At 50.4% G+C, this 140,870-nt stretch overlaps 5 protein-coding genes across 18 annotated transcripts in view; 3 read left to right on the top strand and 2 right to left on the bottom strand.

The window, feature by feature from the left end:
• The first annotated feature begins 13,629 nt into the window (after window positions 1–13,629).
• Window positions 13,630–13,853, top strand: CTXND2 (cortexin domain containing 2). The gene has a single exon (XM_038383491.2). It carries the CDS (start codon window positions 13,671–13,673, stop codon window positions 13,842–13,844), a length of 174 nt encoding a protein of 57 aa, XP_038239419.1. The 5' UTR covers window positions 13,630–13,670; the 3' UTR covers window positions 13,845–13,853.
• A 1,555-nt stretch (window positions 13,854–15,408) lies between these two features.
• On the top strand, window positions 15,409–41,979 carry SETDB1 (SET domain bifurcated histone lysine methyltransferase 1). The gene is given in 23 exon segments (XM_043502263.1): window positions 15,409–15,436; window positions 16,438–16,654; window positions 17,409–17,569; window positions 19,108–19,145; window positions 19,410–19,509; window positions 20,028–20,198; window positions 21,663–21,864; window positions 23,680–23,753; window positions 24,211–24,401; window positions 25,681–25,849; window positions 26,331–26,469; window positions 29,047–29,205; window positions 29,637–30,245; window positions 31,083–31,199; window positions 32,575–32,744; window positions 34,130–34,719; window positions 34,722–34,751; window positions 35,943–35,971; window positions 36,523–36,655; window positions 37,941–38,106; window positions 38,766–38,977; window positions 39,869–39,957; window positions 40,988–41,979. Coding segments are annotated over 23 exon segments (3,897 nt in total). The 5' UTR covers window positions 15,409–15,423; the 3' UTR covers window positions 41,106–41,979.
• A 2,392-nt stretch (window positions 41,980–44,371) lies between these two features.
• Window positions 44,372–91,519, bottom strand: CERS2 (ceramide synthase 2). Of its 3 annotated transcripts, none has more exons than XM_038383536.2 (11): window positions 91,361–91,519; window positions 55,065–55,238; window positions 52,351–52,468; window positions 50,932–51,050; window positions 50,134–50,191; window positions 49,976–50,026; window positions 49,385–49,477; window positions 48,628–48,756; window positions 47,815–47,921; window positions 47,371–47,524; window positions 44,372–46,324 (listed from the first exon to the last, which is right to left on the bottom strand). In XM_038383536.2, exons 2-11 carry the CDS (start codon window positions 55,235–55,237, stop codon window positions 46,199–46,201), a joined length of 1,128 nt encoding a protein of 375 aa, XP_038239464.1. In that variant the 5' UTR covers window position 55,238; window positions 91,361–91,519; the 3' UTR covers window positions 44,372–46,198. The 3 variants fall into 3 exon arrangements, with proteins under 3 accessions (XP_038239464.1, XP_043358199.1, XP_038239463.1); XM_043502264.1 differs by lacking the exon at window positions 91,361–91,519 and adding an exon at window positions 90,526–91,253; XM_038383535.1 differs by lacking the exon at window positions 91,361–91,519 and adding an exon at window positions 69,441–69,562.
• Window positions 91,520–106,198: 14,679 nt separating this feature from the next.
• On the top strand, window positions 106,199–120,985 carry ANXA9 (annexin A9). 4 transcript variants are annotated; one of them, XR_006276907.1, is made up of 14 exons: window positions 106,199–106,336; window positions 109,333–109,433; window positions 110,265–110,361; window positions 110,453–110,547; window positions 111,427–111,540; window positions 113,227–113,317; window positions 114,105–114,184; window positions 114,582–114,641; window positions 115,171–115,264; window positions 116,152–116,247; window positions 117,361–117,419; window positions 117,740–117,862; window positions 118,258–119,983; window positions 120,301–120,985. XR_006276907.1 is itself a non-coding variant. In XM_038383549.2 (13 exons), exons 2-13 carry the CDS (start codon window positions 109,359–109,361, stop codon window positions 118,318–118,320), a joined length of 1,047 nt encoding a protein of 348 aa, XP_038239477.1. In that variant the 5' UTR covers window positions 106,199–106,336; window positions 109,333–109,358; the 3' UTR covers window positions 118,321–120,985. The 4 variants fall into 4 exon arrangements, 2 of the variants coding, with proteins under 2 accessions (XP_038239477.1, XP_038239478.1); XM_038383549.2 differs by having other exon boundaries at window positions 118,258–120,985; XM_038383550.2 differs by lacking the exon at window positions 117,740–117,862 and having other exon boundaries at window positions 118,258–120,985.
• A 3,363-nt stretch (window positions 120,986–124,348) lies between these two features.
• The window catches only part of MINDY1 (MINDY lysine 48 deubiquitinase 1), a 24,644-nt gene continuing 8,122 nt past the window's right edge, over window positions 124,349–140,870 (bottom strand). The window contains exons 2-11 of one of the 9 annotated variants that reach the window (XM_043502225.1): window positions 140,000–140,213; window positions 138,235–139,104; window positions 136,887–136,944; window positions 134,541–134,605; window positions 131,821–131,979; window positions 130,137–130,239; window positions 128,837–128,979; window positions 128,218–128,397; window positions 127,291–127,389; window positions 124,349–126,424 (exon numbers count right to left, since the gene is read on the bottom strand). In XM_043502225.1, the coding sequence (XP_043358160.1) occupies window positions 126,344–126,424; window positions 127,291–127,389; window positions 128,218–128,397; window positions 128,837–128,979; window positions 130,137–130,239; window positions 131,821–131,979; window positions 134,541–134,605; window positions 136,887–136,944; window positions 138,235–138,873 (1,527 nt within the window). In that variant the 5' untranslated portion in view covers window positions 138,874–139,104; window positions 140,000–140,213 and the 3' untranslated portion in view covers window positions 124,349–126,343. Of the gene's footprint in view, window positions 126,425–127,290; window positions 127,417–128,217; window positions 128,398–128,836; window positions 128,980–130,136; window positions 130,240–131,820; window positions 131,980–134,540; window positions 134,606–136,886; window positions 136,945–137,586; window positions 137,821–138,234; window positions 140,214–140,870 lie in introns of those variants that run through there. The other 8 variants (XM_043502224.1, XM_043502223.1, XM_043502222.1 and 5 more) reach the window with 8 other exon arrangements.

Consider the following 140,870-nt stretch of genomic DNA (forward strand, 5'->3'; position numbering starts at 1 on the left):
CCCTGACAGCGAGGCCGCTAATATTGCTGGTGGCAGCTGCAGCAATGATGCTTTTGAGTGAGGCAGCATGGGGGAGGGGGGAAGACCTTCCGTGATGGAGGGGTGTTTTTAATTTGGTAAATAAACCCTTAGCTGCCTTGGCAATAAGCTCCCCATAAATCATTAACATAAATTATGCGAGCCTGGGGTAGGGGGAGGAGGGGAAACTGGCTCCCCCAGGGCTTTTGTGTGGGAGATTATTTTTAACTCTGCCTTTGGTTACTATAAAAGAAATAAACCTTCCATTTCTGCAGCGTCTTCTGCACTCCCAAAGCACTGTACAGGCTAGGGCCTCAACCCTGCAAAGTGCTTAGCACTCTGGCCTGACCGTGAAAAGTCCTTAAGCAGGTGTTCACCCACCCAGGAAGATTAAAATCTTTGAGACACAAAAGAAGGCAAGTGCGAGAGGGATGAGACACTTGCAGCAAACACAGGTCTTTACAGTGATGTGCAAGAACACAGGCACCCAGACACATGGAATCAGACATACAAACCTGCAGGTCCCAGAAGGCCAGACCTGTCTATGCAGTGCATCAGCTTCAGGGCTTATGATCTTTCCAGCTCACAGACAGCATGGCTTCAAGGCTTCCTGCATACACCAATGCCCTGGTACCTCATTCAGGTGGCATTTACTTTTTCTGCAGATATACTGCCAGTAGCCTGGGGCACTGAAGCATCAGCTCCCCCTCACCTTCCCTCCAACACTTCCCATGTGCAGAGGCTGAGTGGGACCCAAGAACAGTGGGAGAGTGCCATGCAGGTGGCTCACCTCCCTTCCCCAGAGAAGAGGGGAGATCCATGCACACAGGGTCCTTTCTAGGTGCTCTCAAGGTGACAAGCAGACCCATGCTGATTTCCAGTTATGGCCATGAAAATATCCCTCTCACCAAAGTAAAGACTTGCCCAGCTGGTTAGGTGCCTCATTCAGGTTTTGTTTGCCTTCTTCCAAAACATTGGGTATTGTCATATCATCAGATCGGATGGACCTATCATCTGTTCTGGTGTGGTGTCCTTATCTCTCTACATAGTGGAGCCAGCCCTGCTCCAAAAAAGTCCACGTCAAAATCCCGGTTGTCTTCAAGGGATGCAGGACCGGGACCAAGATATATAGGGCTCAGTCTCTCTGGGCCAGATCCAGTGCCCATTCAGGTCAATGGGAATCTTTGCATGGACATCAGTGGGCGCTGGATTAGAATAAATGGACACAAATCAGACGTCAAGAATTGTAACATTCAAAAACCAGTCGGAGAACACTTCAATCTCTCCAGTCACTTGATTACAGACCTGAGAGTGGCTATCCTTCAACCAAAAAACTTCAGAAACAGACTTCAACGAGAAACTGCTGAATTGGAATTAATTTGCAAACTGGATACAATTAATTTAGGCTTGAATAGAGACTGGGAGTGGATGGGTCATTACACAAAGTAAAACTATTTCCCCATGTTATTTCTCCCCCGCACCCACCCCCAACTGTTCCTCAGATGTTCTTAACTGCTGGAAATGGCCCACCTTGATTATCACCATAAAAGGTTTTCCTCCCCCCCCTTTCCTGCTAGTAATAGCTCATTTTAAGTGATCACTCTCCTTACAGTATGTATGATAAACCCCATTGTTTCATGTTCTCTGTGTGTGTATATAAATCTCCCCACTGTATTTTCCACCGAATGCATTCGATGAAGTGAGCTGTAGCTCACGAAAGCTTATGCTCAAATAAATTTGTTAGTCTCTAAGATGCCACAAGTACTCCTTTTCTTTTTGCGAATACAGACTAACACGGCTGCTACTCTGAAACCTGGGATTAGGCCCAGTAATTGTCCATTATAGGAGGATTCTTGCACCTTCCTATGAAGCAGCTGGTACTGGCCATTGTTGGAGGTAGGACACAGGTTGAGGTGGACAATTGATCTGATCCGATGCAGCAGTTCCTACATAGGGCATCAGCATCGACTGTGGCTGTTTAATCTGCTGTGGTCCAGTGGTTAAAGCACCAATTTGGGAGGCCTGGATTCTAATCCCAGCTCTGCTGTGTGACCTTGAGCATGGCCCTTTTGGTTCTCCTCCTCTCCTTTGTCCATTCAGGCTATAAACTCTTTGGGGCAGGCCCTGTCTCGCCTCTCCCATGAGGATATGCCAGTGTGTGACACAATGGAGCTCCAATCTTGGGTGGGGCATCCAAGTGCTTCCGAATAATCCTGGGATTTTCTTGCTGCTGCTTTTCTCTGCTCTCTGAATGGTGCTCGATTAAACATGGCAAGTCAGAGCAGAGAAAGCTGGGGAGCTGTTCTTGTTCTGTCCATGCCAGCACAATGAACAGTGAGCTCAGCTCCCCTAGAGTTGGCTTTACCCCATGCTCTGAATGCTTCTGAGGAGCAAGTGACAATTTCCCAGCCGCTCAAGAGCGTGTTTGTCCCTGTTGATAAAGTGACCTTTGCTTCTGCTTATCTGGTACGGTTTATGTAATCTGCTTATCTAGCAGAGTTCATATAATCAAATCCCTCATTAGGGACCTAGCTTGACCCTGGATTACACTGGAGACTTCTCCCAAATGGATGTAATAAAAATGGCCTTGGCTAGATAGGACTTAGTCTTGCAAGAATTCTGATCCCCTCTGGGAAGGGTCTCAGTGCTCTCAACAAAGGGGCTCCTCACCTCTCAGCAATCAGCCCCTAAATCCTTTTTGCATCTGGATCAAGAAAGAGGAGGCTCATGGGAGTCTGTTCCGAAGCTGGTGCTAAAGCCACCTTTCCCATGGCTCCTGGTGCAGAACTTTAAAAATGATGTCCCATGACTGGGGTGTGTGGAACAAAGAGCATTTCTTCCTGGCAGCTCAGCTGGAGATCAAATTATGGCCTGGAGCATGAGGCTGCCGTGTCATTTTCATCCTAGCTGTTGTCACTCCAGCTGCCATTTTTATTCCCATAAGCACCACGTCTCCGTTTTCCCCCCTGATAAATTAGAAATGGTCAACATGTTTTGACCCCCCCAAAAAAATCCCATTGAAAAATGGATTTAATTAAAAATGAATTTTTTCACTGGAAAAGGGCATTTTTGATGGCAAATTTCATTTCAGTTTTCAAAAAGTGTTCAAAATGGGAATTTTTGTCCCCCTCCCCCCTTTTCTTTTTTCAGCTACACAGTGCCACAGAATGACGGATGTCAAGGGTTTTCCCCATACACCCCTGCCCCCCGCAAACATTTTTTTCACCACTCTGTAACTTGTTCAGACTCCCTCCACTGTGATAAAGTTACCACATGGCAAAGGGGGAAATGAAACGCTGAATTCTAGAGTCGCCAGACTCATCTCGCCCAGTAGCCTGTCTCTGACAGTGGCCAGAACCAGCTGCTTCAGGGAAAGGTGCAAGAAATTTCCTAATCCCTAGCGGCTAGAGATTGTCTTTGTTATGTTCATGGCATATGCCGGGGTAGCCAACCTGAGCCTGGGAAGGAGCCACAATTTACCGATGTACATTGCCAAAGAGCCACACTAATACGTCAGCAGCCCCCCATCAGCTTCCTCCCCGCCCACCCCGCTCCCAGCGCCTCCTGCCCTCCGCAGCCCCGCCAATCAGCGCCACCCCCTCCCTCCTCATACCTCCCAATCAGCTGTTTTGTGGTGTGCAGGAGGCTCTGAGGGGGAGGAGCGAGGGCATGGCAGTCTCAGGGGAGGGGGCAGGAAGGGGTGGAGTGGGGGCAGAGCCAGGGGTTGAGCAGTAAGCACCCCCCTGGCCATTGGAAAGTTGGAGCCTGAAGCTCCAGCCCTGGAGTCGGGGCCTAGACAAGGAGCCGCATATTAACTTCTGAAGAGCCGCATGGGGCTTCGGAGCCGCAGGTTGGCCATCCCTGGCAGATGCACACAGAAGTTAAAGAAACACATAAAGAAGAACTCTTGCTGGAAGGTTGCAACGTAACATTCTTTACATCTTAAATTTCAGAATAACAACACACAATGACCCAAAAATCAAGAGCAACAACTCAACCTGCCTTACTCTCAGGAAGCTACCTGGCTGCAGACAGACTCTGATCTCCCGCTTCTCTACTGAGCCCCTTAGCATGTCACCAAACCCAGGAAACCCCTTATGGGTTAGTGATAGCTTGTAATTTTACCCTAGTTTTCAGTAGACCACATTCTTAAGCCATGAAACATGAAGTGTAATATCTCCTCCAAAATGTATGTCAGCATAAATTCTAACTCTGGCTGTTCTTGTTATCCATATAAATGTTCAATCCCTTGTTGAATCTTGTGAAAGTTTTAGCCCCAATGACTTCCTGTGGCAGTGAGTTCCACAGTCTAATCACAGGTGTGAAAAAAACTTTTACCAGTTCTGAATTAGATGAGAGTAAATATGCAAGTAATTGTTTGCTTTATTGTTTTAAAATTATTTTTCTCTAATGCACGGGTCACTATAGTAGTCAAGACATTGCGGCACGGGCTTGTACCTGGGCAATTAGCCCATCTGAGATTGGCTAACTTAAAATGAAGCATGTACATAAGCGGCTGCATGATTAGGGCCTAAGGGTGAAATATGCCCCATGTGGAGGGCAAACCCAGGGCTCAGGTACCACTTAAGTCTTGTTTCAATCGCCTAAGTGAGACTTAAGTGATATGTAGGCCTTGTGCTAAACCACCTTTAATTCAACTGAGCAAGTACTGCAATAATTCTGACACACACACACCCCAATCCTGCAAGGCAGTGAGCACCTTCCGCTCCAGTTGAGATCAGTGGCAGTGGAGGGCTCTCAGCACCTCCCAGGATCCTGGCCTTAAAGCCCAATCCAGCAAACAGTTATTCCCAGGCACAGTGGAAGTAAATATGGCTGTGTTTGGAATGAAGGGTCAGGTTCTTGGTGGGGGATATAATATGATAGCGCCTCTTACTGACCAATCTGTTAAGACCCCCGTCGGCTAGTGAGAATCTGGTTTGAAAAGTTGCCTCTCCCGCTGAGCCACGTGCTCTGTGCCCAGCACAGTTTTCATCATGCTGTTGAAAGACAATTGTGGAAATATTTTCTTGATGACCTGGGCTATAATTTCATCTGTGAGGGATCATTTTGCTCTTATTATTGGGAGTGCCTGAAACCCAATGCTGTCACATTTCTGAAGTATTTATGAAGCTTCTGTAGCAGCAAACACAGCAAGGAATCAGGGAGAGCAAGCGAGTCACAGCCCCAGCCAGACTGCCTAGGGTAATGAAAGTGTCGCACCACGGGGCAGAAGATGGGAGCTATTGAAAGATCCTTTGGGGTAGGTAAGGAATGTCGAGAGGTCAATAAAATCTAGACATGTATGAAGGTAATGGGTCACCCATGTTATATTACACTTAGAAAAATCTTTATACAGTGTGTACCTTTCTGTGGATTTTGTTTCTTTACATTCTATTTCATGTGTGTCTATAATTCTGCTCAAATGATATATAGTGCATGTGATGTAATCTAGCTGTCTAGCCCCATACACACCCCTCTCTCGCAAATGACATATGGATGGTAACAAATTTTTTAAATCCTATTGACTTTTCACCATCAATGCTGTTTGTTTACACTTTTTTTTTTGCACATTTGGACAATGGAAAGAGGCTGCTTAGTTTCACTTTCTGGCTAGCCAGAAGCTGCTTCATTTCTGTTTCTAGCACTAAAGGGGAAGATTTTGATGACTGTGTGTTTTCACCACATTGTTTAATAAATAGAAAATAGAACTTCTGGGTTCAGAATAGAAGTTAAAACAAAATGAGGGCTATTATTTGTCTTATTCAACCAGCAGTGCTGGAACCATTTTACAGTGAGGTTGCTGAGAGCCATTGAACCAAACTGTAAACCCTGTATGTAATGGAAACCACTTCAACTCAGGGGGTGCTACAGCAATCCTACTTCCAGCACAGCACCTATGTATTCAACCTAAATTTGGGGGCCTATAGTGTGACAATCTCTAAAAGAATTGGCTGTTCAGTGCAGAACTAAAACAGTGTCACTTAGAGCACTGCTCAGAATTAATACACAAAGTCTCATAGCAACACATTTAATCAGCAGCCAAAACTACTAAAGGTCTGGTCTACGCTTAAAAGTTTTCCGACAATTTTGTCAGGAGTGTGGAAAAAAAAATATCAAAGCCCAAATGACACAGCTGTCCTGGCAACATCCCTAGTGTAGACAGTTATTCTGTCAAAAATGACTTTTGGCAGCCCAGCAAATTTTGTTCAGGGAACTGGTATAAGATAGAGCAGCAGATGAACTCTTTCTGCCTGTATGAACTGTCTCTACTAAGAGGGTTTGATGGTCTAGCTTGACTAGTTTGGCTACATTGACAAACCCTTTCCAGTGTAGGCAAGAGCTAAGATTGTGCAGTGAATGGTCAGTCTGTTTTGTGGAGGGAGAGCTCTATAATGAGTTGTTAAAAACAAAAAAATCATTCTGGTATGGAAAGTGGCTTTAAAAAAAAAACAACTCTTCTATTTGCATAGCTGCTGCCAGATGGAGATGACTCACGCCCTGTTCTTGTTAAATCACTGTAGCAAGGTCAAGCACTCACCGCCACGGCGCCTCCTGCTAGTCATCTGGGAATTAGCTCAATTCCAGCACTTGGAGTGCCTCCTGTTGGCCAGGGTCCCTCCCAGACCCCAGTGCCCTTTACCTTAGGGTTCTGCGCACAGCAGTACCCCACACTCCGGGTCTCCCCTCCCAGGGGAATCCACAACCCCTATCTCTATACTTTGCCTCAGTGGCTACTGCCAGTCAACATCTAGCCCCATTTCTCTGGGGCAAACTGCAGTCTGTAATGGCCACTCATCACTGGCAAGGGGGGTTGGACTAGTGGCCTCTGCCTATCCCCGGGTTCCACCTCTGCAGCCCCAGTACCTCCTTAGGCCTTAACAAGGCCTCAGCCTGGGGAGTTGCCAAGCTAGCGCTCCCCAGCTCCTCTTACCCTTCCCTAGCACTACCCTGCTTCAGGTACCCTGGGCTCCTAAACAGCTAGGTCCTTCCCACCCCAAGGCTGGAGTGAGACACTCTGTCACCTGGCTCACCGTCCTTTTATCAGGGCCAGCTATGCCCTGATTGAGCTAGCCACACCTGGAGCCAGCTAGCCAGCCAGCCTTCCTCAGCTGCTCTTAATCCCTTTTCTAATTGGGTCCCAACCACAGCCCTCTCCAAGGGCTACTTTTAACCCCTGCTCTCCTGGAGTGGGGCAGCCGCCCCACTTCAATCACATACTCTGATATCACAGAAATGCACAATCATTATCATGAATGCATTAGGCAGTAAATTACATCTGTACCTATATGAAACTAATAATGTACGTGTACTGAAGCAGAGAACCTTGTACCTACATAAAAGATCCATAGACTTTAAGGGCAGAAGGGACCATTAGATCATCTAGTCTGATCCCTTGTAGAACAGGCCAGAGAACTTCTGTACTGAAAGCAATAACTTGTGTTTGGCTAAACATCTCTTTCCGAAAGGCACCCAGACTTGATCTGAAGACATTAAGAGACGGAGAATCCACCACTTCCCTTGGGAGTTTGTCCCAGTGGTTAATCAATTTTGCACTTTATTCCTCATTTGAATTTGTTTGGCATTAACAAGCCAGTTATAAGCCAGTATATAATTATACTTGAAGGATGTAGAAAGAATCTACAATAAAGACTCAATCATCTTTAGCTACAGAATGCCGGGCACAAAAGCAAAGTCCTTCCACTGCTTGCATGTGCGCCTTGTGCAGGTGTGCTGTGTGCGTACAGTCACATTAGGATTTTTTAAATAAGGAAAGACACAGCTTTAAAGCTTGCTGTTAACACTCCGCTATGCTCTACTTTCCATTCTCCAACCACAGACTCTTCCAACTTCCCGGTAGGCATGCTGAAGAATGGTATCTACAAGGCATTTCTTGTACTGAGAAGCACTGTAACGAGAATTGCCACTAGAAGGCATTCAAAAAACTACAGGCCGTGTTGTTGAAAACACTCAGGCCTTGTCTACATCTAAAATTTAGGAAACCTAGCTACATCACTGGGCTGTGAAAAATTTCCCTATGCAACCTAGTTAAAGTGAGCTAACCCCTACTGTAGATGCACGTAGTCTACAGAAGACTACTACCTCCCAGAGAGATGGATTACCTCCATTGATGGAAAAACCCCTTTCAGCAATGTAAGAAGCACCTACACTACAGCGCTAAAGTGACACAGCTGTGCCGCTGTAGCGTAGACATACCCTCAGCATTGTTCTAATGCTGTTCCCATTAAAGATGAAGGAGCAGAGTGTAGACTAATGTCGGGTGCTTTAGGAGTAGGGTTTCCCACTCTGACAGAAGCTATTCCAGGAGATTCCCCCCCCCCCCAACATGACATAATGTCCTTTTCTTAAAATATCCTATTAAAATTTCCTGGATTGCTTTCAGTAGTCATTGGGAGATCGATGCTGATTCCAGGAGTCTCCAGGCCAATCGGGGGGGGGGGGGGGGTTTGGCAACTCTATGTGGGAGCAGAAAGCAGCCAAGCCTGACAGCTTTGCACTATTGCATCGCTGGAAATAAACCTTTCCAATGAAATCCCCATTTATCTTATTGTCTCATGACAAATATTTTCTCCTCCTAAATTGGCCTGGATGCCCCATACCCACTCTTGGGAGATCTGATTGCTAAGGCTCTGGACTTGGCATTGAAAAAAAAGGGTGGGGTCTCTAATCTTAGCTATGCTTCTCCTGTGACCTTGGTTGAGCCACTTGAACCCAGATCCACAAAGGTATTTCAGTGCCGGAACCTAACTGATTTCAATGGGAGTTCGGCATGTAAGTACCTTTGAGGATCTGGCCCTTCATTTCCCCTCCTGCCCTTTGCCTCAGACTGTGAGCTCTTTGGAACAGGAATTGTCTCTTCCTATGTGTCTGTGTTGCTATAGTAATTCAAATCATGATCTGCAACTTGTGAGTTGCAAAGGTCAAAAGCAGCCCTGGTGTTACAAATCAGTCAGCGCCCTGACAGCATGGCTGAGCTGTTGTTTTCTTAGCTGGGGGGCAGGTTGTTTACCAACCCTGCTCCTGAGTCCAAATTTCCTTAGCAAAGGAGCAGCTATGGCTCACTGTTCTTTTTCTTCGTTTTGCTGGAAAGAGAAAGATTTTGATTTTCTCACAATTAGGAGCTCGGCAAACTCTTTACACTGGCGTTGGAGAGTTGGAAAGGCACCACCAGAAAAACACACAGACTGCTGCAGCATGGACGTTGGAAATCACAATTAGGATCTGAATGCAGCATAACCACACCGGCCCATGACCTACTGTCCCACCCATCATCTGCCATGCCCTCGCTAGGCGTTCCTAATGGGAGCCAATGAAATGAAGATGGCTAAACAAAAGGGAGCAAAAAAACAGGGAAATTCCGAATCTTTGCTATCCAAAGCGCCTGGAGGCATGTCTGTTTGGACGAAAAATAAGGAGGCATCGCAGATCTTCCAAAACTGTAGCTGTTTTACACCGGGCACTGCTGCAATTGAGGGCGTCAGAATTTCCACTGTAAAAATCTTTCTGCTGTATATGCTGCATAACGAAGCCTAAAAGACAATGGAAACAGCCCCCCCTGAGAATCCTTCCCCAACACAGGGGGCCTCCCCAGCCTGTGTGGAGCCAGCACAAGAGTCCTGCACTAGCCTCCGGTGAAGGGAGTGAATTGTGCCGTAGCCAGAGCTCAACACATTGTGGCTAAGTTCTGCTTCCCAGGGGAGTGGAGTGTTAGAGCAGCTGCAGGATTGCTCTGACTTACATCAGGACTGGGCAGGCCCAGGATAAGTTGAGTGCAGTTTGGGGATGTATTAGCAGGAGTGTCGTAAGCAAAGCAGGAGTAAATCTTCAGCTCCGCTCTGCGCTGATTAGGCCTCGGCTGGAGTATTGTGTCCAGTTCTGGGCGCCACGTTTCAGGAAACATGCGGACAAATTGGGGAGAGTCCAGAGAAGAGCAACAAAAGTAATTAAGGGCCTAAAAATCATGACCTGTGTGGGAAAATTGAAAAAATTGGGTTTGTTTAGTCTGGAGAAGAGAAGACTGAGAGGGGACATGAGAACAGTTTTCAAGTACATAAAAGGTTGTTACAAGGAGGAAGGAAAAATTGTTCTCCTTAACCTCTGAGGATAGGACAAGAAGCAATGGGCTTAAATTGCAGCAAGAGCAGTTTAGGTTGGACATTAGGAAAAACTTCCTGTCGGGGTGGTTAAGCACTGGAATAAATTGCCTAGGGAGGTTGTGGAATTTCCGTCATTGGAGATTTTTTAAGAGAATGTTAGACAAACCCCTGTCAGGGATGGTTCAGATCATTCTTAGTCCTGCCAGGAGTGCAGGGGACTGGACTTGAAGACCTCCGGAGGTCCCTCCCAGTCCTGAGTCCATGATTCAAGGCACCTTAACACCCAACCTCCCACATGCTCCTGCCCCAAGGGCCGGAATGGAGTAACTGAGAATCAGGCCCAATATTCTTACATCTAAACATCAGCATAGGAGATGGCTAGTCTGTTACACTCCTTTAACTCTTTCCTTCATGCCCCTGTGTCTCTCCCTCTCCAGTGGATCAGATACACTTCAGGGGCTGCAACAAGAACGGGAGGTTGAATGGGGACATCACTAACCCTGACTATGCGCACCTTGATCCCTCAACGATCTGCTTCTCCCACAGGTCTTTTACCACCACCACCTCCCACACGGCCCACTATGCTGGCAACATCCTCCTCGAGCTGATCCACAAGGCCACTTGCTTGCCTCTGATCTCAGACCCACTGATTTCACGGTGCTCACGAGAAAATGGCTAATTATGGGCAGGCTGATGGGCAGCCATGAGGAGGCCTAAGAAGAAGGGTGGTCCAGTGGTCAGGGTGTGGCTGACTTGGGAGAGCTGGGTTCGGTTCCACAGGTTTCTTCTGTGACACTTTAACAGCCACGTCAGACTTCGCTCTAACAGTCTCGTTACCAAAGAAAAGGAGGACTTGTGGCACCTTAGAGACTAACACATTTGTTTGAGCATAAGCTTTCGTGAGCTACAGCTCACTTCATCGGTAGCTCACGAAAGCTTATGCTCAAATAAATCTGTTAGTCTCTAAGGTGCCACAAGTCCTCCTTTTCTTTTTGCGAATACAGACTAACACGGCTGCTACTCTGAAGTCTCCTTACGGAACAGCTTCAGTTTCTTTCTGTGCCACCTCCTGGCCCCTCAGGGAATTGCAACTCATTTTAACTCTAAAGGTTTGGTGGCCTACGCGAAATGAGGTTGGTGGGTCTCGGTATATCCCCAAAGTGACAGGTGTCCACACGGCACAACCAGCACCCCAGCAGGCCATATCTGCTCCCCTCAGACATACGAACACTAGTGAGTTTGGAGCCTCATGGAACCTCAGTTCAAGTCCTGGGCCAGTCTCTGTGACTCAACTGCAAAATGTGATTAATAGCCCTACTGCCCACTGATGTTGTGAGGATAAATATAGTACATATTGTGAGGTGCTCCGATATTGCAGTAAAGGGGGACATATTGCAGTAGTGCCAGGGGGCCAGCCATGGCTCAGGTCCCTATTGTGTTAGATGCTGTATAAACACAGAACGGCCTCAAAGAACTTACAACATAGTTCACTTTTTGGCAGGTTCGGCAAAGACGCCAAGAACTGAGCAGGCTCTGGCGTCTGAGTGACCCTCTCGATCATAGTCCTCCGTAGGGAGAGAGGCTTCAGGGTAGGGGGAATTAGGGATGCTTGCCCTGCTTCTGCCCACATTCTCTGGATAAACAGAGGACTCCAAAGTCACTGAGACAGTCCATCTGGCACCTTTCACCGGTTCTATTCTATACAAGTTCTTATACCATGCTCATCACTGTAGCATTTGAGCTCGCGGGGGCGCGCTAAGCAACGTGACTACACATCTGAAACAGTGAAATACACCAGTAGTGAAATCACGCGAGAAACAACCCCCCACCAGACACGCTAAGATTTCAGCCTGGCATTTTCAGTGTCATTTTCCCCTGGAACTAAATGGACAACGGGACATAAACAAGTTATTTTATAAACTGAAATTCACCAGCATCTTGATGGTGCGTCAGGTCACGTATCAAAGGTATTTCCATGCATTACGTCGGGTAGAGCACTTCACCCTCTTTAATGTCTGTATCTTCACAACCCCCCTGGGAGGTGCTATTATCCTCAGTACACACATGGGGAATGGAGGCACAGAGGCAGGCATGCTCCGAGTCCCCTGTAGAGCATGGCTACCAGATCAGGCCCCCCACAAAACACAGCAGAAGGAGGAGCTGCCACTCCATAGCTCAGTGGTTAGAGGGCCGAAGCCTGCATCAGAGAAGTAACTTGAGTGTAGGTCTCTCCCCTCTGAGATGAGTGTCCTACCCAGTAGGCTAAGGGGTTTTTCAAGGTAGGCCATTCTCCATCTCTCCTCTTGAAGCTGGTCCACTTTGTAGATATAGAGAAATAAACAAGAATTGGGCCAGAGTGAGAATGAATGTATAGCTCAGTGCCTAGGGGAGTGTGGGAGAGTTGGGCCTCTCTTAGGAGCACTTCTTGGTGCATAGCCAAGGCAGTATGTGCTGTGGCACGTGCCTTATGTGGAGCATGCTTGCTCCAGGCTGGGGTGATGGGCAATGAAAAGAGCTTGATCAGTTTATGGAGGGGGGTGATCCGAGGAGATTGCCTGCAATGACACATGGCCCATCCACGACGGCTGTTAATAAATATCTCCAACGGCCAGAGATGGGACACTAGAGGGGGAAGGCTCTGAGTTACCACAGAAAATTCGTTCCCAGATGTCTGACTGGTGGGTCTTGCCCACATGCTCAGAGACTAACTGATCATCACATTTGGGGTCAGGAAGGAATTTTCCCCCAGGTCAGGCTGGCAGAGACCATGGACCTTTTTTTGTCTTCCTCTGCAGTGTGGGGCCTGGGTCACTTGCTGGTTTGAACTAGAATAAATAGGCGCCAACTTTTCCCGTGCTGGTGGGTGCTCGCCCCTGGCCCCACCCTGATTCCACCCTTACCCCACCCCCATTCTAATCCCTTCCCCAAAGTCCCTGCCCCAACTCCACCCCCTCCCTGCCCCATTGCACTCCTTCCCCAAATCCCTGCCCCGGCCCCGCCTCTTCCCGGAGCATGCCGTGTTCCCCCTCCCTCCCAGTGCTTGCCGCTGTGAAACAGCTGTTTCGCGGCAGCAAGCACTGGGAGCTGGGGGAGAAGCAGGGACGCGGCACGCTCAGGGGAGGAGGTGAGCTGGGGGACAGGATGGGGAGCTGCCAGTGGGTGCAGAGCACCCACCAATTTTTCCCCATAGGTGCTCCAGCCCCAGCGCACCCACGGAGTCGGTGCCTATGCATGGCGTCAGACTAGATGATCATGATGGTCCCTTTTGGCCTTAGAGTCTGTGAGCTGAAAAACCATGATTTTCTGCCACGGCAGGTAATATGGCCCTTCTGATTCCATACTTAGCTCTTTGGGCCAGGGACTGTCATTGTGTTGTCTACAACACTGAGCACTATGGGGACTTAATTGGAACCCCCCAGTGCTACACAATACAAATTATTATCAACAATCATGATTTCCTTCCCAAACTCTGCCATGCAGGTGATGGATGTGCTGGAGCTCAGAGGACGGAGAAGGGTGTGAAGGCAGAGCCCGATGGACAGCCCGACAGTGCAGCCATATGTCGATGTGGACAAGGGGTTTGCCATTGGGTTTGTCATCCTGATGTGCTTCTTCCTGATGGCCATGATTGTGAGGTGTGCCAAGCTGATCGTGGACCCGTACAGCGCCATCCCCACTTCCATGTGGGAGGAGGAGCAAATCAATTGACTGGCAATAAAGAGGAGAAAAATTGCTAATCAAGTCTATGTGTTTGACTCCTTTACTGTCCATGTAATCCCTGCCCCTGCGGGGAAAAAGAAGATTCCGTAGTTTAAATTTTGCATTTGACAGAATCTGATGCTAGTGATAATGTGTGGTACCCTCCATCTGAGGATCTCAAAGCACGTTTCAATGAACTCAGCTTCATAAAACCTCTGGGAGGTAACTGAATATACTAAATCCCTTGTGTCAAGTGAGCCACTGGCCAAACCAAAACCTTGAATTTAGGAATCTTGACTCTCTTTGTCTGAAACAGTAGATTCCTGTGACACCTTATTGAAGAAGACAGTAGTAGCCATCTGGGCTGGCCGACCCCAACAGCAAGATGGAACAGGAGACAGTGGCTTATGCCAGGCAACTGTTTCTACAAGGCGCAAGCGAGTGGCTGCAGATCAGCACACTCTGTTATTCCTGCACACCCATCACCGTGGTATCTGTGCACGATTAGCATAGGTCGCGTGGTGTTTCTCTCCTGTGATTCTGCGCATGTGTAATCACACCAGCGAGATTCTCACCCAGGTCTGAACTCCCTCAACCTCCAGCACAGGCCTCTCCCGTTTGAGATGAAGGGGCAGCAGTAGTAGGCTGTTATCCCTCAGGTGGTCCCACCGCTAGCGCAGGGGCATGTGGCACCCAGCTCAGAGACTAGTGCCCAAGTAGCCCCCATGACTCCAGCAGAGATTCTGGAAGTGTGTGCGGAGGGCGGACTCCTGGGTTCCATAACCCGGCTCTGCCACTGACTCGCCGTGTGATCTCGGGCAAGTCCCCCTGTCCCTTTAAGAGAAGCCTCACCCTGCTGATGCGGCGCCTCCAACAAGCGTCTCGCAGCTCTCCCAGCGCATGCGCAACGGCCCAAACAGACCGACAGGCCACTAGCCCTTTAAGAGAGCCCCCCCCCACCCCCCTAGGAGTCATTGGCGCATGCGCAGTATCCACGCGTGTGCTCTCGTCGCGCTCTCAATCGGAGCACACTTGAGCTTCGCGGGCTACCGTCGCCGGAAGTGTCGTGAGGTCCCGTCCGATCCGCTCCCAGCGGCGGCTCCCCAGAAACTGCCCCCCCCCCGGGAAGAGGTGAGCGCTGCGGGCTCCGGGGGCGGGAAGGGAGACATGGGGGGGGTTCTCTGGAGGCGGGGGAGCCCGGGGGACGTGGGGGAGGGTTCTGGGGGGCGAAGGTGGAGGTGGGGCGGGGGTCCAGGGGCGCGCTGGGGCGGGACACATGGTCTCTGGGGTTGAGCTGGGGAAGGGGCATGGGAGGCTCTGGGGAGCCAGGGGCTGATGGGGAAGGCGGGGTCCAGGGAGGGGGGCTGGAGGGCGGGGCAGGCGGCTGGAGCTGGTTGCGTGGTAGACGCATAAGCGCTGGCTCTAAAAGACGGGAGTCAGTGGAAAGAGGGCTGGGAGCCAGGAGATGATGGGGGTGGAGCCAGGAGCCCTGGAGAGGAGATGACCTTGGGGAGCCAAGGGGGCCGGAGGTGGGGTTGAGGGGAGAGCTGGGGAGCCAGAAGATGATTGCAGGGGGGAGGCCGGAGCCATGGGACCAGGGGGTAAGCAGGAGAGTCAGGGAAGTAACGAGAAGGTGGCTGGAGCCAGGAAGTGGCAAAGGAAAGGGGATGGCAGAGGGGAAAGACAGGTGTTCTGGGATGGAGGGATGGCTCTGTGGCTGGGGAACTGGGGGCCGGTATCTAGATGCTGTTGTGATCCATGTTCTCTACGTGGATGGATGTGTAGGGGGCAGTCTTGGGTTATTTTCATGTATGTAGGCTGGGGGTTTTGGATGCCAACCGAAGGGTTATGTTGTCTTTTTGTCTTTGGTTAGGCAGGTAGAACGTGTGTTAGCATGGGAGTGAGCCCAGCAGTGTCTCAGATGGCTATGAGGGGGATTGCTGGGGGTTGTTAGGGGAAGGATGGCGAGGTGTAAACTTTGAAAATTCAGAAGGCTTGGAGAATTTGTCCAAACTGAAATTCTAGATGTTTTAGGGCCCCTCAGCCCCCTGATTCATTTACAACCACTTCCAGCAAACCAAAATGTAGATACTTCAGTTGAAAGGTTCTGTATAAACAAAACAAGATTACCTGGAAAAACTAGCTTTGTGTTCCTGCTTCCTACTCTGTTGCTGGTGTATTGGAAGCAGCATTCTGAATAGTCGTATTCTGTGTAGCTTCTTCTTTTGAGAAGAAGGCATGATATTTGAAATTATGTTGAACATTTTATTGATTCCATCTCTACGTTCAGTCAACTCAAGTTAAGCACCAGTTCATGTGCACCTGTTGGGGATAGATCATTTGACGGTTACCTGTTCTGTTCGTTCCCTCTGGGGCACCTGGCATTGGCCACTGTTGGAAGATGGGATACTGGGCTAGATGGACCTTTGGTTTGACCCACTACGGCTGCTTTTATGTTCTAATGTTCGTATGCTTATGAGGCTTTTTGCTACAGTCAGGAGAGTATAATGGTAAAATACTTAGGCTCTGGCTTACAGAGTTTGTGAGGAAAACCTTGAAACCTTACATGTTGTCTCATATTTCTTTATTGCTTTGGTTTTAGCAAAAATGGATTCTCTGGAAGTAACGGAGTTGCAGCAAGAAGTGATGGAAGAGTTAGGGATCTCTATGGAAGAGCTCCAGCAATTCATTGATGAGGAGCTGGAGAAGTTTGAGTGTGTGAAGCAGCGGAAACAGCAGCTGGAAGAGCTGGAAAAGAGCGTGGAACAGAAAGAAGCAGAAGTGGCATATGTCGACCAGCTCTTCAATGATGCTTCAAGGTGGGCACACTTGTAGTGGCAGCTTTGTGTTGAACAGTGAGTTAGTGGAGGTAGCAAAAAGGAGCATTCTGGAACACGGAATTGGGTTTCGGGCCTTGACCGGCTTGGTGGGCAGTGATCAATCCAGCGGGGGTCAATTTATTGTGTCTAGTCTAGTATAGACACGATATATCAACCGCTGACCACTCTCCTGTCGACTCTGGTACTCCACCAGAAGGAGGAGCGCAAGCAAAGTCGACGGGAGAGCATCAGTTGTCGACTTACCACAGCGAAGACACCGTGGTAAGTAGATCTAAGTATGTCAACTTCAGCTACGCTATTCACGTAGCTGAAGTTGTGTATCTTAGATCAACCCCATGCGGTAGCGTAGACAAGCCCTCAGGTTCTATTTCCATCTCTACCACTGATTTTGCAGTGTGATGTGTAGGCAAGTTTTCGGAAGTGTTCACTAACTTTGTGTGGTTAAGTATCTGTGTGTGTGTGTGTGTGTGTGTATGTCGTGCGAAGAAGCCACGTTCTGTAGTGGCTTTGAGTCCTTCAAGTTAAAGTTTGTCCAACCCCTAATTATGATTTGTTTACTGAAGTGAAGTCACAGTTCTGCTTAGTGTTAGTGATGGCAGTAACTGCTGAGTAGCCCCTTAATGTAGCAGGTACTGCTGTGCAAAACTTTCTCCTCCTTCTGGGAGGGGTGGGGTACAGCTGTACTCATCTTGGAGCTTTCTCTCTGCCCCTCTTTTCGCCCAATACGCTGCAGAGCCATTGGTAAATGCGAGATACTGGTAAAAGATCTCTACTCCAAGCTGGGCCTTCAGTATCGTGAGAGCAGCTCTGAAGATGAGGACTCAGCTTCCAAGCCGATGGAAGTGATCGAAATCCCAGATGAGGATGACGACGATGTTATGAGTATTGATTCGGGTTGGAAGCGCAGTTCAGTGTTCCATATGACGTTGGGGAGTGGGTTGGTGAAGGGTTGGGGAGATGAAAATGTATCCCTGGAAAGAATAAGAAGGGTAATAAGGAGTTGGTGACGGAGCATCCTCAAGAATATGCATTAGGACCATTGTTCCTCGGTCTGTGGAGGACCAGATGGAGACTCCCATGGAGTCTGTGCGAAGTGTAATAAAGAGTGGTACTTGCAAAGTCAGTGTATTTGTTCCTGGAATTGAAAGGAGTTAAATTGGGAAGCTCTCAAATGACACTACCCTCCCCATTCTCATGCTCTCTCAGGAGTAGTGTAGATAAGCTGCATCCAGCACTCAACAGCCAGATGGGCTAGTTAACCCATCCCAAAGCACAGCTTTCTGGTGGGGAAGAAGGAGGATGAAATGGGATGAGATCCTAGGGAATCCTCTCTCAAAAAATGAGGTAAAATTTGGGTCATGGGCTGAGATCCTGAGCACTAACAGCTCCCATTGAAATCACTAGGTGTTGTGCATGCTCAAGCTGTGGCCTTCGGTTATCCTGAGATTCTGTTTATAAGGACTTCCTGTTTGAAGAGGGATGGCTTAGTGGTATAAGCCTCAGTTTTGAAATAGCAGGACTTCTTGGAACTACATGTTTTAACCCTAGAAGAATTGGCATGTCCCTCCAGTCATTCTTAGGTATATAAAATGAGTTCCAATAGAGACTGGGAGTGGCTGGGTCATTACACGTATTGAATCTATTTCCCCATGTTAAGTATCCTCACACCTTCTTGTCAACTGTCTAAATGGGACATCTTGATTATCACTACAAAAATTTTTTTTTCTCCTGCTAATAATAGCTCATCTTAATTAATTAGCCTCTTACAGTTGGTATGGCTACTTCCACCTTTTCATGGGGGGTGTGTGTGTGTGTGTGTGTGTGTGTGTGTGTGTAATATATATATAATCTTACTATATGTTCCATTCTATGCATCCAATGAAGTGGGCTGTAGCCCATGAAAGCTTATGCTCAAATAAATTCATTAGTCTCTAAGGTGCCACAAGTACTCCTGTTCTTTTTATTAAGATTCGTGTATTTCTTGGGAGAGTCCTTACAAGTTAAGATTCTGGATGACCTGCATAGATTTTAAACATTCTGTAGCTCTTAAGTGTTAAGGCCTGTTCAGGTCTTCCACCCCAAAACTTTCTCTTGCCTGTTGACCGCAATGCTTGTGTGCCAATTATCCCTCTGTAATGGTGCCTTTCACCTCAGAGGTGGCTGCATTTCATGGGAACTGTGAAACTTGTCTTAAGTGGCCCACTCTAATGACCAATGTAAATCTTTGGCTTAAGAGAGTGGATCTTCTAATAAATTTGTAAAAGAATTGTACTCTAAATTATATTTCTCCTTTTGGAATGGATGTTTTCCTCTGCCCCCTTCGATTTACTTTGGTGTCTTGGCAGGAGGAGGTTGTGGTCTGATTTAGACTCTTTTCCAGCATCAGTTCCAAGCTTCAAGTGCTTTTTCTGTTTTCTTTCATTTAAATATAGGTGAAACAAGTAACAGAATCTCAAAGGATCAGACGCTGGTGAGTTGGAAAAGACTTGTTTTGTAATGCGTTCTTGTATTACAAGTAGCAATCAGGGTGCGGTTGTGCTAGGTGCTGGGCAAACATTTAAAAAACGTACTGCTTGCTCTGGAGAGCTGCCAATCTTACATTTTGTTGAACTTCATCATGCTGCCTTGAGAAACTTGTAGGACAAATTTATCATGTTGAAGTAGCAACCCCTCAAAAAAAAAAATTTATATTGAAAAGTATTTTCATTTCTACCTCCTTCTTCCCTCCCTGTAGCTTCGAGAAGCCATGGCTGCGATGAGGAAGTCTGCCCAAGATGTTCAGAAATTTATGGAAGCTGTTAACAAAAAAACAAATGCCCAGGACCTGCAAAAAGGTGTGTTTGTGTGTAAGAGAATGAGAGGGCTGTCCCATTACTAGCGTAACCAGGTGGCCCAGGCCTTTTATCTCAACCAAAGACAGGTCAAGGCTGTTCTGAGATAGAAAGTAGTTGGGAGGATTGCAATAATCCACCTCTAGAATGTTACAGAAAGACCATAGTCTCTTCTTTGCTACTTGTCCGCTTGAAGGAACTGTCAGGTGGTTTGTGCCCCAAGTTTAGGTTTTGTGTCTTGACAATCTTTTCCAAACCCTAATAGAAATATCAACACTTCATAACACTCTGTTTTTTGTTAAAATGGCTTAGTTTACACCTAACCCTGCAGGGTTTGCCACCCAAACATCGCTGAGCTGGAGCGTGAGAACCTGAAAGTGAAACTAACTAGCTTAGGCTGAGTGAAATAGTATAAATGGTGGAAAGCTAATGAGATTTCTAGCTCGTCCAGCTCTAAGATGAAGTGGTTTTTGGTTACACAGGTAAGAAGTTTGCTTTGAAAAATGTTCTCTACTTGACAGATGGGCTATCCTCTCCACCGAGCTCTGTTGGCGCATCCCAGCAGGTGAGCTCTGCGCTTGCTGGGGGTGACCTCAGCAATGATGGTGACCTGGTGGTTGGTATGCGTATCCTAGGCAAAAAGAGGACCAAGACGTGGCACAAAGGAATTTTGATTGCAATCCAGGCAGTAGGTGAGTCCCACAGTCTTGGCTGTAAACTAGCCAGCGGTGTCTCGAGGTGAATGCAACATGCTAAGCGTCATTGTGAATTTAGTGACCAACATGTGCTAGGTTGGCAATCTTCCGTGCGCAGAACAAGTACAGCAAGGGGAGTAGCAATGCAGTTTACTGCCATGTGGCCTTGTCAACTAGATTTGGACTACCATCTTATTTGACTTGCAGTGGCCAGCGTATTGTATGTTGCCATGGCAACTACACTCTCATCTGGCCTGGTTTTGAACTTGCTATCTTATGGTGACATGCAGCTGCACAAAACCTTATCTGAGCTCTTCATATCCTTAGGGCCATCCTATCTTTCCTTCAGATTAAGAGATTGTATATTTGAGTTTCAATACATAGTCCTTTGCTCTCCTCACCAACTGTGGATCAGAGCAGCCTGTTTCGGGTGAGGAGGAGTATAAAGATTGGTGCCGATCTACTGGTTTATTTAATGTTTTCTTGTTGCTAATACCTGATGTTGAGGAAGGTACCTGAACCTTCTGTTTTAGCTTAGCTCAGGGTTGGCCAGACTCTGGAATCTTTCCTCTCTTAAGAACTTGTGTCCTTGAGATGGCAGAACTATGCTGTTAGGAATATAGGAATTACTATACCAGACCAGAATATTCATCCATCTATTCACGGGACCTGTCTCTGATACTGACTAGCTGTTTCAGAGGAAGATGCAAGAGAAACACTGCAGGAGGCAGATGTGGGATAGTCGGGCGCCAGGGAAAGTTTCTTCCTGACCCCCATTGGAGGTTGTCTTTATATTCTGAAGCAGGAGGGTTTATATTTTCCCCAAACTTCTGTTTAGTTTTTACTACTAGAACTGTTCCTGCAGTTGAACTAACAGTAGTAATGGAATAAGTGTGTGTTCCGATATTTGCAAAAGCACTTGGAGGTAACAAGGGCTCTCTATTTAAAACAGGAGTTTCATCAAGATTTCCTGCATTCTAGTCCCTGTTTTATCATGGAGTGGATGGTGGGGCAAATCGCATCTCCTCACTGTTGTGCTGTTTTCCCCCCGTGTAAAAGGGTACAATACTTGTGTGTCTCACTGGGGTGCCAAGGTTGAACGGTTGTAGGTGCTTTTACATCATTGGATGAAAAGATACTGGATAAATGCAAAATATTCTAACTAGGGATGATAAATGATGTGGTCTTTCTAGTAATCTTCTGAATTAAACTCGTTTTAATTGTTTCTATCTTGGCTCATAGACTTGAATGGATGTTTTTGCTGAAAGATATGTTGTAGTTCAAAGGATAATTAATACAGGGAAGTCCCATGATTGTAATTTATGCAGGAAGTCAGACCGGATGATTGCAATGGTTACTTCTTGCTTTATAATCTAATCTGACGTTCTTTTTGGTAGTGGGATGTTAGTGTGAAGTGATGTGGTTCTCACTGACCATAGTCCTCTTTAAAACACCTTTCAGGTGCTGGTAAGAAGTTCAAAGTGAAATTCGACAACAAAGGGAAGAGTTTGCTTTCTGGCAATCACATTGCGTACGACTATCATCCCTCTGCCGAGAAACTCTACGTCGGAAGCCGGGTTGTGGCCAAATACAAAGATGGGAATCAAGTCTGGCTCTATGCTGGCATCGTGGCCGAAACGCCAAACATGAAGAATAAACTGAGGTATTAAACAACCTTCTCCTCCATAGTGGTGGTCCCAGTCTCGGGAGCAGTATATGTAGAATAGTAAGACTATAGTGAAGTTGAGGCGTTGTCTCGGATTCTAAACCTTGTTGTGAATTTGGGCGAACCAGCTTTTTAGTGAAGTGGTTTGGATCTTTGATGCTGAATCGCCTGAGAAGCATTCCCATCCCACTAATCATGCAGTCAGAATTGCTATTCTGTGTGCAACTTTCTTCTGAGAGAGTCAAATCGCACCTGCTAATGCCATGACCCTCTTGCTACAGGGTCTAGGAGTTAGGGTATGTCTACACTTAATGTCCTTAATGCAGGTTAGCTAACCCGGGTTAACTAACAGTGAAGACATGGCAATTCAGCTTTTAACTTGAGTTAGTTGCTAAAGTCCAACCCCATGCTCCCTATAAGCCTTAACTTGATCTGTTAAGATGAGTTGCTGTGTCTTCAGTATTGGTTTTTAACCTAGATTAGCGAACCCAAGTTAATAACACACCTTTTTGCAGTGTAGACATACCCTTGGTCTCCACGCAGCCCAAAGCAACTGTTGCCCTAAAACACTATGATGCGAAATATAGGCCATGGAAATATTAACGACCAGCAGCATTACAAGTATCATTTCCCTTGAGAAGCCCTAAGGAAAAGACACTGTAGGCTTAAAACAGGGTACATAAATCTACATCTAACTAGGCAGGGTTCGTTCTTCCAAATATGGTTGAGGGGAAAAAACAAAACTCCCTTTGTCCCTCAAACATGGCTCTGTCATAAATTCCTGATGGTTGAAAGCTGTGTGCAACAAATAGTTAACTATCTAAAATTAACTGCGTTCAGAGGCTATATAGAAAATACAACTTATTTTATAGGTGATCAGTGATCTTTTTGTAATATAACTTCAACTAGATGCTGTTGTCCTAAAACTGTTGTGTAGTGTTACTGTTACTGTATACCATTAAACAGCTACCATGATCCACTCTATAAATCCATAGCCCCTATAATCTCAATACCCCAGGCCCCCAGAAAAAGTGATTCCAGGGATTGGTTCCTGTTTGGTTTTGTTCTCCCCTCCTCCTCCGCAAACACAAACTATTTCTAACTGCCCCTCTGCTTACCCGAACTGCCTAGAAAATAAACTCCTCCCTCCTGGGTGCATGCTCTGTTTAGGGATGGGATGCCACTTGTAGGCCATCAATCCGTTGTGGAGCACACGCTCTGATGTCAGTGTTTCAAGGGTGCAGAGGTGCTGCTGGTTGGTGCTTTTCGCCTCTGGGGAGTGAACCCTGTCTGTGGGAGCGGCTGCAGCTTCTTCTGCTCTTGCCCCTTGTGGTTTGAGGCAGAGAGCTTTGTACTGTTGAATGGGAGGGTGGATCCTCTCTCTGCCATGCTCATATCCGAGGCTGGAAAGAAGTCCTGGCTGGGATCCCTGCCCTGCTGTTGCTCCTTGCTGCTGGGGAATCTTTGGAGCCTCTCTTAAGGAAGCGCTGCTTCTCCTTTCCACAGCCCCTGAAGCTAAGTGGGAAGGATTCCCTTGTAGTGTAATATCTCCACTGTTCCGATCCATGGAGAAGAAGTGGAAGTATCGGATAACTTTGATTGTAAACTCTCTCGGGAGATGCCATCTCTTTGTTATGTGTCTGTACATTGCTTAGCACAATGGGCTATGACTTGGGCTCCGAGGCACTACGGTAATACAAACAGACTGTGGGTGAGGTGTCTTCAGCTACATTCATGAACGCTACTCTCATCACATAAGGCAGCTTCATAGCCGTATTAAATACATGTCCCCTTTGCAACATCTTTTTCCAGGTTCCTGATCTTCTTCGATGATGGCTATGCTTCTTACGTCACTCAGTCAGAGCTGTACCCGATCTGCAGGCCATGTGAGTTCTCCGTTTGTTTGCACACTTCTGTGCTTTGCTAGGGCTCTAGCTGGGTTCTGTCCTAGCGTTGGAAAGATTTGCTGTGCACAAGAAGCTGCAGAACGTAACAATCAAATGTTACTAGGGCTGTCAAGGGATTAAAATTAATCGTGATTAATCGCACTGTTAAACAATAATAGAATACCATTTATTTAAATATTTTTGGATGTTTTCTACTTTTTCAAATATATTGATTTAAATTTACAACACAGAATACGAAGTGTACATTGCTCACTTTATATTTATTTTTGATTATAAATATTTGCACTACAGTAATCACTCTATGATCCCTCATTGTCTTTTAGACTGTCTTTGTTGATTTGTCTGTTTTACCTAAAATCCATCTGGAATATCACCGGAGAGGCTGCAGAGAAGGTCTTTTGTAAAAGCCTTCTCCCCTTTTTTCCTTTCCTAATAGTAAAGAAGACCTGGGAAGACATAGAAGATGTTTCCTGTCGTGATTTCATAGAGGAGTACATCAGTGCCTACCCAAACCGTCCCATGGTATTGCTGAAGAGCGGCCAGCTGATTAAAACAGAATGGGAAGGGACCTGGTGGAAATCCAGAGTGGAGGAAGTGGATGGCAGTCTAGTCAAAATCCTCTTCCTGGTATGAAAGCATTCCCTACCCCTGGAATGGGGGAAGGTTGGGTTTATTTTGCTGAGATGTTTCCAATCGGGGGCTGAGACTTCCCTTCTCCAGTAGGTCAGGACGGACAAAATGAGCTTCCTTGCCATGGGAAGTGACTTAAAAGGTGTTTTGGTTACTGACCATGGTTAGAAATGGGATACTGGATTAAATGGGCCTCAGCTCTGATCCAGGCTGGCAGTTCCTCTGTTCTGCATGGAATATGGTCTGATAGCTGTAGGTTGACTTGGAGATGCCACCCGAGAGACTTTATTTAAAATGAGAGTGGGTCAAATTTTCCAAAGCACTCAAGTCCTGTTTTCAAAAATGACTTTGGCTCCTAGGTCACATAAGTGCTCCTAAAAATGTCTAATTTTTAGGTTCTGTATCGGATAGATGTGTATGTTCAAATTGAAATAGATAATACAAGTTTGTTTCTTTCTTTCTTAATGGTCTATGGGAAGTTCTTTGTTTTGGCTTCTTTCTGACTGTAAACCCCTCCCAGCACCCTCCTGAATCCAAACATAAGAGCACTGTGCTAGTGTGAGAGAACTGGTGTGAAACTGACTAGAAGCTTAAGTGATAGTCTTGCTGTCCTAGTACAGAAAGTAAACACTACTGTTCCCTACCCCTCCCTCTGCTTAACTCCCTTCCCTGATTTCTTGTCTCTTTCCATGCTTATCTAGGTATTGTGTGGGCTCCATAGTATGTGAAATCCTGGTGGTAAACACTAACCAATTTATCCTTTAAACACCTTTTAAGGCAACAAAGTATTGTTCTTGGAACGGAGACTCAGGGAGATTACTTGCCCGGCATCACCCAAGGAGTTGGTGGCAGAGCTGGAAATAGAACCTAGGTCTCATGGGTACCAATCCAGTGCTTTAGCTGCAAGGCCATCAGTTAAATGGAAGCTCCTAGTCCTCCCTTTCAGAACGCAATCCTTACTCCCTCTCCTTACTATATCTTTTTGCCATCTTCTACCTTTCTTTTGCATGAGTCTCCTAACTAGTGCCGGCGCCCTCCCTTTCTAGCTGTAAAAATCTCACCCTCTCTATTCTGTATTGTACATCCAGTGCCTCTAGAGCACATGCTCTTCTGCACGTGTTTGACTGACTTGTCCTGTTGTGTGATTCAGAGCACACTGTGCACTATGACTTTTAAATTCTGAGTTTTAATACGCTATTTCCACAGTGTAACATTCATGCACTCTTTTAATATATACTTCAAATCTTGAACACACACTTCTTGTCTTGAATCTCAGGCAGATGCTGTGAATGTTACAATGTTCTCTCTGCCACAGGACGACAAACGCTGCGAATGGATTTACCGCGGTTCCACACGTCTGGAGCCTATGTTCAGCATGAAAACCTCAACGGCCTCCACTCTGGAAAAGAAACAAGGAGGGCAGATGAGGACTCGTCCCAATGTTGGTATGTCCCTCCCCCAAGTATCTGTCTCAGGGCACAAATCTAAACTGCTTTCTCAGGCAGGACTCCTATGGAAGCTTTGACCAAATCAGGGCTACAAGATTGCCCCATCATTCGCTAGTTTAAAGACTTGGCAAGGACATTAGTTGCATTACGAGTCCAGTCTTTTGGAGAGAATTGGCAACACCGGTGTCTTGCAGCACTAGAAAATTGGATTCTTGCTGTCTTAACTTTGCTAATGTGGACTTAACCTTTCTTGAGTCTACGCCTCTCCCACTAGCTGCAACGTTGCTATGTGCTAGATATTCAGAGCTGTGGTTGTCTGTCTGAAGTCCTTCCAAAGAATAGATTGGATTGTTTAACAATCTCTTGTTCACAATTCAATTGCACATTTTTCTGTGAGCGGTAACTGGAATCTACCAATATCACGTAGTTAATTAATGCACCAATCTTTGGCTGAAGTAGAGATTCTCTCTTCCACCAGGTGCTGTGAGGAGCAAAGGGCCTGTAGTACAGTACACGCAAGAATTAACAGGAACCAGCACTCAGTTTAAACCTATAGAACAAATCCAAGCAATGTCTCTAGCTGCACCGTCTGTTTCCCCACAGCCTGCTGAGATGGAGTAAGTATCCTATTAATTCTCTGCTTTTTCTCTCTGCTACACCAAATATCTTCAGTTCTTAGTTGTTACTGGCTCCATCCCTTCCTGTGGGAAGGAGTCTTCTGGCGTGGGTTTCTTCCATCACTTGGCTTATTTCTTGGTTGCACGATTGTTTTAATTCCATTGTGGGGAGATGGTAGATAAAGGCTGATGGATGAGTACCTCGGGCGGGGAGGCTGACAGCACAGTATCCATTAAGTAAAGCTTCTTGTCCTTGTTCAATCCTAATGCTTCACACTTGATATATTTCCAAGTTACAAAGTTTGTTGCTTCTCTGAATTACTCCCTCATGTCACGATCCAGGCATTGGCCCCCTGCTGCTTTGCATTCCTCAACTTGGACTGACCAGCTCATGGACCTCACTGACTTACAAGGCACTGAGAATTCAGAATCATTGGTTGGTCTTGATGGTCACGGATCAGACCTGATCAAGCCAATCTCCAACAAAATCCAACACACAGCTTCCGCCGCAAGAGGCACGAGTTGGACACTGTCAGAGGCACAGCCTAGTGCCGGAGGAGGACTTGACGAAGGAGAGAAGCAACATTGCAATGGAGATTGTGGGTTGGAGAATGCAAGATTTCCTGAGCATGTGTATTGGGACTTCAAGATAAACTTCCTAGGAGAAAAAGATACTGTCCCTGTTCACTTTTGTCACCACTGTGGATTTCCCATCAGAATTTATGGACGCATGATACCCTGCCTACATGTCTTCTGCTATGACTGTGCCACTTTGCATGGGGAAAAGGAAGATAAGAAGTGCCCGAGCTGTGGTGAACCAGTGCAGCAAGTCGAACATTATACCCGAGATTCTTTCCAGACATAGCAGCATGCAAGTAACACAGTCTGTGCCGCTGCCTGTAGTCCCGAAAGCCAGTGTAATACAAATCCTTCTGCCCTGAACATAGTGGCCAACTGGTAAATGCCCCCTCCACGCCACTCTAACCCTAATGCTTTCTCAAGGCTCGTGAATCCAAGCTGTAGTTTCATTCTTCCTCTTTTCGTAGCCAAGGTGAGTCCTACTCCCAAGTGGTGTCCTCTCCACCTTTCAAGAACACAGAATTTGGCTTCTCATTCTCCACTCCCAGGGCCACATCCTCAGAACAAGATCGAGACTTCTTTGCTGCTATTGAAGTAACTCTAACTGAGGAGGCTACAGGAATGATAAACAGCAGCACTACCCATAGACTGATAGAAGTCTATTACGCTAAACTACAAGATACAGACTCCCTCTAGCTGTCTGATCTGCACTCTTCTGTTCTAGAACAGTCATTGCTGTGGCTGCAAGACACTCTGGGATCTTAAATCTTTTTTTTTTTTTTTTTTTTTTTTAAAATCCTGTCTTCAAAGCACATAGTTGCAGACAAGTGGTTTGGACTACAGCTGTTGTTCTAAGCCCCTTTGCCTTTAGTGCGGCAAACTGCTGCAAAGACGATAGCTTCTAGTATAAACTAAAAACAGACTCCGTACTTTGAGCATTGCTGCTTTTCAAAGGGACATGGTTGGGTTAAAAAATCCTACTAGTAAAGTCTTTTAAGATTATGATTAAGATTATTAAAACTGAAAGAATGGCATCTTTGCCTTGGTGTCTTGTGTACTCCTAGTTCACTGACGTTGCCTAGTCTTGATTTCTAGTCTTTCACTTTCAGGTTCTTATGCAATGTCACAGTGTTGGGATTGCAAGTGCTGCAGGGTAACAATCTCTTCTTCAGGCCATTTTCCCCTGAATTTAAGTGTTCACAAACATTTCTCTTGGTCCTGGATTTTAGAACTTGTTTTATGTAAATGTAGCCCCTCTGCCCCCTTCCCCCCCAATGTTTAACATACAATGGTTGGTTTCACATGTAGTGTGTTCTGTCAGTCAGTGTGTAATTTGGATTGGAAATTGCCATCATCTCTGCAAAGAATGAGACTTAATTGCGCTCTTCTGAGCACCCGGCATCTTCCAGTATAGATATTCTACTTCACTCAGCAGTTGGGCTTCCCTTTTGTAATTGATTCACGCAGCTCAATATAGAGAGGAGACCTATATTCCCCTCATTCTTGCTGCTAACTGATATGGTAAGGAGAGCATTACAACTGGAACACTTTTTTTTTTTTTTTTTTTAATTTCTCATTGTGCTGAAAAGTGCCACCAATACATATCCCAAGGGCTCTGCTTTTTGTCTGCCAGCCCACGGATCTTCAGCTGTCCAGGTTTCTCTGAAACGCCTGAAATTAGTATTATATTCTCAAGCACCTGCCCCACTCCCCAGAAATCCCCTGAATGCCAACATTTTTTAAATGTAGTTTTTATATTCAAGCTGGGATCCCTACAGTGTATGCAACCTATTGAGTTGAACGAATCATACCATCACACAGAAAATCTTTTCTTGAGTTTGTTTCTGGCAGACAGCAGCAGGCTGAGCTCTGCTGTGGTGGGAGGCAGGATCACAAATTTTCATAGTGTTTTAGGTGCCAGGTTCTGATTGTTAATCCCTGCCACCCATGAGAGCATCTAGTCTTGAAATCGTGCACCGTTCTTCTTCCTTTATATAGAAGCCCCGAAAGTCAGCTGGCTCAGTCCAGAAAGCAAGTGGCCAAGAAAAGCACATCCTTCCGTCCTGGCTCTGTGGGGTCTGGACACTCTTCACCTGTTTCTCCTGTCCTAAGTGAAACTCCTCCGATGGGGAAAGCTGCAGTGAACCAGCAATATCGGTAAGCAAGCCCTAGTCTGGTTTCCCTTTAATATGCATGCTGCAGAATCCCTAGGCTCGTGCATATTTTACATGAGAATGTGCGCTGTTTATACAGCGCCTAGCACGTTAGGGTTCTGGTCCATGACCAGGGCTCTTAAGTGCTGTGGTAATACTAATAATGAAAAGACCTGTTCTCTCTTTACAATGGTGAAGGGGTCCTAGGCAGCTCCCACTACAGAGTTGAAAATCTTGTCCCTCCTCAGTCACCGTAGGGTCATCCCCCTATTCCCTGTGGCTTTTTGCTCAGTGTAGTCAGTGGTGCTTCCCTAGGGAGCCTATCTTACGTTGTCTCTGAGGAGGGCTTCATGTGCCAAATCAAGCTGTTAGTGTTGCTTTTCTCCAGGGGGGAGGATCCTTAGTGTATCTTCTTTGCTATCTATCTCTCTCCAGTGGAAGCTATTCCAGTGGCCAGCCAGGCAGCAGCACGGTGCAGCCATTTCACGGCATGATGGACCGGGTGCCCAATGAGCCCTCGTACCGGGCTCCGATGGAGAAGCTCTTTTACCTGCCCCACGTCTGCAGCTACACCTGCCTGTCACGGGTCCGTCCCATCCGGAGCGACCAGTACCGCAGCAAGAACCCCCTTCTCATCCCGCTTCTCTACGACTTCCGGCGCATGACTGCCCGCCGCCGCGTCAACCGCAAGATGGGCTTCCACGTCATCTACAAGACGCCGTGCGGGCTGTGCCTGCGCACCATGCAGGAGATTGAGCGCTACATCTTCGAGACGGACTGTGACTTCCTCTTCCTGGAGATGTTCTGCCTAGACCCCTACGTGCTGGTGGACCGCAAATTCCAGCCCTACAAGCCCTTCTACTACATTGCAGACATCACCAAAGGCAAGGAGGACGTGCCGCTGTCCTGCGTCAATGAGATAGACACTACCCCTCCTCCACAGGTGGCTTATAGCAAGGAGCGCATCCCAGGGAAAGGAGTCTACATCAACACTGGCTGGGAGTTCCTCGTGGGCTGCGACTGTAAAGATGGCTGCAGAGACAAGTAGGTGACTCTGTGCAGTTCCTCACGTCTCTGGGCTGCGCGTTGAGGAAAGGTTCTGCAAGTAGGCCATGCTGCATGGCCTGAATGTTAGCAGCTCCTGACTCGGTTGCACATAGTATATGGGGGGGGTGGTAAGGAAGCAAATCTCGGAGGCCAGGGCTCCCCATGGAGAACACTGTCCCCAGTTCTAGGGTACTTGGCTGGAGCCTCCCAATTCACTGCAGCAGCAGGGGCAATGCTTTATAATAAAAGTGTGGCAGTGGCACTGCTGTCGTAAGGTTGAGACTTAAGTTACCGTTTCTCAGCCGATTCCCAAGTATTCTAAAATCCACCTATTTCTTCCAGTTGTCTCAAATTGTTTCCCCTGGTGCGGATGCAGGTTAGGGTTGGTGGCCCTCCGCTGATTGAGCGTGGGGTTCCCACAGTAGCATTTTGCTTGTTCTAATTTCTTTTGCACATACCAAGGTCTCAGATTATGGCTCTGATCCCACTGCCTCAGGATGGCTCTTGGCTAGTGTCCTGCAACCGCTGCTCCTTTGGGGAAGCAGTGTTAAATGTTTGGGGTAAAAATTGGCTCTGCAGTGTGGCTCAAGTCATCTGTGCCACTGCAGCAGGACCGGGGCTCTGTTGCAAGCCAGTGTTTGATGGTAACCTGCCATCAGAGTAAGTTGGGGATGGGGGGCTCAAAGTGACGTGCTGTGGCACCGTATAGCGAGAGTCCTGCTTTTGGCAGAGTCCCAAATGTTCATACCCCGTCACTTGTATGTGATTTGAAAGGTGTGACTTCTCTTGTAAAATAAATCTTTTTTGGGGGGGGGGGGCGCTTTGTGACTTCAGATCTAAATGTGCCTGCCACCAGCTGACAGTCCAAGCAACAGGCTGCACCCCCGGTGGGCAGATCAACCCCAATTCTGGCTACCAGCACAAGAGGCTGGAGGAATGCCTCCCGACCGGGTGAGTAGAGTGGCACTGTGCTTTTGTTAAGCTGGATTTCTGAGACCAATATGGCCAGTCTGACAACATATTGCAGAGCTAGTCGTACACATCGGAACTCCTGGTTTGTATTCCTGGCTCTTTGGCTAACTCTTGGCATTTGACAAGACATGTCTGACTCTCATCACTGTAGTTACCGAATACCTCACAATTTTAATGTAGTTATTCTCAACAAAAAAAAAACCCAACCCCACAAATAGGGCATTACATCATTCCTATTTTACAGATGGGGAAACTGAGGCACGGGCTTAAGTGACTTGCACCTAGTCACAAAGGAAATCTGTGATGAAACAGGGAATTGAAGCTGGGTCTCCTGAGTCCCAGTATCCTAACCAGTGTACCACCTGCCTCTAAAACTTCCCCACTTGCCAGGTGGGAGTAGTGCAATTCTTCCTTTCGTGTGTTCTTGCAAAACGAAATTAGCTGTAAAGCACTTTGAGCACCTCTGATGATTTGACTGTTCAAGTCCAAGATATTGCTATGGCTCCATGGCAAATTGGTCCTACACATGGCACCAGGGAGGGGTTCAGCTTCTGTGGCACTCAAATGCAGCCGGCTGGATTTTCTGTGACTGCTTCAGATTCACTGCAGAACTGAAATGTTGCTGAATGTGGTGAATGCAATCAGTGGGAACCGTCTGTCACATTGCTTAATGCTCTAATGGAAGGCACTCAGGTACTATAGAAGAGTTGCTAAATTGTAGTGGACCGACAGGTCAACTGCAGTTAAGGTTTATTTTTATAGTAATGCTGTCCCTGAATTTTCAATATACTGCTGATTGATTTATTTATTGGTATTAGTAACACAAACACATTGGAGAAAGCAGGGGGCTTCTGCACCAAAGTAATTATGCATTATTTCATCCTACAGCGATCCAGCCTTATTACATGGAGTGTGTCAAATCCTTCAGTACGTCACTAGAAATCACTCACATCTTATGGCAAGCGATTTACTTTGAACGATTTTTTTCTCTGCACAGCAGAAGCACACTCCTTTCAGATGCAGGGTTATGTCTGGACTTCTGTCCACTTCTACCTCTAATAGGGATAGGTCCAGTGCTCTTCAGCTGGGAAAACCACCCTCAGTGGGTTTTATATCAGTTTCTGTAACAAGCAATACAAATACTATGTGCCCTCTAGAGGGGAAAGCTGGGATTTCCCCATTTGTCAAAATATCACATGCACAAAACTCAGGCAATGCTAACATAACATGGCAAGATTCAAAAGGAAACCAGGCAAATGGAGTGGCCTAGTCTCTACTTTGTTTGGTGGGTTTTTAAGAGCTCAGTCTGGGCTTTGAAACTTGCAGCAATAACCATCTGCTTTCCCTTTCCCAGAGTCTATGAATGTAACAAGAGATGCAAATGCAATACAAACATGTGCACCAATCGCTTGGTACAACATGGACTCCAAGTCAGACTCCAGCTATTCAAGACTCAGAACAAAGGCTGGGGAATCCGCTGCCTTGACGATATTGCCAAGGGCTCTTTCGTCTGCATCTATGCAGGTACAGCTGCCATGCCGCAGTGTTACTGAATACCCACCTGGAAGTCCTTTGGTTAAATTGGGCACGACTAACACAGATCTGTCTTATGAAATGTCTGCTCCTACTAGACTGGGCTGCTATCGCCAACAGTCACAGAAATACTAAACTACCCTTTCTTAAACGAAACAAATATTTATGTAAAATGACACCGGCTTCCTTTTTACAGAACTTCAAACGTGAACAGAATTGTCACAAACCTCCTCGCGTGAATGTTAAACTCATTTAAGGATGCACTGCAGTTTCATCCCTGCTTTTCCCCGTAAACAAGGAAATACAGAAACCACGGAGACTGCGATGCCAGTATTGAGAAGTGAAGCATTTGCCTAGAGCGAAGGCTTCCCTTGTGGCATTAATTCAGCAGCATTGCACATACATAGCTACCTGCTTCCTGTTTGTTTAACAATCTAGCACTGGGTTGCCAATAATTGAGTGTTGATGTTGCTTCAGTGCTAGTTTCTTATACGAACTTGTGTTCTTGGCCTACATGAGTCCAGATGTCATCACCAGTATAGAGACTGGACGCTCTGGCTAATCAGTCCTCTCTTCCGAGCATCCCTGGCTGGGTAGGGCTTTCATGCAGTCATTAAAGTGCAATAGGTTTAACAAAACAAAAAAAGGGCCTTAAACAGGTCTAGGTTCTCCCTGCTGGACTCATGTAGGCCAAGAACACAAGTTCGTATAAGAAACTAGCACTGAAGCAACATCAACACTCAATTATTGGCAACCCAGTGCTAGATTGTTTCAGTGACCTGCTGGGGAAGCTCCGCAGTAGGGAGATTGGAAATGCTGCCCCAGTGCCTCAGAGCCCTCGCTCTCTGTGAGCTGGGCTTCCTGGCTGTACTATTTTCCATGACACCATGGGCCCTTCTCTTGCTTGTGCTTGCATTGTGGCAGATGTAGTCCCTCTGGGGATCCCAGCATATAGAGGAGAAGAGGGACATGAAGGTCCTGAACTGCAGCTCCTATGAAGCCTCGTGGTGGCATTTCAGATTAAAAGTTTTCTGTTTTCTGGTGTTTGCCTTTTTAACAAAGTTGATTTTTTTTCCATGGAAGCCAGATGCTTTTTTTTCCACTTAAATTTTTGAGTCCAAACCCAATTATCCAATGAAAAATAGCTTCAGTGGAAAACTCTCCACCAGCCTTACTCAGCTGTTATACTTCCAGCTCCCTGATTTGGGGGTCAACCAGGGTCATCTCAGGCACACCAAGCTGTTTTAACCCTCCTTGCCTTAGCCACAGGCATAGCCTGCTTTGTTTTCAGAGCACAGCTTGGGAGTAGACCCAGGCCTGTTTCCTGTTGAAGGGGTAACACACTCACTAAAGTTCAGGCCGCGCTCATTTTCCAGGGAAAATCCTGACGGACGACTTTGCTGACAAAGAAGGGCTGGAGATGGGGGACGAGTACTTCGCCAACCTGGATCACATTGAGAGCGTGGAGAACTTCAAGGAGGGCTACGAAAGCGATGCCAAGTGCTCCTCCGACAGCAGTGGCGTGGACCTGAAGGACGAAGAGGAGGAGAACACCGGCACCGAGGAGCAGGATGAGTCCAACGAGGACAGCTCCGACGACAATTTCTGCAAGGACGAGGATTTCAGCACCAGCTCGGTGTGGCGCAGCTATGCTACCCGCCGGCAGACCCGGGGCCAGAAGGAGAATGGCCTGTCTGAGACAGCCTCCAAGGACTCTGGCCTCACCAGGCAGATCAGCCACGACGAGGTCGCCGTGACCGCTGCCTGCAAACTGCCTGTGTCTGAGGAGACCTCCAAAAACAAAGTGGCCTCATGGCTGAGCTCCAACAGCATGTCGGACAGCTTCCAGGACAATGATAGTGCCTCCTCGTTCAAGATGACTGAGGCCAGCGAGGTCAAGGCAGGCAAAGTGGAAGTCCTGGGTGACCGAGAGAAGCCCTCCACCTTCTCGGTGCCTTGGGGGGCTTGGATGCAGACTCAAAGATGCAGAAGAAGGAGGTAAGAGAGAGGCTGTTGTGGGTGATCTCTAAGTACATGGCATTCCCAGTTGGTGCGATGGGCATCAGCACCCTTCTTTATAGATGAGGTACAGAGGTGGGGAGTGCCTGGACCAGCCATGCCATGTAGTATTCCTGGATCCCAAGCTTGTTCAGCTAGGCTACAGTGCCATTTTGTACAGCCGGCCTTGCCTTGGTATCTGTGAAGTAGGGAAGCATTCTCCTGATTGCATGCGTGGGAAAACAGGTGCAGAGAAGGCAAGTGATGTGCCCAGGGTCAAGCTGGAAGGCTGTCACTGAGCCAGAATAGAACCCAAGACTTCAGTCCCAGGTCAGTGTCCCCCTCTGCTAGATCAACCAGGGCCCTGAGGAGGTTTCAGGGGGGCTGCCAAGCAGGGCCAGCTGCATAGGTTGAAGCCCAGGCCTGAGCTCTGCCACCTGGACTGAAACCGAAGCCTGAGCAATGTAGCTTCATGGGGGCCCCTGTGGCATAAGGCCCCAGGCAATTGCCCTGCTTGCTACCCCCTAACACCGGCCCTGGCTTTTATATGCAGAAAACCAGTTATTGCATAGCATGTTGCGGAGGCCTTGGAAAGAGAAAGGTTGAGAACCCCTGTGCTAGATCATCCTTCCTACGTTAAACTCATTCAAGGGAATTGCAGCTTTGAGTAGAGAAGTATCAAAGACCAAGTACTAATTTACATAATACCTAATTACTTGGCTAAGCGGCAACTAACAGGAAGGGTAGAAGCATTGAGGGACTGGAGTGATCCAAGGGCTATTACTCGAAGGAATGGATGACATTAAGAAAGGGAAAAATGCAGGGAAGACTTAACAGTGAGATCTGTTGCACTGTGGAATAGTCTCCTGTGGGAAGGTGAAGTGTCCTATTGTAAGATACTTAACCCCTGGAGGACAGATTTAAGGCCCAAACCTGTGCTGAGCAGCGTCAGTGGACTTTATGGAAATGAGATTGAAAATTTAAGCCCTTGTAGAAGGCTGGAAAGCCCCAGATGAAGGTATATCCAGTGGAAACCAGTCCCCAGAAGAGTCTCTGTTTATAGCACCTGGGTCTTATGGCTAGTGGGTTACAGTACTTCAAGTCTCTGAGACGCTAGATCTATAGTCACAGAAAGCGAAATGCAGCCTGCAGAAGAGGTGTTAACTGTCTCTTGCTTTTTTCACTTTGTAGGAATCTGAAGAGCCAAACAAGCTTTCGCTGTAAGTGATGAAATATTTGAATTTGAGTGAAACGTTGCAGTTTACCAGTGCTCTCTGGGTATCATCACTGTCACGTGTAGATGCCTCCCCGGTAATTAAGCTAGCCTCTGTGTACAGCCAGCAAGGGAGGTCCATGGTAGCTGACAGAGAAACCAGCTCCGTGCCAACAGAGGGAGCCGGAAAAGCTGCTGCATTACTACCGAGGCTGGTGAAGCCCTTGCATGTTAGGCCATGGAACTGGACTGGCTAGATTAGCAAGTTACACAGTCAGGTGTGATGCATCCGATGAAGTGAGCTGTAGCTCACGAAAGCTTATGCTCTAATAAATTTGTTAGTCTCTAAGGTGCCACAAGTCCTCCTTTTCTTTTTGCGAATACAGACTAACATGGCTGCTACTCTGAAACCAGTCAGGTGTGAGCGTCTCTTACCTTCTCCAGTTTTGTGTTAGAAGCTCTCCTGGGCATCACTGTGTTTCCGAGTATTCCTGGGGCAGGTGGGGGAGATGGCTAGGAAGCAGCCTGGGTGACTTGTTTTGTTCTTGCCTCCTCCAGAGCATCCGAGACAGGCAAGGTGTATGGCTATAATCCAAGCCCTATGAAACTCGAGGGTATCCGGAGGCCACCAAGCAAGACTATCATGCATCAGAGCAAAAGGCACTTGGCTCCTCCCCAGCAAGCAGCTGACGTAAGAATTGTGCTTTAGGGCCTGATCTTTGAAGACTGGCCTGTGTCTTGTGGGCTTTTCGGTTTGCACTGCAAAAGGCAGGCGGTGTGAGGCCCTCTTTAAACTCAAGTGCTTTACATGCTCCAGCCTGATTAAGAGCCACCCCCCAGTCCAGTGGATTATGATTGCTAGTTCCTTGGGGTTACATCTTTCCAGGGTTTGCTTTGAATTGCAGGCACCTGTATTTGGGTTTTGAAGGCTCTGGCTCGCTATGGTAAAGCAACTGTAGTGACTTGGTCTAAATGGGGTGAGAGACTCCGCTATGGGGACTCTTCCATGCGTGGTGGTCAGATGATTGCAGAATTAGTGTTAAGAAGGAATTGTCCCCAGGGCACATTGACAGGGACCATAGGTTTCCTTATGCCTTCCCCTAGGACACTGAGCATCTGTTCGGGTCAGATAGACCTATCCCATGTGGTTGATCTCTTGCAATTCCAGCGAGCATGGATGGATCTTGGCGCTTCCTTATTTCTTTTTGTAAGAGATCGTTCACTCCAGGCCGCACGACAACCACTTGTGTTCTGTGATCTTTAGCTCTTTGTGTGTGTCATATTTCATACAACATTGGGCACTGAATTTGGGTTTTTTTAAATCAAAACACTTTCTGCATCATTAACTCCTAATTGCAGAACATAAAAAAGGAAGCTAATCAAATCAGCCCTTGTTGCTATTGTAAAAGTTGATGAAACCAAAGTTCTGACCATTAGTGGTCATTTAAAAGACTTATTTCATGCAGCAAGGGGAGGCATGTTACCTCCCAGTGTTCTGACCAAATTCCACCTTGGAGTTACTAACCAGTAACTAACTACTCTAATTTCCCCCTGCAGTTTCAACCTGAACATTATTCTTTTCCCATTTAATAAACTGTGGACTGTAGTGCTGCTTTGCGCTATTAGCTGCCACGTACCATCCCAGAGGTGACTAAAATCCTTCCTGTTCAAATAGTCTTCAAGCCAAAAGTTGCTATAGAAATTTTTCTGAAGGCTCTAGCCCTGTTCATCAGGGTTCCTGGACCCAGGGTTCTGCTCCTGCCTTTTCCACGTGTGTATTTAAAATGACTTTCCAAGGGTATCAGAAGCTTTAATGAATGAAAGGGCTTTCATAGTTGATGATGGGCACAATATTTAGCCTCAGCTCCTTGGAGAAAGGGGAATTAATACTCTCCAAGGCTTTAGCAGCATTCTGGAGAAGGTTTGGGCCTGCATTGCAACCTCTCTGAGACGCTGGTACATGTGCATGTTTACAGGATGTGCTGACACTGTCAAGTAGCACAGACAGCGAGGGGGAGAATGGCCAGCCGACAGCAGGACAAGCGCAGGGCAACACGAATGATAGTGATGACATCCAGACTATTTCCTCCGGCTCGGAGGAAGAGGACATCGATGATAAAAAGAATTCCTCTTCCGGGCTAGGTAGGTGCAGCAGTGGCATTTTGCGAAGGACTAACGGGATTGAACAGGGAGCTCTGTACAGAGGGCAGATGCAGGAGAAGAAACTGTGTTCAGAAGCAATGGGAGGTGTTGATAATGTGGTGATAAATACGTCTCCAGTGCCCTGGGCAGAATAGCTGTATCTACATATTACGCTGGTCCCAGCGCAGCTGACTACAGACTAAATTCTGATCGAGTTTCTCAAAATGACTGGTTTTGGGTGCCCAACTTGAGACGCTTTAAAGAGACCTGACTTCAGATGGGTGATTGGCCCTTCCTGAAAATCAGGCCCCTTACAGTGGGCACCCAAAATTACTCCTCAGTCTGGAAAACTTTAGGCCTGAGATTCTGAAGAAAGAGCGATTTGTTTTTCTGTGGATTTCTGGGCATGGACTGGCGTTGAGCTGGGAGCCCAGGATCCCTGGGTCTCTGCTTCAGAGAGGATTCAGGATTTTGTCCCAGCTCTAGAAGCTGAATCCTGAATGGTTCATGAGACTTGGTTGAAACAGGACAGTTTGTTAGCAGGCAGCGCTAGTTGAGTTGAACTGATTTCAGCTACCTGCTAAAGTACCGTCACTGTCTTAGACCCCTTTAAGGAAGTGAGAGGAAACCTCGCAGTGATTATTTCTCTGGTTTGGCAGGTCCCATTAAAAGGCAAGTGGCAGTGAAGTCCACACGAGGTTTTGCCCTCAAATCGACTCACGGGATTGCCATAAAGTCGACCAATATGGCATCAGCTGACAAGGGGGAGAACATGCTCGTGCGCAAAAACACCCGCCAGTTTTATGACGGCGAAGAGTCCTGCTATATCATTGATGCCAAACTCGAAGGGAACCTCGGCCGTTACCTCAATGTGAGTTCCCTGTTCTTGCGAGCTCTCCTTGGCAGTGCTGTGCATCTGTCCTCTTGGAGCATCAACAGTGCTATCTGGCTCTCGGCTTCTGTTTGATTTGAGCAAATGTTGCACAGGAGTTTCACTTCTCTTGGGTATCCGTGTGGGTCTGAATCAAGTTCCCCATTTGCCATACTTCAAACTTCAGCCCTGTCCCGGAGGGTTTCTTCTTCTGGCTGACACAGTTAGGTGGGAGACCAGTGACTGCCAGTTCTGGTGACTATTAAGTCAACACCTATCCACTAGGGACTGAACTGAGTTCGGTGTCGCTTCAAACATCTTTTACTGAGCTGTCCCAGTGGAGGGTGCTGGACTTGATCTCTCCAGGGTCCTGCCCAGCCCTTTAGTTCTATGATTTAAAGATGAACATTAACCTGCAGCTTGTCTGCTTTAGGTTTGTACGGGATTCTGTTTGTCGCTCTATGCTCGACTCTAGACCAGCTTAGCAAGGAAGTGAAACCTGTCAAAGCAGCTGCTCCACAATGGAGCGTATTTGTTCTTGATATTGGGTGGGGGATGGAAATGCAAGAGTTAAAGATGGCTGCTAAGTGCGGTTGTGTGACATACACGCAATACAGACACTACAGGCTCTTTATCTATTACAAGACAGAACATTCTACAGAAGCCATTCCTTTGAGTAAATGTCACTTCCTATTAAAGCGATAGCTTGGCACTTATTCCATGTAGTGCATGTGGTAAGAAAATAGTAACCTGTATTTCAGTGGGCTTAAATCTGACTCAGTGGCTTACTTACTGATCTACCTGTTTAAAAACACTGCATCCCACAGCCTGCTTGTTCCCTGCCTGCCACAAGTGCCTGTTCATAAAGTGGCTTCTCTTGTCCCTTTACAGCATAGCTGCAGCCCCAATCTGTTTGTGCAGAATGTCTTTGTGGACACGCATGATCTCCGTTTCCCTTGGGTTGCCTTCTTCGCTAGCAAGTAAGTGATCTGATGCTGAGGAGTTTTGTTGGCTGTCGGGCTACTGCTCGTTGCTTTTAAGTTCCTGATGGTTCAGGAGGTTTAAAACTTCACCAGGAGGCAAGAGGTCTTCAGAAGTTGTACTACTGGCTTATGCCATGAGGCTTCTAATGTGGTCTTGTGACTAGACCTGGGACTGGGGAATCAGGGCTTCTGGCTTTCTCTTCCTAGCTCAGTCCTGGGCTCATTGTGAACTTGGACAAGTGGCTCATGAAGAGACTTTCAAAGTCACAAGGTGTAGTTTAGGCACCCATCTGCCTTTGAAAGTCTCCCCCCCCCCCCCCCCCCAGGGCCTGCAGCACCAGCTCTTGCCAAAGTAACTGGGAGCTGCAAGTTCTCCGCTCTTCTGGGGGAAAAGGTGCGGCCAGTTAATCGTTGGTGAAAAGGTGACATTGCACCTTTCAGATTGTGAAGCTTAATCTCTCAAGTACTTCTGTGGCCTTGATTACTGTAGCACATACACACCTCAGCTCTTTAAGGAGATAGAACAGGGCTTTTATGCCTCTTGTACAGATGAGGATTGAGGCCCAGAATAGTCTCCGGGACCTGGCAGAACAAGGAATTGAACCCAGGTTTCTTGGGTCACAGGTTAAGGTTCTAACCACTAGACCATCCTGCCTCTGAATCCTATAATGAAATGCACTGGACCAGCCTTCGCTTTCTGGTCTTCCCAAAAAGAGCAACCGCAGCACCACTGTGATGTTCTGGCCGTAGCAGGGAAACAGTCTTGGTCCATAGCCGCTGGCTACCCCGCCCTCTCCCCACCCACCTCTTTGTCACACTGGCTGCTTCCCTGCGAAGCTTGTGAAACGCTTCTCTTCTGGCGAGGCTGGTGGTACTGGCAAGGCACGGATCTTGCCACTGAACAGGCATAAGCTTTGCCCTGTGTCTGCTGGCCTAGATGCACATATTTCCTTGAGGGCTCCCTTAATCTCCTGGCTGCATCCCCTTTTGCTAGTTAAGTAACGTGCTCGCCTCCCTTCCTTCTCAGGAGGATACGAGCCGGGACTGAGCTGACCTGGGATTATAACTACGAGGTGGGCAGCGTGGAGGGCAAGGAGCTCCTATGTTGCTGTGGAGCTATCGAATGCCGAGGCAGGCTGCTCTAGCGGTGTTCGTGCCCGCACCGTGAAGGACAGGGGCTGCAGGCCCTGGATTCCCCACAGCTCTGCTTCCGAGCCAGGGGAAAGCTGATTCTCAACCACAGGCCTTGTCCCTACCCTCCCTGCACAACCTTTTGTCTGTGAGGGTGATGTACTGTATTTCAGCTGGAGCTGTTTTAATTACACCATGTTTGTCATTGTAGCTGTTACAAAGCTGGTGACAGTAACATAGAGCTGCCCAGTTCACTTGAAAATATGCCTGCAAGTGCATGGACCACAACATGATCAGGCTCACAGAAGGGGTGGCTTGGCTTTGTGCGGAGGGCTGGGAATGCCAGCAAGGTTCCCAACGAGCTACTGACTTGCTGTGGATCTCTGCCTTGGTAGGGTGCCTCAACAATCAGGTATTCAGCTAGCTGAGAGAGACTTAATACCTGTCATTGTGACAGCTCAATTCAGGCACAAAACACACTAGGCAGGCAGTACAGAAGGGTCCCCTGCTTTGCCATCCTGCAGCCACTACTGTGCACAAGTCTGTGTCAAATCCCCCATCCCCCAAAAAACTAGGCAACTACTTTAGAATTGGTGCCCTCTTGTTGAAATAATGACAAAGGGAAGCATTTTAGAGGCACTAAGGGTAGATTGTCCACTACAGGAACCTTACTGGGATTTCCCCATGGTATTGCTGAACATGCTATAAGGCCCTGGGGGAGTGAACCAATGTTGGAGTTAAATCAGAAGACCAAGGAGTTCAGCAGAAAGGAGAGATCTGTCTTCCTCTCTGACCTAGTTGTGTTGTAAAAAAAAAACCTGTCTGCTGTTGAAAGCAATGGATGAGTTTCTTAAAAAAAACTGACAAAAAATACAAACCCCCACCCTGCAGAACAGCGTGAACTTGAAAGTGGATGGTGGCCTGCTTTTGGGAAAGCATCACTTCCAGGACTGGATTTAGATTGAGGGGGGTAGTGGGTAAACAGAAGTAAGCACATGGGATTTTGCCTAGTACTTGGACACTGAGAACACCAGTCACGTGTTGGTTAGTGAACAAACCCAAGTCTTTAAGGCTCTGCTAAGGCCCATGATGGCTTGAACCATGCAAGGCTTCTGTACAGCTGCTCCCAGATGATATGGGCATGGAGGGAATAAGATCAAACTTAACTGGAGGAAGCACCTACCAGTGCTTATAAAATACTCAAAGCAGGTGTGATTAAATCTGGCCCATAACTTCACAGGCTTCCATAAAGCCAGACCAAAACTGGTACAAGGCAGTTACTTGCTGTAACTGGAATAGCCTTTGTAATAGCCATGTTGGTTCTAGGGTGTGTCAAGGCAGGGGAGGTAATATTTTAATGGGACCAACTTTTCTCACCCTGTCTCAGTAGAGGAAGCAATAAGGATACAAAACTACAGTTTTAGGAGGCTGGTGCTCAGTTATACAGCTGAGGATTGTTCTAGGGTTAAGTTATAGCTTCATCAAATAGACTAATGTCTTCTACAGTGCCAGGACTCTAGCACGCTATTCTGCCTGCCCTGTGCCAGGTGAAGGCACACTATCTTTGAGAGCTTTGCATGACAACTACCCTCCTCAGGGAGTATGTGTCAAATTCCTTCATCCAGCTTTCCCTGTGGCTAGAGATGCCAGGGCACATAGCTCACAATGGAAACAAATCTAAAAATATCTGCTCAGAGAACATTTGTAAAAGACATGGGTGCATCTAGTGGCAGCTGCAGGTTTGCATGAAGAGCTTAAGCTAGGGAGGCATGGACTGCTAGTGGGGACAAATAGCTATTGCTAGGCTCCAGCTGACACTGGCAGGAGTAAGCTTGAGCTGCTGCAATATCTATTTTGACCTGCTCATGGGGTTTCTCAGGGGCCAGTCTCAGCCTTCCAAGACCAAAGGGTTATGGCTGCAGGTGAAGCTAAAAGTGGCTCCTTTCCTTAAAGCAAATGTGCAATTTCAGGCCTCTTTTCGCAGGTGTAGGCGCTGTAGCCTGTCCAAGTCCCTGCACATCCAAAGGGGTTGAGTGATTTCCTTGTCAGGGTCTCTTAAACTAAACTGCTTTTACAAAGGGATGCACTTGTGTGTCCTAAACCTGTAGCAGGTTCTACTCAACTCAGCCTAAAGCAGCATGTTTAGCTTAACACACATTGGACCTTGGGCATTATCACCTCACGAATCTGCCAGAACCAACCAATCAGCACATGGCACCTGCCACAGCATCTAGGAGATCCCTAGGCACCAGCTGTCAAACCACAGCAAAGGCCACGGGCAAGTCTGAGTTCACTGTGATCATGACCGAACCAAGCTAGGGGAAGTACACTGTTCCGGTTGCTCCCCCTTTCCAGCCTGCAGGGGACTGTACATGCCAGCTCAGGGTCAGATCATCACCGCCCCACAAGGCGCAGAGCTACAAAAAGCATCAGTGCAGGCCCCCTCTATTGAGCTAGTCAATGAAACAAATGGGTTATGGGAACTGAGGTTCCCTGGACCAGCAAAGGGGATCACTCCTGAGCAGAGCTACAACACATGGAGAAAAGGACTCCACCCTTGCTAATGGGGAGAGAGTTTGACACTGGATTTTAAAGTGTTTTACAGTAATTACCTTTCCTAGGACATCTGAAAGCTCATCCTGTCTGTCCATTTGAGGGGCTGCATGGGAATCTTGCAATGCTAATGGATAAGTGCTATGAAGAGCAGGGTTAAATCAGCAGCTGGTTCCTCCCAAGCTGCCTGTAGGAACAGGTGCCAGTAGCCACACTAGTATATCAACAGTGTAGCCTCAGAGGGCTGTAGCAGGTGGCTTTTCTAGGAAGTGGGAGGCCAGTTGTGTTTAAAAGTAGGGCAGTAGAAAGCATATGAAGTTCTGAACCCACTTTCCAAGCATGCAACTCCCACACACTGGGCTTGGTTCCCCCAAGTATTCAAGCTCTTAACTAAAGGCCAGACTTTCTCAAAAAGTTCCCCACGCCTTCCAGTGGCCCCATCCAGGTTTCCAGGACACCTCAAAACCCAGCATGCTGAGAGCTTTTGAAAATGTGGCCGCTTATTTTGATGCCTTAAAAATGGGAGCTGATCCCTGTTAGCCTTGGGATGCTTGTAGTGACCATGTTACCACCACAAGAACGCTCCTGTGAAAACCACACCAGCTCAAGTCTTGCAAGCCTAGCACAGCTGATATAAAAGCTGTCACATGCATTTCATACTGATCCAAACTCTCAGATGCATGGGGTGGGAAAAGAGTGACACTCCCAACAGAAAACACCATGCCTGTTTTTACAGAAGTTTTAGTTTTATTTAACTTTTAATAAATTTTAACTTTTAAAAAACAACATTTTGGTCTGAAGTTAGGTTAATGGTCCTTTTCTTCAACCCCTCTGTCTAGCCTGGAAAGTTTTAATACCTTCAGCATTTCAGCCCCCACCGAATCTGGTTTTAATGAAAGGCTCTCTGCGGTCCAGTTCCTTTTTGTACTTAGTTCTAGCTTTAAAAAAAATAAATAGAAAAAAAAATCAGTTGCAAATTCATTTGTCCATTTATAGCCTGGGCGGAGGGGGGGAGAAGCACATTAGAAGGGAAGTGGAATAGATCTTTCTTAAAGGTGATCAGAACCAATTCTTATAGAGCAAAACAGTGGGACATATTAAATCCCCAAGGAAATAGGTACTAGGTAGTGTGTCTAAACCACACAGCTTCCTTCCAGCAAGTATTCCATAGTGTCTAATAAATCAGCCATTAATACCCAGACCTTCATCTACTTAATTTAGCCTCCTCCATGGTATAACAAATGTCACCTGATCCCACAAGTCTGTTACTGGGGTGGTGAGCTGTAAACAGAGCACAAATTCATTCTGGCTGCTCTTCCTGCCTGCTCCCCCAAGCAAGTCAGTGACTTTGCTCCTCCAATTCCTTTGCTTTTCTGGGCACAATGGGCACATTTCGGTCATGCTGGGGAGCCAGCCGCCAAAGCTTTGACCTCCATTCACTAACTGTGGCAAGTAGCAAAGCCAAAATGGGGACCAGGGTCTTTTCAAAACTAGACCCCTTCATCTTAGTTCCTGAACTCCTTCACTCTGCAGCTGCGCGAAAGGCTCCCAGAAGGGCCTGAACTGCACGAATGCGCTTCGCTAAGAGGCAGAGCTGAAACTGACAGGATGGTCTCTGGCCTGCCTAGGCTTTGATTTCATGGTTTTGCTATTACCCAAAAAAACAAAATTCTATGCCCCTTCTGCATGGGAAACGCTACAATTTCCTCTGCAGCTGGAAAGGAGTCTGGGGAGAGGGCTTGCAGTCATTTCAAAAAAAACCCAACAAAGGGGAACGAGCGAGTCTTTGCAATTGAATCGAAGCCCTCAGAGGACAGTAAGGAGACAACAGACTTCTGCTTTGTGCGTTATTTCCACCAGCAACACAGCTAGGGAATTCCCTTCCAGAAACTTGAGAGGTGAGAAAAAAGCAACTGGAGAGGCAATGAAACCATACCTCACCAATAAAACAGACTGAGAAGGAACTGGCGCCAGCTTTCTCTCTCTCTCTGCATGTGTGTAAAAAAACACAAAAAAAGAGTGAGTGCAATTTGCCATCTCTCCCTCATGTAGCAATCTGGCTGTGCCTTCCACTATGCCCCTAGAGTTGGGGAAGGGGCCAGATAGTCTTGGAGAAGGGAATCCTTGCATCCCAGTTTGGTTTTAAGGCAGCTGGGTGAGGATACAGAGAGAAAGGACACTACTGTATGGTGGTGGCACAAAGTGCTACCACCCCTCCCCGCCCCTCAAAGTTGGCACATTTCCATCTGCAGCAATAGGAAAGAAGATTGACCTCAAATGATGTATTCTAAGCACACGTGTAGGGTTGGTGCTGCCACTCCAGGATCCATGCCTTTAGCCTCCCCCCTAGATGGGTCAGCTATTTCCTTCCACTAGATCAGTTTTGGGAGAAGAAGGGGAGTAACTATTTATAGGGGACAGGAGGGAGACCCTGGCACTACTGTTGGTGGCAGGGTGGAAGCTGAAGTTCTCTTAAAGTTTTGGCCTTCTCAGCTCACACCCGTGGTGGTGGGGCCGGGCAGCAAGCTGGCGACACCTCCACATGCGCCTAAAATCAATCAGTTTTCCGGTGGTTGTTGTTCAGGACGGGGTGCCCGTTGGAAAGGGGCCCATTCTTCATCACTTCCTCCTCCTCCGTGTTGTCGGTCTCTTCGCGATCACTCCTCTCGTCTTCCACCACCTGGAGGGATCAAAAAGAAAGGGGCTTCATGAATCAAAGTGAAACGGGGCGAGCAGGCTAGAGCGGAGTGGGACTGGGTGTCAGGACTCCTGGGGTCTGTTTCTAGCACTGCCACTGACTATCTGCATAATCTGTTTTGCTTCTGTGCCTTAGTTTCCCTGTCTGAGGCCCACTCCATCCACAGCCCTGCCCTTCCTCCATTAGTGCCATCTGCAGAGGTAACTTTGTGAGCCAGGCACTTGACTGGGAACTGGGCAAAATCCTCCCACACATCTCACACGGGGGCCACCGCACACGCTTTAGATGGCAACAGCTACTGCCTGGAACTGAGTTCGCACTCACAACCACGATGGGAAAGGCCCCCTCCCTGTTTACACTGACCCCCTACTGCCTTGCCTTCCCCAGAGCCGCTCCAGGACTTCACTGCTGAGCTCTGGCTTCTCCCTGCCTCTGCCCGCTCCATGCTGTTGCCCTAGCAAACTTCTCCCGTTACTAGAGCTGACCTCCCTAGAGTCACCACCCAGCACGTGGCCCAACCAGGTCCGGCTGCCTGGGATGCAACACTGGTGCCTCAAATCACACTGCTGCTTAAATCCCCAAGGCCCAATCCTCATAGGTATTGAAGTGCCTAATTCCCATAGGAATCAGTGGGAGATAGGCACCTGAATTACTGAAGATCTGGATCAAAGGTTTTTCTCTATCCTCAAAAAGGCAATAGAAGCCCCAGTGCTCACCAACACCCCTGCCCCCCCCCCCCACCACTCTGCTCCTCTGATAGGAATCTCTGCATTGTTGCACCACAAACAAACCAGCAACCCTACAATGCGGACAACGGTGTTTATCGTGTTCTTTGTCCCCATTAACCAAGACAAGAAAAGGCCCCCCCAACCGGTCTTAAAAATTGCTGATCTCTTCCATTTCCCCATCCTCCCCGGAGAGGTGGCTTCACTTTGCTTCCCTCCTGGCCCCTGGGTTCCAATGTAAGCGAAGGGTGACCTGGAAAAAACAAAAACACCCTCCCTTCCCACCAGAGAGAGTGAACCTGCCTTTCCAGTTATGAACTTGTGGGCCATGCGGATGATGAGATACGCCCAGAAGACATGCAGCGATTGCAGCACCACCATCATGAAGTTGAAGAAGTAATAACCGAAGAAGGGCGGGTACAGGTCCAGAGGATAGACCACCGTGCAGTGCATGATCCTATAGGAGAGCACAGGAGACCACTGTACTGAAAGTGAGGCAGCTACGCAACCCTCCTGGTTCACGCTGCTCAGAAGCAAAATTGCCAGCCTGGCCTAGTGGCTAGAGGGCCACCCTGGCACTCAGGAGCCCTGGGTTCTATTCCCAGCTCTGCCAGGTACATGAAATGCAACAGCTTGGCTTCGTGGATCATCATCCGACAGCCAGCTTTTCCCGCCCCACCGCCTACGATGCTGCCCCAGGCCTGGCAGCAGCAGCAGCCCGGTGGCCATGGTCAGAGGCTCGCTCACCAGAAGGGCAGGATGACGAGGCGCGTGACGATGAAGACGGCGGCAAACACGATGAAGATGTTGTTGCAGGTGTTCTTCCAGCCGGCGTAGTTAAACATCTTGGCAGACTGGGGGCAAGAGGCCAAAGCCACAGTAAGCTGCAGTGCCTTTGAAGCGTGGGAGATATGAAGTGGGGGGGAGGGGGCAGAGCATGGGCCTTGGGAGACTCAGATGAGTCACTGCGTCTCTCGGGGGCTCTCCCACCCATCAAATCCTGCCTTTCTCCCACCCCTCGTCAGTCTCGACCAGGAGCTCCTTGGGGCAGGGGCCGGGTCTCGTTCTGTACATACAGCACCTCGCACGACAGGGTCCTGCTCTTAGCTGGAACCTCTAAGCACCAAGATAGAGCAGCACTGCTAACAGCAGCTGCACGGTTTGGTTTTCAGTTAGGGCTTGCGTCTGGAGAGTAGCCCCCCGCTCCTGATGATGGACGTCTCTTAATGAAACGCAGAGTCACCCATTTCGCATCAGGTGTAATGCTGCAGCTGTAGTCCCCGTGTGCCAGGTGCTGCCCAGACACACAGTGAGACACTGTCCCCTGCCCCCAGGCACTCAGAGTCCAAATAGACCAGGGATGAGTCTCTGAACTCTTGGGTTCTGTGCTGGGCTCATTGGGGCAGCCCCCACACCCCATGGGAGAGAGTCCCACTGGCTCCATGGGGGCGCCAGGGGTTCTGCTCTCACTGGCATTGTGGTTTTGTGGTGCATCAGCCATGGGGAAGAGCTGCAGGGACTGGGTGGGGGGTTGCGTGCTGCTCCCCCCACCCGGCTCACCTCCAGCAGGTAGTCGGAAGAGTCGTGCAGGGCCATGATCAGCGTCCCTGCTCGGATGTAGTTGGCGAACCAGGAAAAGCTGATCAGGATGATGGTGGCCACGTGATGGATGATCTGCTCTTTGAAGTCCTGCCGAGAAGAGGGGGGAGAGGAAAGGAAGGGATTAACCCCCCCAACACACAAGAGGAGGGGTCAGACTCCACCCCAGCCCCTCCTGCCCCAGATACACCAGGCCCTGCCGTGCCAAACCTCCTACCTCTCCCCGATCCCCAAACACACCAGACCCTCCCTGCCCAGCACTGCCAAGCTGTTCACTCCCCCAGCCCTGCCCAGACACTCCCAGCCCTGGACACAGAATCCCACGCAATATCCCAATCTGGGGGGTGGAGAGGGGCTGCCTGGGGATCACCAAGCAACTACACCCATGTAGCGGGGGAAGGGCCACATTCCTAGTACCAGGGCTGGTTTGGGGGCCACTGCTTGCCCTATGGAGCTAGTGGAGGCAACCCCAAGTAGAAGCCCTCTGACCCCAGCAGACCCTTCCCTCCCATGTCCTGGGGACCTAGGACTGATCAGGGCAGAGGGGATTCTCTCCAGACCCCCACAGGATCAGCAGGACTCAGCCCAGAGCCACCAGATCTCATCCCCATTCAGCAACAGCCCGGGACTGGGGATGCACATGGATCTCCAGCCAGCCCCCCTGCCTTCCCAGAGACCCCTGCCTCCTGCACAGCCGGGCCCGCAGGAGACAGCCTACCTTGCGCTTCACGTCTGAGGCGATGCTGAAGAGCAGGGACCAGTAGAACGACAGCTCGATCATGTAGTACCAGTACTGTGACGGCAACGTGGTCTGCAAGGCAAACGGGACCAGAGAGCGAATCGTAACAATGCTCTGCTGAAGCATGTGTGCGCGTGCGCGCCCTCTGCTGGATGGGATCAGAATGGCACCACTGTGTGTCATAAGCCCAATTCTGCACAGAGCTAATGGGGATTCTCTTGTAGCTCGAGCGGCAGGGACCTGAGCTTTGGAAGCAGGAAGATCTGAGCCTTGACATCACCCTGGATTTCCTAGATGGCCACAGGCCACATATTGCACTATCCCAGCAATTCCTTAGAACTCCCTCCAAGGAGATGTTAACCGCCAAGTAGTTGCCAGGTAACCATCCTGACTTCAGAGCACGTGCGTCCCAATGAAGCAGGAAGCCCGTGCTGCGTTTCATTGGCTGCGTGAACAGCTATGCTGGAGCCTGAGCTGAGCCAGGACTCTCTGCGGATGGAGCTGAAGGAGAGAAACAGCCAGCTCTGCCCAGCGGCGCTAACCCGAACAGCAGGCACACGCTGGACTCACCTGGATCGGGTACCCTTTCCACACTTCCTTCAAGTCGTAGAACCAGGGCTTCTGTGAGGAAAAGCGGGACAGGGAAGACAGGGCAGGGGTTAGCAGGGCAGCTTGGCCAGGATGGGGCGAGAGACCGGGAAGGGGTCGAAACGGCAGATCTTACTTACATCCACTATGACGGCCATGCCAGCAATGAAAGCAATAAGGTAAAAGGTGAATCGCCAACTGGAAAAAGGAAGCAGATAGTTCTCAACAGAGGAGCCCGGGGCGGGGTGAAGGGGAGAGAGAGAACACATCATGGGGCAGGGCCGGTAGGGAGCCCCAGAGGCTAGAAGCTCCAGAGCGAGCCGGCCCAGGGGACACAGGGTTGAAGTGTCCGTCTGGGTCATGGGGGACCCTTTCTGTGCCTATCTCGTGATCTAGCAGGGACGGAGCCTTGTCCTATGCCCTGGGAGTAGCTGGGGGGGGGGGGGGGGGCTAGCCTTGCAGCTGCTGGGTTTTAAGAGTCCCTGCAATCCTGTCACCCTCTTGCCTTGAAGCTGGAGCTGGAGCCGTGCTCGGGCTCAGAAGCAGCGCTCACCAGCCTGGGCTGGGGAGGGAACAGCCTCCTCCACTCCCACGCACCCCCGCCCCCAACCTGCCTGCTCAGCCTGTTCAGTTCTGATGGCAGTGCACAGGGGTGACAGGGCACTATGGACCTAAGGGGATCACCCCAAATAGAATCCCAGGGCCCCCCCGCGCTGCCATTCCAGCGCTCACAGCCACAGATGCTCCCTTCACTACCACTGGAGAACCACCCACCGGCCAACCCCTGCCAGGTCTCATTACAGCGAGAGCCCCGGGTCCTCAGCAGAGCACAAGGGGGTCCCGAGTTCAAAGAGAGATGGGCTGCAGGGGGTGCTGCAGACACCAGGGTGCGACAGGTGCGCCGTTGCACAGCTGGGCGAGCAGCACCAGGCTCTTACCTGGCCTCCCGGAACTTCTTGAGCAAGCTGGGCCTGTCCTGGTTGCGCCTGCGTCGGAACCAGCGCTCCACCTGCCGGACCATGCAGCCGCTCTTCTTGGAGAGCATCTCGACATCGCCCTGGGAGGGGAGAGACCCGGGGGCGGTTACCGGATGCCAGGGTGACCCAGGGGCTGGCTGGGCCCCAGGACCAGACCACAGGGTGGTCAGTGGGAGACAGGAGCCACTTGTGCCAGGGGAAGCAGAGGGCGTCTGCCTGACGATCAGCGCTGTGGAACGGCAGCTTGCGTGGAGCTACCCAGGCTCGCTTTGGTCTCATGAGCTCAGGTACTGACCATAGTGAAGGCACTGGGTGGGGGCATCTAGCCCATGAGCAACTCTGGGAGCCCAGACTGGCCCTGAGCTGGTGCTGCTGCAGCTTCGCTGCTCCTGAGCTCGCTAGATCAGGTCCGTCTACACCCGCTGCAGCCACAGCCCACTATTACTGCGCAGCCAGACCCAGAGACAGGCTGGAAGCTGCAGGCCCGGGGAGCCGAAAACGGGTTTGTTTTGAGCCTTCAGAGCCAGTGGCCACAAGGGCTGGGGGGCACTGGTGCCTGAGAGAGTGAGAAGCTGAAAGCACATGGGCTGAACCAGACAAGTGCAGGGTACTAGCTCCTCTGCAATCCTGACCCACAGGCTGTTAGCCTCGCACACGCCACTCTGCCAGGGCTCCTCAATCCCAACACACCCTGGCTAACCCAGCTCTGGGTTTACCCCACACAGAGCTCTGCCCAGGTCCCTCATTCCTGACCCACATCCCCCTGCTATCCTAACTCCTCACACCCCCAGCTCTGCCGGTGCCCCTCACTCCTACCCGGCAGGCCCCTGCTATCTCAGCCTTAGGCTCCTCAATCCCAACCTGCATCCCCCCTGCTAATCCAGCCCGGGGCTCCCCCTCTGCCCCAGCAGCTGTGCCAATGCTCCTCAATCCTGCCTTGTACCTCCTCCCTGTTATGCCAGCTCTGGGAACCCCCCAGGGCACAGGTTGCCACTCTGGCCAGCTACCTACTGGGGATGAGGCAGAGTGCCTGTAATGATCAGGAATGGACCTCCACCCCACCGGGGGGAAAGACCAGTGCTTCAGCCCCTGCATCACTAAAGCTGCATGCAAAAGTGCCCCCGAGCGCTAAATGCAGCCACTTAGCTCCTCAATTCGCCTCCCGGTTTCTTCCAACACACAGAGCCAGATTCATTTAACACCATCACATTAATGCCCCAGCTGCTCGGCTAGCCCCGTATAGATCAGCTCTCAGAGACTCCGGATGGGAGAGGGCAGCCTGGGCACTTCACCCACAGCACCTGGGTGCAATACCAGCACCAGGCCTGTCGCAGGCAATACACGTCGTCCCGTCCCCCCTGCCATTGGCACACACCGTACCTGTTTGGGGTGTTTTGTGGATGAAGCGTAGAACTTTTCTAGCACGGGATTCGGGGTGGCTTTTAATCGGATCTTCTCCTTGACATTCAAAAGCCTGGCTAGTGGGGTAGCCACATATCTGGGGGTGGGGCAAAGCAGGGGAGAGGAATGGGGAACACAGGCAGAAAACACGGTTAGAATAATGCTTTAGAACATGGAGGCCCTTCCCTTTGTGGCCATCCGGCGTTGTTATAAGATGGGGCCACAGTCTGGAAAAGGGAGAGCACCGCGGCTTTCACACAGTTTTTGCCCATCTGTGCAAGGGGGAGGAGGACACGGCTCTCCAGAGTACAGCGCTTTGAGATCTATGGATGGGAAGTGTCACAGAAGCGTTAGGAGGAGTTATTAGTGTGTACAGCACCTGGCACCATGCGGCTGTTAGGTGCTACCATAATACGCCTAATTATTAGGAGATAACTCTTCAGGGCAGGAACCGTCTCACCCTACATTTGTGCAGCTTCTGGCAAAGACACACCCATTACTGCTTGCCCTGTAGGCCATACCACAACACAAATCCATATGGACAATCAATTCCCTCCTGCAACCTGACAGCCCTTGGATCAGAACTCCAAAGCTGCCTGTAAAGTCACTGACAAGAATGCTGCTGGGCAGTGGCCATTAGGCAGTCAAACCCACATGACAGAGCAAACCTACCTGAGCCAAAGGGATGCAGATAGCCCGGGAGGAATCTTTAACATCCTTCCCATTTTACAGATGGGGAAACTGAGAGACAGAGAAGGGACTGGACTCACTCCCATGTCATACAGTTGGTGAGAACAGAATCCAGGAGTCCTGTCTCCCAACCCCCCCATCTCTAAGCCCACTCCTCTCCCAGAGCTCAGGACAGAACCCAGGAGTCCCAACTCCTAGCACTTGGAGCAAAGAGTTAAAGTCAACAATGTGTGTGTTTTGATCAGAAGACCTGCCAGAATGGAGGTGACTGACAGGCGCAGGGGAAGTAAAGGATTAAAAATCAGAGTGGGGGATCTGAACTGATGGCCGGGGAGATAGAGTGAAAGAAAAATTAATTGAGGGAAGAGAAGAAGAAACACTCAGAGGGAGAGAAGTGAATGATATGAAAGCAAAGAGAAAGACTGAGCACGTCTTCAACTGAGGGGAGAGGAAAAAAGAACGGGCGACAGGAAAGACAGAAAAAGTGAAAGTCGAAGGCTGGGAAAGTGAATCTTCCCTTTGCTACACAGAAAAACATCTCCAGCCCCCTTCTTCCCAGTCCAAGGCCCCCACTTTTACCCCACACGGGCTGGGCATTTGCTGACAACATGTGGGGAGACATCCCCACAAAAACCCAGCCACCTCCGCCCCCAGCTTCACACTGCTCCTCCCGCCCAGCTGCAATCACAGCAAGATGCTCACAGGCATAGAGCACCCAGGGCGCACACACAACACAGGCGGGCAGCTCCCGATAGAGCTCCACGCACCCACGTGCCTGTCCCAATCCCCCAACAAAGCCAGCTCTGTTCTCAGGTCTCCGTTTGTCACCATGACGGTGGTTTATACAACAAATTGCTCTTTAATTCCTCAGCCCAGCTGTTCCTGCCTCAGCCCCCAGCATTGCTGAGACAGTCGAGATCGGGGGCCGGACTGCACAATGCAAGCATTTGTACCATGCTGCTTGGGATGGGTGCATATAAATATACTCCACATGCTCCGTATTCCAAGAAGCTAGGAGGCTAGAGACCCGAGGCCACGCTTTATCTCATTCCCACAGAGGTCCGTGGAGGTCGCAGCCTGCAGTCCATTGCCTGCTGCTTCATGCAGTCTGGGTTTAGGACTTTACACTATTTTGGAGGGAGGGACAGCATCTGTAAGACGACGTCTACACTGCGTACCTTAGCTGTGCCGCTACACCTGTACCGTGGTAAGGTACACAGTGCAAAATAAAACCACCCCCAATGAGGGGCAATAGCTTTGTTGGCAGGAGAGCATCTCCCACCAACAAAGCGCTACCCACACCGGCACTTTTCATTGGTAAAACTTTTGTCGGTCAAGGAGTTTTTTCACACTCCTGACTGACAAAATTTTGACGACGGAAGCGTAGTGTAGACACAGCCCAAGTAAAATAAGGAGATTCTCCCGCTTCGTTTGTCCCGTCCCACGCAATCAGGATCTGATCCAGTGTCCATACAGCCCAGAAGGCACCCATGGCCCACACACTGGACTGGGGGATTCAGGACTCCTGGGTTTTGTTCACAGCTCTGGATGTGGAGTGGGGTCTAGTGGGTTAGAGCAGAGGGCTGGAAGTCAGGTCTCCTGGGTTCTACCGCCAGCTCTGAGAGGGGAGTGGGGTCTAGTGGACAGAGCAGAGTCAGGACCCCTGGGATCTATCCCCAGCTCTGGGAAGCAGTGGGGTCTAGTGGTTATAGCGGGGGGGGGGTCAGAATTTCAGGCTCTGGGAAGGGAGTGGAACGTGGGGATTTGAACGGGGGCCAGATTTTCTAGACTGCTCAGGCACCTTAACAAGGTCTGGGTTTGCAGAAGCACCTAATGTGCACCCAGTGTTATGAAAATCTGCCCTCAACTGCCTGGCATTAAAGACAAAGCTTCCTCTAGGGACCAGATATTCCCTGGCTGTCCACCAGGGGGAGCTCGCTGCAGCTGGCTCCAGCCAGGCTGCAGGAGTGGATGCTGACCTGGACGCCCCTAGGGGTACTCACATTTCGAAGAGGTGCCTGACGACGAGGAAAAGGAAAGCTAAGGGGATGGTGATGTAGAGGTCCGAAGCCTTGGCATAGACCCGCCCATCCTGGTCTTCCAGGTCCGACCACGTCAGGTTCACCGGCAACCAGAGCCGGTCCCACCAAAAGTAATTGTATAACGTCTGGAACATCCTGCAGGGGGAGAGACACAAATGTAGTGGCTCATTCATGCCCCAGGGTTCCCTGCGTCTCCTACCCATGCCCCTGGGCAACACAGACCAAGGTCCCCACCTCCACCCTTGGATTCCCAGCACCCAAGCTGCAATAAGCAGCATGGACACACGTGACTTATCACGGCTGCTCCAACCCTCGCAGCCCCGGGATCCCACCACTCAAAGCACAGGCCCCCGCCTGTCCCAGAGTAGAAGGAGAATCACCGTAAGCCCTACAGTGCTAAGGACACACAGGAAAGTGGTGAGAACGTAGCTGGCGCGGAAGGGTGGGGGGGGCGCGGAATGCTGCAGCTGTTTAAACACCACACGGCAGTTTAGCAAGGAGAGAACCTTGTATGTGACTGAAATCAGAGGGGAAATCCAGGGATGCTAAATGTGGAGGGTTGAAAAGTGCCATGGGGTCTATAGTGGCTGCAGAGGGTCAGGGTTGGGACAGATGTACAGCCGGTCACATGCCATGTTCAAGTCTAGACACTCTCTTAAGTATAGATTGTACGTCCTTTGGGGCCGGGACTGGCTTTTGGTTCTGTCTGTACAGCACCTAGTGCCAGGGGGTCCCAAATGGCGACCCTAGGTGCTACTGCAGTAAAAATAAACAGCGTCCGTAGGAGGCGCCAGCAGCACAAATGCACCCAGCTCTGCATCTAGCCTTCGCTCACCTCCATGCAAAGTTCCAGCAGCTAGTCCCCCTGCCCAGCTCATCCCAGCCACGCGTGGGAGACCCAGTTTCATTCTGCCTGGGGCTCAGAATAGGGGAGGCTGAGCGGGTGACAGTGGCTTTCCTCAGGATGACTGCAGCACCTGGCTGTGACACAGGCTCCTTGGCAAAGGGTCCCTGGCTCTTTGCGAACAACTCACCTCAGACCTGACAAACGCGCTACACCAAACATGTCTTACAGGATATTTATCTATCAAGAGTAAGCTGTAAGGCGGGCTGAGCAAACTTTTTGGCCCGAGGGCCACATCTGGGAATGTAAGTTGTATGGCAGGCCATGAATGCTCACAAAATTGGGGTTGGGGTGCAGGAGGGGGTGAGGGCTATGGTTGGGGCCAGAAATGAGGCGTTCAGGGTGCGGGAGGGGGCTCCGGGCTGGGATTGAGGGGTTCGGAGAGCAGGAGGGGGATAAGGGGGTTTAGAGGCTCAGGCTACAGGCAGCGCTTACCTCAAGCGGCTCCCAGAAGCAGCAGCAAGTCCCTTCTCTGGCTTCTATGTGGAGGTGTGGCCAGGTGGCTCTGCATGCTGCCCCGTCCGCAGGCATTGCCCCTGCAGCTCCCATTGGCTGCAGGGGGTGGCACTTGGCTCCCATTGGCTGCAGTTCCCAGCCAATGGGAGCTGCAGGGGGCAGGGGCAGCATGCAGAGTGGGAACCCCTTGGCAGCCCTTACACATAGGAGCCGGAGTGGGGCCATGCTGCTGCTTCCGGGAGCTGCGTGGAACAGCCCCTGACCCTGCTCCCCGGCTGGAGCACGGCAAGCACCAGACCCTGCTCCCCAGCAGGAACTCGAGAGCCGTATTAAAATGGCTGGTGGGCCAGATCCAGCCCACAGGCTGTAGTTTGCTCACACCTGCTGTAAGGTGTCTAAAGAAAGCTCATAGCTTGTCAAGATTCACAACTGTACAGGTACTAGCAAGGACTAATGTATTTCTACTGATAGTATGCTTTATGGACTTGCAGTGAAAAAAATCAGTCACCAGGGTATAGGTCTCAGTGACAGCCCACGCAGGCAGGAGGGAGTTGTCATGCCTCCTCTATTTAGCAGGTGATGCAATGCAAGGCTCCTTTGTTTAGCCTTGCGCCATACAAACAATCAAAACCTCTTAAAGGTGAAAAAGGAGGATTGCAACAAGACTCGGGCTCGTCCTGGCTGTGAACAGGAACAAAAAAAAGTTTCAGTCTCAACAGAGGACGGAAGGATTCTTTGGATCCAGTCATGGAGGAAACCCCTTTGGGAGCAGGGGTGTTTTCACCAATATTTGGATCCTGGTTCTTCTGCAACAGGCTGAATATTGGGGGGAACCTGACTTTATTAGCTAGGAAAGGGAACTATTGATAAGCGTTGACCCAACTTTGCATTTTGTTTTGTAACACAACCTTCTCTCCACTGCTCGCTTTTGTTTCTAGTTAAATCTCTATTCTCTCTCCGATAAACCGGCTTTGGTTTTATTAAAAGTGCTCACAAGTGCAGAGTGGTTTACGGTAAACTAGGGCACACTGCTCCTGTGGGGGCAGAGGAGCTGGGAATTCTGTGAGCATCAGGGGCCCAGGGGAACGATTCAAAAGGGCCTCTTGGACTGGGGCACATCTCTTACTAACCAGCAAGGTGAAGAGAGGGCTGGCATAGCCTGGAAGAGAGAGCCTGGGCAGCAGAGAGGCTGGTGGCATATGACCAGCCAGGCATGGCCAAGACTCAAGCTGGAGGCAGTGGTGGTAAGATGGCTCTCAGTGCTGACTGTCAGGCTGGCTCTCTGCCGGCCCCCCGCTCCAGCATGTGCAGAGGAAGACCCTCCAGATCAGCCATGGAGCACTCTGCCACTCTGACAGCAACTCAGTGCAAGCGGAGCAGATGTCTCCTGGTTGCCGTTTGCCTCCATGTCACAGATTCCAGTCCAGCCCACTCCCTGGCAGCAAAACCAGAGAGAGGAGGCTGCCCCAGTGTCTGGGTTGAGGCCCATCTCTGTGTGAGCAGCTTGTATGAAACAGGGCTGAAACCCACTAAACAACTCCCCTCCCCCATGTGGCTGCATAATATGCAGTTCAGTCTGGGACTGTGCTTCACCCCAGAGATGGCTGCCCTCCATCAGTGCTGGAGAAACACAAGATCCACCTTCCCCCTTCTTGCATCGGCAGGGCACCTGGGTTCTATTACCAGCTCTGCCACTGCCCTCAGACAAGTCATTGCCCTGTATGCCTCTGCTTTCCCTCCCAGCCTTTGCCTTGGCTATTCGGACTGCGAGCTCATCATAGCGAGGACCGTCTCTCACTCTGCGCCCATGCAGGGTCCTGATCTCTGTGGCTGTTGTAATACTCTATAGCTTAACAGGGAGCATGGAGCACTAAAAAGCTTAATGGTGACCAGATACTCAGCACAATATTCACAACAAGGGGGAGGGAACGCAAGCCAAAACAGGGACAGAACAGGTTAAAGAATATTTAGCTAAGTTAGTCAAGTATTCAAGTCAGCAGGGCCTGATGAAATTCACCTTAAGGTACTTAAGGAACTAGCTGAAGCAATCTCAGAACTGTTAGAAATTATCTTCCAGAACTCATGGAGGAGGGGTGAGGTCTGAGAGGACCTCAGAAGGGCAAACACAGTACCTGTCTTGAAAAAGGGGATCAAAGAGGACCCAGTGAAATATAGACTAGTCAGCCTGACTTCAATACCTGGAAAGATACTCGAACAAATTACTGAACAATCAATTTGTAAACACCCGGAAGGTAACAGCAAGAGCCAAGAACAAATCATGCCAAACAAACTTAATTTTCACCTTTGACAGGATAACTGGACTAGTGGATGGTGTAAAGCAGTAGATGTACATCTTGATTTTAGTAAAGCTTTTGACACCTTCCCACATGGCATCCTCAATTGCACACTACGGAATGTGGTCTAGAGAAAGGTGGGTGCACAGCTGGTTGAAAGACCATCCTCAAAATATAGTTATCAATGGTTAGGGATCAAACTGGGGGGGGACGGGGGGGACACAAGGCGGACAGATTTAGTGGGGTTATGCAGGGGTCAGTCCTGGGCTGGTACTATTCCAGTCATTAATATGAAAATATTGGATAATGGAGCTCCAGATGACACCAAGCTGGGAGGAGTTGCTGGCACTCTGAAGGACACGATTAGAATTCAAAATGACCTTGACAAATTGGCCTGAAATCAACAAGATGAAATTCAATAAAGAGAAGTGCAAAGTACTTCACTTAAGAAGGGGGGGGGGGGAGAGAATCAATTGCACAACTACAAAGGGGGGGATTAAGTGGCTGGGTGGTAGCACTGCTGACAAGGATCTGGGGGTTATAGTGGATCAAAAATTGAGTAAGAGCCAACAATGTGATGCAGTTGCGAAAAACGCTAGTATCATTCTGAGGCATGTTAACAGGAGTGGCATTTGTAAGACAAGCGAGGTAATTGTCCGGCTACATTCAGCACTGGTAAAGCCTGCATCCAGTTCTGGGTGCCAGACTTTAGGAAAGATGTGGACAAACTGGAGGGAAGCCAAAGAGAGGGCAACAAAAATGATAAAAGGTTTAAAAAAACATGACCTAAGAGGAAAGGTAAAAACCTGAGCATGTTTAGTCTTGAGAAAAGGAGACGGGGACCTGATAACAGTCTTCAAATATGTTAAGTGCTGTTACAAAGGATGGTGATCATATGTTTTCATAGAATATCAGGGTTGGAAGGGACCTCAGGAGGTCATCTAGTCCATGCCCCTGCTCAAAGCAGGACCAATCCCCAATTTTTGCCTCAGATCCCTAAATAGCCCCCTCAAAGATTGAACTCACAACCCTGGGTTTAGCAGGCCAATGCTCAAACCACTGAGCTATCCCTCCCCCACTGGGCATAGGACAAGTAGTAATGATTGATCTCTGCCTCTATGCCTCAGTTTCCCAGCCTGTGGAAAAGGACTAACACTTGCCACATGGGAAATACAGACGGGGCTATATTCAAAGTCCTTTGAGCCCCTTAGAGGAACAGGACACTAGGGTGTAGCTTAACAGCTGCCCCTCCCCTCTCCAGAGGTGGCTGCATTTTGGTGCTGGATGGCAGCATGCAAGGACAAGCAAATCTCCCACCCCATCTCCTGCTCCTGGCCTTGGACAGCCACTGGGGAGCAAAGGACCTGCAAAGCGCAGAAAGTGGGTAACCAAAAAGGCCAATATTCACCTGGCTCTGCCTGGAGCCAACTCACCAGAAACTGACTTTGCTAAGTGGCACCCTGCCCGGGCCACTGGACAGACTGGCATGGCCACCCCACCAACACGCAGTCCCCCCTGTTGGGGCAGACTCAAGCAAGGGGGACCCTCCCTGCAACAAGCTGCCTCACCTACCAGAATGCCCCCCAATAAAAGGCTTGGCTGAGACAGAACCGAGGCAAACGGACAGAGTGGGGCTAGGGCTGCAGGGTGCCACAGTTCAATAGGAATCAGTCACCGCTCGGCAGCCTGGTGTAGAGCTTAGCTCAGTGGGGGAGGGAGCAGAGCACATGGGCATTGGAGCACCAGTGAACCATTTCCCGAGCACTTACCGTTCCCTGCAGCACACGTGAGAGAAGGAATACAGCCACGAATGCACTGCTGTGAACCACTTGTGAGCATGAGCAGTGTTCACAGAGTACTAAGCATTACCGTTGTGGGCAGATTTGTTCTGAACCAAATAGCCTCTTCATGCACACGAGGGTGAATTTTATCAGGGCTAAACTCCAGGGTAAATCTGGAGTCACGCCACCAGCCTCAGCATGGCAGCTCCCCGCACTGCCAAGAGCAGGGCTGGCCCTGTGCCTCAAATCAAAGCTGGTTGAAAAATATCAACTCTGGAGGTGACTGAGATCGAAACTATAGAGCTTTCTCCCCCGCCCTAGCACCACTGACAGCCCAGACACCAACAGCTGGGCTGGCCAGTTTCACTTCCTGGTTCTTTCCCCTCCTCTGTCTGCATCTCCCTGCCGGACCCCTAACCTGCCCATCACACTCCCCCTCTGCTCTCTTTCCATCCCCTTATCCACCCATCTCCCTCCATTCCCTTTTATCCCTGAACATACACCCGAGCCCCTGTATTCTGCCCTACCTTGTCATTTCCTCCTTATCCCATACCATCCCCCTACTCCCTGGACACCCAGCCACTGGCCTCTCCCATTAGACCCTCAATCCTGTCTCCGCCCCACTGGCACCCACCCATCTGAATAATAATACAAAAAAATAAAGGGAAAACCCCAACCAAATGGATGATCCAGGTGCGGAATAACCAGCCCCCCTCCACACCCCCACTGATGATTAGTTAGAGTTGTTGCCCCATCAAGTGGTGTGTCTCGTCATTAAAGGAAACCTGGGTGCAGATCCACATTAAAACTTGCTCAATAGCACAACAACTGCAGATCCAACACATAGCCCCCCCGCACAACCACCACCACAATGTGCTCAACCAACCAGCAAACGCACTGTCAACCATGCCACCCTAGTGACATCATCCCAACACACAATGGCAGCCAATAGCCTAACCCAGAGCAGGTGGCAACAGGTATTACGTGTATTATAGTAGCACTTTGGGACCCAAACTGAGATCAGGGCCCCGTTGTGCTGGGCATGGCACAGACACAGAGCGAGAGACGGTCCTTCACCCAAAGGAGCTTGCAGTCTAAAGAGACTGAGCAAGTGGAACCTAATTAGGAAATGGAAGGGGAAACTGAGACACAAGAGGGGCCATCACTTGCTAAAGTAATCAACAGGTCAGTGGCAGAGCTGTGAATAGAACCCAGGCATCCAGAGTCCCACCTGAGAGAAGCAGTGTGGGATGCATGATCTTTCACAGGGGTCATATCCTGTTCCCATTCCCTCCTACAGACCCTTCTACCCCATGTGCAACAGAGTTCAGAGCACACACTGCTGGGGGCTGGGAGTGGCCAGGTGTCTGGAAAGTGCCCATAAGCCCCCTCCACACACACATACACACACGGCACTAGCTACATTCTTCACTGCAGGCTCTCTCTGGGGCAGCCCATGAGCTCTCTCTCGAGGCAGGCACTTGGTGTGACGCAACGAGCCCAGGGCACTAGAATAGCCTCAGCAGCAGCAGCGTTGCAATCTGTTGATGCAAACGTCCCAAAGGAGACAGCATTCCGGGCATGGCCCCACACCAAGTTCCCAGCCCTTGGAAACCAATGACACAGCCCCTAGTGTCGGGTTCTACGGAGGGGCTGGGATGCCCACACACCACATCTCTGCAGGCACAGAACTCAGAGTCCCCTCAGGGATCTATGGGGCAGAGCCACAGCTGGGATAAGCCAGTGCAGCGTGGAGAGGAAGGGCGTTGGTCTAGGACTTGGGAGAGTGAGGGTCAACTCCCTACTCTTCCACACTGCCTATGTGACCTTGGGACAGTCACTTAACTGCTCTGTGCCTCAGTTTCCCCATGTGTACAGGATAACGGCACTCCCCTGCCCAGAGGGATGACAGAATAAATACACTAAAGAGCATGAGGTGCTCAGGTACTAAGGAGACGGGGGCCTAATAACGTCCTATGACATTCCAGCTGCACTGAGGTCGATGGGAACACACCCATTTACCGTAGCTGAGCATCTGATTCTGGATTTTCCAAAGGGCAGAGAAGGGTACAGCTAGGGAAGCCCTGGCACAAGGAGGGTAAGTGGCCTGCTGCAAGGCCACAGAGTGATCCAGTGACACAAATGGGATTAGGACCCAGGAATTCTGATGCCCAGTCCCCTGCTCCAACCCTTAGACCCCACTCCCTCTTGGTTAATTTTAACCTGACTTTCCCTTCTTTGCAGGGTCCCCTTGATTACAGCAGTGGCTATCTAGCCAGGCATACCAGCCACAGAGATCCTCTCCCGCTGATGAGCTCTGTGTTCACCCTGCCATTCTAGGGACTGCGTGGATTAGGTTCAGGGGGAGAGTTGGACACAGAGACCCACCCAGGGTGCATTTGGGCACCTTGGTGCCCAATCTCCCAAGTGGCTGTATGTCCCCTGGCAGGTGCAGAGCCTCTTCTGCTCCTGCCAGTCAGTGGGAGTGAAGGCTGCCTGGCAGCCAGGAGGATCGGGACCCCTTAAAACTGCCGTAGAGGGCAAGCAATAGGGCTGCAAAGCAGGGCGAAGGGGAGGATTCCTGAGTGCAGCGCAGTCAGGGCAGGGCAGGAAGCTGGGTTGTTGCTGCCACCATCTGTCAGTGGGGTTGGGATGGCGGCAGCATTGCCGCATGGGCTCTCCAGCCCTACAGAGCAGCAGCAACACAAAGCAAGGCTCTCCCACACCCCCACCTGCGGGAGCTTCGTAACCTCAGTCCCCCCCGCCCCCCCCAAAATGCAAGACCTGGGAGGTGGCAGTCACCGAGGATGTGTGACAGGGTGTGCTGAGTCAGGGGCTAATGCAAATCCCCACCACTCTCTTAACTAGAACCTAATTGGAAGGAAGGCAGGGAGCTGATGGAGGATGCCAATTAACTGAGTACAGCTGCAGCTGAAGGGTTATGTGAGGGGGAAGCGCCCCAGCAGCTAGGGCTGTCTAAGCAAACAGGCAGGAAGTGCTGAGGGGAGTGGGGATCCTGACGGAAGGGAGCAGTAGGCAGGACTGGCTGCTGCAGCAGACACAAGTGGGGAACCTGGCGCTGACTGGAAACAAATACAATACAGCATGGCATGGCTGGAAAGGACTGTCCGGACCACTCCGTGAAAGGATGCTTCTCCAGTGCTAGAGGCAAGGGGCTTGTAATTGGGGCTGGGCTGCATCTGAGAACTGAAATGGGCTGAAGTGGGTGGGGAACCCTGGGTCGTTTTTTTCCTCTCCAGCTGGAGCCCACAACAGCTGATCCACACAGAACCCAGATGGTCCTGGCAGTGTGTGTGGGGAGAGCCTGGCTCCTAGAGGTGCTGAGCAACAGCGAGCCCAGGGCAGCTGCAGAGACTTTGCACCTCTGAAAAGCCAGGCCCCAGGCTGAAGACTCCCTGCACAGAGAGCAAGAAGCCCGCCCAGCTTGTGCATGACCCTCAGTCCTCAGCCCCATTGCTTCAGCCACTCCTTGAGCCCCTACAACAATCAGATGGGAGCCCGCCAAGCGGCTGCGCTGCTGTATGCACGCTGCAGAGATCAAAAGCAGAGCGGCAAACCCGGCTTTCACGCCACCAACATGGATGGGCTTTTTCTGGGAAGGAATGCAGGGGGAGAGAAAACATGGCTCATTTTCACTGCACAAATGCACCAAAACCCCTGGCCTGCAGCCAGCCAGAGATCTCCCAGCAGTCCACCATCAGGAATCAGGTCCAAGGCATTCGAGGTACATCGTGCAGCTGGGTAACAATGCTGGGGAAGGGAGAGCGGGCTTGGAAAGCAGCCACAATAGCCCTGCCCAGGCCTCTATCAGAGCTGTGCAACATGTGGAGAATGCACATGGGCTAAATGAATACACAGTGCAGCCAGGGCCGGTGCTCAATAGGGCTATTCAAAATGGATCTGTCCTCAGCAGCTGGGCAAGAGAAAGAGCGATCACTGCAGGGCATGCCTCCATGCATACACACTCAGGCTGTGCTAACGTGGGGAGGGAAGGGGTCACCAACAGTCCCGGAAGGGGATGTCCCTTATTTACACAGAAAATTGCCTGTCCAGTACTCAATCAGGATGCCTTCTAGTATTTCAACAGCAGGTGGCCAGTACTCATGGGTGCCTCTTTCCACGCCCCTCCGGCCCAGGGCCTTCAGTGCTGCTGCGCAGGGAAAGCAGGCAGGGCGCACTCAAAGGCCAGACCAAGGTTGGGAGGGGAATGGAAAGGTACACCCATGAGTACTGGCCTCCTGCTGACTCCAGCCCTTGAGTGCAGCCCCATCTGCTTTCCCTGAGCAGACTGTCTGGCAGGGCAAGTGGATGGGGCTGTATGCCCTGGAGCTGAGCTGAAGGGCCAGGATCAGGAAAGGACTCTGTCGAAGGGCAGTCACTACTCCCAGGGCGTAGCCTCCTGGCTCGCAATCACTGCCAACGTCCCCAGCAGAGAAGCATAACTGCTGGTTGGTGGCTGACTAAGTGCTGCAAAAAGCAGCAAGAAATACCCCATGCAAACGTAGGTGAGTACTGCTTAGTAGCATTATTATTGATGATGACACTGAGAGGAGGGGTGAGGCAGGAGTGCTAAGACAACAGCCCCTTATTTTTGAAATACAGTGTCGGCAGCCCTAGTGGGGGCGGGGGGAGAAGATACCCCTTCCCTCACCCTGTGCCCATCTGATCTATTTAGACTGTAAGCTCTACTACTGTGAGTTTGTCCAACACTTAGCAGAACAGGGCTTCTCAGCTGGCCCTTGGGCACTGCCATAATAAATGGGATTAATCCAAAATTTTAAAAGAGCCATCCCAACCTGAATGAGCACAGAAGCAGGCACACCCTGCAGCGATCCGTGGAGTTTCACAATGCAATTGCATTTGAACACACATCACACCCCCACCCCACCTAAGTGTCATTTGACCAAGATAGATTTAAGCAACTGTAGAACAGACCAGGGAAGGGGAGGTTGGGTAGGATGGCGTTCTGTAGGATCAGTCAAGACCTGAAGGAGAAGGCAGCCGTATAAAGGGTTCCACCCTCTAACTGCTAAGGTCAAATCAGACCCCAATGAAGTGGCACACAATAAAGCATGTGCTTAAGTTAATTTATGCTGAATCCAACACATGGACTTAAGTGTTCTGCTAATTCACGGCCTAGAACACAACTCACACAGATGCTCACAGCATTTCATGCAGCTCCAGGCTCATTTAAAAAAAAAAATAAAAGCCAAGAAGGGACTAACTTTCAACCACAACCCCTCTTCCCCTGCCCCATCACTGCAATTTGCAAATGGCTGGGTGGAAGTTTACCAACTGCAGTTACTCACACAGCGTTTAAGTAGCAACGGGCCAGACAGTTACCAGATGAGCAGAGGGTCCCAGGCATTTAAGAATCGCAGCTCCTATTTAGGCACCGAAAACAAGGGCAAGGTTAATTAAGAAACATGCTCCTGAAATGCTGAGCTCTTATTACAACCCTGGGCCCTTGTTCTGGTGCCTAAATGGAAGCTGAGACTTGTGAAAATTCTGGCCCAAATGAGCAAACCTGCACCTACAAACAAACTGGGACAAAAGGTGGCTCTTGAGAATCTGGTGGGCAACAGACAATCCTGGACTGATGGGTCTTTGCCACATGATACATCAACAAGACACTCCCCTTAACTCTGGTGTTCGAGAATCTCAAAGCATTGGAGCAACGCTCTTCCCATTCCACCACTTCCATGATGACATCAAAAGTTAAGGCATTAGGAGGTCAATCAGGCAAAGCAATGCAGATTCAAGTCAGGCTAGTCAACAACCCTGAACATGCTGGACTTGGCTCCTCATGTTGGGGCAAAGAGACAGGCTGAGTGCTGAACTTGGAGACACCAGATTTGTGATTTTTTTTTTTTAAAAAAAGAAAAGGCAACTCAACACACCAGTTTCCATTGGCTCCCACCCTCCAGAGAGAAAAATGGCTGTGGAGCCCAAACTAAGTCAGATGTCCCACCCTCAGAGAAGGATCTTTCTTGGTGTGTGAGCAAGTGTTCCACCTCAGGAAGACATGCTACGATAGATTTGCTTAAACAAGGTTGCGGGAGCAGTGCAAATGTTTGCTCTGTGCCTGGGCCCTGATGAGAGCCAGTTCTTGACCCAGATTTGTTAGGACTTGCACACAGATTTATAAAATACACAAACACCCTTTAATCCAGGTTTTAGGGCTGAACTGATAAGCAATCCTGAGGCATGCCCCAAAAGGAGATTGAATTTGCAAGTTAGACCACCACACAACCACTATATGGGAGATATTTCATAACTATTGTTACAGCAGGTGGCGCTGTTACAGCCGCCCAAATTCTTTTCTTGGTGTGTGAGCAAGTGTTCCACCTCAGGAAGACATGCTACGATAGATTTGCTTAAACAAGGTTGCGGGAGCAGTGCAAATGTTTGCTCTGTGCCTGGGCCCTGATGAGAGCCAGTTCTTGACCCAGATTTGCTACCTGAGAACTAGGCACTGGCACTTCTCTGAGGTTCCTGGGAAAAGGGATTGCTCTGTGTACTGTTTGACGACCCCTGTTCCAGGACTGGTGTACATGTAAATAAAACAAGTGACCTTTCAAATATACCCAGCCTCTGCATCACAGATTTTCCTTCCGCAGGGAGCTGATCTGCAAGGCCCCAATATTTGGTGTTAGAAGGAGGGGCAACAATACACAGAGACTATATAGTATCACATCATTTGTTCCCAACGGTAGTGCATTACATACACTCAGTAACCCCTCTTCTGCACACTCCTGGTTTGCTGTGTAACTGGGGCAAACTCACTGCTAGTGTAATGCTCTACCAGTTCACACCAGCAGAGAATTGGGCCCAGCGTGTGCCTACAGTCTATTAACATGGTTGGTTGGTTTTGCTGAGGTTAGTTGAATTCTTTGGCTCTTCCACATGTAGAATTCTCTCTCTCTCTCACAGGTTTGTTCAGAACACGAATTTGGAAGATATTTTTAAAAAGTGAACATCTTGGGCTTGATCAATAAGTCAGTCAGTCACAGAGCATAAGGCCAATGGGGATGACTATGATCATTTAGTCTGGCTTCCTGCATCACAGAGCAGAGAACCTCATCCTGCAATTTGTGCATCCAGCCCATAACTTCTGGCTGAGCTAGAGCAGGTTTTTGTTTGTTTGTTTAAAAAAGAGGCACCCAGCCTTGAGTTACAGACCATTAGTGATGTGAATCCTCAGGGTTGTTCCAAAGATCAGTTCCTCTCACTTAAAATTTTGCACTTTATTTCTAGTCTGAATTACTCCCGTTTCAGCTTCCAGCCTTTGGAGCTGATTCTGCCTTTGTCTGCTCACTTCAAGAGCAGAAACCTTCTCCTGATGTTGGTGTCTATAGACTGTGATCAGGTCGCTTCTCAATCTTCTCTGATTACAGCAAAGCAGCAGTTCCGCTATACACAAGTTTGAGACTAGGGGCTGGTCTATACTAAAAAATTAGGTCAACCCAGTTACATGGCTCAGGGGTATGAAAAATCCACACTCCCGAGTGACATAGTTAAGCCAATTTAAGTCCCCATATAGACAGTGCTAGGCCAACAGAAGAATTTTTCACGCAACCCAGCCACCACCTCTCGGGAAGATGGATTGACTATAGCGATGGGAGAGTTTCTCTGGGGGAGCTGCACTGCTGTAGCGTTGTAAGCGTACACACAGCCTAAGTTAGTGTTCAACAACTAGGTTTTCCTAGTGCTCTAAAATCCACATGCTATCTCACATCTTCTTGGAAACTCCTGTGCCTCCTAGGGCAGGATTAGTGGTCAGAATTTGGGCTCATTTGAGCAAGGGATCCCAGAGACATAAGCTACATTCATTGAGCTGAAGTCTTTCACAGTAAGGAACATGAATGGTCTTGTGTTGCTAGCACCCTTCACCCCCAAGTGACTGCTCGACAAACCCATGGCCTTGCTTTAGACTAGATTCATGTCCCCCACTCACAAGTAGAGGGGCTGGGGAAAGGGCTGCGTTTCAAGGCTTGGAAGCTGCGGGATTTAGAAAGCAGAAGAGCTACTAGTCCAAGTGGTGAGAGGACAGGATGGAAGTGGGACATTTGTGTGTGTGCGCGCGCGCGCACGCGCGCACACACACACACACACCCCCTGCCCTTAGCAGGTTTAGCAGATTAGGAAACTAACCATGTCAGGACTTGTCTTAAATACCATCCATGGAAAACAAATGACGCTGGGTGACCAGACGTCTCCAGAGCAGAGCAACTCCTCCCAGGTTCTCCCACTGCTGCATCTCTCAATGCAGAGCTGCAGCAGGGATGCAGGCGCTGGGTCTTGTGCACGCTGTTGAGGCTCAACGGGTGGGGCAGCCAGACGTCAGAGGTCATTGTGGAACAACTGTACAGCATGAGCGCCTATCGGCCAAGCAGGTTGGGCCTCGCCATGCCAGGAGCTACAGAAACACACTGAGGGAAGAGTCCCTGCAGCTGCACTGACTGGTCCCATGCCGATGTGCTACATCTCTCTTTCACACACACACACACACACACACACAGGTGAAGCTGGATTCATCAGTTAGTGCATTCACTGAACAGAGATAGAACAAACAGTGGCTTTCTGATGTTTTGCATCCATAGATCTTAAAGGGCTTTGCAAAAGGTGGGTCACTGTCATGCCCCCTCAGTTTATGGGTGGAGAAACAGAGGCAGAGAGAGGCAGAGTGATTTGGCCAACAAGTTAGTGGCAGAGCCAGAAGTGGAACCCAGGAATCTTGACTCCCAGCTCCCTGACCCCAACCAGTAGACCCCACTTCCCTCAGAGCTGGAAATAGAACCCAGGAGTCCCAACTCCCAGATCTCCTGCTTCCGGTGATCACCATGCAGGGGTACCAAGGAAATGTATACCGCAAACGCACCTTGTCACGTCCACCTGTTCAACCGGCACACAGGAGCACATCTCCCTCAGTCCCTCTGCAGCGCCTGCTCCTACGTTCCAGGGTGCCCTCAACAGCCCCGAAGTTCTGTCTTCAACACAAGAACCCCCTACAACAAACAGGCCACGGGTGCGTTCACCCCAGATGCAGGGAGCACAAGAGGAATGGGGGCCTTGATGGCTGTGTGGGGAATTGGATGAGTCGAGGGGGCTCCCAGATCACAGCGAGCAAGAACAATTAAAGCCCCCCACCCTGCAGCCTCTTCTTCATAGGATCCCCCAGTCCAGGGGCGGCCCTGACCCCAGAGGAATGTGCTATGGCCCAAAGCCCTTAGGCAGACAATAGCTGGTATCTCCTTTAATCAGTAGCCCAGATGTGGGGTGACCCCTGACAGCAGGGATGCTGAACCCCCACACTCAGACCCCTGGAAGGAAGAACCAGGAAGCAGGTTGGCTATCTGCCAGGGTCCCCGCAAAGCCAGATGGATCCGATCTATTGAATGCACAGCATCCTGAGCATGGCCAGCTTCGTGCAAAGGCTGCCAAGACATGATGGGCGTCTGTTCCGCAGGACGCTGAGGCACGTGGGAGCAGGCAGGGTAGGACGAGGGAGCTGGGCGCGCACAGACGGGGCACTGTGGAGCGGGCAAAGGGAGCAGAGACATGTGCAGCACACTGAGACCTGGAGTGCGAAAGTTGGGGAAGGGCGCAGATCTTGGCTGCAGTTGCAGAGACAAAGCTGTGCCCAGGGCCCTACCCCTCCACAGCTATTGAAGTGCTGCTTCATTGCATCTACTGAGCAAGACCCTGGAAGGAGACTGCCCCACTTCCCAGGGCAAGGGCCTTGCTAGGAAGCCGAGAAAGAGTGTAGCTGGGCAGGCGTGTGGCAAAAGCCAGGGACACCCAGTGATGCAGCTTGTCACAAGCTGTAGTTTCTTCCTGAGTCAAATGGGGTGTCCAGGGTTGGGTGGGGCAGGGACTTCCTCAAACTAAGTCCTTGCCCAAGCGCATTGCAAGTGTCCACAGAGATGAGTCAAGAGGCTCATACTTGGGAAATATAATGGAGAGGTTACAACACAGTATCTCACACACACACCCAGAACATCCCGTGTGCGCAGCTTGCTCACCCCCCCGCCCCAAGCCAGGTGCTTGCACTCTCTCACATAGTTGGATTTAAGAACACTGTATCAACAGCCAAGCCATTAGGAATAACTCAGTGATTCGAGAGGAAGTGCCACATGGCGAACACACCCATGGAGAAGACAGTTGTGTTTGCAAGCCAACCAACCTAGCTGCTCTCAATGCAACATACACAAAATAGGCAGACTGCAGCTGAAGATGACAGTAGTCAGGAGACGTTAGATTTTGCCATTCTGGGCCTGCTGCAGCCTAGCTAATAAGGCACAAGTTTGCAAATGGGGACTCCTGGGTTTCTTTCTGGCTGTGGGAACAGATCTAGTGGTTAGAGCTAACGGGGCTGCAAATCAGGACTCCTAGGATCCATTCCCAGCTCTCTCTCTGACTGGCTGCAAAACACTGGGCCCTCTCTGCCCTAATTCCCCCTCTTCAAATGAGGGACCTTGATCTTCCACCCACCTCCACAAAGTACCAAGTTTGCTGGGTACAAAGTACTATTGGGAGCAGTGCAATTTTGGCCACATCCAAACGGGAATTAGAAAATAAGCTCTCCCCCCCCGTGCTGAACTGGGACCCAGACTCTGCAAAGCAGATTGTGCCAGGTCCTCAAACCCAAGCTCTTCTACCCCTCACAAACATTTGGTGGGCGGAAGCCCCATAGCTAGAAGCAAAGCACGGACACTAGACTGGGCCCCAGCTGGGGCAGCAGACAGGTTTGCTATGCCATGTCCTGGTGCAGGAAACACAGACACAAGGGCCGAGCACAGACAGCTGAGCAGCATTGCAGGCATTAAGGGAGGGCTAGGAAGTGACTTAAGGTCACACGTTTTGGCTCAGGCAAGGCGGGGAGACGGCACACAGTGGAATGTGTCCGGAGTCCCCCAACAAAGCGACGCATCCAGTCCTCAGAAAGAGTCCTGTCGCTGTCGCATTGCTGTCCCTCTGGGGGGCTCATTGCAGTGAAGGGTACAGCTTCCTCTTTGCTCTGGCATGTACCTGTTACTCTAATGGCTCATCCAGGCCAGACCAGCTACCTCAGTTACCCAGGAAGCTGATCCCCATAGAATTCAGGCCTCAAAAAGCTGGGGGCTGCCCATCCACTTCACAAAAAGCTTTGCTCTCTCCCAGGACCAAGCTTGAAGTTTTTCCCTGAAGCTCTTTATAGAACATCAGTTGCAACAAGCAGCTACACTCCAGCTGCAAAGTGGTTCAGCGACTGATCGGAATGCAGGTTTCCACAATGCAGTGCATCAAGTTTCATTCTCCACTTACCCGTTCAAATCCCCAAGTGCTTGCCAGGATGTCCTCAGAGATCCAGCACATCCTGTGCAGTGGACTTTGCCCCCCGCACTCTCAGCCCATTGATCCATGGCAGAACCCACAGCTGGCTGCGTTCCAGCCAAGCCACCATAGCCAGCAGCCCCTTTCACCACCTGGCCTTGCAGTTCACCAGCATGTCAAGCAGCATGTGAAAGGCAGGATGTGCACGAGAAAAATCAACCCAAAATTTAATCTCTCTGGACCTTCAGCTCCCCATCTATACAGTGGGGATAACAGTACTTCCTTTCTGCTGTCCTTCCAAAGAGACAGCATTGTTCAGTGGATACAGCACAGGCCTGGGAGTCAGGAGACCTAAGTCTTTTCCTAGCACTGCCTCTGACACAGGGCAAGTCACTTCCCCTCCCTGTGCCCCAGTCCCCCCCCGTTTTGTATTTGTAGACTGAGAGCTCTGTGGGGCAGGGACTGTCTCTCACTGTGTATTCACGTAGCACAATGGGGCTTACAAGCAAGGTCCTGGGGCAGGTCACCAAGGGTCATGCGACAGCACCACCCAGTGGTGTCATTTCCTATAGGAGGAAGCCCCAGGGTCAGAGAAAGGGCCTAGGAGCAGGTTTTGCTCTTGGATAAATGATACCCATAAGCACCAGGAGTAGCAGCCTTAATGGCGAGAAGCTTTAGGGCACCAGGACCTAGTTGGGGAAAGAACTAGAGAGCCTGGGAGAGATTTGTCATTGACACTGCAGTGCAACAATATTTTAATAAGCTACCCACCCAGGCAGGGCTGTTTCCTGATTCACATCTACGGGGAGCCGAAGGAAAACTGAGGCGGGGACACGTGGCCTGACCCCACGAAAAGGTGTATAGCTGCTACTGCAATACAAGCAACAAACTGAAACAAGACAAGGCACCAGTGTGTCCAGTATCCCACTCCTGACACCAACTCATACCAGTCAACCTCCAATAATGCTCCAAACTCCACAGGAATGGTGGAAGCAACCCAAGTTCGTAGCTCAAGCAGCGCTCAGATGCATAGTTGTCCCCGGAATTACTGCAAGGACCCACCACATCAAGGAAGGCGCATCACCTCCTACCCCTTTTCCAACCTTTTCTAAACTACTTTGCTGTTGCTGCAAGTTCCATAGGTCAGCAAACCGGTGCTGATTCAAGCCAGGCTGGCCAAGTGCACAGCCTGTTCACTTTCCTAGCACTGGCCATTCCCAAATCTGCACGCATGTTGCGATGCCATCCCTATCCCCCAGAGCGTTCCAGTCAACAGCTGCAAGGAGATGCTGTGTTATTAGTAGCCACTGGGCAGGTTGAGAACAAGTCAAGATAAACTCCCTGAAGGAGCCAATGTGCCTTTCTAGAGAATGGTTCTGTGGCCAGGGCTGGTTTGTTATAAAGACAGTTGGGGAGCAAGATGCCTAAGGTTTGATTTATGAACTCACTTCTGCACCCAAGGACAAAGGGAGCTTGCAAAGCCCTTGCATGTCTCAAATAGTCCCTGCACATCAGACTTAATCACACTAGTGAGTCGTGGTCCTTGACTGGAGCCCCTAAGCAATACCGCAGTGCACCTAATAAATAATAATTACAGGTGCCTAGAGACACCAGCTGAGATCAGGGCCCCATTGTGCCAGGCACTGCACAGACAGAGGACAAGAGACCCAAAGAGCTCACGGTCTCAATAGATAAGCCAGACAAAGGAAGGATTATGATCCCCATTTCACAGATGAGAAACTGAGGCCCAGAGATTCACAGCACCATTCACAGTTTTTGTTCAGATTTAACAGCTGATTCAGGTGGGATTTTCTGCCACCATAATTAAATTGGAACCACCTCTAGTGTGGACACAGCAATACTGGTATAAAGGCAGTCACAAAGGCTCATGCTATGGTGCTGTACCGCTTTAACTGTAGCGGTTTCTAAACCAACGTAGTTAAAGTGCTGCATGCCCTTAAGCATGTGCCTAACTGTAAGCACATGCTGCAGTCCCTGTGAAGCCAGGTTGAAAGTTAAGGATGGAGTTTGCTCACTCAGGGCCTCAGCCAAAGGAGTGGTAGAGCTGGGAATTGAAGCCCAGTCACCTGAGTCCCAGCCCAGGGCCTTCACTGCTCTGGGATTCCCTGCTCCTTTATTCAGTCTGAAATATGCAGCCAGGTCTCACAGCTAAGGAGATGCAGAAGATGGGTGCTGTAGGACTTGATTTAATCCTTCCTGATCATTTTGAAAGCCCCAAATCCTTTTACAAAATTACAAGCCATCTACACCAATTCCCTTCAGCCACTATAAAGATGCAGCCACCTCTGGGTTGGAACATGGCAGCTGCTAGTGCTTAAGAGCCACATGGTGACACTAAAAAGCACTTCAGGATAGGAACTGGTGATGGTTATTAGATCTCAAATGACTTTACAAAAGAGGTCAACATCCTTACCCTGGTGTACAGATGGAGAAACCGAGGCACAGAGAAGGACATGACTCACCCGTGGTCACCCAGCAAGGCCAGAACAAGGAGAATTCTGCAACCACTTAAAGCAACAAGAGAGCTTCGGGAGGGGAAACAAGATTACCCTATTGCAGTTCAGGTTTAGCACAAAAACAAATATATTGACCAAATTATGACAGCAACGAGGTGCAGGGGAGTTATGTGACTTATGGACACTGCTGCCAAGTCAGGATCAGCTGCATGCTGTCATGGAAATCCACGCCTAGCCCTTGAATCAGCACTCCGTTAGCAGCCAGGGATGGGCACTGGGAAGGTCTTATCCGCCAGATCATTCAGCAAACATTCTCAAGCCCACCTGACCCAGCCAGTCACCACAGGGTTGTGAAATTGTTGTGCTGCTGGCATGCTGACCAAAGGTTTGGCTCAGGGACTTTGCCCTCATTCTGGAGGGTCACAGAGAGATGATTAACCGAGCTCCCTGACCCGAGACCTGGTGTAAAGAGACTCTCTGGGTGCTGAAGAAAAATCCAACAGGATCTGTCTTAGCGGGAACTGCTCTCCTCACTGCACGTCTAAGGGCCAGATTCTGATCTCAGGGGCATGGGCAGAAATCCTGGGTAGCCCTCCACACTCTCAAAAGTGCATCAGATCCAACGTTCCTCCAGCGCACACTGCCAAAGCAGCCACAGGAAGTGGGCTGGCACTTGCCTTGAGGGCATTAGTTCTTGCCAAACATCTCCCCACCCACCAGCACACACTGGCACCAGGGTCTCCCACTTTGAATATTTCTTGCCTCCTAACACGGATGGAAAATCCCCAGGATTCAGCTACAGGGCCATGGAACGGGCACACCTTTAAAAAGACTCAAAAAAAATAAATAGCAGCTTCCTCCACTCAACCAGTCTGCTCAGGATGGGGATGCACAGCTGCAGACTTTAAACGCAGACAATGGCCTTACTGGAGGCTTGGTCTACACTATAGAGTTAGGTCAATATCGCTCCTGCTGATATAAGCTGACCACTACACCAATCTAATACCTATTGCGTTACTTACATTGCCTCTTGGCTGTCGGCCTTGGGGCAGGGGGCTCCACCTGTCAGTGCCCCAAACAGTTAAGTGGAAGTGCTCCTGGTGAGGACATACACCACCAGTAGAGTAGGCGTGGTGTGGCCATGAACACCACAATAATTACTGCAATGGCTGTAAATTGACCTAACATAGGTCGACTGAATTTTGTAGTGTAGAAAAACCCTTAGTCACTAAGGGCATTTGCATTTGCTACTCTGAAATTTGCATGTGTATAATCAATGCAAAACTCCAAGCAAGAGCTCTGCAGCAGGCAAAGCGGGCTTACACCATCAATTTTATTTCCATCTGGTACCAGATTAAATTGCTCCAGGATAAGTGTTTACATGGGCATAACTACACTGATGCACTAATACCAGCATGAATTTCTTTAATGTAAATTAACACTTTTTTCTTCTATTAGTATTGCAAAGTCTCAGCACAGCTATGTCAGCAAGAGCCAGAACAGAATCTAGCTCATGCATCAGAATTAACTAACCGACTGCCTGAGAGGCAGAAGCAGTCCTCATCTCCACCCTCAAGATCCCAGAATGCAAGGATGACAGAACAATACCCCTCACCCAATTTTTACTCTTAAACTACGCAAGTTCAGCACGGCCAACATTCATGATTTTACCTCACAAAATATTGAGAGACTTGCTTTTTTCCTTAAAGCCCCATCTTCTGGAGTCCTGTGATCACATGATAATCTCGGCACAATTTAAAACAAAAAGAAGGCAAGTTTCTAGCTAAAATGATGGTGGAGAAAAGCTTGGACAATTGACCCTATAAGGGTCCAAGACACAGGAAGTAAATAAAAACACCCCACTATTAAAATCTCATGAGTTTTTTTGAACCACTCATCAGATTTGAGCACTGGGGGGTTGGCAGTTTCTCTCTAGAAGACATCATCTAGCTATTTAGTGCTTAGGCTGTTCAGGGCAGGAACTGGCTCTCATTGTATCTGTACAGGGCCTGGCACAACAGGACCTGATCGGAAATCAACAAGATGAAAGATTACGGTGGCTACCGTAATAAAGCTAAGAAAACCACAATCAATATGGAGCCCCATGGTACCATTTTTAATGGAGCAACACTGTATGCTCAGAAAGATTTCATACCTGTTAGAAAAGGACAAAAATAACGGTCCTGAAATCAGTACATCTTAGCTAGGTCTACACCAGAAAGGGGTTGCTGGTGTAGCTATAACCGGCAAACCCTCCTAGTGCAGATGCATCGTATACTGGCAAAAAAGGGCTTTTGCCAGTATGGCTTATACCAGTCAAAATCAGCTAGACCAGCAAACCCCCTTTCATGCTGGAATAACTGTGCCTGCACTACAGTTTTGCTGATACAGAAGAGACGTTAAATAATCTGTCCCTTAAAGCCACATTACTATACCAGCAAAAGTTTCTAGTCTAGATCTGGCCTTCCAGTAGTGATATTACATTTGGGGAGGAAATTGCTGTAAAACTATTTCTATTTATTAGGTGTATTACCGCACCTCTCAGTCCCAGTCATGGATAGGGAATCCATGGCACAAGGTGCTGCACAAAGCACAGAACAAGATGACAGTCACTGCCCGACAGCAATTCCAATCTACCCATCAGCAATGAGTATGTGGAGTGGATTCCACTCATCTTCCCTGCTGTGACAATACCCTGAATTGCAGGATAATCCCTAAATACACACAACAGTGCTACTTTATTGTGTGTATTATGGCAGCACCCAGAGGTCCCCTTCTACCAGGACCAGCACCCAGGGGTCCCCTTCTACCAGGACCATCTCTAACAGGCGTTTTTCTAACCTGTTCTTAAAAACCTGCAGCCACGGGCATTCCATCACCTCCCTTGGAAGCCTATTCCAGCATTTAACTAAACCTTACAGTTGGAAAGACTTTCCTACTATCTAACCTAAATCTCCGTTGCTGCAAATTAAACCCATTACTTCTTGTCCACCCCACAGTGGACATGGAGAACAATCAAGCACAGCCCGTACCATAATTTGAAGACTGTTCTCAAATCCCTTCTCGGTCATCTTTGTTTCACGACTGAATGTGCCCAATTTTTATTACCCTTTCCTCATAGATCAGGTTTATCATTTTTGTTGCTCTCCCTGTGGACTCTCGCCCGTTTGTCCATATCTTGCCTGAAGTGTGGCACCCAGAAGTGGACACAGTCCTTCAGCTGAGGCATTACCAGTACTAAGCAGAGTGGGACAATTACCTCCCATGTCTTACATACAACACTCCTGTTAACACACACCAGAATAATATTGGCCTTTTTCCACAATCGCATCACATCATTGGCTCAGATTCAATTTGTGATCCACTATAACCCCCAGATCCTTGTCAGCGTACTACCACCTAGGCAGTTATTCCCCATTTTGTAGCTGCGCATTTGATTTTTCCTTCTTAAGTGAAGTATTTTGCACTTCTCTTTACGGAATCTCATCTTGTTGATTTCAGACCAATTGGTCAAGGTTGTTTTGAATTCTAATCCTCTCCTCCAAAGTGCTAATAACCCATCCCAGATGGATGTCATCTGTAAATTTTATAAGCATACTCTCCACTTCATTATCCAAGTCATAACTGAAAATATTGAATACTGAATCCAGAACTGACCCTTGTGGCCCTCCCAATTTGACAGCGAACCATAGATAACTACTCTTTGAGAACAGTTTTTCAATCAGTTGTGCACTCACCTTATAGTCGTCGCCTTCTTCAGCTATTCCTCGACACGAGGATGACGTCTGCCAAGAGGGTTCTTTGGTGAGTTTTTACGTGGCTGAGGAGCCCAATTCTTGCCCTGCAGATTTTCCCACAGAAGTGATAGGTATAATCTTGGAGGAAACAGTTGTTGGCTGGAGTGTTCTCTTTCCTCCTTTGTCGCTTCTCTGTCTCTTGAGCACATCTCTTCACCGCAAAGCGAGCTGTGACTTGGTGTATGGCGTGGCGTCACTGGGTTCTGTTCCATACCGAGTCCTGCCAGTTTGTTGGGTTGATGCCTCCCTTTTTAACATGTACTTTCAGCACGTCTTTGAAACGCTTCCACTGCCCTCTGCAAGCTCTTCTTCCCTGACTTAACTGAGAGAAGAGTACTTGCTTCGGGAGGCGAGCGTCAGGCATACGTACACAGTGGCCAGCCCAGCGGAGTTGGTATTTCATGACCTGTGCTTCTATACTGCTGATGTTGGCTGCAGAGAGAATGCTGATGTTACTGCATTGGTCTTCCCAGCTGACCCCAAGAATCCTCCTGAGGCAGTGCTGCTGAAACCACTCCAGCTGCTGGAGATACCGTCCGCAGGTTACCCAGGTCTCACATCCATAGAGAAGGGTGGGGGTGACAACTGCCTTGTAAACCAAGATCTTGGTACCTGTTTGTAGATCCCTACCATTGAAGACTCGTTTGAGTAGTCTTCCAAAAGATGTGCTGGCACAGTAGATCTTATATTCAATTTCTGTGTCAATGCTGGCTGTTTGAGAGAGGTGGCTGCCAAAGTATGGAAAACGGTCAACCTTTTCTAGGGGTTCTCCGCTGATGGTGATTTGTGGAGTACGAAGAGTAGTTTGTGCAGGTGAGGGCAGGTAGAGTACCTTGGTTTTCCCGATGTTGATAGAGAGACCCAGGCTGTGATAGGCATCTGCAAAAAGATTTAGGGTGCTTTGCAGGTCAGCCTCTGTGTGTGCAAGAATGACACAGGCTGAAGGTCAGAGATGCCAATTTTTGTGATCTTAGATTTTGTTTGGAGACTTTTAAGATTCAGGAGTTGGCCATCCATATGATACTCAATCCCTATTCCATCAGGAAGGCGGTCGCGGATGAGAATCAGGATCATGGCAAGGTAAATGGAGAAGAGCGCTGGAGCAACGACACAGCTCTGTTTGACACCTGTGCGAATGGTGAATGGTTCGGTCTCTGAGCTGTTGCACAAAATGGTGGCAGTCATCTCATCATGGAGTAGTCTGATGATGGAAATGAATTTCTGTGGCTAAAACCTACACAGCACCTTCCATAGAGCCATCACAATTGAAAAGAGTCAAAGGCCTTGGTTAGGTTGATGAATGCCATAAACAGTTCCTGGTGTTGCTCTCTGCACTTCTCCTAAATCTGTCATGCCATGAAGAGCATGTCGGTTGTGGCTCGGGATGGCCTGAAGTCACACTGTGATTCAGGGAGGAGTTCCTCAGCAAGGGAGAGGAGGCAGATTAGTAGGATCTGGGAAAGACTCTTCCCTGCGATGGAGAGGAGAGCAATACCTCTGTAGTTCCCGCACAAAGATTTGTCCCCTTTTTTGAATATTGTAACAATGTTGGCGTTCTTAAAGTCAAGTGGAATTTCTTCACAGGTCCAGATTTTGTCAAGGAGTTGGCAAAGTTTGTGCTGGAGCATTGTTTCACCAGCTTTAAAAACTTCATCTGGGATGCTGTCTGGGCCTGGTGCCTTGAGATTTTTTGCCTGGGTGATGGCATGCCAAACTTCCTCAGAAGATGGGGGATCAGCAAGGTGTTCCATTGCTGAGCATTGTGGAATAAACTTGATGAGGTCTTCAGAGACCATGGATTTGCAGTTTAGTAGGCTCTCAAAGTTCTCCTTCCAGTGTTGTTTAATGGGTGCACTGTCCTTGAGGAGGGTGGTGCCATCCGGAGAATGTAAGGGGGTTAGCCCTTTGGAGCATGGCCCATATATAGCTTTTGTTGCTTGAAAGATGCTTCTCATGTCACCCTAGTCTACGAAACCCTGGATTTCAGAGGCCTTCTCTTGCCACCACTTGTTTTTGATGTCACGTAGCCACCTTTGGACTTTGGCTTTAAAAAGGTGATAGGCCTCATGTTTTTGTTCGTTAGAGGAATCATTTTGCCAGTTACAAAATGCACTACAAAATGCACCTTATAGCAATTTCATCTAGACCACATTTCCCCAGTTTGCTATTGAGAATATCATGAAGGCCTGTGTCGAAGGCCGTACTAAAAATCAAGATGCATCATATCTACTGCTTCTCCCCCATCTACTAGGCCAGTAACCCTAATTTGTTCTTGACAATTCCACATTGGCTATTAAATCATCACCCTATTATCCTCCAGGTGTTTACAAATTAATTGTTTAATAGTTTGTTCCAGTATCTTTCCAGGTATCAAAGTTTGGCTGACTGGTCTATAATTCCCCAGGTCCTCTTTGTTCCCGTTTAAAGATCGGTGCTATGTTTTCCCTTATTGAGTCCACTCGCACCTCACCCCTCCTCCATGAGTTCTGGAAGATAATTGCTAATGGCTCTGAGATTGTTCCCTAAAAAGCCTAGGATTAACTTCATCAGGCCCTGCTGCCTTGAATATATCTAACTTATCTAAATATTTTTTAGCCTATTATTTCCTTATTTTGTCTTGCATTCCCCCCACCTTGTTATTAATATTAATTGTGTTAAATATACCTTTCTAGTGAAGACTGAAGCAAAATAGACATTCAACACCTCGGCCCTCTTGATATCGTCCGTTATTAGCTCTCCTTCCCTGCTAAGTAGAAAACCTACACTTTTGTCGCTCTTTCTCTTGCTCCTAATCTATTTAAAGAACCTCCTCTTATTGCCCTTTATTCCCCTTGCTACGCAGAACTCATTTTGTGCCTTAGCCTTTCTGATTTTGTCCCTATATGCTCGTGTTATTCCTTTGTACTCCTCTTGGCAATTCATCCATATTCCCACTTGTTGTAGAATTCCCATCTTATACCGCCAGCCCAATAGTCTATGATGCCACTGTAGTTGCATGCACTTCTACAACATTGGCAGAGATGAGGGGTGGGGGAATTCAGGGCTGGAATGGCAGTAAATTGGGACTGAAGCAGCAGTGATGTAGGAGCGTGTAGCCAGGACTGGAAGAGCAAAGAGTGCTGCTGGCTGAGGTTTAGCAAAGCAGTAGCACTTGTGCACCCTATGCCTGGCTGACATTAGCACATCCTCACTTCCACAGGTGCTAAATTCCAAGCCTTCAGCTTTCCTAGGGAAGGCAGTGCTGGGTATACAGCTATGCTGGCCGCCCTCCCCCTGCTGCAGAGGAGCCAGGACAACAAAGAGAAAGGAAAACAATCCCACAAAGCAGGATTAGACCCCAATACAAACAGGTCGCACTCTCAGGTTTCACTAAAAAAGAAAAGGAGTACTTGTGGCACCTTAAAGACTAACATTTATTAGAGCATAAGCTTTCGTGAGTTACAGCTCACTTCATCGGATGCATCCGATGAAGTGAGCTGTAACTCACAAAAGCTTATGCTCTAATAAATTTGTTAGTCTCTAAGGTGCCACAAGTATTCCTTTTCTTTTTGCAAATACAGACTAACACAGCTGCTACTCTGAAAGGTTTCACTAAGTAAAGGACATCGGATGACTGAAACCAGAGCTAAGGATCAGGGAACCAGACCAGGGTCCTGGTTTTCCTCAGTTCAGGGTTGAGATTTCCAGAATCAGGGACCTATCCGGAGACACCTAAATCAGCAGCCTGATTTACAGCTGTCACTGGGAGCTGCGGGGACTCAGCACCTCTGGAAATTAGATCCTTCCCTTTCAAAAAACCCGTGCAAAGACCCCGCCCCACTTAAATCCATAATCTCCGAGTTCAGGCACAAAAGGGCATTTACGGGATATCTAAGAGGTACCACAGTACAAATCAAAATGCAACCAGGGGAGATTTAATCCTGTAGCACCCTGAGTGCAGGGAGGGATAACATCCCAGCTCAAGTACAAGATGCAGAGCAGATAGGGTATGTAACCCATTGCACTAATACAGATTTAATAGGACCATCACACAGGGAGGTAGCACAGGCTGGGAGTTAGGAGATACGAGTTCTATTCTCAGCCCTGACCTTGGGCAAGTCTCTCCATTTCCCCTCTCACTTCATGTCCATTAGATGGTTGGCTGTTTGGAGCAGGGACCATCCCCTGGGGGTTCATCTACACTGCAATAAAAAACCCAGCGTCTCAGAACCTAAATCAACATGGGCTCAGGCTGTGAGACTAAAAAATTTCAGTGTAGACGTTCTGGCTTAGGCTGAAGTCTGGGCTCGGAAAACCCGCTGTAAAGGGTGGGTCCCAGATCCCCGGGTCCAGCCCAAGCCACTACACTGCAATTTTTAGCCCCGCAGCCCGAGCCCGCATAAGCCAACCTAGACCAGCCACAGGTCTTTTATTGCAGTGTAGACATACCTTATGTGAACGTACCACATCTAACATGATGGGGCCCACATCTCAGTTGCAGCCGCTAAATACGAATGGAATGTTATATATTTGTAAAGTATTTTGAGCTCTCCAGATGAAAAGCACTAGATAAGAGCTGGAGGGTTGTGTGAGATATACACATTGCTCTAGCTCTTACCTACCGATTTTCATCTGGAGATCTCAAAGCACTTTACACAGGTGGTTTCAGTCTCATTGTCCCCATCCTACAGACGGGGAAAACGAGGCACAGGGATGGGAAGCAACTTGCCCAAGGTCACCCAGCAAGCCTGCGGCAGAGCTGCGAACAGGTCCCCTGAGGCTCTATCCGCCAGGCTGCAGAGAGAGGATGGGCGAGAGGGGAGGAGCGGAGCTGTCCCATGAAAGGATCTTGATGTCCCAAATTACAGGTTGAATGATGACCAAGAACAGGCCCCCGCTGGCACGACCCTTCAGCCTTGGGAAATCAGTGCCTCTGGCACCTTTGCCATACAATCAATATTTTACTTTCAGTGAAACAAAGGACAAATGCGCCAAGTCCCTTGATTGACTTGCTGGCTCAGGGAGGTCTGCCCTGCCCCGTGCCAGAGCTAATGTTAGTTTGTCTACTTAAAGATTCAATAGACTGCGGGGGAGGGAGTGACACTTCTTCCAAGGAACTTGGTTTCTATTTGCCTGTCTCCTCACCCGCCTCTTCAGTCTTGAAGCTTTGCTCAGTAAGGAAGATTTGTAAGGAGGAGGGAGGGAAAAGGAGAGCAAGAAATCCATGCTGCTGCTAAAACAAATGGGAGCAAGGGCTGTAATTGGCATGGAGCAAAGCTGCCATATTAGCAGAGTTAAGCACCAGAACAGGTTACCAACAGGGATGTGGAACCTGTCATTAGCGGTTTTTAAGAGCAGGTTAGAAGACAAACACCTGTCAGGGATTCTGTAGGCTTACTTGGCCTGCCTCAGCACAGGGGACTGGACCAAATGACCTATCGGGGTCCCATCCCGCCCTGCATTTCTATGATTTGATGACTGTCAAAGGCACAAAGAGCAGGCAGGTGCTCTATGATGCTAAAGCCCTACTCCCCTAACACCTTGCATTACAGGATCCCAAAGAGCTTGACACCGATTTATCCTCACAACCCCCTCGTGTGGGAGGAAAATCCCATTACCCCCATTTTACAGATGGGGAAACTAAGCGGGGAAGCAACTTGCTGAAGGTCTCCCAGCGAGTCAGTGGCCAAGCCAGGATTAGAACTCAGGGGGTCCTGGCACCCAGCCCCTTGCTACACCCAACAGACTATGGTCTGGTTTAGTAGAGGAAGGTGGGTGAGCATTATCTTCTCTTTATAGATAGGTTAGATTAAAAGCTTTTTGGGACAGGGCCTGTCTCTCACCAATAAGGGGAAGTGACCTGTCTGATGTCATATGTCCAATTTGGTGACAGAAACAGAACCCAGGAGTCTCATCTCTCGAATGGCTCTAATCACTAGATATCATTCCCTTTATCTCTAGATCTCAAAATGCTTTACAGAGGAGGTCAGTATAACTGTCTCCCCATTCAACACATGGGGAAACAGACAGATGGGAAGTGACTTGTCCAAAGCCCCCCCCAGCCAGCCAGTGGCAGAGTTGGGAATAGAACTCGGGGCTCCAAGTCCCAGTCTAGTGTCCTACATACCAGGCCACATTCCCTTCTCATTGTTGTTAATACAATGAGAGGCTGATTTTCAGAAGCATCAAAGGGATTTTTAGGTGCACAAATTCCATTCAAAGTCAATATGACTTGGGTCCCTAAATCCCTTGGGTACTTTTGATCACCTCCTTCCTTATTGCTTGGTTTGTTTATTAATCTGTAGAGCTAATCAGAAGTATTTTAAGTTTTTAAAGACCACTGTGTTAGAGTCTCTAGATCGCTAACAGAACTTTTGCACAGACTTTAAATATATTTTTTAAGTAGCGATTTTTGAAGAAAGAACCCATAGGATGGGGTGTGGGGAGGGGTGAATCAATCTCTCAGTTACTCATCTACCAATCCTTTAGCTCAGAGGAGTGAAAGGGTTAACAAGTGCTGCGGTCCATTTTAGGGATGGGATGACTAAAGCAGCATCATTAAGTCTGTTAATATGCTTTTCAGCTCATTTTTCATTTATAGATTCATAGATTCTAAGACTGTGATCATCTAGTCTGGCCTCCTGAATAGCACTGGCCCAAGAACTGCCCTGAATTAATTCCCGTTTGAACTAGAGCGTATCTTTTAAAAAACACCCCCAGCCTTGAAGAGAAACATCCAACCGTTGTATGGCTCTGGTCCATTCCAATTGCCCCACTGCCATGCCTGGCTGATGAGACATTTCCAAAAGTTTGGGCATCAAATGGCTCAGGCACCAGACAGGAACTCAAAAGACCCAGGTCCAATTCCCAGCCCAAGTCACTTGGCCTCTCTGTGCCTCAGTTTCTCCTCTAAAGGGAAGACGATAGTTATTTCTTTCTCCCCCCTTTGTCTAAGGAATTCAGGCCAAGGACTTTGTCGCACAACATGCATGTTGGATTGGTTTAGTCTGCAGAAAACCGAGGGGGATAACAGTTTAAGTACACAAAAGATTGTTACAAGGAGGAAAGAGAAAAAAATATTCTTAACTTTTGAGGATAGGACAAGAAGCAATGGACTTAAATTGTAGCAAGGGTGATTTAGGTTGGACATTAGGGAAAACTTCCTGTCAGGGTAATTAAGCACTGAAATAAATTTCCTAAGGAGGTTGTGGAATCTCCATCACTGGATATTTTTATGAGCAGGTTAGACAAACACCTGTCAGCAATGGTCTAGATAATATATAGTCCTGCCTTGAGTACAGGGGACTGGACTAGAAGACCTCTCGAAGTCCCTTCCAGTCCTATGATTCTACGTATAGTACTGATCACAATGGGGCCCTGATCCATTCTAGGCATTGTTATGACGTAAATAAAATAGAAAAATTGTGACTGCTTCACATCGTCCTTACCACAAGACCACAGAACCCAGATGCTTAGACTGGCTACCTAAACTAGTCTACCAAGAAAACCTCTCCATCCTATGCTAATCAAGAGTAAACTGATTGATAAACTCATTGCCAAAATAACATCCTCATTGTTCCTTCAGTGCATCACAGCCAACACATTGAGACACCGATCAAGGCCCTGTCACACTGGGCACTGCACAGACTGTGAGGACCAGACCCTGCCCGTAAAGAGCCCCCAATCTGAACAGACCAGGCAGACAAGGACTGATCATCCCCATTTTCCAGTATAAAGCCCCGATCCTACCAACACTTATGCACATTTAATTTTACCTCCATGAGTCACTGTTAGGCACACGATAAGAAGTGTTTGCAGGATCAGGGCCTAACAAACAAAAACTAGACAGACAGACAACGGGTGGGAATGGAAAAGAGGCCCTGAAAAGGGAAACACAAGGTCAAACAGGAAATCAGTGGCAGAGCTGGGAAGAGAATCAAGGTCTCAGGCTACCCACTAGGCCACAAAGCTACTCTGATGGAGAACTGTGCAGCTCGCTGGCTGATGAGTTAGAGAGAGCCAGACTATAAAGAAAAGAGATTTTTGGCAGACAAAGAATGTAAGCAACTAACTGAGCAAAGTGCTGGATTCAGAAATCTAAACAGAGGCAGACACACAGCTGCAGGCTATGAAAAAGCTTATCAGCTGCTTTTGGAATTTACTCAAGTAGTTTGGGTTTTGTTTAACTAATTCCATGATTTTTTTTTTATTTTAAAAAAATGAATGAATGAGATTATGTGCTTGCGATCCCCAAACCCAGGGAAATCTGTAGTGTTGGCAGTGATGCTCCTCAGAGTTAAAGGGACATCAATTTAAGATTAATCTCCAAATGTATGGTTAGCAGGGTTGTCTTTTTAAAAAGTGGCATTATTATTTAAACAGCACCAGAAGGCATCTCATGTGCTCTGCAGTGTTAAGATGCCAACACCTCTGACCTCACCCTGAAGGCATCCTGATTTAAGTTGATAACCTTACAGATAAGTTTCAGAGTAGCAGCCCTGTTAGTCTGTATTCACAAAAAGAAAAGAAGTACTTGTGGCACCTTAGAGATTAACAAATTTATTTGAGCATAAGCTTTCGTGTCCGATGAAGTGAGCTGTAGCTCACGAAAGCTTATGCTCAAATAAATTTGTTAGTCTCTAAGGTGCCACAAGTACTCCTTTTCTTCTTACAGATAAGAGATCAGGGTGGGGTTACAACGAAGAGCAGCGATTAAGCAGTGGAGTTTGGTTCATTACCTCCACAATTTCCATTTCCTTTTTTTTTTTTAAATATACATACATAAAAAACACAGTTTTCCAGTTATTTGGAGAAGGCTTTCAGAGGGTTAGAAGGGAGAAATGTGATTTATTTGCAAAGAAATGTTGCCAAATCATGAGTCTTTTGATAATTGTTTTTCTTAAACCCCCTGGTCCTGCAGTCAGGAGGTTACATGAGAATCTTTCACTTCTAGCCCTTGTGGTCAGAGAAAAACTTGAAAACATGACCCCTAATGGCAAAACAAAAACAAAATACACCACACACACCACAGAAGGCAAACAAACAGAACCCAACAGTGCAACCTAATGGGTAGGTCACTGGACTGGGACTCAGGAGACTTTGTTCTATTCCTGGCTCTGCCACTGATTTTCTGGATGACTTGGGCAAGTCACTACCTCTCTGTGTGCCTCAGTTTCTCTGTCTGCATAATGATACCTCCTTTGCAAAGCACTTTGAAATCTAAGTGTTAAGTTCTGTTTATTTGCCTCCCGATTTCATTTCATGTGTTTTTTTTTTTAAACATATTCATGGGACTACTCATACAGTAAAATGTTTAGTTTGTGTGTAAGTGTTTACAGGATCAGGGCCTTGAGTGCTTTTGAAAAAAAAAAACACACACATGGATTTCTAGGTAGCTTCAGGAAATCCAACCAAACAGCTGTACAAGGGGCATGAGAACCAGAAAGTGAAAGTAACTAAAAACAAAAGTGAAACAGACTAGCTTATGTAAACATACACATGGAGCAGTAGTGATGACAGGTCAATATTCTTTCAGTCTCACCCTTCCAACATCATGTAATTCCCAACCAACAGGTAGGGATTTATTAAGAATAGAATCTTTTTGTCTTCATAGTTAACACATTACATCTGAGCAACTTCTGCTTTGCCACTGCTGGCTTAAAAATAACAGCCATGATTTTCAAAAGCAATGAGTCATTTTGTAGGACCGAACCCAACGCGCTTTAAAAGGGGTTTGAATTTCAGAGAATGTAAAGTACCTGCCATAGCCACAATGGAGCTATGACAGTTTACATCAGCTGAGGATGTGACCCAGGGTGTTTCAAGTTGGGCACCAAAAAACAGAAGCATAAAAAAAACCCACCAGTCATAGTGGGGGGGATTGGGGGGAAAAGGGGGAATCTATGCCCAAAAATAGAAAGCTCATATGAAACTCTCCACTGATGTGAATAATTAACCTGAAGGAGTTGAGTCTTGATTGTCTAGCAAATCAGATCACAGAGCTAGAGAAGGGGGAGGGGCAAATGCACTGATTAACAACATTTGGCTAACTGGATGCTCAGGAATAGCTCACAAAACCCCCATCTTGCAATCTGATCTCTCCACACAAAACCCAGCCCAACAATGTGGTACCTGCTCAAACCAGACCGAAAGATCAGGCCAAACCACTAGCAAAAAACAGAAGTGGTAATGATCCTGCATCCTATATTTGCTTCAGACTGAAAGCTCTTTGTGGCAGAAAACCCTTCTTTGCAGAGAGAATTTAAAGTGCCAGGCGCTGCATGTACCCCCACAAGATTCTGCTCACTCAGCCAAGTTGTTATTTATTTATTTATTTTTATATAAAAGGGGGAATATTTATAATTCCAGTTATGATGGCAAACAGAGGAAAAAGTAAATCAAGTATTATTTTCCACTGACAGCCTTGCAAGATTTGCTGTATAAATAATGCTCCTTGGAATTAATCCATCTAGATGGGAATGGCGAGGAGGGCTGTTTTGGGATGAACTTGGAATCAGAAACTTTTGCTTTTCAAGTGTTTTGGTTTCCTCGGCACCAGGGTTGTCAGCTGGAGTCACCACTAACAAGGCCAAAGATTCAGGCTCCCCAGTAAATATAAACTAGAACTAGCATGACCCTGGTTACAACAAAATTAGAGGCGAGACCTTTATCTCAAAGATAGAAACATACCCCCTTTAACACAGCTACCAACATGCCAGAAATTCACTGATTTATTTCTGTACAGAGTAGGCTAATTTTAAAAGGTGCTCAAGAATTACATTATAGCATCAAGTAGGTTACACATTCTACCTTAAGGTCCTTATCTGACCTCCATTATTGTAGTATGTGAGCTCACAATCTTTACCATATTTATCCTCCCAAACCCTCTGTGAGGAAGGATCACCCTCATTTTACAGTTGGGGAACCTCAGGCACAGACAAACGAAGGCCAAGATGCTCAAATGTATTTAGGCTTTTAACTTCCATTGATTTCCAAAGTGACTTGCCCAAGGTTACAGAGGAAGTTTGCAGGAGGGCAGGGAATTAAACAGATCTCCCAAGTCACAGATCAGTGTCCTGACCAGGGGCCATCTTCCTCTCTATTCCTAGATTGTTAAATTATTCAGTATGCTGATCTTGGAAAGTTATTGCAGATTCTGACTGTCCCCATACCTTTCGTACAGTCAGAGCTGATAAGGCTCCTGTCCCCTGCCCCTCCCCCCCCCCCGCCCAAATACGATAATTGAGAACCTGCATTGCTGAGTCAATTAACATTATAAACAGAGTCTTTCATTCTGTTTAAGAGAGCCCAAAGGTCCAGCTATCTTACTTTGGAAGGCAGCCTCAGATTCTGTATAATGAAACCTTCTATTTTACTGAATGCTAGAATATACTCACAGATGAAGCATGAGGCTAGGAGCCAGGAATTTCCCTGGCCTCCAACTTACTGTGTGGTCTTCCTTGAGCCACATAAAACTGGAGTTTTCAGAGTACCCTAGGGGAGTTAGGAGCCCAGGTGCTATTACATTTGCATACTTTTCATCCCCTTTAGCCCCATTAAAAGTTCACTGATTCAATCCCCCCCAAAACATGGGGTGTCTGAAGATGAACATTTATGCAGAACTTAATGCATAGTATGGAATCTTTTCCACAGCCTACAATCTGCTTTGACTCAGGCCCGTTAATTGGCAAGTCACATTATGACTCCTGCAATTCAGAAAGTGGGAAGTCAGCCACCCAGGAGCTTAAAAAAAATAAAGAGATTCAGCAGAGATGTGCGCTGTTTAACATCTGAAGAGTCAAAACAAGATAAACTCCCGTAATTGAGGCCTCGGAAAACATGCTCCCTGCAAACCTTCCCAGTTACATTGAGCGTTCTGCAAAATCGTGTGCTTTGGAAAAGTGAGCTGTAGCTCACGAAAGCTTATGCTCTAATAAATTTGTTAGTCTCTAAGGTGCCACAAGTACTCCTTTTCTTTTTGCGAATACAGACTAACACGGCTGCTACTCTGAAACTCACCACAGCAACACGGCTGGAGGCAGGGCAGGTTCTTCCCCCTGCCACCCCCCCCCCAAAAAAAAACTGGAAGCAAAAGAATAAAATCCTTATAAACGTAGAAAGCATGTACCCCAAACGTAGGGCGTATGGTGGGGAAGAGACCGTAGATTACTTGGAAAATAAGTAGATCGCACACACTGCATCGTCCAAACTCCACAAGGCACCACGTTTCAAGGGGGGGGGACGACGGGGGGGACTTTATCAACAGCCTCTCCTCCAGCTTATTTTCCACCAAATGCATCCGATGAAGTGAGCTGTAGCTCACGAAAGCTTATGCTCTAATAAATGTGTTAGTCCCTAAGGGGCCACAAGTCCTCCTGTTCTCCTTCCTCCAACTTACTTTCTGTTCACGATCCACCCAGCCGGTTGCATCCCCTCATTTCAAGGGGAGCGGGCCAGGCCCTTCCCCACCCCGCAGGCTCAGAAGTTGCCCTGGCCAGCCGACCTAGCCCCGCCGGAGTCCCAGCTTTACAGAGGCTGGAGGCGTTTGCTGCTTGTTGCAAACGGGAGAGCCGATGACATGAGCCCCCCCGCTGCAAGAAACTTTGCGAAACGCTCCCTGCCCAAGGGAAGAGCAGCGCGCGGAGAAGAGAAAGAAGAAGGGGCGCGGGGGCGGGGGCGGGGGCGGGGGCGGGGGGGGGGGCGAAGCTTTCCGTGACCGGTTCGAGCCCAGGCGCCATCCCAGGGAATAAGGGGCAGAGCGGGACCGACCGCGAAACGACTCCCCCTTCCCCAGCCCACCCCCGTGAAGCAGTTTCTGGTAAACGCTTCACGTGGGTGGACACGGGCCGAGAATCCACTAGTCATGGCAAGGGAAGGGAAAGGGGGGGGGGGGTGCGGCAGAAACCACCCCCCCCTCCCCTTTTTTAATGACTTCCACACACAGACGAGAAGGAGAAATTTACAAACTCCCCACCCCCAGCTAAACAAAAGAGAGAGGGGGGGAGGGGTGCCCGATGCCCAACCCCCTCCGATCCAAAGGGGGGGGGTGCCCCCAACACCCCCCCCCCCAGCGGGAGGGGGGGGGGCAGCCGTTGTTTTCCTCGCCCTCTCCCTGGCCGCCGGGGCCCACCCTGCCGCCAACCTTCCCCTCAGGCGCCGCCGCCGCCAGGCCCGGGGGGGGGGGGCGGGGGGAGGCAGGGCCCCCCCCCCGCGCGAGAGAGACGCTCGCTCACCTGTGGAAGAGCTGGAGGGGGAGCGGGCTCCCTGCGGCCTCTCGCCTGCGCCTCTCGGTCCCCGCCCCTGCCCAGTGACGCGCCCGCCGCCGCGCGAGGCGCTGGTCAAGCCCCAGCAGTCGAGCGCGGAGAAACCGATCGGCCGCCCGAGGCCTCCGCCGCCGGCGGGGGGGGGAGGGGCGTTTCCGGGCTGAGGCCACGCCCCACACTGCTGCCGCCGGCGCCGCGCGGCCGCTCCTCCGGGGGCGGGGCGCGGCTCGCGGGGCCGGGAGGGCGGCCGGCTGAGGCGGGGGGAGGGGGGAGGGTAGCGGGATGGATACCGGGATCGACTGATAGACTGAGACGGGGATCGATAGATAAATCAGTAGCGGGAGACGGGGATCAACAGAGACAGAGAAAGAGAGACGCGGATAGCTGGATAGATAGATACGGGATCAGTAGAGAGATGAGGTGTCTGAGGATTGACAGATACATGTGGGGATCAATAGAGAGATGGATACAGGGACCAATAGATGAGAGATGTGAGGATCGATAGATACGGGGATCAATAGATGAGGTGTCTGAGGATTGACAGATACATGTGGGGATCAATAGAGAGATGGATACAGGGATCAATAGATGAGAGATGTGAGGATCGATAGATACGGGGATCAATAGATACTGTACAGGGATCAATAGAGAGATGAAGTGTATGGGGATCGACAGATACATGTGGGGATCAATAGAGAGATGAGGTGTATGAGGATTAATAGATACAGGGATCAATAGAGAGATGAGGTGTATGTGGATCGATAGATCCTACTTCCTGAGTGCAATCAAACAACAGCAAGTAGCTGTGACTGCTTGATACCAGCACGTTCAATGGGGCATCAGGAAGGACAGCAATGGGCCAGTTCACACCTCTGCAGCCCTCCTGTGCTACAGAGGGTTATACAGAACCCCCTCCCAATACGCTGGCCCCCAGCGGGGAGTGCAGCAGCTAGGTATCCCCTCCACTCTCCCTGGCTGCCTGCCAACAGTCGATGTCCTGCTCAGAGCCCATTGAACCTTCCTTCCTCCCCGGAGCCACTCCAGCCTTACTGGCCCATCACTGCCCCAGGAGGAGGACAGAGCTGCTAGCTGAGTGGCAGTGAGGTGCTCCCAGGAAGCCTCCTTACGCCCCTCAATAGTGTGCCCTCACTCCCCCCGCTTCCCCCAAACAACTAGGGAAATTCACTGCCCCAAAACTTCGTTATTGCACCGTTAAATCTGGCCAGCCTCTTGCCTTTCCAGAACGTCGAGGGGCCCCCTCACTTAAACCTCTGAAAACTAGGAAATACCAAGATGCACACCAGCCCTGCCTCGCTACCTTAACTCTGCACCTGGAGCTGGCAAGAGCCGCTGGGGAAGTCCTGCCAGTAAGTCTGGCTGATGTGAAGGTCTCTAACCCTCAGACCCCATCTCTGTGTCACCTGATGCGCTAGCTTTTTAGAGTGCTTCTTTTAGCTGCTTCTCTGGGGGTGCTGTTGCATTGCCTGGAGGAGATACACAGCTTAAGCATATCACCAACATAATGCAAGAGTGGCAGGTGAGAGAGACCGAGAAGAGGAAGCATGTAGTGGAAAGTCTCTGGGGGCCATCATAGCTTGAGAGTATTCATAGCTTGAGAGTCAGCAGTCCCACCCCCAGTGTACCAGGAGGTCCAGTGGTAGTACAGCGAGCACCCTGTGAGAATCTCTATTATGGCTTTTGCAGTGCCAGTCAATAGGGAGGGGGAAATCTCTATGCTGCTTTCTTGGTGCTTATCTCCAGGGTCACAAAGCACAATGTTGCACCACAGTTCCTGATGCTTGGGTGAGAATCCAGCTTGGCTTATTTTTTGGCGTATCAGAGGATGGAGAAACACTGAGGCACATCATCTGTATTTGCAAACTCAAGAGGGCAATTGGACACACCCTATCCCATTGCTATAGCGGCAGGTCTGACAAACCCTGCCTGGAACCAGCTAAAATACATGCTAATTAACTCCTGCCAAGGCAGAGTTCTCCTGTGAAATCTGGGTGTTGGTGTTAAACACAAAGGATCTGACATGTAGACAGCGCAACCCTGCCTGGTAGTGGGAAAACAAAGAATCTTGCCGGGCTACAAGATTAAACCTGAGGTTGGCCAAAACCAGACATAGGAACCTCCTGTTATCAGGGGGAGAAGTAGTAGGTGCTCCCATAGAAAAATGGCCCTTGAGTCTGGATTTAAGAGGCAACAAGGTGCTGGCAAGGGACACCGACGCAGAGCTTTTAATAAAGCTCCCGATGGCACTCAGCCAGGGTTTTTTGTAGGTAGCTATGGAGTGAGTCCAAAGAGGAGTAGTCAAACACAGCGCCTCGGAACATGAGGTCAGGAATGCTGTTTGAGTCCTTGGTGCTCCATTGTTCTGACCAAGCTATGAGCTGCCAACTTCCTTTACCCAACATCGCAAGAAGGAAGGAGAGTCCATTGATTTGGGCATTAGATGAAAACATCAATACTCTTGCTGGAAGGTTGCAGCATAACACAACTTTATTTCTTAAACTCCAGACCTTAACACACAAGAACCAAAACCAGAGAGAGACAAAGCAGGCTGCTCCCTAAGGCAGCGAGGCACACCTTACTCCACCTTGCTCTTGCATGGCTCTTTGCAGACTGGCACTGACTGCTGTTGGGCCCATATCACACACTTCCCTACAGAGCCCCCTAGCCTGCTAGCAAAACCAGGAAGGCCCCTAAGAATTTAAAGCGACAGCTTATAATTAACACAGTTTTCAATGCACCACAATTCGCACCAGTTGCTGTCCTGTCAATGCTGTCAACAGAGTCAAATCCCTAGCTCTTTGCATCCATAGATCAAAAAGTGCTTTACGAAGAAGGCCAGTGTCATTGTCCCCATTTTACAGATGGAGAAGCCTGCTTGGACCAAATGGAGAAGTGTGCGTTTGGGGGCGGGGAGGGCGTATCACTGACTGGTCTTAGTTCTGTGATTTGCAGAGACACCCAATTGGCGGCTGCAGGGAGTACCCCAGGGCCAGAAGACTTAGGGAATGGCTACCGTGTCATAGAAGACCCCTGGCAGCAAGTGTCAGAGCCTGGGTCAACTGACTTGGGCTGGCACTACAGGGCTAGAAATAGGGCGTGTAGATGATCAGGCTGAAGACCCAGTGAGAAGGGAGGTCTCCAGCTCAAGCACAAACAGCTACATTGCTATTTTCAGCCCCCTAGTATGAGCCCAAGTCAGTTGACCCTTGCTCTGAGGTTTGCTGCTAGGGGTCTTTTCTTTGCACTCTAGATCTACCCTTAGCGGGATGGAGGTTTCTGCCCCCTCAATAGGGCGGGCGAAGCATCCCCGAGCGTCAGGGAGGGATGTGTGTATGTGTCCAGTCATCCATAAAACAGCAACTAAAGAGTTAATGGGTAAGGCTTAGAAATGGCGGGAGTGAATACATAGTGTGTTAAACATGGGGGCATGGAGCCATGACACTGGGGGAGAAGGCAGGGTGGGAGAGTTGGTGCAGTGGTCAGAGCACTAGCCAGAGGCCTGGGTTCAAGTATCTGCTCTGCCACGGGCTGTCTGTTTGATCTTGGGCAAGTCACTTAGCATCAGTTTCCCCATCTGTTCAATGGTGATAACTGAACTGCCCTGTCTCATGGGGGTGGTATAAGGATAAATACATTAAAGACTGTTACGTGTTCAGATACTAAGGTGGTGGGGGCCAGGTCAGACCTAAGAGAGTGTGGCATGACAGCAGTCAAACAAACCCTTCCCCAGAGAGTAAGGACAGCCTCGTGGTTAGCCCACTAGCCTAGGACTAGGCAAACCTAAGTGCAATTCCTTATTCTACCCAGACTCCTTGGGCAAATGACTGGGGACCAAACCTTTGAGCATTAGAGCCTCAGTTCCCCCATCTGAAAGTGGGGTCCATAATAGCACTTCCCTATTTCACAGGGTGGGTGTGAGGCGCTCAGATGCTCCGGTAGTGGGAGGAGCCCTGTAAATACCTTAAATACAGCTATACGGTCATCCTTTTTCCCACAGAGCCCAGCTCCCCACAGTACTAGGGACCTGCTTTCCAGAAGCATCCTGTGTGCCGAGATGCTCAGCAAAAGTGACCCTTTTGGGTGCCGGGCTGGAAATTTGGGCCACTTGTTCTGCTGGCCGAATGGAAGCGGAGCTGTTTAGAAAACCCTGGGTCCCAGCCCCGACTGTGGGTGCTGAGCCCTTGGAAATCTGCCCCATGGTGTGAAAAGGGTCTATTGAGGCCCCGATCCTGCTGCCCCATGGGATTGCACATGCGGGCAGGGGGCCCAACTGCAGGATCAATACCTAGACTCGTCGCTGAGCGTGTCTGTGTGTCATTCAGAGAATGCTAATTATTAATACCAAGATGCATAATTACCTTCCACCAAATCCATAGTGGGTTTAAGGGTATGTCTACACTACAAAAAAACAGATCTATGATGCACAGCACTGGCTGTGGGATGCCATGCCTAGGAATGCAGAAACACACCCGGATGCAGCTTTAGCCATACAGAACAAGGAATCCTATCCGCCTAGCAACCCCGATCACTGTAAACATAGCAGCCAGGAAGCGGAGGGGAAGGTCCCTGTTGTGATTTTCATAACCTTCCATCAGGTTAGCCCTGGCCATCTCGCTCTCTGCAACCTGGCCACCCACCAGAGCCCCTAGCGCCAGGACACCGTCCAGGCCCTGTGCAGAAGAATGCATGCCAGCCACCCTCTCAGCCAACACACCAGGATTGAACCAGGTGCTGCTGCAGTATGATTCAAAGAGCCAAGCCTCTAGCGTGCAGGACTCCTGGGTTCTCTTTCCCAGTTCTGGGAGGGGAGTGGTGTCTAGTGTTTACAGCAGGGAACTGTGACTCAGTTCTACTCCCACTGCTGGGAAAAAGCAGCATCTAGTAGATAGAACAGGGGACTGAGAGTCAGGGCTCCTGGGATCTATTCCCAGCACTGCTTGTGCAACTTTAGGCAAGTCTGGTCCCTGCCCTGTGCCTCGGTGTCCCCATCTGTAGAATGGTGCTGATGGGACTGTAACAAGTCTGTGACCACGTAGGATTCTGCTTACCCAGAGAAGGAATTAAATCTTTTGTTCCTGCTGGGAAGTGTCACTGCCGGAAAACCCCTGTGAGTCAGGCTAGGGCAGGATGGGATTTCGGGCCGTATGTTTCCCACTAGTTCCCATCACACCCTATACAGTTAGAGGCCCCGATGCGAGTTGGGTACACTGATCGTTCTGCTTCTCTGCGCATCTGTCATGCACTGGGCAGTGTGCGTGATGGGTCCCCCTTGGGAAAGAGAATCCAGGAGTCCCGGTCCCCCCCCCTCCTCTAACCACTAAACCTCACTCCCCTCCCAGAGCTGGGGATAGAACCCAGCAGTCCTGACTGCCTGCCCGCTCTTCTAACCACTAGACCCGACTCCCCTCCCAGAGCTGGGGACAGAACCCAGGACTCCTGATGCCCAGATCCCTGTTCTAACCACAAGACCCCGCTTTCCTTGGCTGGCTCTTAAAGGGCTATGCAAAGAGCTCGGCACTCCCCCACTTCTTCGCTTCCATTCCTGTCTGCGTCTTTGGAGTAACCTCTTGTAGGGGTGGGGAACAGGGGTGCAGGGGGGAGGACAAGCAGGACTAAGGGCCCCTGATCTCAAGGTGCTGTTGCAGTAGAACAGAAGCCCAGAATGCCAGGACTCATAGTCACTGCCAGACCATTGACGTCTAGAGAAACACCCCCCTAAACTGCACCCTCAAGATCTCAAACTCCAGCTGGTTCCTTCCACCATCCCTTGGCACAACGCCACTGCAGCTGGCAATTCAGTGGGCCCAGAGGACACCCCCCTGGCTGGCAGGGAGCAGGAGGGCCGAGTTGCCAGGATCAGAGGATGCGACTCAGAGACACGCAGGGAGCAGGTTGAATAAGCGGGGCCAGTGTTTTGCGCAGTCACTTCTCTGGCCTGAAACACGTTCCCCTGAGCGTTTCCTCTACGCGGCCTCAGAAGAAGTTGCGACATTCTTACCTGCCCCCTTCCTGCTCCCCGCCCTCCTGTGGCCCCGATCCTGCAGTGATCTGAGCGGGGATGGAGCCTTCGCCCTGTTTCGGCTGCCGTTCTGTTGCCACTGAAGTCACCGGGCAAACTTCCCCGGGTGGTCAAATGAGAGCAGGGTCAGGTCATCCGCTGAGTCTCCCAGGAAATTATTCCTATGCAGGCCGGTGCTCACATGCACGTGGGACTTAATCACATGCTCCAAATTAGACACGGAGAATCAGAGAAATGTCTGGCTGGAAGGGACCTCCTGGGATCATCTAGTCCAGCCCCCTGCGCTGAGGCAGGGCTAAATAAACCTAGGCCATCTCTGATGGGTGTTTGTCCAACCTGTTCTTAAAACCCTCCTGTGACAGGGATTCCCTCGGTAGTTTGTTTCAATGCTAAACTATCCTTACAGTTAAACCATTTCCCCTAATCTCTAACCTAAATCTCCCTTGCTGCAGATTGAGCCCATTACTTCTTGTCCCACCTCCAGTGGACACAGAGAAGAGTTGATGATCCCAGGGCCGTCCCCAGGGGGGTGCAGAGCCCAGGAAAACCCCACCTCGTCCACCCCTTCCCCCAATCCCGTGTCCCGCCCCTGCCCCGACTCTTTCCAGCTTTCGCCTCCTCCCACGCGCGACGCCAGGAGCCAGCGGGGTGGGCTGGAGCGGGGCGGGCTGGGGTCACTGCTGCCGGTGCCAAGCCCCTCACTAACCCCGTGGGCCAGCCTGGCCCCTGCACCCTAACCCCACCCCCCGGGCCGGCTTAGTGCGCCTGCATGACAAACACACAGAGCTGTCCATAGCGTGTGGTAATTTGGGGTAGCCGCCACGGGGCCCCCCAAATCATGGGGTCCAGGGTGGCTGCCCTGATTTGTTGTATCCTAGGGATGGCTCTGGATGATCCCCATCCTCTTTCTAACAGCCCTTAACATATTTGAAGACTATCAGGTCACCCCTCAGCCTTCTCCTCTCTAGACTAAACATGTCCAGTTCTTTCAACCTTTCCTTAAATCCTGCCCCGGATAGGAACACTGGTTAAAATAGTCAAGCAATTCCGGAGCGTCAGCCTCAAGGAAAGCCAATGGGATCTGGGCTCCTAAATTACTTAAGAACAGGGGTTCTCAAACTTTTGTACTGGTGACCCTTTTCACACAGAAAGCCTCTGAGAGCGACTCCCCCTTATCAATTAAAAACACGTTTTTATATATTTAACACCATTGTAAATGCTGGAGGCAAAGCGGGGTCTGGGGTGGAGGCTGAGAGCTCGTAACCCTCCCATGTAATAACCTCACAACCCGCTGAGGGGTCACGACCTCCAATTTGAGAACCCCTACTTAAGAACGTTTGAAAATTTGAGCCCCTTCCCTCCATGTCTGTTCCAGAGCATCTGTCTGCAAACACCTCCCACCTTCCTTTGCAGGCTGCTGACCTGCAAACAAATTCGTAAGCAAGTGAAATCATGATGAGATTACACCAAACCAACAAGAGGGCATCCACACTAAACAATACAAGCATCATCACACTATTAATTATGAGTAATAGTTAATTAACAATCAGCATTAGCTGATGCCTTGATAACATTTTATCCCAGGCTCCACACAACCCATTTTTTGAACTGTGTTTGCCAAAAGGCCCAAAGAGTATGATTGGTTTTAGTATTCAGAAAAAATGTGTTCTACCAAACAGTGTGTATGCGATTTATAATAATAATTGTATAATTATATTATATATTGAAATGATTATTAGCTAGCTCTTATCCAGCACTTCTCATTCCAAGATCTCACAGTCTCTTAGAAAGGAGGTAGGTTTCATTATCCCCATTGTACAGATGGGGAAACTGAGGCCCAGAGCAGGGACGTGACTTGCCCAAGGTCACCAGTGGCAGAGTGGGCAACAGAACTCAGAATAAAAGAGATTTAAATTAAATGTATTTAGTAATTTGACACTTGGGCTTTGATCTACATTGACTTCTTAGAACTTGGTGCCGCTCTGGGCCCTGCCCATCTGACTCCAGCTGTGTGATCGGGACCTGAGTCTTTCCCAAAACTCATCCTGTTTGGCTCATCTCACGGAAGGAAAGCCAAGAGCTGCACTCCTGAACTGGGTAGGGCTTTACAGTCCGAGGTTTTAGCTTTTGTTGTCATTAGGCCTGGAGGGCCCATGAGCCTTGAAAAGCCCAGCTGGGGAGAACTAATTTACCAGACCTACAGTACTGCTGAGTCACCACTGAGCAAATGCTTGCAATACAAACATCTCTCTGTTTACTCTGCTGCCATCTGCTGCACCTTGGCAATATGAAGCAGGAAAGCGATCAGCATTATTATTATTGATAAGAAAAATAATAATTAGGAGCAGGAGCAGTGATCTGCTTCGCGTCCCTGGAAAAAATTGCATACTCACAGCTGAGGATTATGTACGGAGTGCCTCCAACAACGCAACCTGCTCCTCTCCAATTCAGGTCGAGAAGTGTGGTTTGTTAATAGGTGGATTAAAAGCTAATGAATGCACAAGGCTTTGAAAGTGAAAAGCACTGTAAGTGCTGAGAAATTTTAAGGCTAAAGCAATGGGGATCATAGCCTGCTAGGAAATGGAGTTTAAGTAACGATCAATTAAATTAATAATATTGTAATGGACTGCAGAGTGTGTGAGAGATATTGAAGGAGAGAGGCCCTCTCCTGGATGGAATTGAAACAACTCGATTGTGTGTCATATGCCCTATACATAAATGGAGATTCTCCTTTAGCTCAGGTGGTAGGGGCATGGGCTTGGGCTTTGGGAGAAGGATCCACGTGCTATTCCCCCTCTTGCTATAAAGTTCCTAAAGGCTAGCCCTGCAACAGCTCCTACATGGACAGATTTTCTTACCAAAATAATAATGGTACTTTGCATTTCTCTCACACCTTCCATCAGAAAAATCTCAAAGCATTTCCCAGACCCTAATGAGTTAGACCCCTTGTGTCTCTGTGAAGAGCTGTGATGCCGGTTTTATAGGTGGGGAAACTGAGGCATAGACAGGGAAAGTGATTCTCTCCAGGTCACGCAGCAAGTCAAGTAGCAGAGTCAACAACAAAATCTGCATACGTGAAGAATAGAAATTAGAGAAAGGATTCTCGAATACCAGGGGGTGGGTTATGATAGCGTGCAAGTCATGATGCAGGGTATAGGAAGAGCTGGGGTTGGGGGGCAGAATAGCGGGGGATGGGAGGCCTATAGGTCAGAATTAAGAGGCATCGGGAAAACTGTTTTGGGCTAGCCCAGAGCTGTCAGGGCAGCAGCTGCAGGTTGGAATTGAGGGGCATCAGCAGAGCGGGGGTCGGGGGAAGCCCAGGGCTGTGGATTGGGACTGAGGAGCATCGGCACAGCTGCGTGAAGGAAGTTTGCCCAATATCTGCCAGGACTATATTTTTCTCTGAACAGCCACAAACAGGCCTGGCGCAACAGGGTAACCTGCCAAACAATTAGCAGTTCCCGCCTCTGACGAGCCTCTCTCCTTTGGCATTGCCCAGCTTCCCAGAACAGATTTATAATCAGATCAGATAATAAACACCTTGCGCTTTTCATCCCGGGATCTCCACGCTCTGGACAAAGGGAGGTCTGTACCGCCATTTTATGGGGGAGGGGAACTGAGTCACGGAGCACAGAAATTAGATGCCAGGGGATCACACAGCATTAGGATTAGAAATCAGGAGTCCTGCCTCCCTCTACCATGCTCTCATCTTTCGCTTATTAACTGTTTGGCTCAGGGGCAGTCTTTTTGTTCAGTCTGTACAGCCCCTAGCACTGTGGGGTCCTGGGTTCAGTGACTGGAGCTCTTGGACGCTACTGTAATACACCTAATAAATAACAATAATAATAGCCCTCATTGCCATTCAGACAAAGGTGGGACGGGCAGAGAGCAATAAGGAAGCTATGCCAGGCCGTCTGGGAGAAAGCAGAGAGAGAGGGAGGGGGTGTGAACAGGGGGATGTTGAGAGAACTGGCCTATTTACTGCAGATCTATAGCATCAGGCAATAATAATCTACCCTCTAAAACTGGATCATGCAAGTGTCTAAACTCCAGAAATTCAGTCAATAAAATCTGGCCAGCCCAGGGTGTGGTACGGCAGCTTCCCTCCCTCCCTAGCTGGCTTTGCCTGGCAGTTAGTCCCTCGGACCTCCGGTACCAGGAACCTGTCCGCGTCCACAGCCTGAGACATCCTGCAGCAGTATCTGTCTTCAAAGCTGCTTGGCCCCTGTCCAGCCCACAGAATCTCTGCATCAGAGGCAGTTTGACTGGCAAGAGGATCTGGCTCACTGGCCCCAGGGGTTTATTCCAATCTTGGGGATGGAGCCTGTATGAGCCCGTGGGAGCTCTGGGTCTGTGAAGAGCACAGGGTGGGGCCCTGGCAGCCAGGCACTCCCAACTCCATTGCTGCATCACAGTGAGATGCAATGACTATTTTTTCCACGCAACCTGCTGTTAGTCAGCGGAACTCACTGCCACATGATAGCATCAAGGCTAAGAGCTTAGAGGGATTCCAGAACGGATCAGACATGAATGTGGGTAATGAAAATCTCCAGGGGGGAGGAATGAAAGGTGCTGGAAAGGCTGTAAACCTCTCTCCTTAGGGGCATAAACTAACCTCTCGCTCCTGGGATCAGCCAGGGACTTTCCCTGGAGGGCAGGTTATCCGAGCGCTGCAGGGTTCTTGCACCTTGCTCCGAAGCATCTGGTATTGTCACTGTTGAAGACAGGATGCTGGGCTAGATGGGCCCATTGGTCCAATCCAGGCTGGAGAGTCCTGTGCTTCCTAGTGATCCCCACAACACCCACCTCCTCCACTGCCGGGTTCCCTTCCCAACCTGTGCTGCCCAGACCACCCCTCCATTAGCATCTCTGCACTAGCTCACGAGGCCCAGGAGCGGCATGCGAGAGGTAGGCAGGCTGGGAGCACGTACACACGCAAGCTCACACACAGACACATGCAGGCACACGCGGGCAGGCCAGAATTAGGGGCAGGAGACCACCTGGGTTGCTGGGCTCAGGGGGGCCCCGGGCTCGAGGTGCTGTTTTTGTTGCAAGCAACAAAAGGGAAAATAGAACATTTGAAGTAAAACGTTTCTGGTATTCCGTACGTGGCTTCATTTTTCACTAACCTAGAACATTGTCAGCCCTGCCCTGTATATTTCAGTTATTCTTAAAAGGTTTCTGTGAGCTTAGAGGAAACTAATTTTTTGTTATTTGCTTATGTCCAGCATGAATAAATACAACTGTACAGATCCCAGTGCACAAATTGGTCAGCTTATACGACAGGGATAAATCACGCAGGCAAATTGTGTCTCAACGTCGTGACATGGGCTACAAAAGCAATCAAAAAGAAGGTATTCAAAAGTTTAACAAATGGGAGAGGGCATCAAAGACGCTCCTCACCTGGGGCGCCATGTGGTCTAGGGCCAGCCCTGCACACACACGCAATGACACATGCATGGACACACACACACTCACACACCCCCAAGTCCCAAGGGCACAGCAGTGCCCACTTGCCAGGACAGGGAGCGTCAGCCTTAGGTCTGCCCCCTGCAGTTGCCTGATGCTCAGCTCAGCTGCAGTGTTGCTCCCCAGCTGGGCTGGGGGCACATGCCTGGCTTCCTGGCTACCAGGGCTGCTAAGCCGGCAGCCAAGGCTTCCTGCCCCTTCCCTCTCCCTCCCCTGGACCTGAGCAGCTGCAATACAGCCCTTCTCCAGGAGGGGACAGCATTGCTCAGGAGCGGGGCCAAGGGGGGGAGACAAGGCATGTTGGGGGGCAGCATTGGGGGGAAGGAGACAGGCGCATAGGGGTGAGGAGATGCAGGGGAGGGAAAAGGCTGAGGCTGGGGGAAATAAGTGGGGAGTCAGGCCAGGGAAGTGGGGGAGGTGGGGCTCTTTGTGGGGCTGCAGCAGGTGGGCTGGGGAGGGGGCGCTCAGGTAGGGGGCTGGGAAGGGAGAGCAGATGCCAACAGAAGAGTTCAGGGGAGGCTTGACAGCAGCAAATACCCTTTGGGACAAAAGAGATGGGGGGGCACCTTCGGCTGGGGAGTCAGATGCCACGGGGATGGGCAGCACATCCAAGCCCTAGCTAGGCAGACAGGCATGTGTAGGGATAAGATAAGATTCCTCACCCTGAATGTAGAGATGAACCCCAAACCCAGGATTTAACCCCTCTAACTTTGGGGGGGCTTCTGAGTTCCCAACTCCTCCTCTCCACCCCCAGCTCCAAACACCTCCCCCCCACGGTGAGAGCTTTGGAACCCAGTGCCGGACTTTGCTCTCTGCCCTCCAGCATCGACTGCCCACAGCACTCTGGGCGGGCGTCAGAGCCAGGAGTCAGGTGCTGGCAGGTACGGAAGCCTTTGTCGTGTTGTACAAGCGGCTCTGGGCCCATCTGATCCGCCCTTGTCAGTGGTTTTGTTACTTATTCCCCCTTTCTCCTCTGAGGCAGGGATTGTTTGATCTTGTTTGACAAGGAAGGAATTTCTGCTAGGAATGCAGTCTGGCAGCAAGGAGTCCGGCTGAGTCACCCAGGGCCTCCGGGGCTCCTTCCCGGGAGGTTGGAAAAATGGCCCAGGTTCCTATCTGCCTGAGATTATTCTGCTTTGGCTGCCACCCCATAGCCGCTGATCTGTTTAACTCCAGTTGAGGAATAAAGAGAAGTGAATTCAGCCTGGGAAATACCATCCCCATTTTACAGGTGGGAAACTGAGGCATGGAGGCATGCCATGAAGTCTATGGCAGAACAGGAAATCAAACCCTGGTCCTCAGAGACTTGGCCCAGGGCCCTGTCACAAAGCCAGCTGCTCTCCCCAGCCTGTTTGATGACTGAGATGGTGGGCGGGGCCCACTGGACCAAAAGGCTCCTCCCTCCTCAGGTGTGGAAGGGGCCACAAGACCCAGATGACAACTGAGCATGGGGGACAAAAAATAAGTAGAGGGATGGGGGTGCAGGTAATAGGGTCAAAATGAGGGACCCAGAAGGGGACACCGAGCGGAGTGCCCGCTGCCCCAAAAGGGAGTCTGTGGACGCCACCCAGAGGAACTGTGCGTGGACACGTGCCTGGTAGAAGCCCCCAGTCACAGAGCTCTCCCCTACCCCATCCAGCTTTCTCTTGCTGGCTTGACGGACAGGGCCTCAGGAGGCTGAAATCCCCTCTCTAGCCCCAGAACAGGCACAGCATAGGAATGGCCGGGGCAAGCTTTCCCCATCCCACCTGGTTCATTGCATGCAGACCACCCAACGGCCGCCGGCTGGGGCGTTTGCAGTTCGCACCCTAAAGCCGAGCGGCTCCGTATCTCACTCCTCTGAGCTGGAAGCGCTGGTCTTAGGCGGCTCGGCGTCAGACTGACTGGCTCGGTGCCCCCCTTGATGCAGCTCCAGACAGCTGAGAGACACCCCCGCATTTTCAGCCCGGCACACGCAGGTGCGGGGGTTTATGCAACAAACGCACCGCTGGCCACCTAGATGGATCCAGCCGACACCAGCTTTTGCTTGATAAGAGGCAGCAGCAGCTGCTGTTCAACCAGCGCGGCTGCAGGCTCAATGGGGGGCGGAGCACAGGGCTCTGAGTTTGTGGGGGCTGAACTGCAACAGTCCTGTTGAACCCTACATACCATGCTCTGCGCTGTCTCCTTTCGGCATTCTCTGGTGGCAGCTGGGTCTACTGCAGCTGCTACAGCCCTACCAGACCTTCAGTGGCAGCAGATGGTGTTGCACCCCACAGTACATCAGTGGGGGCACTGGATGGGCTTAGCCCCCAATGATCCTACAATCCACACTCCTCCTCTGCTCAGTTTCCCATCTTAACCTACCAGAGACGCCCTTTCCATGCCGTGCACTGTGTATCTGGAGGGGTAGGTTGCTCTGCCTCGAGAACCTTCCAGGTAAAGAGGCCTTTTCCAGAATGGCAGGTGGGGAATCTAACTCCGCCCCCAAATCCCAGGCTCCACCCACAGCTAGATGGGGCCCCTGAGTGACATAGTTACACCGATAAAGGTCTGCAGTGTAGACCTGGCCTAAGTCCCAGATTTCAGGGGTAGTTAGTTACCTAAATATCCTTGAGGATCTGGGCCTAACTGATTTGCCCAAGGTCACAGAGGCAGCGGTGGGAGTTGAAACCAGGTCTCGCTACAGGCAGGCTGGTACATTAACCCCTCTGCCACCCATCTTCTCCACTGAATGATCTGGGTCGGCAGGCCTGGCCTCTTGCCAACCCCTCTCTGGCTTCCCAATGGGAACCTGTCCCCAGGTCATGCTGTAGCAAGTCAACTCGCTGCCTCCCCACTAAGAAACCCATGGCCGGTCACGGTCCCAGTGCCGCTCGCCCCAGTGCTTTCCTTAGGGCACGGCCCATCTGGCATCCTCCAGCAGCAGCGAAGCTTGGCGCGGTGCACAAGCCAAGCTGAGAACCATCTGACACCCTGCTTCCACCCACCCTGGCTCTGGAGCAACACCCTGAACAGGTTTTTCTTTGCACTTCTCGTCAGCAGCTCCATGCCCAATGACTGATCCCCGCCAGGGAGGGGCATTCCTCCAGTGCCCACTGTCCCAGCGGGTTCTGGCTGGCGGTGGATGTCATGTCAAGCTGGGAACTGCACAATACAATGCAGCCAGTGTCCTGAAAAATCCGGTTGCTGGGAGGATGGGCAGGCTGTATGTGTGGGTTGCCATGGCTGCTTCTGGGTGGGTTAGGGGGCGGAGAGTTGTTTATATGCCCCCTCTTGTCCCCACACCTGCACAGGAGGGTATTTGTTCGAGAGTGGGACAGATGATACACACCCACCAGTTGTGTGGACCTCAGCCGATCAGATTTCCTTAGTCCTGGCCGCTCCCTGCATCAGCCGAGCACACACACTGGTCGGGTCATAGTATGCACTGATCTGGACTCTGTCTAGCGCGGCTCGGGGTAAGTGCAGCCTTGTCAGGTCTGTCTCGGTCTCTGAGAAATCCAGCTCTTCTGCTGGCCAGGCCTCTGGGAAACCAGCTGGGCAGCAAACGAGGAGAGTCAGGACCCCTGGGTTCCTTTCCTGGGTCTAGGAGGGGAATGAAGTCTAGTGGTTAGAGCGGGGGGGGGCGGTCAGGACGCCTGGGTTCCCTTCCCAGCTCTGGAAGGAGAGTGCATTCCAGTGGTGAGGGCAGGGGACTGGGAGTCAGGACTCCTGCGATCTAGTCTCAACTCCACCACTGATTCCCACCATGGCCATGGCCCAATCACTTTCTCCCTCTGCGCCCCAGTTCCTCTATCTGTGGAATGAGGATGATGCTAATTAACAGGGGTGGATCCACAGCTGGTGATCAAGAGCGTGTCCAGTACCTAGATCCCAATGGGGACTAGCTGGACAGACACATACATCTACCGACTTCCCACAGGGTGGATTAATTAATTAATAATCATTCTTAGCATTTCTATGGGGAGCTTAACCTCAATTAGTGCTTGAGATGCTGCGGGGAGATGGAGCCCCACTAACTGGCCAGGCTGCCTTACACTTTAGGGGGACTCCTGCTTTTTATGGCTGCCAACCCCAGGGCTTCAGACCAGTAAGGGATCCCTGAGTCTCAGTGGGGCTGCAGGGAAGAGGGAGAGGGGTACAAAGTGGGGGAGGAGCACTGGGCATAGAGAAGAAGGAGCACATGCAGCCCCCCAGTGCCACAGTCCCCAGAGCAATGCTCCCCCGTTCGTCCTGTGAAAGGTTCTCCCATGCAAGGCTACCCAGTATACACCCCCCACCCCCTGCACCAGACTCCCCACAGACCAGATTAGAATCTCAGCTCCCTACTTGCAATAGACTAAACGAGTTAGTTCTGCCTGGTGGCTCACTGGGCCGTGGTCACGAGCAAGCGCAGCCGGGAGGTGGAGGCGGGAGCCAGAAAAGGAGGCCATCTCCAGGCCGGTGGCAAAGGCTCCAGCTCCGTGCTAAAGGCCAGGCTGGGAGAGGCAACCTGCAAAGGGCTCCGGGCATCTCAAAATGTCTTTCCTCCCAAGATGTTTGAGTTCAAAAGCAACCGGGAGCCTCGAAACAGTCCAAATAAAAGCCCCCGTGGCTCTCACTTCCCCTTGGCGCCTGTCCAAGGCATAGGCTCTTCCAGCCTGTGTCACGGTCTGCGCCCTCCCGTCTCCCAGCCAGGTGCGGTTTGAGAGAGAGAGGCTGGGGACAGGGACTGGAAAGCAAGAGGTTTGGGGAGGCCATTGTGGAAAGTCTCTGGCTGCACTGACGAGCTGGTTGGATCCCTAGACAAAGCAGTCTCGCCTCACGCCATACATGAGGCCTGGATTGCTAGCATGGGCCTCGTTAATTTCGCCCCTTTGGAGGTTGCTTTTAAAGCCCCGTCTGCAATGAACAAATTCCCTTCAAACGCCACTAACCCCGTCTGCCTGATGGGCAGCCCTCTGGGCTGACACGCCAGGGCCCTCTGCTGCTCAAAGCGGCAGCTGTGACGAATTGGGCGAAAGCGCCAATGCTCTGTGGCTGGAGCCGTCACCACTCGCGTCCTCCGCAGGTCAGCACGGAGAGGGACCCAGAACGCACACTCATCAGTTACATTGGCAAAACTGGCTTCAGCAATGGATCCACGCTTTTTAGCTCAGGGAAAATCTCACTGCAGGGAAGTGTGTCTAAGGGCAGATGTGTTCCAGCTGCAGACATGTGCAGGCCAGGTCCCCAGCTGTTGTCAATGAGCAGTGCTATGTTGAAATCAATGGAGCTCCAGACAATGACCGAGCTGTAGGAGTCTGAACATTGGTGTGCCAGGCGCTGCCCAGACACAGAGTGACTGAGATCAGGGCCCCATTGTGCCAGTCGCTGCCCAGACACAGAGTAACCGAGATCAGGGCTCCATTGTGCCAGGCGCTGCCCAGACACAGAGTGACCGAGATCAGGGCCCCATCATGCCAGGCGCTGCCCAGACACAGAGTAACCGAGATCAGGGCTCCGTTGTACCAGGTGCTGCCCAGACACAGAGTGATCGAGATCAGGGCCCCGTCATGCCAGGCGCTGCCCAGACACAGAGTAAGCGAGATCAGGGCCCCGTCATGCCAGGCGCTGCCCAGACACAGAGTGACTGAGATCAGGGCCCCGTTGTGCCGGGTGCTGCCCAGACACACCTGAGAGACAGTCCCTGCAGGGTGCACAGACATTTTGGGGAGTCTGAGACAAAATCTGAAACAGAGGCTCCCCACCCTTCCAAAAATATTATCCCTGGGGGGAGGCCCTGGACTCGCCCAGCAGCTGTGGCTCCTGTCCCACATGACTGAGCCTGGCTCCCCACTCTGGGCATTGCAACCTAGTGTATGGGGTTGCAGCACCACTCCAGTTAGGGGGCCCTCTCAAATGGGGGGCTCAGGGCAAAAGGTCCCTTTTGTTCCCTCAGGCAGCCCTGAGTAGCTCACAGTCTAAATAGAGTAGGCAGCTAAGGGTGGAAGGGGAAACTGAGGCACAGAACAGCCGCCGAGAGTCTTACAGCAAATAGTGGAATAGAACCCAGGGGTCCTGTCTCCCATGTGGCTCTATGGCCAGTGCCTTACTCACTGGGGTACACTTAATCCCTTCCAGGGCAGTGCCAGGGGACACACCCCATGAGCAGGGGCACTATTCAGGGGAAGCTTGCTGTGCTGCTGCCCGAGCTGTGTGGATAAGGCAGCCTACAGGGCTCCCAATTCTGCCCCTGTGAATTTGCACGTACCCCGCAGTTCTCTGTCCTCCATCCCCGAGGGCCACCGAAGGAGCAGGGCACTTGCAGGAGGCCTGGACCGGCCCAGGGAACCAGCCTGCTTACCCGAATCGGATTGGGCTTGATCAAATCAGGCCTGTGACAGGGCCTGTTGATGGTGGCTGTTTTGGGATGCCGGGGGGACGGTTAAGTCTCCCCGTGGGGGCCTCACCCCCGCCCCTCTCTGCCTTTCAGAGCCATCCACTGACAAAGACGACGCCATGCTCCTGGGGGATGGGATGGACAGACACTCCCTCGCCCATGAGATTCTCAGCCAGCTGCCCCTGGCCCAGCAGGTGAGTGGTGCCACGGAGCGTGGGAAGAGGGGGGCACCATGGGCATCCCTACCCGGGGCATCGTGGGGCATGGGTGGAAGGGCATTTTGGGGGGGTCTCTGCAGGTATCATGGGTATTTTAAGGATGTTCTTGGGCACCATGGTGAGCGTTTCACCCTAGCAAGTGGGGAGTGGTGATTTGGGGATCACCCTGAGAACTGTGACGGGGTGATTTGGGGCACTCACAGCACCACAGTGGGTGATTTGGGTTTCCATTGGGTTAACCCCAGTGATAGCCAGTAGCATGGAGTCCCACAGGTATGCCCCACTAATATCAAGTAGCAGGAAGTCCCACAGGTTACCCTCAATAATGGCAGAAGTCCCACAAATTAATCCTAGTAATACCCAATGACAGTGAGTTCCAATAATATCCAGTATCAGGGATCCCACAGGTTAAATCATTTCCAGTAGCAGTGAATTCCATGAGTTAACTCTGATAATAATATCCAGTGGCAGGGAGTCCCACATGCTATCCTCAGTAATATCCCACTGCAGTGAGTCTCACAGATTAACCCCAGTACTATCCAATGGCAGTGGGTCCCACAGGTTAAAATGAGTAATATCCAGTCGCAGGGAGTCCCATGAATTAACTTCAATAATAACCTGGGGCAGTGAGGTCCCATGAGCTAATCATGTTAATATCTAGCAGCAGTGAATCCCCTGGGTTAACCCCACCAATATCCAGTGACAGGGAATCCCACAAACTCACCTCAACAATATCACACAGCAGCAAGTTCCATATATGAATTTCAATAAACACTACTTGCTAAACCATCTCCACTCTTACCATAGACAGCAGCCTGGGGGACCCTGGGCACCATCAAACCCTACCTTGGCTTTGATGTGGAGAGTGACGTGCAGCACCTCATAGAGGCCATCACGGGCAATGGTAACGCGATCCCAACGTGGAGGGGGTGCGGGAGGGGATCTTGGCACCCAGCTGAACGTTCACACCCAGCATCCCTGCCCGCTTGCTACAGGTGCTGACCATGGGGCCATCCTGGATGTGCTGACCAATCGAACCAGCGCCCAGCGGCAGCAGATCACCAAGGTGTTCCAGGCCCTCACCAAGCAGGTGATGGGAAGGGCCTCGAGGGTGAGGGGCGCTGGGCTGGGCTCTCAGCAGCCACGATGCTGTCTATTTGGGGCCCGTTTCAGGCACTGGAGTCTGGCTGCCCTGCAGAGAGATGCTGTAGTGCACAAGATGGGGCCATGTGCCGGGCATTTGGCAATGCACCAGCCGTGCGGAAAACAGGGCAGCCGCTCAGTGGGCTCCTTTCTGTGTCCCCGTGCTTCTTTGGGTTCAACCCCCATCCCGTCATATTAATAACCCAACATATCCTGGTTGCTGCTATACTGCACAATGGGCCACTGAGATCCTGACTGTGATTGCTCTGATCCTCCTATGGCCATAGCCCAGGCCCCAGCACTTGCGCCAACAGAGAATCCCCATTAGCTGTGGACAGTATAGGGCTTATGCCCCATTGCCGAATCTCTCCACTAGGGGGCAGCGGTACATCCAGAGACACTGGCCGTTTCCCTTTCTCTAGAGGCTTCCATCTGAAACTCTGTGCAAATAATACTTATTAACCCTTGCAGCTCCCCTGTATGGCAGCCCTTACTCTCGCCACTTAATAAATGGGGAAACTGAGGCTGTGCTGAGGTTACACAGCGAGTCAGTGGCAGAACCATGAATACAGCCCAGGAATCCTGACTTGCTGCCTCTTGCTCTACCCACTGGACCACACACCCTCCCAGAACCCAGGAGTTCTGGCTAGTTTCATGCTCCAATTGCTAGACTAGCCCACTCGGGGTGACCATTCGCAGGGTCCTGAGGAAGGGAGCTGCCATGGGGTCCCCCAAATGCGTGAAGCGTCCTGTCTCAGGGGATTTGGGGCCTGGAGCTAGGTCGCTGCTTGGCCCCAGCTCTGACCACTCCTGGGCTCTCTTCCAGGACCTGCTGAAATCCATGGAAGCGGCTCTGTCTGGGAACCTGGAGCGGGTCATCGTGGGGCTGCTGAAGCTGCCGGCTCAGTACGATGCTCACGAGCTGAGGGCGGCCATGCAGGTATGGCCTGGGGACACAGCGCCCCTTTGGCAGGCCAGTGGGGTGCATGCGGCCTATCAGCTCTGCTCCCGACTCTGCGCATGGCTGCATCCAGCAGCGAGGGGCCCGCCAGAAGGATTACAAACGCAGGTGGAAAATACCCAGAGGAGAATTGACAAATTCATTCAGTCAGTGGGAAGGGTTCAAAAGCAGGAAGGGTTGGGGAGGGGGCAGTGAGTGAGGGGCTTGCAAAGGATATATTGCTGCAGAAAAACTCAAGGGGGTTTTGGACTGGCCAAGTCAAGGTGCTGGGATGTGATATTTTCATATATGATGTGTATTGTGATTGTTAGGGTTTCTTTCCCACTCTGAACTCTAGGGTACAGATGTGGGGACCCGCATGAAAGACCCCCCCCCCCAAGCTTATTCTTACCAGCTTTGGTTAAAACTTCCCCAAGGTACAAACTGCCTTGTCCTTGAACCATATGCTGCCACCACCAAGCATGTTAAACAAAGAACAGGGAAAGAGCCCACTTGGAGACGTCTTCCCCCAAAATATCCCCCCAAGCTCTTTCCTGGGGAGGCTTGAGAATAATATCCTTGAGAATAATATCCTAACCAATTGGTTACAAAATCATCAAAGACCCAAACCCCTGGATCTTGGAACAATGGAAAAATCAGTCAGATTCTTAAAAGAAGGGTTTTATTAAAAAAAGAAAGGTAAAAATCATCTCTGTAAAATCAGGATGGAAAATACTTCACAGGGTATTCAGATTCAAAACACAGAGGGTCCCCCTCCGGGCAAAACCTTAAGTTACAGAAAACAGGAATAAACCTCCCTCTTAACACAGGGGAAATTCACATATCACAAAAGGTAAACTAATCCACCTTGCCTGGCTTGCCTATACTGGTTGCAATATTGGAGACTTGGATTAGGATGGGTTGGAGAAGATGGATTTCTGTCTCACCTCTCTCAGTCCCAAGAGAGATCAACCACATAAACAAAAAGAAAAGGAGTACTTGTGGCACCTTAGAGACTAACAAATTTATTAGAGCATAAGCTTTCATGAGCTACAGCTCAATTCATCGGATACATCGATGAAGTGAGCTGTAGCTCACAAAAGCTTATGCTCTAATAAATTTGTTAGTCTCTAAGGTGCCACAAGTACTCCTTTTCTTTTTGCTTTATATTTATGTCAGTGATAGAGGCCCCATGGCGCCACACGCTGCATAGACACAGAGGGAGACAGACCCTGCCCCAAGCAGCTCATAGAACAGACCAGACGAAGAGTTGGAGGGGAAACTGAGGCACTGTGAGCGGACAGATCTTGCCCAAGCTCACCCAGCTGGTCCATGGGCATAGAACCCTGGTGTCCTGCCACTCTGGGGTGACACTTTGGAGGGAGGTCTGAGAAGAGCAGCACAAACAAGGAGGATGGCAGGAGCTGTACAGAGAGGTTAGAAGGAGGACATGATAACAGGCATCAAATGCCGTCCCTGTCCCGAGGACTAGCTTGCCACAAAGCAGCATCACTGCCCATGGGGCTGCCCGTCCCCATTCCTTGCTCAGTGCTTCCCCTTTGGGCTGGTCCTCTCCACCCCCTATTCCAGTGAAGCCAGCAGTGGGCTTGTCCTCATCCCATGGCCGTGCCAGCCACTCCCATGCCAGCAACTCCTGTACCCGCTCTGCGCCCTTTGCTTTCACAGGGCATGGGCACTGATGAAGATGCTTTGACCGAAATTCTCTCCACTCGATCCAACCAGCAGCTCAGAGAAATCTTGGCCTTTTACCAGCAAGGTAAAAGTGGGGGAGGGGAAGGCCAGGGGCTGTGAGGGGAGCCCCAGGTTAGTGTAGTCTGAGCCCTGGAGGAAGGGCCCTGCTACCCTGAAGACATTTGGATCCGTGTGTCTCTACAGCCAGCTGGGATTCCTTTTTCAATACAAATGGGAGGGGGGGGAGAGGAAATCATTTTGTCATCTATCAGCCAGGCTCCTTGCTTGAACTACATCTCCCATGATGCACCATGCTCTCCCCTTTTGGTGAGGGAGGTGGTGCATCATGGGAATCACTGGCCATGATGCATCATGGGAAATGTAGTCCAGCCAAGGAGCCTAGCCCAAGAGAGGAAAACTGGCAGCATGAGGCACCTGAACTACAACTCCCATGAGGCACCGCAATAGCATTTCCTAATTGAAAGAGTTCAATTTTGGGGCATTCTGCTTTTCAATGAAAAATGAAACTTTTCTGTGGGGGAGTAGATATGTCTTGCGATTTTGTTTTTTTTAGTCAAAACCCCAATTTTCTGTCAAAAAACAGTTTCACTGAAACATTTTGGACCAGTCCTATGTGGTCGCACATTAGGGTAGCTTTCTGTCCCCCCACCCCAAGGCTAGAGTATATATACAGGCTTCGGTGGCTAGCCTAGCAGGGGTGCTCCTTTAACTCAAGCAGAAGAGGATGCTGCTTTTAAATCCAGAGGTCTCTTGGTTTGATCCCTGCATATATTCTAGCTGGAGGCGGTGTTACCCATGCAAGCCCACTGAGCTGAATTCCCCTTTAACCAGGGTGATTTCTCTATCTCCAGATTTTAAAGCAGACCCTGAGAAGGACATAGCCTCGGAAACCAGCAGTTGGTTCAAGGAAATTCTCCTGGCGCTAGCAAAAGTAAAACTTTGCTTGGTTCCTTTTCTGCATGACCTGAATGGCACGTACACTGGGGACCACTGCTCAGCCACAGGAACCAGCAGAGCAAGGGTGGGGGGCTGAGCACGCACCCACCTGCTTTACCATCTCCAACACTCCCTTCCCTCAGCATTTGTGGGTATCATGGTACATAGAGCTACTGGCAAACAGACAAGCTTCCACCCCACTTGAGACCCAGCTTTGTTTCTGTTATTTACCAGACAGCCATGCTCTGCTTCCTCCACGCAGCCCACCCAAGGGTCCTCTAATGGCTGAATATTGTAACTGCAAGCGGACATCCTGTTAGGTGGGTTGTGGGGCGAGGGATTCCAGCTCTGACCACGTCACAAATCTATCTCTCCGGCCTTCTACCCTGCAGGGGAAGCGTGAGCGCAACACCGGGATCATCGACTATGCCCTGATACAGCAGGATGCCAAGGTGAGCCTGGGGATGTGTCCGAGGTGGGGGGGCGAGTTGTTGAAATCCTCCTGCTGGACTGATTGGGGGGGAGTTCCATGCCTCCCGGGGTCCCCAGGGATCCATGCTCAGAGAGATGCATTGGGTTGGGGTTGCTTTGGGATGGCCTCAGCCTCCTGAGGGCAAGGAGCCGTGGCAGCAGTCAGTACTGCACCTTGCTGTACACCGGCCACAGGCTGCAGTAGTGACACGATTGGCACCAATGGGCGATTGCCCCTTGCCCATTGCATCTGTTCGTCCCTGTGCTTCTGGATCACCTGCCCCATGCATGCCTCAGGTCCGAGCTTCCCCAGCAAAGCTAAACTCAATGCACCTTTGCTCAGAGCTGCCTGGTTATGGCTCTGGAATAGATGCCTCCGGTCCCATCTTGCTGCATCCCCCAACCCAGAACACAGTGGGGTTAATTCCAGGCTAATGGGGAAGCCCTCTGGGGGGGGGGGATCACTTCTCGCAGCACCCACAGCCCATCACCGCTCTCCTCCTCTTCCAGGCTCTTGCAGACCCAGGAGCCAGCAGTGAGGGGGCTGGTGAGAGGACATGGATAAGCATCTTCACGCAGCGAAGCCCTGAGCATCTCAGCAGAGGCAAGGCCCAGATGCCCTGCTGCAGGAACCAGGCGTCACTCACAGCTGGGAGCTGGCACAGGGAGTCGGGGCACTTCTCTCTCTGTGTCCATGTGGCCCGACCCAGGGGTACCCTGGAAATTTTGTCCATGGGCTGCCTCACCCCCTTGCAGGCACTCGCCACTAGTCCTGCAGGGACATGGCCTCCTGGAAGCAGGGAGCGGCTGGGCAGGGCCCTGGGGGGTAGCCCTGGTACAGGAGCTGGCCCCATAGCAGAAGAGGAGAAGGGGTAGTGGCCACCCACTGTCCACTCAGGTTTGGACCTGCAGCCCCCCTGTCATGACAAGGGTGCTGGCTGGGCCAAGTCTGAGTGAGTGGTGTCATGATCTGACGCATGGGGGTTCTAGTGCTGCTTAGGTCTTACCCATGGTCAGTGGGGTGGCCAGCACTGCATCTCCTTACCACTGCCATGGGGCTGGCTTCTGCACCCTGGCTCCCCATCGGGGGGCTGCCCATCCTCCAGCGGCCCATGTCCCCTCTGCTCTGCCCCCAGGACTCGCTCTGCAACAGCCTGGAGACCTACACAAGCATGGGAAGCTGCATTGGGTTCCTGCCCGGGGGAGCCGGCCAGGGCGGGGGTGGCAGGCGCACACCATGTGAAAAATATCTGCAGGCGTCCTGGCCCCAGGGTAGACGGGGTCATGCCAGCAGCGCTGTATTTCACCAGTGTCACTCGTTTCGCTCGGCAGGACAGGAGTGAGCCCTACCCTAAGAGTGCAGTGTGGCTGGTCTACGCAGCGTGTCCCTTCCCCAGGAGCGCTTTGCTGGTACGGCGCCCCGGGACAGCCCCCTGGCAAAGCGCGCCGTGTGCAGGCCAGGACTAACTCTCCCCTTTTCAACTCTGGTAGTGTTCGGTCAGTATCAGAAATCCCACGGGCTGGAGGTGGAGGAGACCATCTGCAAGCGCTTCCAGGGAGATGGCCAGGCGGCCATGCTGGCCCTAGGTAAGCACTAACCTGGGCTGCAGTTGGATCTGGGTCCCCTGAATCTGAGAGTGCCATCAGCCGAGTGCAGTTAAGAGGCAGAATGGCCCAGGGGTTAGCGTGCCAGCTGGGGACTTGTGCTCTGCTAGGGACTCCCAGGGTGACCATGCCTCAGTTTCTCATGGGGACCATGGCATTTATCTGCCTCACAGCAGGTTGGATCAATCCTCTAAAGCCTGGGCAGTGCTCAGGGATGGTGGCCGGAGAGGTAGAAGAGAACATTTAGTGCGAGTCACTTTTGCAGATTCCCTGTTTTCTGATGTCGTCATCCACGGGTGAGGGATAATCCCTGGCGAATGGACGGGGTATGCACGGTGCAGACATGAGTAGTGGGTGGTGGGCATGGCTTTGCGGCCATCAGAAGAAGGGAGCATAGATGGTTCTAAGGACCCCGTTTGACTCCGTCTAGCACACTCGATTGATTCACGTAGGTTTTCTGTTCTGTGGGACAGGGACTGGATTTGTACAGTGCCTAGCGCAATGGGGGCCTGGGCCAAGCTACTCATTTATTTACTAGCCTGTTATAAACAGACCCTGCAGCATCAAGCGAGAGCCAATCTTTGGGCTCCACTCGAGGCCTGGAAGAACACGAGCATGTGCCGGGCAGTGGGCACGAAGGGTTCTGGGCTCGATAGGTGACTCGGGGCTGGTGCCGAGCTGCCTGGCCTTGAGGGACAAGATGGGCGATCGCTGCCCCTGGGGCACCAGGACAAATGCCACCTCCTTGCTAAGGAGCATTGCCATCTGCTGGCCTCTCTGTGCAGTGAGTATGGTGGGTCTCAGTGCAGTTCCTAGTGGGCCGGCGTTCGCCTGGCAGATGCCAGCTGCAGCACTGTCTCCAGCGAGCCCCCGGGGCTGGCAGCCCCCGCTGAAAGGCTGAGCACTGAAGGGGTTATGGGGGTGGAACCACCCATCCTGTCAGCTATGGGAGAATCCCCAGGAGCTGTGTACAGTACAGGGCTTATAACACCGAGTAGAGCAGTTCTGATTCCATCCAGCAAGGTGCAGCGATGCCCCGTGCATGCCAGCCAGCATGTGCCATGGCTTGAACCCTGGTCCCCCCTCTCATTTCAGCCTCAGTGTGCAGGAACACCCCGCGCTACTTTGCCGAGAAGCTGCACAACGCCTTGAAGGTGAGTTGCCTTCAACCCGTGCCAGTGAATCGGTGGTATATGGGCCCAGCCGCCTTTTGGGGCAGCCCGGCAGTGATGTTCAGGCTGCAGGGGGTTCTGTGCATGCCACAGGGGTCAGGCAGGACCTTTAGCCATCGGGAGGGGGCCGATGCTGCATTAGTCTGCTTGCAGGGGGCAGACGCTGGGCTGTAGAGACCAATGGGGATACAGTGACCCCTACCACCAGAACTTGGGGTTCCACTTCGCATCTATTGGCGGCTGGAATTTCTCCATCTCCCAGCCTGAGCATGCACCTCCCCTCTCCTCCCCCTCCCCCACAGGGCCCCGGCACGGATGACAAAGTCCTGATCCGTGTCCTGATCTCCCGCAGTGAAACCGACCTGCTGAGCATTCGCTCTGAGTTCAAGAAACGCCATGGAAAGTCTCTGTACTCCTGTCTCCAGGTCAGCCTGCTGCGCCCACCTGGGGGACGGAGACGGAGACAGAACCAACACCAGCATGCCCTAGAACCCGGGGGCATAGAGCTGCCAGATCAAGCACCCCCCGTGGTCCTGACTCTCACATTCCCTGCTCTACCCACTAGACCCACTTCCCTCCCAGCACCAGGACTAGAACCCAGGAGTCCTGGCACCCAGCCTTCTACCAGTGAGAGCAAGACCGGACCCTGCTCCTTGGAGTCAGGCCTAGAATCTGGGCCCTCCACCACCAACTTTCCTGTTCTACCCACTAGACCGCGCTGCTTTCTTCCAGTGTTTGCTGTAAAGGTTTAGGCTGGAGAGGAGGAGCGCTCCCACGCCATTGGGAAATGTCTCATTGCTCTCTCCTTTGCTTGCTCCAGGTGGAGACGAGAGGCGATTACCAGGCAGCGCTGCTAGCCTTGTGCAGGGCGGAAGACCTGTAGGGCAGCTGCCAGCTTCGGAGAAACCCGCTGAGCCAATCGGCCTGCAGAAAACGGTGGGGAACGGTGCACCAGGGAGGGAGGGAAGCATGAGTCCGCCCCGTGGCATCGGGTTCATTCCTTTTATCATGTTCATTCATTTTATCATGGAAACAGCTACGAGCCGCACTCAGCAGGGAGCATCTACACTGCAACTGGGGTATGTGATTGCATCCCTGAGCCTTGAATAACAAAAGCAGGGATGGGGGGCTGCCTGGGCAAGCCCTGCCCTCCCAGGACCCTGGGTATTTAGTTGAGCAGCCTCCGCCCATGCAGTGTTTCAATAGGTGCGGGCATCACTGCTGTTGTTGCTGGAGCGAGCTGGCTAGATCCCCGCTGCACACTCTGCAGTCACACCTCCCCAGGGCAGGGCAGACCATTTTTAAATCAAGGTTGGAGGTTTTGCTAAAAGTTCTGCACTAGGAATTGTTTCAGGGCAGGTCTCTGGCCTGCGCAATCCAGGAGCTCAGTCTAGATGATCACAATGGTCCCTTCGGGCCTTGGACTCCAGGAATACCAGGACCTGCAGCCATCCCAGGGCTGAGAAATCAGCAGTGCTGCCAATTCTTGTGATGTTCTTGAAGTCCCAGCTCCAGGAGTCGTGTGATTCTGGGGGAACGTTGGCTTGCATTTTCAAAAAAGGCTTCATCCACATGGGAAAGTTTTCCAGCATGTGATTTTTAAACTGATATAATTATACTGGTATAATCTCCTCCATGGGGCATGCCTATCCTGGTGCAAGAGGGCCATTTAGCTACGTCAGTTGGGAAAGGGTTTAAGTGAAATCCAACACACACCCCCGTCCTACTGAAATAAGAGGGGCCACACCTGGGGTTACCCCAGTATTTCTCTCTCTGGCTAATTATAATACCTGGCTCTGTTATTGCGCTTTTGTTCAGCAGAGTGCAAAGTGCTTTCTAACAGAGGGCAGTGTTCCTATCCCCATTTTACCGATGGGGCAATTGAGGCACAGAGCAGGCAGTGACTTGCCCAAGGTCACCCAGCAGGCCAGAGCTGCCATGTCCTCCCAGTCCAGCACTCCAGCTACTAAAACACTGCTGTGTAGACACACTCTCAATTTTTAGCCCTTGGGGTGGTGGAAAGAAGCTTAAGAATGTGGCCTGATGGCAACCCTCAAGGTTCAGAAACCGGGAGCTGGGGAACAGAGAGCCAGACTCCAAATTTATTATTTTTCAACAATCTCATGATTTTTCAGCCATGCTTGTGATATTTGCAGGTCTGATACCTGGTGTTTGATCCCTTGACTTTGGCAACAGAGAGTCAGGAAAATTGAATCTCTCTCCGGCTTGGCCACTATTAAAATTTCTACCTTCATAACTGTCAATCAGGAGATGATTTTTTTTTAACCAGTATAGTCAGACAAATGGGTCAAATCATACTGTGTATACCAGTATAAAAGCACCTTATACTGGTACGGCTGATTCCCCTTCCCATATAGGACCAGCTATGCTGGCATAATGCACCTCTCTACTCATATAACTTCATCCCTACTAGGGCCATGCCTACCCTGTAGATCAACTTTTCCAGACGACTGTATCCCTTTCAGGAGTCTGATTTGTCTTGTGTACCCTCACTTCTGCTTACAAAATCAGACATAAAAATACAGGTGTGTCCCAGCCACACCATTACTGAACAATTGCTGACTTTCTCCTTTTTACCATATCATTATATCAAATACATCGACTAGAATATAAATATTGTACTTACATTTCAATGTGAGCCTTGTTTGAAGCCAGAGCCTCAGGCAGCAGGGCTGAATCATATAACTTAGTGTTGCGGGTTCCCCTGTGATGTGGGGCCCCGGGCAATTGCCCTGCTTGCCACCCCCTAATGCTGGCTCTGCACTTGCGATCCCCCTAAACTCATCCCATGAGCCTCCTAGGGGCTGCAACCCCCAGGTTGAGAAACATGAATCTAGATGAGTTGAGTACGCCCTGGAAGTTCTCTGCATATCGCTGGTTGAGAACCACTGCTATAGCATTCTGCCAGCATCTAGCTGAGATCTAAACAGCTGAGAGCTGCCCCTTTAAGGCCAGGGCTACCCTGACCTCGGCTGGTATAGCAATGGCAGCCAGTAGTATGATCCCCGAGCTACAACGCTGTACCCCCACTGTAGACAGAGTTATATGAGCGTCACCCATTTCACTGGGTGGGGCCGGTAAAAGTGCGGTTTTGCCAGTGTAAGCTGCGTCCGCACTAAGCGTGCTTTGCTGTTCTATCACTGCAGTGTAGGGCCAAGCAGGGCCCTGGCTGCAGGGTGGGATTGGCTGCTTTAATTATACCAGGCTATCGTTCAAAGTGGCACAACTTTCTAGCAGAGACACATGTGCCTATCAGGCCCCACTCACGGTGGTGTGGGCTCAGAGTGCCTCAGAGGCAGGGCCATGCTGTTATCCCCCTTGCATGGATGGGGAGCCAGCGCCCCCAAAAGCAACGAGATTGGCCCAAGGCCATGCGGGGAGGCTGGGGGTTCTGGTAGGACTGAACGCTGCTAGAATCGCTGCTATGGCTGTGAAAAAAGCTAATGCGGTTTTGGGATGCATCAGGAGAGGCATTTCCAGTAGGGATAAGGAGGTTTTAGTACCGTTATACAAGGCACTGGTGAGACCTCACCTAGAATACTGTGTGCAGCACTGGTCAACCATGTTTAAAAAGGATGAATTCAAACTGGAGCAGGTACAGAGAAGGGCTACTAGGATGATCCGAGGAATGGAAAACTTGTCTTATGAAAGGAGACTTAAGGAGCTTGGCTTGTTTAGCCTAACTAAAAGAAGGTTGAGGGGAGATATGATTGCTCTCTATAAATATATCAGAGGGATAAATACAGGAGAGGGAGAGGAATTATTTCAGCTCAGCACCAATGTGGACACAAGAACAAATGGGTATAAACTGGCCACCAGGAAGTTTAGACTTGAAATCAGATGAAGGTTTTTAACCATCAGAGGAGTGAAGTTTTGGAATAACCTTCCAAGGGAAGCAGTGGGGGCAAAAGATCTATCTGGTTTTAAGATTCTACTCGATAAGTTTATGGAGGAGATGGTATGATGGGATAATGGGATTTTGGTAAGTAATTGATCTTTAAATATTCAGGGTAAATAGGCCAAATCCCCTGAGATGGGATATTAGATGGATGGGATCTGAGTTACTATAGAAAATTCTTTCCTGGGTATCTGGCTGGTGAATCTTGCCCATATGCTCAGGGTTTAGCTGATCGCCATATTTGGGGTCGGGAAGGAATTTTCCTCCAGGGCAGATTGGAGAGGCCCTGGAGGTTTTTCGCCTTCCTCTGTAGCATGGGGCATGGTTGACTTGAGGGAGGCTTCTCTGCTCCTTGAAGTCTTTGAACCATGATTTAAGGACTTCAATAGCTCAGACATGGGTGAGGTTTTTCATAGGAGTGGGTGGGTGAGATTCTGTGGCCTGCACTGTGCAGGTTGGACTAGATGATCAGAATGGTCCCTTCTGACCTTAGTATCTATGAATCTATGAATCTAGAATCGAGCACTCACCATGTTTGTTTCCTGGAAAGAAGCCGATGGGAGGCCCTGCGGCTCTGTTGAACCGAATCACTCTGCCAAAATGAAACACGCGTCATTTAAAAAAATAAATGATGAAACCCTTGGTTATGGAAAGAATGAAGCAGCCTTCCCCTTTAATTTTCTCAGCCCAGAGGTGGCATGGTGCAGGGTGACCAAGGATCCAGTGGTGGAGTCAGGAAGAGAACCCAGGAGTCCTGACTCCCAGGCCTTCTCCTCACCCCACGTCCCTCCCCAGAGCTGGAAACAGCAACCCAGGTGTCCTGCCTCCAGGGGTCAGTTGCTCAGTGACACCTGAAACGGTCCACTGTTGCTGCAATACCATGTATTGTTTTTAGGCAGGTCCTACATAAACAGTGACTTTTTAAATTTACCTTTTGCTGGCAACGGAGACTAGCAAGAGAAGATAAGCAGCGGCTCCCGTAGGGTGACTGACAGGCTGGCAAAGGGAGCCTCGGAAATGTTAGAAGAAATAAACACAAATTGGATTCCTGGCTCTGCTCATGCCACATCGGTTGCTGTCACAAATATGAAGGGAAAGGTAACCACCTTTCTGTATACAGTGCTATAAAATCCCTCCTGGCCAGAGGCAACATCCTGTTACCTGTAAAGGGTTAAGAAGCTCAGGTAACCTGGCTGGCACCTGACCCAAGATGACCAATGAGGGGACAAGATACTTTCAAATCTGGAGCGGGGGGGGGGGGGGGGAGACTTTTGTCTGTCTGTGCAATACCTTTGCTGGGAACAGATCAAGGATGCAAGCCCTCCAACTCCTGTAAAGTTAGTAAGTAATCTAGCTAGAAAATGCATTAGGTTTTCTTTGTTTTGGCTTTTGAAATTCGCTGCGCTGGAGGAAATGTGTATTCCTGTTTTTGTGTCTTTTTGTTACTTAAGGTTTTGCCTAGAGGGATTCTCTATGTTTTGAATCTGACTGCCTGTAAGATTATCTTCCATTCTGATCTTACAGAGTTGTTCTCTTATCTTTTTTTGTTCTTCTAATAAAGTTGTATTTTTAAGAATCTGATTGGGTTTTTCGGGTCTTAAAAATCCAAGGCTGGTTTGTGCTCATCTTGTTTATTCTCAAGCCTCCCCAGAAAAGGGGGTGTAAGGACTTGGAGTTCCTATTTCCCAAAAATATCCCCCCAAGAGGTCCTTTCCCTGTTCTTGTCTAAATCACTTGGTGGTGGCAATGTACTGTTCAAAGATAAGGCCAAATTTGTGCCTTGGGAAAGTTTTTAACCTAAAATGGTAAAAATAAGCTTAGGGGGTTTTTCATGTGGGTCCCCACATCTGTACCCTAGAGTTCAGAGTGGGGAAGGAACCCTGACAGGTGCTGTGCTGGGCCTGGCTGAGGTTAGGACCGAGTGAGGTTGTGCTACAGAGGTGCAGCAACTTTATGCTCCTAGATTGGAACAAACCGAATGAAGGCTTGTCTACACTCAAAAGTTAAGTCAGATTAAGGTAGGGCATGAATTTAAATTGCAGTAGCTATTCCCGAATAGACACTCTGATTCTGTCAGAAGAGTGCCTTATTTCCTTTGTAGCTTAATCCAGATTAAACTACAGCAGAACAAATTCCCTCAATCCAGACTCAGTGTCCACACAGGAGGCTAATCAAGTATAGCTATTCCAGAGTAACTCCACAGGTGGACAAGCCCAGGCACCAAAACTGGGGAGCGGACAGGGAAGGGGGAGGATGGGCTTGTTCCTGACACAGAACATACTCTTCCGCCAGTGACGGGCAGCAAGGGAGGTTGTCGAGTCTCAGTTATCTCCAAGGGTGGCCGCATCCCACAAAGACACTGCAGGTAGCCCGTTCTGGAGGCCCCAGTGGTTGGAAGGAAAAGGCAGCTGGGCTCGAGACACGCTTTGGGCACGGGTGAGACATCGGGGACTTTCACTTTTTATTCTCTGTTGCCACCAAAACAACAAAAAACCCAACCGTCTTCACTGTTTATGTAGGACCAACCTAAAAACACTATGCCCGACTTGCAGAGGAGCGACTCCCACAGGACTTTAATTGGAACTGGAGGGGGGGGGCTTTCAGGCCCTGGGAAAGTCAGGCCCCCCACCACGCTACGCTCCTGGGTACTGGAGCGGCCACCCAAGCCTGAGTCCTGGGACAGTTACCAGCAATGCCCCCCCATGAATTAAAAAACACCACGAGTGATGCTGTGTTCTTTGCAAGGGGCAAAATGCGCCCCCCTGCTGGATGGACAAAAAGATGGACATTCCCACCCCTGCCCCCCCGGGGTGGGAGACAAACACCCAGCAGACTGGAGCCCGAGGGCTGGATCGAACAGACAAGTCCCAGGGACTGACATACAGAAAGTCATCAGACCAGTCCTAGGGAGACAGACACGCCCCATGAGCACATAGGAATAAGCCCCCAGCCCTAGAGACACCTCTCCTCCCCAAAACTATCACACCAGTGCTCTAGGGAAAGACACTTTTATTTCCAAATGTCTAAGGCAGTGTCACAAATAACAGAGAGTAGAAAAGAAAGAGTAAAACTCCTCAAGCCCAAGAGCATAAGAGCATGGGGACAGAGCCCAGGCCCCTGGGAAGGGGAGTGCCCAGGTGGCTACCGCAGAAGGTTTGTTAGTGTCCTGAAGGTTTGATCCTGATCCCATTCAATCCATGGGGTGGAGGCAGGGGACGTCACAGGATGAGGAGCGGGGCAGGGTTAACTAACCCATGGGAACGACCCTGATCCCGGTTCCTAAACGTGCCCCTCCCCACTGCAGCTTTTCTGGGGAGGAGGCTGTCTGGATGAGGAAGAGGGACCGGGCAGAACTAGCAAAGGATAGGAACAGGAGATGCCATTCCTGTGGGCTCGGCCACTGCTGACCTGGAAAGGCCAGCGAGCATCTTGGTCCCGGCGCTGGGCTCCCTGCCTCTCCTAGGGGCAGGAAGCACCCCCCCCTGCCCCAGCCAGCACTGGGAGCCAGCCTGCAGTCACCTGGGAGCCGGCATAACCGTGCTCTCCCCCACTCAAGCTGCAAGTCCTGCTGGCTCCTGCGTCACTCGGTGTCTTTCGAGCAGGAGAAGGGGCTCCGAGTACCTCCCCGACTCAGCTAGGTGGCTGCTGATGCCAACGGGGTGCATCTCGCCTCGGGCTGTTTTCCACGGGGCCTGGTTTAAACCCTCCCTGCTGGAGGGAGGACGGTGCCATGGTAGAGAGGGCTAAGGGAAAGCTTCGTCCCAGCAGGGAATTTACATCCAAACCTTCCCCCTGCTCCTAGGCTCTGGGCGCTTTACTCTGCAAATTATTTCAATGCACCCTGAAAAAGCACTTCCTGCAGCTCAGATCGCGTCATTGGGTCGGACAGAGTTTGGACCCGACAGATCCCCTCCCCCTGCAATCCACTCACCCCGCGAGCCATCGCTGGCTCTGCCTCCGTGCCAACGCTGCCGTAGTTAATTAGAGCCGAGGGCCTTGCCCGCTGAATTCCCAGCGGGACCGCTGAGTGCAAGATCGAGCCACCAAAGGGGAGACTACACAGGAGGGGGCAGGGGGGAAAATGTGCCTGTCCAGATTCTATGCTCGCCCTGCCATGAGAATTGAATCAAGGAGGCAGCAACTCATTGGCTAGCACCCTGGGGACCTTCTGCATCCTCCTGTCTGCGTCAAGGCCTTGCAGAGTATCTCTTGTGCCTCCAGCAGGAGAGGGATACACGGGTGTCCTGCCAGCTTTATAAGTGCACCCCCTGCCCCAGAGATCCTGTACAGGTGGTTAGCTCCTTAATTGCACTGGATTCACGAGAGGCACCGGGCAGCTGCCTAGCACACTCGGTGGGTTAGCTGGCCTGTTAAATAAGCCTCTGTGTTGTCACAGCATCACAGCTGCTTCTATCTGTGGATCCCAAAGTATGTGAGGAAGGAGTGAGTGAACTGTTACCATCACTCCCTTTTCTCCCCTCCGCCCCTGCTTTATCAGATGGAGAAATGGAGAAACAGGGTCGGGAAGCAACTTGCCCCAGCATCCCACAGCGAGTCAGGGCGAGAGCTGGGACTGGAACCCAAGAGTCCGGGCTCTGATCACTGAACTCTCTGCCTCTGGGAGAGGAGAGCACTCCGCATCTTTGGGGAGAGCTCAGAGGTACGAGGTACAGCTGAGGGCGTCAGGGGTGAGGAGAAACTGCAGCCGATGCTCAGCCCGGCTGGACTCCGCCCTGCACGGTCCCTCCCGCGCTGCGATGCCCAGGCCAGGGCCTGGGAGACGCGACAGCATGGAACGAGGTTTCACCCCCACAGCGCGGGAGCCAGGGCTGGGTTCTTTGGGAAGCGGGTCCCGTGCTGGGGAGGGCTGGGGAAGGGAGGCGAGGCGAGCCCCGCAGGGGCAGTCGTCTGGGAGTCTTCACGGTGACGCGGCAGGACCGTGGGAGGGCGAGGGGTCCGAAAGCAGCAGGCAGGGGGACGAGCGCCTCTAGAGAAGGACACAGTCTGACTCCTGCTTATGTCTCTGTCTGCGTTCCCTGGCCGGCCGGCCGGATGGCTGAGCTCTCCCCTGAAACCAAGGAGACGAAAAAGCAGCTGCTGCCTTCAGCGATCTCAGGGTGCTTTTCAGTCCAGTCCAATTCCCCCCCCCCTTGCCCCAATATCCTCTCCTAGGAGGAGGCGATGGAAGCAAAGAGGGGGGGAGTGACTTGGCACGTGGCCTTGGCGCAGCCAGGGTTGGAACCCAGAAGTCCTGGGGCCAGTCCCCTCTCTAATCATTAGGCGATACTCCTCCAAGAGCTAGGCTTTGGAGTCAATGGGCCCCAATTTCCAGGTCTCCACCCTCCACAGGCGTCTCCCTCCTGGCACCCTCCCCGAGCTTGGGAACAGAAGCCAGGTGCCCGGCCTCACTTCCAGGCTCCTCACTGCCCTGAGAGACGCAGCTGCTGCAGTGGAGAACATGGAGGCTTTGGAGTTAGATTCCCATGCAAAGGCACAGATCCCTGATCCGCCCTCTGCCACGGAGCAAAGGCCTGCGGGCCACGGCTAAGCCGTGGGGAGGAGGAGGAGACAGAATTGCACAGGACAAAGTAGCCGTCCCAGCGCCACCGAGAGTGACCGGTGCATCATCCCCACACAACAGGGAAGCCTGGCCTGACCTGACCAGGAAGAGGGATGCTCGGGCTGAGCTGGGCAGCTCCTGGGTGGGAGGGTTAAAGGGAGGCTGGAATGGACCCACCCGGACCCACCATGCAGACAGCACGGGTTTGAGTGTCCCTCGCCCTAGGAGGGTGTGACCCCCACAGCACCCCCTGCTGGCTGGTCTAGGAGCAGCGCTGACAGGCTCTCCAGCATCCTGGAGGAAGGAAGGTCCTCATGACAGGGGAGTGGGATGGGGCTGCAATGTATTCTGGGAGGGAGGCCAGGGCCCATTACCTGTACAGGAGGCACCGCTTGCTGCTGCTGGTATTCCTCCTGCTGCAGCTGGCGCGCAAGCTCTAGATCGCTCAGGGCAGAGGGGCCCTGCGGCTGTTGCTGCAAGGACAGAGCGATCATGTAGTCCTGGGGGGTGGGGGGGGCAGGGAGAGATGTGGTCAGTACTGGGACTCCCAGGGAGTGAGATACACGGAAAAAGAGATCTCATATCCCAGAGGGTCCCAAAGCCCTACATAAATTGTGCACACACAGGATCACTCGCCCAGCACTGGCACGCGGCCACCTCTGGGGAGCAACGCCGCAGCCATTTAACAACAGCGCTGCAAAACACTTGGGGGCAGGAACGAGAGACAAGTCGCTGAAGGGGTACGTCAGTCGGGGGGGGGTTTGGCAGGCTCGGAGGCTCTGGGCTAGGTCACCTGTCCGCAGTGACCTCCCCGCCGGGAGGTTCCATCACCCTCGCTCTATGGGGTGTGCGGGGGGGGGGAAATGGAAGCTCAGAGGGGTTAAGAGTCTCAGAGCCACCCAGAGAGATCCTGAGCTCCTATCTCCCTCACTGACCTCCCAGGAGCCCTGGCTCCCAGCATCACCCCGCTCTAACCACTAGACAAGATCGCCCTAAAGATAAGGATCCTGCTACAGTAGATGCCGATTCCTGGAGGTGACACATTTCAGTCAGAAGAGCAGGGAAGCTACAAATTCCATTCTCTAGGCCACATCTCCTGGGTTCTCTTTCCAGCTCCAGACAGGAGTCCCAGCTCCCAGTCCCCTTTGCTGTAACTACTAGGCCACATTCCCCTCCTCTAGCTGGAAAGGAACCCAGGAGTCCTGAAGCCCAGCCCCCTCTGCTCTAACCGCTCAGATACACTACTGTAACTAACCACCTCCCAGCGCAGTCGGGCCTCTGCTGAGCCATTTGTTTCCTACCTGGTCCACCTGCCTCTGCTCCTGGGGGGAACTGCCAGCCGCCTCCTTCCCCAGGGTGTGGCTCAGGTGGAACTCGGCATCACAGAAGCAGCTGTCCCCATCCACGTTGTGCAGGCTCTCCCAGGTCACCTTCTCCTCCTGCAGGAAGCCCTGGTCCGTGACCAGCAGGTATAGGTGGCCCTGTGGAGACATGAGTAAGAGATAGCGTCCCCTTGAGAGCCCTCAGAGGGCGGGCAGAGCGGCAGCCTGTGATCCACTAGGGCACAGAGACCACAACCCCTGGGGACATCACAATCAAGGGGCACCATCACCCCACCTCTAGTGGGGCACACAAGCCTCCATGCAAGGCAGGAAAGGGTTAATGGGCTACTGAAGGCCCAAATAGAGACACTGGGGAAACTGAGGCATGGCTGCCACAAATGCCGCAACAGGCCATAAAGGGCTGTGTTGGGGCAGCAGCTGTGCCTCAGTTTCCCCAGTGTCTCTATTTGGGCCTTCAGTAGCCCATTACCCTTTCCTGCCTTGCATGGAGCCTCCCCAGCCACGGAGCCCACATGTGCAAATGCACGCAGCAGCGGTTATGGAAGGCAGAGCTGTGGGTGGAAGGGGCCGGGCTGACCTGGTGCTTGATCATGGTGCTGAAGTGGTTATTTCTGAAGAAGACACTTAGTTCCCCCTCTTTGACCGCAGCTGTGAGCTCGCACAGGCCGTGGTAAGTCAGCTGGGTGGCCGTGGACTCCAGGAACTGCTCGGCGATCAGGCCTGGGGGGAGAAACAAGGCGTCAGGTGGGGTGCGGATGTGAACTTTGGGGTTAGACCGGCGCTCAGCGTGCGTGCACTGATGACGGGTGTGAAACCGGTTCAACTTGCGCCTACGAATTTACCGACAGTAGCTAAACTGATTTACCAAACCAGAGAGACACAAGGCGGGATGGAAACCAGCCACACAGGGAAGGGAAGCGACTTGCTCAGTGTCAGAGCAGGGAACAGAACCAGGTCTCCTGCGTCCCAATCCAGCGCTCTGCCCACTGGGCCACCCTGCCTAGTGACCCACAGCTTGGGAAGCCAACAAGCTGCAGCCTCACTGAGTTGCAGCAGCAGGAAAACGCATGGGAGGCTGAGCAGGAATCCCTTTGGGGTGGGGGGCAGGTGCTCTGCTGAGCAGTGGTTTAACTCTCCCCCGCCCGTAGAGGAGTCAGCGTTTGCCCAGACAGACCTAAACCTCCTGGCGCAACCCGACGGCCTGTTTGTCTGATGCAGGCGCAACGCACAGAGGCAGGCCGGGAGCAAACAGGGTTTCAGAGCAACCCGGCAAGGCCTTAAATGGAAACGCAGCCAGGCGCGGGGTGGCTCCTCCCTGAGCTTTTCCCACCTGACGACACTGGGTGGGCTGGTGGAAATGGGGTGGACTGTCCCTTAACTGCAGCACCCCCGCGCTCAGCACAGCCAGGCCTCTTAAAGGGCCGGATGCACATCCTCCAATTCCCTGGGGGAACCCCAGTTCCTCGCTGCCCGTGAGCAAGCCTGTACCCTGGCTATTCTGCACTCTTCCACTGGCACATGGGGGGGGTCCCCTGAGGGTGGCACAGGCTCCCATAACCCCTGATTAGGGGAGACGGTACCCACCCCCGTACCAGTGCAGGGGTGAATCTGACCACGCAGTCTACCCCACTGCAGATCTGAAATCGCTTCCCTCATCAGGCACCTAACGAGGGGCAAGTGCCCCCTGGTGTTCAGTGCAGGGGCTCGGTGCCTCGCAGGACGGGGGAGGTACAGCTAAAAGGATAATCACCTCGTTGTTCCTCCTCTGTTAACAATGTAGAGCCCCCAAAGGCCAGGGGAGCTCTAGCACCCAGGAGGTCCCTCCAGCCGAGGTTTGGGGGGCAGGCAGTTGAGCTCTCCAGGGAATGGGGATTTACCTTCGGTGACCAGGTTGGGGTCGCTTGAGTGCTTGCAGGTGATGATCTTCTCCACCAGCTGGTTATAGCTCAGCTTGCCCACGGCCTGGGCCATGTCCGGGCTCTGGAGGAGAAGGGGGATTGAGGGGGAGAGGAGACGGCCCAAGAAGCCCAGGGAGGGCTCCAGAGGGTTTTTTAAGCAGAAGGGAAAGCGCAGGCCTGACCGCTCACTACCCTGCGGCCTCCTTGCGCTCGTGAGGACGGTGCACAGGCAGTTTAATGCCCAGGCAACCTGCCCCTCTGCCCCACAAGGGGATGCTCCCCTCAAGCAGAGCCAGCCCTGCCCCCACTTCAGGGGTTCTGGTGCAGTCCTGTGCTCTGGCTATCCATTGCCTTGCAAAGCCCCATGGGGGGGGACAAAGAACCAGAGGTGCCAGTTAGGGCTATATGGGTGCCCACTGCCCCTGCACTGGGGTAGTGCAGGCTGCCTGCCCTCTGTGCCGCTGCCAGCAATGGGGCAAACCTGTCCTGGTGTCTCCATTGGTCTTTTAGCTGCACCTTTGGTTTTAAGTTGTAAATGAAAGAGTCAGGAGACTGGAGCCCCTGATTATTCCCAGATCAGGGACAACCGGGCCACCACGCTGCTCCCCTGCCCCCACTGTCCTGGAAGAAGGCACCCCATCCTTCTGTATGGGGAGAGCTCAGCCACAGTGGCCCGCTTCATCCTTGGCTCTCTGCTGGGCAGCCAACGAGGGCAGCTATTATGTTGGTGGCCTTTTTGGGGTGCAATTCAGACACATCTGCTTTGAAAATGGGACCAGAGCCCTGCTCAGGTCACTCAAACAGCCCTGGGGGGCAGAGTGCTTGGTCACTACCAGCCCAGCTGGATTTGAACTAGCAACTGATGGGGAAAGAAAGCCTTGCTCTGTTGAAGCCCATAGGAATTTTGCTATCGGCTTCAGTGAGGCCAGGATTTCACCTGCAAAACCCCCGAGCCACCCGCTCACCCGTGTGTCTCAGCATTGACCCAACCCCTGGCTCTTGGTCCCAGAGATATTTCTGCTCTTCTCCCACTATCTGGGGGCTGGGCTCGACTTCCTTCTGCAGTCAGGGCCAAAGCTGCCATCAGCTTGGCATGACCACAACGTCGCAGAGACCGAATGCACCATCTCCTGCCCAGTTAGATCGACACCTCCCATGGACCGTCCCCTCTATACTTGGAGCTGACATGGACGCATGTCACCCCGCTGCGTGGAGTGATGGCCCTTGAGCGTGCTCCAAACTCTTCGTTTTCCCCCAGACATTCCCAGCTACCAGCAGCCATAAGAAGCTGAATTAAGCAGTTCTGGACAGGACTTCAGCTTTGTCAATTCCTAAAAATCCCTCTAAGTTTACACCTGCCTTTGTCCTTGCTCATATAACCACCATAATGCCATCCAGCTCTTTCCAACTGCTCTTTCATCAGCAGATCTCACAGCACTTTGCAATGGGGAAACTGAGTCACGGGGCAGGGACATGACTTGTCCAAGCTCACCTAGCAGGGTAGTGGTAGAGCTGGAGATGCAACTCAGTGCTACAAGGACCAGTCAAGTGCTCTATCCATTAGATCACGCTGTCTCCCCCTCCCCTGCTGCACCCCCTCCACACCGGCTCTGGCTTGTATCCATTCAACACACAAGGTGGACTTTACAGCAATGGCACTCACTTGGGGGTCCACCAGCCAGCCGTGGTACAGCGAGACATTCAGGAGGTCAAAGACGATGCACTCCGGGGTGTACTCGAAGTCGGAGACGCCCGTGAACCTCACGTTCACGTCAAGTCCCGTGGACAGTTTGGGCAGGACCATCATGGCATCATTGACGTTCTGGAGTAGGGAAAGAGACAGGAGAGCACCTTGTGTAGATAGGAGACAGAGGAGCTGTGGCAAGGGAGGGGCTGGGATTCCTGCTTTCCTCCTATCCCTGCCTTGTCAGTCTCTTTCATCCTGTTGTCACATCGTTCATAAGCACTCCAGAGCAGGAACCGTCTCTCTGTGACTTGTCCGTGCAGCACCCGGCACAACGGGGCCCTGATCCTCAGCGAGCGATCCTAGTGGTAACGACTGGGAGTCGGGACTCTTGGGTTCTCTTTCTGGCCCTGGTCACTCACTTCACCAATCTGTGTCCTCCCAGCACAGGGACCGTCTCTTGTGAGGCCAGCGCAGCATCCAGTACAATGGGGTCCCAATCCCGAATCGGGCACTACTATAACTTAAATACTTCCTAGCCGAGCAGCTGAGAGACTCAGTCAGGACTTGTCTATGCAGAAACATTAATCAGAGGAGCTATTCCAGAATCGCTCCCCGTGTGGGCACTCCACTCCAGAACACAAGTCACTCTGCTCTCGAATAATCAGCGCACTTCCAAAGCGGAGTAATTATTCTGGAATAACGTCACTTTTATTCTGGAATTGAGCATCCACAAGGAGAGCTCCTCCGGAAGAGCTTATACAGCACTAGTTTGGTTGGTCATTTTCCCCATGTAGACAAGCCATTAGTGCTTGCAAAATGCCTTGAGCATAGGAAAGGCCAGCCTGGATCAGACCTGAGCCCACCTACAGCCCAGTATCCCAACTCCCACAATAGCCAGCTCCTGATGCTTTAGAGGAAGGTGCTCAAACCCCACAGGAGGCAGACGTGGGATGACCAGTCTCCCCAAACAGCTCCTCCTAGCCCCTACAGAGATGGATTTCAACCCTGAAGTTCTATCTCCCTTCCAGTGCTCATTTAGTCAGCATTAACTATTCTAGTTTTGGCTATACTTCTTCTCCATATGGACACCCAACTCCTCTTTGAGATGTGCTATATTTTTGGCCTTAGTGGCCTCCAGAAGCAATGAGTTCCACAGGTTAATCACGTCTCCTTTTATTATCTTGGAATTTACCACCTTTCAATCTCCTCGACTGTACTCTTGTTCTCATATAAAACGAGAGAGAAAAGAGCCTGCTCGACATTCTCTGTCCCATTCATCACTGCATATGCTTTTACCGTGTCTCCTCTTATTTGTCTCTTCTGTAAGGTAAAACAATCCCAATGTTTCCAATCTCGCTTCATCGGAGAGTCTTTTCAGGCCTCCAGTCATTCTCGCTGCCCTTCTCTGAACCTCAAGCTAGTTCTGCCCTATGCTTTTGGGGCTGGGGTAACCAGAGCAGGCTGCACAGCTGATCAAAATCCAGACAAGATGCTCTGTGGAACGGAGGACACAGGTCTGAAAGGGACCTTCTGGCTCGCTGAGTCCAGAGTCCCTGCTAGCACAGACAACCCTGCCGCGGCAGCCCATTCAGAAACTGATCAAGCTCCATCTTCAGACTAGTTAGGCCATTTTCCCCTCCTATTGGAGGCTGGTCCAGAACCTTCCTCCTCTGGTGGCTACAAACCTGCTTTTAGTTTCCAGCCTCCATTGACTCCTGGCCAGTTTAATCCCCATTTGTCCTTGCGCCAACGCTCTCCTTTAGCTTCAACGGCTCCTCTCCCTAGTAGAAAGGGCCGTAGAAGCAGAAGGTATCCTTAGGGTGGACACAGCTCTGACATTGCACTCAATCAACTATTCTGCAACTTATCTAAGCGTTCAGGCATCTATCTGGCCTTCACCAGCAACAAATGTGAGCGTGGATTTTTTTTAATCCCTATAACCCAGATGGAAAGTGTTACCTAAATAACTTGTATTTATTTTATATCAGGGCTGGCCAAATTTACTGACCCTCTGAGCCGCATAGAACAATCTACAGAAGTTCGAGAGCCGGGGCACACCTGCCGGAGCTAGGGGCTTCTGCCCCACGGGAGGCACTTGCTGGGGCTTGGGGCTGAAGCCCCATTCCTGCTGAAGCCCCGAGCCCCGGCAGGCACGCTCCATGGAGCGGAAGCCCCGAGATCATCCTCCCCACTGGGCAGAAGCCCCTACCCAACCACCCCGCTGCAAGACAGAGGTCCTGAGCTTGCCCCACAAGTCTGGTAGGTGGAGAATGGGGGGAGTATGGGGGGCTATGCGAGCCACACACTAATTTCAAAAGAGTCCCATGTGGCTCATGAACCACGGTTTGGTCACCCCTGTTTTATATAGACACACGCATTGGGGTTTTTGTTTGTTTAAATAGATGGAGAAACTGAGGCACCGGGGTAGATTAAATGGCTCGCACAAGGCCATCAACCGGGCCAATGGCAGAACAAGTCCCTGTCCGCTGCTCTAACTTCTAGACTACTCTTGCTAGCTACACAGCTCCCAAATTTGCAGGTTCCTTTTGCAGCGTGTGAGGCCTCTCCCCCAACAGTGGGGCTGCAATTCAGGATGATAGGATAGGCATTTTTAAACAGGGTTCATGTTGGAGCCCTGCCACCCGGACCTCCCTTGATACTCCGCAGAAGGAGGGGGTGGATCCAGATGGTCTCACCTGCTGGAAGTTGAGCTGCAGCCCTTCCGAATTCTCTTGGGGTTTGATGGATAAGATGCAGTCGCCTTTGAGACAAGAAAACACCCAGTCCCGATTACTAATGGATGGTACTTACCTAGTCCCCCAATACTGTAATACTTGGGCACCATTCTCTAATGTTTTTATCCTCACAGCCCCCCCCCATGAGCCAGAACAGGGCTATTATCCCCATTGTACAGATGGGGAAACTGAGGCACAGAGGCGCTAAGCGACTTGACCAAGGTTATGCAGGGAGTCTGTGGCAGAGCCAGGAACTGGAGTATACTTTTTACCTCTAGGACCAGGGCAAGGGCTTGGCCTATTCCCTGGGCGTGGGCTGGATCTAGATTACAGTTATTAGATTACGGTCAAGATGGCAAGACGATGATTCCTGCACAGGCTCAATTTGATGGCTCTCTGCCTAGCCCTGCAGCATGGTCCTGATGGGATCAGGGGATGAAGACTGGGAAGGAGGCGGGTGTGGCGGGGGGACAGAAAGAGAGACACACTAAATGCAGCCCGTTTACCATTTGTGTTTGGGGCAGGGAAGAAAGGCACCCACACAAGCAGGCAGGAGATAGCATTAAGGGTCCAGTCCTGTCTTCTTCTTTGTGTACCTATGTCATAACCATACAGATAAGGGGAGCATAAAATCCCTCCTTTACCTGTAATGAGTTAAGAAGCTCAAATAACCTGGTTGGCACTTGACCAAAAGGACCAATAAGGGAAGAAGATCCTTTCAAATCTGTGGGGGGAGGTTTTGTTGTGCTCTCTTTCGTTGTGTGTTCTCTCGGGACAAAGAGAGGGACCAGGCAGAAAGAAAAAAAAACCTCTCCTAAAACCCTACCTGAAATAAGTATCTAGATTCCAAAAATTGTAAGTAAAGCAAGAAAATGCGTTAGATTATTTTTTGTTTTAGCTTGTGAATTTTCCCTACGCTAAGAGTGAGGTTTATTTCCGTTTTTGTAACTTTGAAGTTTTACCTAAAAGGGGAATCCTCTGTTTTAAATCTTATTACCCTGCAAAATTACCTTCCATCCTGATTTTACAGAGGTGCTTCTTTTACTTTTTTCTTTATAATAAAGTTCTGTTTTTAAGAATCTGATTGGGTTTTAGTGTCCTAAAAACCCAAGAGTCTGGTCTGTGCTCACCTTGTTTACCTATTTGGTTGATATATTATTCTCAAACCTCACCAGGAAAGGGGGTGAAGAGGCTTGGGGTGATATTTTGGGAAAACAGGAACTTCAAGTGGTCCTTTTCCTGAATCTTTGTCTAACTCACTTGGTGGTGGCAGCAATCCAATCCAAGGACAAGGAAGGATTTGTGCCTTGGGGAAGTTTTTAACCTAAGATGGTAGAAATAATCTTAGGGGGTCTTTCATGCGGGTCCCTACATCTGTACCCCAGAGTTCAGAGTGGGGAGGGAACCTTGACATGGTGGCAGCGAATGGGATCGTTTTGAACCAGAAGCACAGACCTGATGATTTTAAAAATAAATTTTTCTTTTGGCAGATTGAAAACCAGGGAGGTTTTTTTTGTTGTTGTTTTTGCAGCTGGAGATTTTTTCTTTATCTGGAGGCAGAGGAGTTAAGTTACAGCAAGGGAATTCATAAGCTGATTTCCCCCCCTCCCCTTCTAGTTCTCGGGTTAGGATAGGCTAAGCGCAGGAAGGGTAGGATGATGGAAAGTGAGGTCCAAAAGAAACTAGAATTAGCCAGATTCGAAGCTAAAGAGACAGAAAGAACATGAAAGACAGATGGCCTTAAAACGCTTGGAGTTAGAAGCGGAGGAGAGGAAACAGGCAAAACACTTGGAGACGAAAATGGAGATAAAATGCTTGGATACGGAGTTAGAGCTGAAGCGCTTAGATCTGGAAAGGGCTAAGTTGGGTCTACCAGATAACCCTAACAATCCTTCTCCAGGTGCCACTCCCCTTTCCAAAAAATCCCCTACCTACAAGGTAGGTGATGATACAGAGACCTTCTTAGAAAATTTTTGAAAGAGCCTGCCTGGGGTACAGCATTTCTACAGACCAGCATATGGTGGAGCTGAGGCCGCAGTGGACTCTTAGCAGTGGTGGCAGCAATCCCATCCAAGGACAAGGAAGGATTTGTGCCTTGGGGAAGTTTTTAACCTAAGCTGGTAGAAATAAGCTTAGGGGGTCTTTCATGCGGGTCCCCACATCTGTACCCCAGAGTTCAGAGTGGGGAGGGACCCCTGACATGGTGAATTCCCAGAGAAACTGATGGGAATTTTGAGTGCCCCAGGAACACAGGATAGTTCCAGGAAGCCCAGTGCCCTCAGGTGCTCTCCTGAATTCACCACTTACCGAGATGCGCCATTAACTCGTCTGATGTGATCACTTCCTTCTGGGGGGAGAGCTTCACCTGCAGACAGACGGAAGGTGGGGAAGTTAGTGAAGGACATTCTCTCCCAGCACTGCTTTGACCCTCAAGGCTTCCCCTTGAATCAGGGCACAGGGATAATCAATACCAATAACATCCTTACGCAGATTTGCCATGCCACATGAGATGGTCCAACTAACCCGGTAGCCCCACTTCAGCCATTTTGGGGTCAGACACTTGGTCCATCTAGTCTGGCTCCTGTCATACTGATTCAGACCATTAGCCCTCCTAACCCATTATCCCACGTCAGAAAACCCACATCACCACCAGCCAACACTGGATGTTTCAGAAGATGGCAATAAAACAACCATCTCACCATAAGGTGGCACTTACAGGACTTTTCATCCATCAATTGCTAAACACTTTCCCACACTGCATCAGTCTTGTTACCCCTGTTTTACAGATGGGAAAACTGAGGCACATAAAGGGGCAGTGACTTGTCCAAGGTCATACAGCAAATCAGTGGCAGGGTTGGGAATAGAACCAGGTCTCCTGAGTCTCAGGCCCTGATCCACTGGGCCATGCTACCTAACAACGCTGCACAGAGGTAGAAAAATCCTTCCTGACCGCTCCGGTAGCCAGCAGGTGCCTTGAAGTATGAGACTTGACTACACTTATTTTTACCATAATGGCAGACGCATCCCAGGATACCAAAGCCCACTGAGAGTCTTTCCATTCACTTCAGGGGGCTGGGGGGGCTGGCCCTGACCCCGAGATGAGAAGAACCCTGACAACAGGAGCTCAGAGCGCAAATGCTTCAGCGGCTACAGAACAGTTCTGCGGCAACAGCAGCTTGGGACATGTTCCCCATGCATGCACTGAGAGGGACCATGTCCTCCCAGGGGTCGCTGGAGAGAGCACACAACAGCAGATAGCTAGCACCACCCCTCAAGTCCCCTGGGGCAGTTTCCCCAGTGTCCTGGATACTTATCTGGGCCCGGTTGTATCTGAGCACTTTATAGCCCAAGCGCCTGTGTGGGGCTGGGCTATTATCCCCATTTTACATCTGGGGAAACTGAGGCACAGAGACTGGCCCAAGGTCTCTCAGAGTCTGTGGCAGAGCAGGGACTTGAACCTAGTCTCCCCAGTGCTAGGTCAGTGCCCTAACCCTCGGGCCATCCAACCTCTCAGTACGAGTAGCTTCCTCTGTGCCACTAGATAACAACCTCTCACATGAACTACATTAGATCTCTAGGTCCTTACCACCCCCTCCTCACACCCAGCACACCTGCTCTGAACAGCAGTACTGGGCCTCCCCTAGCTCCCACCTACCTTCCACTGCAAGAACAGGATGTTCATGATGGCCAGGAGTGGACAGGGCCCGTTCTCACACTGGGTGATGATGGGTGTCCTCTCCCCTTTCCAGTTGATCCACTTCACGCAATAGAAGTCAGGCTCGGACTCGCCGGCTGGGGGCCGGGCCTTGGTGGCATCAGATGCCTGCTCTGTGGTGCCTGGGCGAGGGCTGGAGATGGGGTCGTCCGGTGGTGAGGCGACTCCTCCTTTCTGGATGCTCCCACTCGAGGGAGGCTGCTTCTCTTCGGGGTCCGCCCTTCCTTCTGGCTCCCCACGCTCCAGCCACTTGGCTTCGTCACTGGGCCCTGCTCTCGGGGACGGATCCTTCCTTGGGGTGTCCTCATGCTCCTGGCCTGCTGCCTGTTGGCAGCTTGAGCTGCCCTGCCCAGAAGGAGCCTCCTCGCTGTGCATTACCACTATCCCCTTTGGGCTTTCTGGCTCCTGCCCATTCAGCATGCGGCCCTGTCCTTCTGCAGCCTGGGTTCCCTCCTCCATGCCGGCAGTGTCCTCCTCTAGCCCCAGAAGGGCCTGGCAGATTTCGGGTCTATTGACTTCTGCGTTTACAGCGTCCCCTTTCGTAGCCATGGGATCCACCTGCTCGAGTCGGGGCTCCATCTGGCCTAGACAAAACCCCTTCCGCAGTGCCCCTCAATGTCCTTAGTACATTCACCAGGGCAGAGAGTGGATCACACGGGCTGGTCCCTCTCTGGCAAGCAGCGCCAGCTGCAATCACGGTTCACTTTCCGCTGCAGTATTTCGCTCCCGTCCCTGACTCTACAAATTCTCACGGAAGCCAATTCCACTGAACACGACTGGAGGGGGGTAAGCAACAACCACAACCTGCTTCTGGAAAAAAAAAAAAAAAATCCCCACATCTCAACCTAGCCTTTACAAACACATCAAGTCTGTCCAGTAATAATCGAGGACTATGTTTCTTTTGAGGATATAAAACTAGTGTGTTTTAGGCAAAACAAACTCTTATTCATTGATTAGGTTCAGAGCTCTTTCCTCTTCCTGTCTATTAATTTAGATTCCCTTCTCTTCCCATTAAATTTGTTCAAATTAATAAAAAAGTATATCTAAAAAGGATAAGATTATAATAAATAGCTCCTTTTAAAATGGTCTAATTCTTGTTCCAGAATCTATTTAGTGCTGCTTGGTCAGTCCAGGGTATTTTAAAAAAATAAAAATAAAAATCTTTGTTAGGCACTTTGAGGTTTCTATGAAAGTTGGTTTTTTAAATGTCTCCCCCTCCCAAAAAACCTGATTCCAAACTGATGCCTGGCCTATCCCTTATCAATCAATTTCCTCAAGGCAAATTAATCCCAATCCCTCTTCCTTTCCTGTTTTAAATTCAATTACTCAGCACTGATGAAATGCAATATTCCACTTGCTCTGTGTGCATATACTTTGGATAATTATAGCCCAAGATCACCTTTAAAAATAAAAAAAGATGTGTCTGCAACTGGCTTCTCAATGCTTTTCAGGGTCTATAAAAGTTACAATAATCTAGAAAGAAGGGGAGAGATTTTAACTCAAAACAAAAAACTAGCTTGCAAAACAGGCCTGATGTAATTATAGAAAATGTATGTTCCCACCCCCCGCAATCTATAGAGCAAAGATTTTCCTGCAAAACGTATTTTTAAGTCATGAAATAAAAAAAGCAAAGTCAGTGAGGTTGTTCGGCTAATTCTTGCCTTATCAGTGGTCTGGAATCTCCAAATTCCTCTCAGTTCTTTACCCAAAGTCCTTTTCTCTCTAGCCTCGAGGTTATGTCAACAGAGCAGAAGGCTGGTGCTTTCTTATCTTGTTTTGACCTGATCTGTAGATCTTTCCACCTAGTGCCTCGAGTTGCCTTTCCAGTTTTTCTCCCTTTCGTGATTTAGCTGGGTTGGGGTATTGGCAGCATTGGAGTTGTCAGATGGAGCTCCAACAGGAAGACTCCTCCTTGTTCACTGAACAAACACACAGAGGAGAAGAGAAAGAGTGAACTAATAATTCCACTATGAGATTTCCAATAATCGTTACAGGTCAGCTCATTTGCAGCTGGACAGACACACACCTAATGGATATCAGTTTTGCTTGGCACACAGCAATACAGGCCAGGACTTTCCAGCAACCCATGTTTTTTAGGTGCCCAACTTCAGATGCCTTAAGGGGACCTTGTTTATCTAGATCCTTTTAAAAAAAGTGTCTGAAGTTGGCTCCTCAGAAACGAAGCCAGCAGCATCAGTCCCCTTTTGGAAATCTTGGCTGCATTTCCCGTTTCCAGGCCTTTTTTCCATGCTGATCCCTAGAGCACTGATTCCCTTCCCCATCCCAAACCAACTGCTTCAATTCATTCAAATCCCCCTGCAGTAGCAGGTACAAATTCATCACAGGCAGAGTGGCATAATGGAGAGTGCCCTGGCCTAGGAATTTGGAGACCTGCGTTCTATTCCCAGCTCTGCCACTGGCCTGCTGGGTGATCTTGGGCAAGTCACTGCCCTATTCTGTGCCTCAGCTTCCCCACCTGAAAAACGAGGATAATGAGGCCGACCTCCTTTGAGATCTACTGACGAAAAGTACTAGAGATTATTATTATTACATGCCTCAGCTGAGTATCCAAGAGA

The sequence above is a fragment of the Dermochelys coriacea genome, chromosome 24 (assembly GCF_009764565.3).
Source record: "Dermochelys coriacea isolate rDerCor1 chromosome 24, rDerCor1.pri.v4, whole genome shotgun sequence".
Lineage (NCBI taxonomy): Eukaryota > Metazoa > Chordata > Testudines > Dermochelyidae > Dermochelys > Dermochelys coriacea.

What these genes read in the sequence shown, in the direction of transcription:
- CTXND2 (XM_038383491.2), top strand. Translation starts at nt 13,671, where the DNA reads ATGGACAGCCCGACAGTGCAGCCATATGTCGATGTGGACAAGGGGTTT.
- CERS2 (XM_038383535.1), bottom strand. Translation starts at nt 69,481, where the DNA reads ATGTGCTCCTGTGTGCCGGTTGAACAGGTGGACGTGACAAG. An exon ending in AAGAAGTTCCGGGAGGCCAG is followed by an intron (nt 50,192 to 50,931) that starts GTAAGAGCCTGG and finishes TCCTTTTTCCAG; the next exon opens with TTGGCGATTCACCTTTTACC. An exon ending in ACAAGTTCATAACTGGAAAG is followed by an intron (nt 46,325 to 47,370) that starts GCAGGTTCACTC and finishes TGATCCCTCCAG; the next exon opens with GTGGTGGAAGACGAGAGGAG.
- ANXA9 (XM_038383549.2), top strand. Translation starts at nt 109,359, where the DNA reads ATGCTCCTGGGGGATGGGATGGACAGACACTCCCTCGCCCATGAGATT. An exon ending in TCCAGGCCCTCACCAAGCAG is followed by an intron (nt 110,548 to 111,426) that starts GTGATGGGAAGG and finishes GCTCTCTTCCAG; the next exon opens with GACCTGCTGAAATCCATGGA. An exon ending in CTTGGCCTTTTACCAGCAAG is followed by an intron (nt 113,318 to 114,104) that starts GTAAAAGTGGGG and finishes CTCTATCTCCAG; the next exon opens with ATTTTAAAGCAGACCCTGAG.